The 144179-nt window shown below is 41.2% G+C and overlaps 1 protein-coding gene across 7 annotated transcripts; it reads right to left on the bottom strand.

Annotated features, from left to right (window-relative positions):
• Nucleotides 1-55589: 55589 nt before the first annotated feature.
• EMB1345 (Transducin/WD40 repeat-like superfamily protein) lies at nt 55590-129347 on the bottom strand. 7 transcript variants are annotated; one of them, XR_015689616.1, is made up of 15 exons: nt 128942-129347; nt 128715-128861; nt 128408-128626; nt 87550-87611; nt 72453-72518; nt 72295-72366; nt 71483-71545; nt 71314-71395; nt 62018-62101; nt 61029-61095; nt 60770-60831; nt 59997-60150; nt 58144-59931; nt 56507-56606; nt 55590-56416 (listed from the first exon to the last, which is right to left on the bottom strand). XR_015689616.1 is itself a non-coding variant. In XM_087672288.1 (11 exons), exons 1-11 carry the CDS (start codon nt 128991-128993, stop codon nt 60821-60823), a joined length of 921 nt encoding a protein of 306 aa, XP_087528414.1. In that variant the 5' UTR covers nt 128994-129140; the 3' UTR covers nt 60504-60820. The 7 variants fall into 7 exon arrangements, 2 of the variants coding, with proteins under 2 accessions (XP_087528414.1, XP_087528394.1); XR_015689615.1 differs by having other exon boundaries at nt 55591-56049; nt 56156-56416; nt 58144-60150; XR_015689614.1 differs by having other exon boundaries at nt 58144-60150.
• Nucleotides 129348-144179: the final 14832 nt, after the last annotated feature.

Raw genomic sequence — 144179 nt, 5'->3', positions numbered from 1 at the left:
ACTTTTGCTCATGGTACAATGGTAAAATCCAAAAAAAGTTTTTTGTAATCCTTTATATGTTTTGAATTTGCATCCACTGCATGGTATTCTCAAGGTTTCACCAAGTGAATGCAAGCAAATAATAGGTGATACAACGACAATGCACTTCATATTTCAAGCTAACATCATCAATAGTAAACTCTTTCTTTGAAGCTTCCAGGGTATGGCAAATACATCATTTAAGTGCCATCGATATCAACATCCCAATTTCTTCATCCATTACATCCCTTGACTACAACATACAATGGTCATCTACTTCTTGAGGGAAAGTCACTTGCTTCATCAATACTGCAAGTCTTCATCACCTAGTACTAGTTCTTCTTCACCAACTCTGTATCACCAATGAGACAAGGTGCTTTCAAGGTTCAAGGCTCAATCTTCCATTTCCATGTGCACACTCTGGTGCACAACTCCATTCTTTGAGCCAAGTCTACTATTCTCATTCAGCATTTCGATCTCTCATACTTCTACTTTGATTTTATAAGGTTGCTAGCCAACTTATTTCACATTGTATTATTCCAAAATTAGAGTCTTTTTTTTAATAAAGAAAGATACCAAAAAAAGAAGAAAAAAAAGTAAGAGAAAAAAAAAGGGAAAGGAAAATGATGCATGTACTACATTGCATGTAGGAATGCTCAACTTAGGTGCATCTAGTAGCTTTAGTCGACTCGATCTATCTCTAACCCCCTAGCCTCTTTTCCATTTTCCCTCGCACTTACCTAAGGCACATCAACGTTAGAACATACCTAGGGAGTCTTGGCTAGCCTTGGTTAGAGACCTGTCTCCCTGAGTCATTTATATTTTTTCCATTCCACTTTATTTCTCCTAGTACTACTCACTCAACTTCAAAGCAAGAAGGCTACCAGACCCAAGAACCTTGAAGATCTTTACTCCCACCTCTCTGAGACATCAGCCCCATCACTTGGACTTGGCTCCTAGCATCCCTAGCTTGAGATTGAAAAGTATGTTTGCTTGTATCAACACTGTGTGGCCTTTAGGACAACCCCTGCAATTTTTGGTGCATTTGATGTTGCTTGAGACTATCCTCTTCATACTCCCCCTTAGTTGAATCCTTCTTGGCTATTGCTCTCATTAGGAGAAATATGGACTCTCTTTTTTACCCCTTAAGGAGTGAATAAACAAATATAGGCCTAACCAATGAGAGAGCTGGGATTCCAGATTCATGTAACATGAATCTTCTAGCCATATCTTGGACCAAATCTTCCCTTAGCAATAAAATAAGGGAAAATGTGGGGAGTACAATGCTGTCACTTCTTGGAAGTTTGTGCCTCGAATTTTCATTTTCTTATTTTTTATGTTTGACTTTTCTTTTCTCCCCTTTTCAGTTTCCCCCTCTTTCTTAGGCGGAACTCAAATTTGTCATATCTCTTTCCCCGCTTCTTCTTTCCTGACGAAATTTTACAGCCTCACTGTTGCTTGCCCTGTCTGTAACCCTGTAAAATTTCATTTGCTTTGCACAAGCACAGAGAGAGTTTCATGTGTTTTATGAGAGTAGAGCTTGTTTTACCAAAGCCCTAAGATTCTCTTCACAAAACACTACAGGTATATTTTTCTCTTCCATAGATGTTCTATGGTAAAGTTTTATCTCGTTTGGAGAAAACCTGTGCAAGTTATGTGCATTCTCTGACATGTAATTTCTTTTGTTTTGATGCTCTAGGAGTCTCTTACAGTCAAGAATAGTGATATTTTGAACACTCAACTTCTTCTTCAACATCTTAGGGTTTCTCTGTAAACAAAATTGTCTTGTTTTTTTGTTGCTCCACTGTTAAATTTTATCTCGTTTAGACAAAATGTATACAAGTTACATGCATACTGAGCTTTCCTTTGTTTTTTTACTCCAAGAATCTCCGAGGGTGAAGAACAATGATTTATTAAGAACTCAACTTCTACAACATCTTTGGGATTTTGAACACTCAACTTCTTCTTCAACATCTTAGGGTTTCTCTGTAAACAAAGTTACAGGTATATTGTCTTGTTTTTTTGTTGCTCCACTGTTAAATTTTATCTCGTTTAGACAAAATGTATACAAGTCACATGCATACTGAGCTTTCCTTTGTTTTTTTACTCCAAGAATCTCCGAGGGCGAAGAATAATGATTTATTAAGAACTCAACTTCTACATCTTTGGGATTTTGAACACAACTTCTTCTTCAACATCTTAGGGTTTCTCTGTAAACAAAGTTATAGGTATATTGTCTTGTTTTTTTGTTGCTCCACTGTTAAATTTTATCTCGTTTAGACAAAATGTATACAAGTTACATGCATACTGAGCTTTCCTTTGTTTTTTTACTCCAAGAATCTCAGAGGGTGAAGAACAATGATTTATTAAGAACTCAACTTCTACAACATCTTTGGGATTTTTTGCAGAGAAAGCCACAGGTATATTCCCATTTTTTACTACTGTTCCATGGTTAAATTTCAACGCATTTGGACAAAGCCTATATAAGTTATATGTATGCGTTGACCCAAGATTTCTTTTGTTTTTGTACTGCAGGAATCTGTCAGTGAAGAAACAATGGTCTTGCTAATAAGTCAACTTCTTGTTCAACATATCTAGGGATCTTTGTGAAAGAAATTATAGGTACAATGTTTCTTTTTTAAATTGATCCATTTAAATTTAATTTCATTTGGAGAGAACATTTGCAAATTATACACATGTTGATAGGTAACTTTTGTATTTGGTTGTTACAGATATCTTCACGGAGGAAAAATATCAGTAGCATACTTGCAGTGGAGGTCTTCAACAGGAAAGATAATGGCGGTAATTGGATTTGTGATAAATATTATAAGTTGGATTGGATTTTGATGCACCCAAGTACTCGAGGGAGTTTCAAGGTCAAGCGCACGGATGTTGCAAACCCTAGCAAACATTGGAAAGGTAGAATTCTAGAGTTCAGAAAAGTGTTTAATGGCACAAGTGCAGTAACAGAAGTGTTGATTCAACATGTTTATACGCATAAACAAATCTCTGTACATGACGAGAACAACATTGCAAATTATAAACAAAACAGTAAGTTGTTAAATTTAATCATTGATTATTCTTTTGTATCAGAGTTGTTTTTAAAAGTCTTTGCAGTATTCTAATTCAGTCTTGTTTGATTGACAGCTCTATATCCATCGACTTTGCATGAATGGAAGAATGTGGAATGTTTAAGCGGCAAGATACATGTTTGGCATAAAGAGATAGGTTCTTTGATCTATGATAATACCTCTGCAAGTCAACTTGCCACTCAAAATATCTTTTTTTATAATTCATTGTATGTGGTAGAAAGCCAAAGATTGCAGTATGTCCCATTGCCGCCACTGTCTAGTGGTGAATGGTTCATTGGTAGCTTGGAGTTGTCAGGAGCTTGCAAGTCGAAGATAAAATCTGACATCAATAGTGCTATGAAACCCACCACAAGCTCCAAAGATGTACATCTTAGTTGGTTTATTCCATTCTCATTGTTTGCACATTTGTTTGGTTCATGTGATATTTTGAAGAAAACAAAGATTACTTATCAATGCAAGTGTCCATCCGAGGAATGGATGAGTCAGCTATTGGGTGAGTCTTGGCAAGTCAAAAGAGCACATTTTGATGAGACGATTGAGTGCAGGGTCAACCAATCTGATATTACATTCAGGTAAAACTTTTTTACTACTTTGCATACCTTGATTTAATTGACATAGGTTTCGCTTAGATGAATTGTTATGTTAGTCGCATTGATCACTTACCATTATTTTTGTTTTTATTACAGGTATTTCATTGCTAGACAAACTCTGTGCGTTCGCTTTCGATATAGAAGATGGCAACTTTTGCGAGGGGAGTGGATCAGCTTGGATCAAGATATCCGAGATGACACACATACAGCGCTCGTAGATGTGGTAATCTTGTGGAGTGGTCATAATCCTTTCGTAGTTAGGGCAGAGAGTCATTGGCCCATTTATTTTCTGAGACAAGAAATCCAATTAATGTCCAGTGAGCCCCTCTACAACTTCTATTTCAAGTTAGATAATAGAAAAGTCAGGACTCGTAGTGAGCAATCCATGACATGTAAACAATGTGCTTCTCCACATATCCTTGAGATAGTGGAATCCTTGTAAAAAAACTTTATAAAGAGCGAATACATACCTTTTTTGAACTTCTGAGTACTTTAAATTTTAGTTTATTGTGATCCAAGCATGCGATAATACATACTGTAATTACTCAATCGTGCAGTTAAAAATCATAATTAAATTGCAAGTTAGAGGTCTATAATCTAGAGAATATTGTCTTTGCACAATGATATATTGTAGCGCATCTCTGCTGCTCATTTCTTAAATTTTAATATTAAATTGGATCCAAAGGAAATTTCAAGGCCTTTTAGATTTATTTTCTTTAAAAATTTATATATTTTCTCTCGTTAGACTTGAATATACTTACCCAAATATATTCGAGGATATAATAATGTAGAACGAAGCGTTTGTCTGTATGAGTAATTTTAACAGTGACTTTAAAGTACTGAAATAAAGAAACTAAGGTAAGAGTTTTAATTTGAAACTTTAGAGTTAATAACTTTATAAAGAACCTTTATTTAAAACCCTAGACACATAAAAGCTATAACTCCAAACTCATTTTCACTTTCATTCTCCACTTCCCTACACTTATGCTCTCCTTCCTTCTCTCTTTGTGTGCCATGGCTACCACTCCCGCCTTCGCCGCATGGATCAGCTCCACATGCTACACGCACAAAGGGGACTAGATATACCCTAGGTTTTGTGTGACCTTGAGTCTAGAGAGCTCGCTTTCCGCTGTAGACCCTGACTCTAGTATACTAGCATCGTTTTGTGATGCAGTGAACCCTCTCACTTGCTCTATTCCCGACTCCACTCTCAGGTGGGTTCCCATGGATTTTTTGTATAGTTTGTGTGCCGGATCCAGCCATGCAAAGGTGATAAGTCGAGCCCTGGTGCATGTGGGGCAACATCTCCACGCTAGAGCAGTGCCCACCTCGTCACAAGACCACGTCACGATGGATCTCAACACAGTATCAGATCTCTGATGAGGAGTTCGAGCGGTTGCAGGAAAGCCTTTTTGGTCCTCGACCCGACTATGCAGTGCCTACCCAAGAGAGAGACGAGGGCAGCCCAGTGGCAGGAGCAGACCTGGATGCTCCATTACAGCAGCAGATAGATGATGCAGAGAAGATAATGTTCTCGGTTTCATATGAAACTTAACCAGTAGGGCCTCTAGGGCATCGGGAGCGCACACATGCGTTTTTGTCGGGATCGGGCCCCCAGATGTGCCCTGGCCGAAGGCTTGCAGATTTAGGCCCCCAGACGCGAGCCTCCGGCCAGGGCACATCTGGGGGCCCGATCCTGACAAAAATGCATGTGTGTGCTCCCTGCAGATTCAGGCCCCCAGACGCGAGCCTCCGGCCAGGGCACATCTGGGGGCCCGATCCCGACAAAAACGCATGTGTGTGGTCCCGATGCCCTAGAGGCCCTACTGGTTAAGTTTCATATGAATATGATTTATATATCTTCAGCTCCATGCATAGTGAATTTGATACTGAACTTGTGTGTTGCAGGAGATTGTCTATATAGATGAGTTTTCATCTAGGTAGGGTGGCCGATCTGGTAGCCAAGGAAGGGTGCAAGACTCGACATTGAAGGAGTACGTTGGGCAACTTGTCAACGACATTATTGTATTTCATAAGACATGCTCACCTACTTTTGCCCGAGAACTTCTTGATTATCGACCACACTAGGGCCACCATTGTTGGCCACAGTAGCGCCACCATTATTGGCTGCAATAGGGCCACCGTTATCGGTCACCAGGGGATATTTGTCACTCACAGTACGCTCACTAGATTCGGAAGAGTGTTGAGCTCTTGCTCTCGCAGGTGCCTTTTTTATAGGAAGCTTGGAACGTGCCATGGCTGTGATGATGAAGGATAGAAAGGTGGAGGGTAGAGTGGAGAGCAATGGGAAAAAATGAAAGGAGAGACGACTTAAATACGAAACTTTCAAACTTACTGTGGTGTAAATGAATTTTAAATTTATCATTTCATTTCATTTCTCCACCCCATCCCTACCTCTCTCTATCTCCTGACACCCCCCTCATGCCCCCCTCTCTCTCTAGGCCAGTGAATGTTCCAATGTTTGGAATTTTCATATCTTTGTCTTAGGATTTCAAAATCGACTTTTCATAATTAAAAAACAAAGTTCGAAATCGACTTTGAAAAACATAGTGACAAACCTTTGAAATTTTAAAGAAAATTTATAAGACATCTCATGTTAGAGATATGAGTATTGATGTGTCATATCCTTGGGACTTATGCTCTCTTGTGGACTCTAAATGCATCAAAATTATTATCTTTATCTAAGTCTCCATTTTTTGCCATCTCTCTCTTGGGTTGCCAACCATTCTGCGTGCCGTTGTCTAGCTGTGCTGTTTTCATATCTTGCTTTTCTCACTTCATATATTGCCCTACTTATAGATTCTGCTTGAGATGTTTTGGACTTCTTTTCTTTTTCCTCGTATCGTATCTCTAGTCTCCTATACCACCATTGGAATAATTGCCTCATAGAATTGGAATCATTGATGCCACCTCCATGATCAGTTGCCTTTTGAAAAGCACAGCGAGCTTGCCAGTGAGATCTTTCCATGCCTTGAATTTTACTATATTGCCAAACTTCCTTGATCTGCAAAGTATGGACCATGTGCTTCAAGTATATGCTGCACAAGAAAAGAGATTAGAAACACAAAGTAATTCAAAATGATGATTTTTTTTTGCAATGGTGATAATACTGACCATGTAGTGTGTTATGATATTTGTAGTCCATGCCTCCACCATGGACTTATGAAATTTAGCAACTGTCTCTTTAAATGCATTGGCATCACCATCCATAAACCTCAACTTCTGTAAGAGAGCTGCTAATCTATCTAGGTGTATCCACACTTCTGCCTTCGCAATCCTCGTTTGTCCCCCATTGCTCCAATCTGAAACAGCAAGGTGTAACTTTTTACATGCTTCGTACTTCTCTGGTTGTTTTACTAGTATATTGCCTTCCTCATCTCGAGGTGGAGATAAAAACTTCCTAGCCTTGGGTCCGCCAAAGCATGGTTTACAAGGAACATTTCCACTCTTCCCCGATTTTTTCTCGTCCTTTTTTATTTCTACTTGGCCTCCGTGTAATCCAACTTCAGAGAGGACTTGTTCTACCTTCTTGCATGTAGCATCAGATTCTGACACGGGTTGCATCTTGTATGCAAAGCATATATATTCATATACTAGCTTCTCAATTATTCTAACCAAACAATGCAATGTGCAAAAGTGAACCCTTGTTAGTGGTATTTCCAAAATAGGGCGCCAGTTTGGATCCACTGAAATTAGCATTCCATTTCTCATGGCTTTCTGATCACGTGTCGGAGCACCCTGTTGTCCTGCCTTGGCAAGCCATTCTTTCTTTCCATCTTTCCCTTTCTTCCTAGTTTGCATGCAGTATATGCACGGAAATTTTGCATTTGCTGCATTTGATAAACCAAACATACACTTCAATGTTTTTAAATCACGTGCAAGATGCCATTCAACTTGATAGTCCCCAAACCCCTCAACGTGTAAAACTGCTTCATTATTTTGCTGTTGAATAACACTGGGTATATTAGTGAGGTTTAAAAAAACTTTAAGTACTTCATGGTCCTCCTTTGGTACTTCAAATGCTGCAAGCCACCATATTTCATTCTCCGATTATACACTGAAGTATAAAGGATGTTTTTCATCAATGTTGGGATCCAATGCTCGATTCATAAGTGTTATACTCAGATGCTCAAGTTTTTGCCCCTTGATAATCTCACTCTCATCAAGTTTGAGGACAAACTTAAGCTTGCCTCTACATTCTTCCATAGACATATTGTAGAACTTGACCATAGCAATCTGAACCCTACATATATCCAATACAAAGTTGTTGGATGCATTCAATACAAAGGCAACTTCTTTGGAACCATACTTCAATATGTGTGTGTGTTCTAGATGGGTAGGCTCACCAATTAGTTCTAAAACTTTTTCATTTAGTTGTTTTCGAGCCTTCTTCACGTGAAATGGTTTTGGCAGAGGCATTACTCGCTTAGTATTGAAGACTTGCTTAAAACCTGTATCCAATTGTTGATAGAGCATACTATATGACTCAGAACTCATTTCCCACCTTGTCACATAATCCCTGAGCATCTGTAGCAGTAAACAAGTTGCTCACATCCCTAAGACGTTCACTAGCAACACCATCCACAATGTCCTGGAATTTACGATTTTCCAATGCATTTTTGACCATATCCTTGCTAAGGACTTTGGCAATAGTATCATTCTCTGCATGAGGAAACATATTCCATTGTAGTAGATTGAGCATATATCCGTCTATGATATTGTCCACTTCCTTTGGCTAATTGGCCAATTGGTTTAACGGATCGGATGCACCGACATGCCTCTTTGGTTTTGAAAGTGGGCCCAATCTCCAAAGTTTTTGTGAGCTTCCTCTCTATGTTCCGATTCTCCTTCTCCAAGTCATTGACTTTAGACTATAACTCCATATTCTGCACGTGTGTAGCATGCATAGCATCTTCAATGACAGACATTGCTTGTTGTAGGTTCTGGTTCTCTCTATCCTTCTCAGCCAATAATCTATCCTTTTCCATCAAAGACTGCATATTCCCTTGTAATCTTGTCTGCATATTTGTCAAGGTTTGATGAGCCCCTGCTAATCCTTGTGTGACAATTCTGCATGTGTATCCATACAATCCTCCATTACCTTCACAAGCAAACTTTACAAATGATGTAAGCCCTTCAAATTGTGGTGGCCTTCAAGTGAGTGGATCGGGTGGATAAATGCACCCATCAACCCAAAGGTCCACATTTTTTTTCCCTGCATTTCTTTCTTGTTGCATCCTGCATCTTATTGCATCATCTCTTTCCACAGTTCTTTTGAACATTGGTGCATATTCATCCTCCAATTGAAAGTGAATATCTCTCTTTCTCTTGGTACATCCTGCCGCTGCATTCTGCAAAAAAAAAGTATGCTAATGTTAACTTGGATTAACATTCAAATCGCAAAACTACACCCCTTTGATTCACTATATCTGTGTTTTTTTTAAAACCCAGTTGGTTCTTGTCTCTTTCTCTTGCTTTCAGTCTTGATAGACCCTAATCAACCCCTAATCAGCCTGTAATCTTAGCTTTTAATCTACCTCTAATTAGCATCAAATATTATCTTCTGTTCTATCCAAAATATTATCTCTCTCTCTCTCTCTCTCTCTCTCTCTCTCTCTCTCTCTCTCTCTACAAAAATTCATCAAGGAAACCCTAAACACATTCATACTGAAGCTTGGCTAGTGGAAAACAATAACATCATCTTATCTTCTGCCCTAATTTACTATCTATCACTCTATCACTTATTTTCTTTGTTCATCTCACACAGTCCTCTCTGTCCCCCCTTCTCCCCTCCTCTCTCTCTCTCTCTCCCCCCTCTCTCTCTCTCTATGAATTGATGCTTAAGGACTGAACAAACAATTGTGAAGAATAATATCACAAAGATTTAAAAAATAAAGATACCTCCATTATCACTGGATTGCTTGTAGTATAGACTGTTGAAAACGGAGATTTCTTACTGCATATTTCTGAAGAGGAAGATGGCTTGTAGCAGGGTAGAGTGTGTTGTAAATAGAGATTCTTTTATTTCAACAAATGGTATCAAAACTACTCCTCAATGCTGCTTCAGAAGAACTCGTATGCAAGAAACCATATTCTGGAGGGAAAGAGAAGAATGCACAAAATTTGGAACAAAACTAGAGCTTTCTGAGGGAATGAAAAAATGCCCAGAAATAGGTATATACTTGTCCAAAAAAGATGAAAATTTACAAGGAAACTCTCGAGTCAAAAAGGTGTCTCTGGGTAAAAAATAATCTTAAAATATGATGTGTATGTCATTTTATATCGTTTTTTAACTTCCGCCCTTTTAAGAAGCGAGAATGAGAATGATTGAAAAGTCGTGAGGGCACTAAAGAGGGCATTAAAGAGTCATGAGGGCATTAAAAAATGATTGGCTGCGTTTTTAGAAAAAATAGAATTGTATTTTTTTAGTTATGAGGATTTTGAGAAAAAGTGACCTTATCCTGCAGTTTGGGAATAAAATAATAGGTGAAATCTATTGAAAACACAAAAATGAGATTTGCTTGATTGTAGAAGATCTCTTTTTATAATATTATTTTGGAATCTCTTTTTAGAGAGAGAGAGGTGAGAGAAACCCCTTAAGGGGCAAAAAAGAGAGTCCATATTTCTCCTAATGCTTGGCCTTGAAGCTCCCATTTAAGGTCCATTCCACTATGATTGCACCTTTCCTTCCTCTTTTGTTGACCTCCTTCCTCTAAGGCATGCAAACCCTACTATACCTCATGGCCTTCAAGCTCCCATTTAAGGTCCATTCCACTATGATTGCACATTTCCTGCCTCTTTTGTTGACCTCCTTCCTCTAAGGCATGCAAACCCTACTATACCTTGTTTTGATCAGCCAATTAAAGCTCACTTCAAGCTCCTCAACCTCTAAAATCTCAGCCCTCAAGAGCTCCTTCAACTATTCTTGGCTACACTTACTCAGATTGAAGATATGGAGCTGTTGGTATTTCTTATGGATAGCCATGAAAGCTCCACTTAAAGCTTTCATTTACTGAAGAGCAAGCTCAATATCAAGCACCGGATCCCCCACCATTAGAGGAAGCACCAAGCTCTTGAAGATTATACCCATTGGTGTGCTTTGACTACTCGATCTAACTTAATGGAGAACTTGAATCATTGTGGGATCACACTTCATCCACCCACTTCAAGCAATGAAGAGGTATGTTAATCCAATCTTAATCTCCATCTTACTAAGCTTAATCCTTTTTTGGAGAGATTAAGAATGCATATTGCCCACATTGAATAATTCTTCATTGAATGCATGCTACCCATATGGAATGGTAGCCTAATTGCTTTCCATTTTGTTTCCAATGCATCATCTTCATTGGTTATTGTTGATTCTAATACTTACATGATCATGTGTGTGTTGAATTGATCCCAAGTGGCTAATAACCTATTGTAAAAGGGTAAGTGGTAGCCATTGCATCACTAGACTACCAAGGTAAGCCCCACCCAAGCTCTTGTTCAATCCTTGCATCTTATAAAAAGGCCCAATGTCTATTTTCCAATGCATCTCATGCTAATTGCATAATTAAAATTATCTACCATGTATACTCTAACTAAGGAAAAAGGCTGATGCCAACGAGGTGGTAAGCCAAAAGAGAGATGATCCTCCCTTACCACTTAAGACCTTGAAGGGGTGCACAACCTAGCCCGTGGGAAACTTTTCCCACCTCTTAATGATTTAGAGCTTGATACTTGTATGAAAGTGCATGTATACTCCATGGTCACCCCATTCCGGATGAGATACCCCCTGATTTGACACAGTTTCAATGATCAAGACACCCATGTATGACACTTGTAGTCAATGCAATATATATGACACTAAGGCTCCCTCATGCAATGATGATAGAGAAAATGGATGCTTAAATGTACTTGGGATTATGCTTAATATGCTCAAGATGTTTCTTACTATGATGCTTAGGCTCTTTAGCCCATGAGCCACCCATACAGTGCATGTTGGAATTGGAACAGAAAATGTTTTAGTCACATGCACTCAAGAATAGTCATAGAAAGCTTGTTGCAATCATTCCCTATATCTCATCTTGAAGAGGCTTCATCCCCTTTGATTTGAATCAAAAATATCCCCAATTAGAGTTACGGTCTAAAAGACATGGCCATTTTTGTGCATTGATATCATTGTGGACAGGGTGTAGACTGCTTCAAGACAAGCATAGATATCCAATTGCAAAATTCTCTTATCATTTTTTGTCATAAATATTTATAGCTCATCTCAAAGATATATTTTTCCTCTTTGATTTGAATCAAAAATATCCTTAGAGTTTCCTACTAGAAGTTACGCCCATTTTACTAACAGTGGGTCCTATTGTGTGGGCTAATTAATGGTAGGACAGAAAGGCAAAGGCAAGGCCCATGAGCAGATCAAGAGAGAGATCAGGGACTCTAGACCTCAATTAATGAAGAACCCAACCGAGTACAAGATTTTAATAGTGAGATGCAAGAGAAAGTGCCCAATATGGACCCTTATAGCATGCTCAATCATACCCCTTGTCAACATAAGATCCACCACATGGAAAGACGCACTGATATGGCTTGCCAATCATCATTAGATGCTCTCAAAAATAGATCTTGTAATTGAACAAATGGCCCTTTCCAACTCTCGGGCTCAACAAACATTGGAACACCTCATCACCCTTATAGCGCAATTAGCCACCACATTGGCACAAGACAAGACAAACGAGCCTAAGCATGAATCATGATAGCCTCCACCATTGGACCTGCTTCATGGCCCACATAGTATTATTAGAACTAAGGATATCCCTCCTCCTTCCACATTCAAGATTGGGAAATAGTCATGGTATTCATAAAGTGCTACATAGCAAACAACTATTCACTTCTATCATCATTGTTTCTGCTGCCGAATGCATACTTACCTTACTGCTTTTTTCCATTTCTAACTTCAATTTTCTTTTTAAAGTAACTTTTAGAAATGTTGCATTTTTTACAACAATGCTAATACTCTCTATTATCACCAAAATTATATTGCCTACTATAGAATCTAAAGCTTGTCCTCTTTGGCTCCCCCTTCCTTAGGACTATCCTCCTCTATTTTATTGTGCATCGTAACCTTGACCACGACCACCAGCTTAACCTCTGCCACTAGAACGTCTACCTCTACTAGTAGAGTAAAGCACCTATTCAGACTTATTCTTTCTTTGACAAGAAGAGAAATCCAAGCCAAGTTTCTTTTTCTCAAGTATCAGTATAGAAATCTTTAAATATGTAAAATTAGGGATATCATCTCTCGTATTCATAGATGACCTAAATCTCTTGTATTCATTCCAAGTCCATCTAAGTATGTGTGCACAATATCATCATCAACAACTACCACACTGATAGATCCAAGAGCTTCCACAATACTCTTGATCTTCAAGGCATACTCATTTATGGGTAGGTTCCTTTTTTTTACTTGGTTTAGGCAAAGCACATAATTCTCGATCGACTATTTTGATGTGATGTTGAGTGATTCCTTTGTGCTGGATGATATGGATTTGTTGGAAGTCGATGGTTCAAAAATCCTCTGCTTTATTGCTCCTGTGTGTCCATTTGGATCTCCATGCCAATTGGCAATGATCCATGAAACTCTTATATCATATCATCCATATAATGCACAATGTGTTGAGTCATAGAATATCTCAGGTGTCAATCCAATGTGCCTATTAAGATTAGCATGCCATGTGGCTGTTATCCTTGTAACAACTACTCTAATCCAATGTGCCTATTAAGATTTGCATGCCATGTGGCTGCTATCCTTGTAACAACTACTCTATAATACCCACGTTTCATTCAATGTATTGAGTCAAATCAAACTTCTATTCATTATAATAAATTTTATTTTGAAAAGAATCTCTGAGTATTCTTGTGCTATTATTTTCATTATATTTCATGTAAATGATATGATTAAAGTGATGTCTTGAAATTGAATCTATACTTTGTGTGGATGTACGTATCTGCATAAGTTTCGAATATCAATGTTTGTGTCTGTTTACAAAAGTATAAGCATCTATTAATGCCATGTTAATTTGTATGGCATATTCGTAATTACTAGATAGACTTAAAATGTTTATTATTTAGGGACTAATACATACTTCTTTATATCTAATGCATAGGTTATAATGCCTGAGAGAAGAACAAGAATTCTCTCAATAAAAGTACGTAATAGAAAAGATGAAGAGGAAAATTGAATCACTGATATGTATCATTGCTCGTCTTGGGTACATACGCATCCAAGTATGAAGGGAGCTTTCAAGGTGAAAGCATCTGCAATTGCAGATGTATCAAAGCACTGGAAGGGTAAAATTTTAGCTCTCAAAAAAAGAAACGTTGATTCTCACCTTGTAACAGACACGTTTATACAACATGTATTCATACAAAAAACAAATACATATTGCGCCCACTATGCCCTTTTAATAAAACATTACAAATAGTAAGTATTTGCAACTCATTGAGAATGAGAAACTTCATGATATTTATGTAACTACTTGTCTCGTATTTATAGAAGTATACCCTTCGGATTGCTGTGAGTGGAAAAATGTTGAGAGTTTCACAGGTTCTTTTAAGTGTTACCACCTCAAAATTGGTACATTTCTCTTTGAGGGGCGTACAGCTAAGCAAATCGCAAAGGACCCCTTGTTTTTTTCTATAACTCCAAGTACATATTGCCCAAGGGGAGTCGAGCATATAGAACCCTTGAGTCTATGCACATATCAAATCTCAATAGAATAGAATGGCCATTGTGTAGTAGCGATATTTTGCACATATGTAGCACAAAATTTTCAATATACATATTGAACTCTATGAAGCCAAGCACCGGCTCAAAGAACATACATCTAAGCTAGTTCATATCGATTGCAATTTTTACACATATGTTTAAGGAATGTAAGGATTTGAGACATACCAGAAGCACGTACATCATAAAAAGTGCATCTGAGGATTATGTAATAAGGATTCTAGGCAAAACTTAGACATAAAAAATAACTCACAATCTTGACACAGTGGAGTGTCGAGTCATAATAAGGGACATGGCTTTCAAGTCAAAATATTCTCTCTTAGTTGACTATTATCTTATTTTGGGATGGATCAGCTAACTTTCCTTTCCAATTATAGGTACTTTGTCATATGATAAACTTTATGCCTAGTATTTAAGTATTTAAGTATAGGTACTTTGTCATACGATAGACTTTATGCCTAGTATTTAAGTATCGTAGATGGAGGATGTCCAAGAGTAAATGATTGTGCCTTGATTAAGACACGTGTGAAAGTGCAGTTGTGGATGTTACTGTCATTTATGAGGGCCGCGAGCCCCAAGTGTTGCAAATGGAGGATGATTGGCCCTTGAGTATAATGCACCAAGAAATTACAACGTTAATGCAGAATCCACCTGTTAGCTTCTATTTTAAACTAGATAGTAGAAAAATTCAAAGTCGAGCTGAGAATACTGTTACCAGTGGAAAGTGTGTGGCTCCACATATTTTAGAAATTGTAGAGTCTCCCTAAAAATCCCAACATCACAAGTTGTAATATCCAACACTTGTGAATTTTTGATTTTTTTTTTGCCAATAGAATATTGTCGCTTGCAAACTTGTAATATTTAAAAATTATGATATTTATGTAAAATCATACACTTACTATACACTTTTCACATCAACATTTGCATATGCATGTAAACTTTACAAAGACGTAAATAAAGCAATAACTAAATATCATATGCGAATAATCCTTAATGGTTTAAAACTTAAGGTATTTAAGGTAAAACTAGTTTAGTTCTTGTTTCATTGTTTCATTTCACAGTTTCTCTTTTCATCTCCGTATATCCACCACATCCCTCCTACATACTACAATGAATGCTTGCACACACTTTGATGAGTTGATCCACGAGACTATCTTTGCTAGCCAGGGTGACGAGACATTTTAGGTTTTCTTTAAGAACTTCAACCTTGAAAGCGTGCTCTCATCACTGGATCCCCCCCTCAAGTTTTGGAAGACTTTGTGAGCACCATTGCTACTTACACATACTCCATCGAGGGATCTGACTTGGGTGCCTTTGGAACAGCTCATGGTATTTCAGGCACAGAAGAATCACCAAAAAGTGTTGAATAGGTGTCTGGCCCACGTGGATCCTTCACACAAAGTATGCACTATTCGCATGGGCAATGCACCAAGTACACCACCTTTGGATCTCGTGGAGTGTGATTGTGCATTATCTCCTTGCATTGGATACACCCCTAGAGGAGAAAAGCGATGAAGATACAACTCCACAGGTTGTTGCTATCACATACACGAGAGAAGAACCGATTTAAGAGCTCATAAATATTGAAGAGAAACATCGGGTGGTGGTAGAGCAAGGGTTTGGCTCTCATGGTACCATCTTCTTCAAAACAGCCACAAGTTGACAAACCCAACCTTGCCTCCTTGACGCCCATTGAAGTAGATGGTATACAATACTTGCTTCTATCAAATGTGCTACAATACTTGGAAATGAAGGAAGAAGAGTTGTTTTCCATCCAGGGATTCAATGGAAGACCTGATCGATTATAATTACATGGATGTGCAGCGACGATGGCAGAGATTGAAAGATATGATGGCACAAGCTTAGATACAGTGAGTGCCATCATAGTAGCACAAGAGCACATTACCTTGGTTGAAGAAGATTACCTTGTGTCGGATGTTGAATTTGAAGCACTACAACATGATCTGTTCGGCAGACCAAGGCCCCAATTTCCTACCAAGGAGTTTGTAGATCCCTCTGCCCAAAGAGGTGCCTCACTGACACACGAGAAAATGAAGATATAAGATTATCTAGAGAAGCTAATATTTCTACCTACCATATATTTTTATGCAACGAAACTTGTCAATAGGGTGCATCAAGTCCCCCGCAGTTCACTGGTGAAATCTTGGTCAAAAATGATGCCTATAGCTGCCCTATCCGAAGTCTGGCCTCTCGGGCCACTTTCTGGCCCTGCCCACCAACTTTAGACAGGGCAACTCCACGCATAATGTTTTGCCAAGATTTCACCAGTAGAGTCCGGGGGACCTACCGATGCACCCTACCGACAAGTTTCATCACTTTTTGATAACTCTAGGTTATTTGCTAAATATATTGTTTGATTTGGCTTTGTTATTCAGGACATACTGTATATAGATAAGTTTGCATCAAGGCAAGGAGGAGCTCGGCATGCAGATTGACGGAAGGATTTAGCTCTGAAGGAGTACATTAGCAACCTTGTTGCAAACTTGGTGGTCTTTCATAAGAAATGCTCACCATGAGAGCAAGAAACAATCATGAAAATTCAAGATTGACCAAGTTTGAATCTTTTCTAGCGATACATGTGACATCTAGCTTGGAGAAGGTGGTGCTAATCAAGCGGTCAAAGATTCTTTACTTGTTTGACCAAACTCGTGGTGGAGCAATTTGTGTGCTTGTTACATTAGGTGACCTTGCTAAAGTGTCAGATCCGCTTCTCCTGAAGAAAGAGCTGAAGGGAGAGCATGTCATTTTTGAAGCAAAGAAGGAACTTCCATTTTCATCGGAAGTTGGTCCCTCCTCTCCATTGATGAAAAAGCCAAGCAACGAATGAGAGTTCTTGTTGGCTATCGGCTTTTTGTATCTGCCATCACTATTAGCCATCGCATGTATTTTTCTTGATGAATATAAGATATTTTATTTTGTTCTTATAAATAAATATTTATTGAATAAATGTGTAGTTCATGTAAGTGTGACGATAATGTGTGGTATGTGAATGACGCATTCACATATGTTAACATAATCCAATTTAATTATGTCAATGTGTAATACTGCACTTACGATTGTGCATAAGCAATAACACAACTCTTATCCGTACGTATTACCACTTTCGATGCATACGTACGTTAAACAAAAATTAAGAGTCGTGCGTTTCAAGAAACAAAAGAAAATAACTTTACTCAATTATTTGAATTTAGTACACATCGCATGAGATATATATATATATATATATATATATATATATATATATATATATATATATATATATATATATATATATCAATGTGGTAGAGTATACAAAATTTTTTGGCCTTCCAAGATGTTATGGTGCTATAGTGCTCATTGCAAAACCTTGCATCATTAATCTCATAACCTATGGAGGAGTCCCCTTGCCCTGTCGAAGTCTAATGATGAAGTTTATGTCTTTATCTATGATTGTGACACACTTTGCATGGATGGCCGCTAGCTGTATATCATCGAACAAGTTGATGAGAAACCCCTCGGCAGTCGTTTGCAGGGCCTCCATAGCTGCAACAGTCCACCTTCCTTGCAGATGGACCATCCCGCACTCGTGCCCAAAATCTTCCCATCCCTTTCAGCTCCAAGTCTTGCATGACTTCTCGAACAACCTTATAAAAAAATATCTTTTCCGAATGAGAAGCTCGTATCCACGTTTGATTCTCCTTATCTCTCGAAGCGCAATAGTGCATGGTTTCCATCTCCTCTTCTTTAGTGGTGGTCGTTGTGCTCTATGGGGAGCACCTGTTGTTGCACTAGAGGAGGCTCCACCTTGTGCTCCATGTGGCATGCCTTGGCATGAGGTCTTCTCATGGTCGAAATGGCAATATGCTTGCTTGGTGTGTGCCAGGCAAGCTCGAAGAGGGCAAGATAGAGAAGAGACAGAGGTTGGGGTGTGAGAATGGAGGAAGCAAAGAAAGCAAGATGTGAAAATGAGAAGAAGAATGAAGTTTTTACCCATTTAAATCCCAAAACCGAGTTAATACAGCTTCATACGCACTATCCATTGTGTGATCGTAAATCCATAACCTTTTATCGAAATGCAACGAAACTTCACACCCGCACTCGTTAAATGGCCAAGAGCCCTTCTTTTTTTAAAAAAAATGCTTGCAAACCCCTAATCTGAAGTCTGGCATCTAGAGCCACTTTCCATTAATAATCAAGAAATCAACGTCACAACTACTAACCCTTAGAAACTTCGCACCACATAGATTATACAGAGGCATCAAGAGTAAAGTCTGCAACAAGAAATGGCAAAATTTTACATGTTTTTCCTATTGAAATTGATAGTGCTAGCAAAAACTGTAAGTAAGAGTTGAAAATACAGCGAAGATACATAGTCAAAGTTGAGAGTGAAGGACGAGAGTAAAAATTTAATTCATATTTTAAGGGTGCATACAACAGTTTTGCACTGGGACATAGTCATATGTCCAATGCGCGAGGAGAATACTCTGCCAAGAAAGATAACATTACAAACTGTGTTCATTCCATTGGAACGAATGCATCCTTCACTACTTGAAGAAAGATAACATTACAAACTGTGTTCATTCCATTGGAACGAATGCATCCTTCACTGCTTGAAGATTTCTTACAAGTTGGAAGTCCTTGGGAGTTACAGTGATGCACTTTGCATGTATTGCACAACGCTAAGCATCAATCATCAAGTTAACTAAAAATGCCTCCACAGCACACTGTAGAGCATGAAGACATTATTTTGTGAAGCGATCAAGTCTATCTTGACCTTGTGCCAAAAGCCACCTCCTACTTTCTGTGCCGTAGAGGTCTTGCACAATCTCGTGAACAAGTCTCAAGTGACACAACGAGATTCCATCACATTTGCAATCGATTCATCAGTACTTTCATTTGCTCTCTTTTGCAAGAGTTTAGCTTCATCTGCTCCTATAATCCTATACCACCAAGATAGCAATTCGATCATTGGATTGCTACCATTCACCCCTCCACCATGATCGGTTTTTCTTTTGTATGCACCACGTGCTATCCAATGTGAATTTTCCATCCCTTGTGTGGACTAAACTTTGATGCTTCCCTTTTCTGCAAAGTATGGCCCATATGCCTCAAGGATATGCTACAAAGACACATATCACACATGAGTAAAACTATGCTCAATAGTTTATAAAATTCATACAATTTTAATATCAACTTAGTACATACCATGTTATGTGTGATAGAGCCTTTGCCCCACACTTCCACCATGTTTTCGTAGAAGCTATGCACAGCATCGATAAATCCTTGCTTATCTTTATTGTTAAACACCAACTTGTGAAGTAAGGGAGTCAATCTGTTAAGACTTATCCAAACCTTAGCTTTGGTCAACCCTATTTTTCCTCCATTACTTCGATCAGGAACTGCAAAATGTAACTTTTTCCACCCATCCTAGTCCTATGGCCTACGAACCATGACATTCCCTTCCTCATTGATGGGTGCTGAGAGAAACTTCCTAGCCTTTGCTCCTCCAAAGTAAGGCTTTTTTGGCAAGTTACCAAACTTTCTTGATCTCTTCTCATTTTTTCCAATCGTCACTTGGTGCTTGTGTAGCCCAATGTTTTATAGCACTCACTCCACATTCCTACATGTTGCAATGGCTTCTTTTTCTAGTTGCATCCTATAAGTGAAGCAAATGTATTCATATACAAGTTTCTCCATGATTCTGACAAAAGCATGCAATGAAAAAATGTGAATATGATCCAATGGAATGTTGAAGATGGGCTTCCAAGTGGGATCTTCTCTATTGCGCGTCAGTGCAACACTTGTCACCCATTTCCAATTCTTCTTTCCGTCCTTTCCTTCCACCCTCTCTATCAAGCAATATAGGCATAGATTCTTTGTATTTGCACCATTGGAGATTCCACACATGCATTTTAAAGTTTTCAAGTCTCTTGCAAGATGTCGTTCAACCAAGTATTGACCATACCCTTCAACCAAGAGCATCTCACCATGTTCTTGATAATCGATGATGCTTGGAATGCTTGTGTGCATAAAGAATAGGTGTAGTACCTCAAATGTTTCCTTAGGAACTTCAAATGCAGCGAGCCACCACACATGGCACTCGGATTGAATAATAAAGTTCCCTGGGTTGTTCTTGTCGAATTGTAAAGCTCTATTCATCAAAGTTACATTAACTCTTTCAAGATTTACTCCTTTGACAATCTCACTTTCATCTAATTTTATAACAAATTGCAATTTACCATTATATTCCTCAACAGACATATTGTAGTACATTACCATTGCCGACTGCACCTTGTACAAATCTAAAAAATAATTGTTGAGTTCGGTGAACTTTACCTCATATACATTTTTGGTCCCAACCTTTAGTGTTTCCACACATTGAACATGCATGGAATCTCCTATCAGCTCCAAAACCTTTGTATTAAGATGCCACCGGGCCTCTATTAACTTTGAAGGTTGAGGAAGAGGCACGATTCTATTTCTCTTCACGACCAAACCCAGCCTTCACACCTTTGAATATCTTTCAGAAAGTCGTTGTGCTAATACCGGGCCTGTCACAAATGGATTGTGCATCCACAACTGAGAACTCGTTTGACACATCTTTTAATGTGCACTCAATCACCTTTTCCTTCATAGCCTTAAACTTAGAAATGCTCAAAGCATTTTCCAATGTACTTGCCTTCAGTAATCTACTAATACATGGTCCAACCTCACCCTCACCTAGGTTCTCATTCTGAGCTACCTTACATGATTTGATACATCACTTCCACTAGTCATTATTCACAATTAACTCATTGATTGCCTTCTTCTTTCGTTTGTGCTCCTGTGTTAGCTTGCTCTTGATCTTTCTCATGCCGTCCAATTGTGTCTTTGCCTCCTCATATATGAGATACTAATGTAATGGATAGTGTCGTGCATTGAAATAATTTGATTATTTTGTTGAATTATAGTGTCATTCAGCTGTACCACTTGTCCTATGAGCTATTGTATATGAAGTTGATGTGCAATGATCACATCATGACAATTTTTTATGGTTGCTTGGCAAGCTGTAAATACTTTGAATACCTGATCATTGAGCCACCTAATCTAACCAAGAAACCCATTTTCACCCTCACATACATACTTCAGCAAATTTGTGATTCCTGAGAAAGTTGAAGGTCTATTGTTTAAGGGGTCAATTGGGTAGATTCCTCCATCAACCCACAAGTCCAGATGTTTTAATCCCATTTGCATGTAACTCTGCAAAACTTCAGGGTTGACACTGGTATACTAGGTTGTTTTGAATAATGGGGCATATTCAATCTCTACCTCAATATGCAGCTTCTTCTTTTCTATATTCATTTTACTATTAGTAGAAACGGAGAGTCTACTTGGTTGTCACAGGAGGTAGAGTGGAGATACACAGAGAGGCACACAAAGGTGCTAAGGGAAAGGAGGGTGTAAGTAATTCGCTTTATTAATGAAGGTTGCATAAACACAAAGAAGAGGCCACAATAGAGCTATGAGAGTTTATAGATATGTGGAAAAATAGCTCAGAGGGTAGGGATGTCCAAGATTTTTCATATTTTAGACATTTTTATTTTATCTCCAAAAATATTTTTAAAAATACGAAATTTGACTAGTTGGTTTGTTTTTTAACCAAAAGCTAGAATATAAAAAATCCCCAAAATCTTAAAGGAACTTTTGAAATTTTATTTTTATTATTCTCGATTAAAAAATCAATTACCTCGTATCTACTAATCATTTTGCATTGAAAATGAAGCACCACACTCCCGTAACTAACTCCTTTTTTAATATAAAATTTGATTGAAAAAGACTTTTTGAATGAGGAGAGAGAGGGAATCTGAGTATATCTTTATAGATAATATAAAAAAGGTAAAACGAGATTGTAAAAGTGGAGAGAGAAGATGATTATTTTACTATTCTTCTCTCCTCTTTTCCTTGTTTTAAGGAGAAGAGAGGGGGGGCTAAAAGGCCCATTTGTGAGTTCATTATTTTCCTAATGCCTCCTGTTCATAACTTCAAGGCTTTCCCCTTGCCTCTGAGCTAGCAATGTCAGCTTTCGTTCTTGATCTTCCATTTCTTCTCTTAGCTTTTGCTGCTCTTCCTATGATGAGTCAGCCTCTTGGGTTAGTTTCTCCACCTCTCTTTCATACCTGCCAGCTCTTTCCTCCCTCAGTTCGTCCAATTCTTCTGTGGCTTTAGTGATTTTCACCATTTCAGCTTGCAGATATTCGTAGCGTGCCACAATCTCTTCATTGTGCCACTGTAGGCATCGTATGGCCTCGGTTTCTTCATTCAATCGCACCTACCATTCCCCTTCTGTCTCTTCCTGAGCTGTGGTTGCTCCTTCAACTTGTGAACTTCCCTTTAGACCATGGCTATTTGGCGTGTTTTCTCCAACCGAGATGCAGTCATGGCCTCTTTTTTGGCTTCAAGCTCTGCTACCGTGATGTTTTCTTCCTCCTTGGCTTTCTCTAATTGAGAGAGAAGCTCCTTGACATACTCGTCGTATTCTTCATGTGGCCTCTCTATTGCGAGGGTGGAGGTTGTGGAGCCTGCCACCTTTTGCCTCGAATCGGTGTTCGCTACAACTGGCCTTTTGGTTCCTACCAGGGGGGTTCCTTCACCTGCTCCTTGGCCCATTTCTTTATTCATGGTGGTGGTGGCAGGCGTCAGGAGAGTGGGAATGGGGATGATTGGGGCCTTTCCCCTGCCTTCTTGCACTATAGAAGGCATGAACTTTGGCACATGGGCGCTTGAGCTTGGCCCTTTGGGCTCGTGGGTTCCAGCTCATCTTGCCTGGACTGCTCAATGGACCTGTGCGTGGCAAGGAGGGCCATGTCTTCCTCGTCCCTTTTTTTCAACTCCTCCTCCTCATTCTTTCTCCTTCTTTCCTCCTCGGCCTTTTTGGACTCCCTACAAGCCTTCTGTAAGTCCGCCTTCTCTTGTTTCCTCCTCTCCTCTTCTTGCTTTCTTAGTGCAATTTTCTTCTTTATCTTCTTAGCCTTCCCCTGGCTAGTCTGCTCTTCTTCTTCCATGTCTTCTTCTTTCTCACTGAGTGTCCTTTCACCGGACTACATCTCCTGTTCCTTGTGAGGTGGTGACCTACTTAGCGTTTCATCTACTCCTTGTACTGCTTCTTCCTACCCTTGTCCTAAGGCTTGCCTAATGATAGTACTGAGGACCCCACCGAATCCAATGGTCAAGGCCTTTGAAGGTGAAGTTGTTCTTTTAGCCTTGGTGGCAGGGGATTCCCCCCCGGCGAGCTATCCTCTTGTTGCCAAAGATTTGTTGGTCTCAATGGTCTTCGTCACAAAATCGTTGAGATTAACCTCATCTAGCGACCTTGCTGCGATGCTCTCTAGCAGGGGAACCTTGATGCGGCTCATGATGGTGTTCTACCTCTAACTAGAGAACAACACGTGCACCATCTTGGCTTGGAGTTGGACTTCTAGATCCGGAATGTCCACCAAGCTAATGTCGTTGTTGGTGTGGACCTTTACCTTGTCCATTCCTAGCAAGGCATATACATCTCTCTTTGGCTTTCTCTCTACTTTGTTTGCCAAGCCCAATGTCTTTCCACCAACTCCAAGGTCAATTCAATCTACACCCGATGATTTTCATCTCCCTCATGCACACTTACAGTGCTCCAGTTCCAGTGAAAAGTCCTCGGGAACACTGCACACTGGAAGTAGTCCACCCCCTGGCCTACTGCTTCCACGTATTTCTGCAAATTTTATTGCTTGATGATCTTTCTCACATCATGTTCTTCAATGGCCATGTCTTCTCAGTTGAAGATATTCTGGAACTTGAACTGGTTGAAGGCTCGTGTTTCCAGGGAAAGACCATACTTTGCCTATTCTTCTTCTAAAAAAGAAAATTTCCCAACATTTTCTTGGCCTGCTATGATGGGTGCCTATCATGGAACCATATTCGCCATTAGTGTTATTTAGAATAATCACAAACAAAAGGAAACAATCACATATTTCTTGAACTGAATTGCTCGAGTGCAGAAATCGACGTTTCTTCCAATTATTCTGTTGATTTTAAATTTTATTGACCTTTTCCTCACAAGTTGTTCCATCCTACCAACGTGTGCCTTTTCTTTATTTTTTTCCTTGTGTGTTTCTTTATCTTTGCGTTACTTTACCCCCTTCCCCTTGGAATTGAGAAGAATCCCTCCTTGAAGGTAAGAGTGTAAAGGGCGTGTTGCGCATGGGTATAGTGCATTACTTCTGCATGAGCCAAGCATAGAAGTTTGGATTATATTCCATGTGAGCATACCAGTCCATGTCAAAAGGTCGAATGCCAAGTTGTGTGATGTAAGTAAGGACATCGAGCAAGAAGTCACCGAAGTCTATGCGACTCGCAATGTGCAGCTCCTCCGTAAGGATGCAATTTAAGTAGGGGTGTCCTTGAATATGTTCTTCCATGGGTCGATCAAGAATGGTTGCTAATACCCTATAAGAGGTTGGAGCAACATAAGTTGGGTTGTATTCCAATGTTTTAATTGTGCATCACTGCTCAGCATTTGTCATGACCTGACATCCCTCGAGCTCCCATTGGAGGTGAAGAGTGTACCATTTTTTCAAGAAATGGGAGTTGTTGGCTGCAAGTTGTTTCAAGTCTTCTATCTCTTGATCGTCGGCACAGGCTGGTCACTTGTCATATAAAGTGATGAGGCATTGTCACTGCGCTTGTTTGCTAGAAACCTTGGTGGCAATCAGCTCCACAGTTGCTTTGGAAGCTTTGACAAACACGAATTCCGCTTCTTCCCAGAAACAAGACTGTCTGTATTTCCTAAAGGGGATGCAATGACAGTGGAGAAGGAGAAGGGGAAGATGCGGGAGAGAAGAGCACACATAATGTAGGTGCTGTCCAACTAAACTGACAGCCTTGTTGCACTATCATATTATATATAAATAAATAATGGGCGGTCACAGTGTACACAAGCATGCCCAAAGGCCTTTTACCCCAACAACCTCCCACTAAAAGGCCAATGTGGCTGGGGAGTGAAAACAAAGAAAAGAAAAAAAAAAGAAAAGGTGAGAAATCATAACATCTAACCCAATGCCCAATCGAAAAGTGAGTTGTGCAAGAAGTGTCGAGAACCTCTATAGAAGAAGAGTCAAGCATCCCCGAGTCCATGACATCCAGGAGATAAGCGATCCTGCAGCTCCATACAATTGAGCAATCCAAGAATTCTTCTCATGAAGCAAGCACAACTCATCAATGCACGGCTGTAAAGCATCAGAGTCGCGCATAGTATCACCGTGGTGCATACAAGACAGTGGAGAGTAGTCAAACTCTCTAGAGTCAATCACTAAAAGAGAGCCAACATGTAGTCTTACTTTACCCCCTTCCCCTTGGAATTGAGAAGACATACTCGTCCAATAGGGTCTCAAGACTACATGTGTGCCTCAGCGAAGCGAAAGATTGACATATGGCTAGTTGTCCAGCCTGCAAAACTACACGAAAATGACTCTCATGAGCCTGCAAGGGGTCTAGCAACTGGCTACCAACATCCTGACCCTAACTGATATGCATAGCTATGTCATTTGGGCCAATAAGTGCCTCATTTTCAGCATAAAAAGCTTGTTGTAATGGCACTATAGCTGCTGTAAAGTCAGCCATAAAGCATATTGAACACTCATCAAGAGGCCTAAGAGGTGTATCTGTCTCATAGAAGATAGCATGACGGCTACGTGTGACCTACTAGGTATCCAAATCCCATAATATGTAGGCCTTAAAGTCACCATCTCCATAACCAAGGAGAATACATCTACGTGACATAGGCTCATGTAGCATACGTACAGATGCCTGGCAGCCAAACATCCTCAAGTAATCATAGGAGGGTTGCATGCCACTCCATGCCTCATGGGGTGTAATACCATCCAAGGTCAAGCACGGCATCCCGTTAACCAAATAGACTACTGTCATAAGGGCCTCAGCCCAAAATCCATAAGACAATCGAGTTGTGGTAAGCATTGAAGCAACCTTTGCATGTAAGGTCAGGCACATGCCATAGGCAATCCCATAATACCATATGTACAAGAAATCAATCCCATACTGCTGACAAGAGGTCCAAAAGCTGGGAGAGAGAGCATGACTCTCATAATCCATCTGCAAGCAACTAGGCCTACTACCAGCATAATCCATAAACATGTCAAGCATAACTTCAGCATCCTCAATTTGCACCAAGGGAAAAGCCCAAACACGGTGGGTAGCATGATCAACAAAGGATACAAAGTACGACGCTCCACCAAGTGATTGGGAAGGCATAGGTCCATATACTACACAATGGACAAGATCTAGAGGAGCATGCCTCGTACTATTGTCATAAGCCAAGGGGGCTCTGCAAGGACCAAGAGTACAATCAGGGTAAGCATCAAGATTTGTAAGTGACATAGGAGGCAGCAATGAGTCTGAACAAGTCAAGATCTCCATCTCTCTATGGTGCATATGGCCTAGGAGATAATGCCATAACAATGCATGTGGTATCCAAATAACTACAACCATAGAATCTCCCACATGAGAGACATGCACTGGGTAATGAGAACCAACTCTAGAACCTCTGGTCAAAACCAAGCAACCACAACAGATCTTCCATGACCTATCCTGAAGAGAAACAGAGTAACCTGCATCATGCAACTAACTGATAGAAATCAAGCTCTTACTGAGCATGGAAACATGTAAAAATCCCTAAGCATAAGAGAAGTCCCATTAGGCAAAGCTAGGTGTATGTCCCCTATACCAAGAATAGCATAAGTCTGCTCAAGCCCCAAAGAAATGCATCCATCAAACTCCCTGTAAGTAGAGAACCATGCTCTATGTGGAGTAACATGAAAAGTCGCCATAGAATCCAATAGCCAATCTGAGGTGTACGCCATATCACTGAGCAAGAAAGTTGTAGGGAAACTAGATGATAAGAGTACATGCTCAATTGCATCATCATGGGTAACAACACGTATCTCACCACTAGTAACACTGGTAACACCTGCTGCATCTCCTCTATCTCTGACTCTCTGCTCATGTCGAGTCCGTCTCTTTCTCTGCTACTCTCTAATCCATCTGAAACATTTTCTTTTAACATGCCCAAGCTTCCCACAATTGAAGCATACATGTGTAGAAGAAGAATCTGTAGAAGACGACAAGGAATCCAAGTCATCATGAATAGGGCTACCCATAGCATCCACAGAGCTCAAGGAGTCAAGGGCTGTCCCAACATAGGGAACCTGCTTATCAAGACAATTGTCAATAGAAGCACAAGTGGTAGAAGCATTCTGCTACAAGTACTCTTCTATCCTCACTGGAGAGGGAAGCACAGAAGGATCAACTAGGGATGTAGAAGCTCCCACATGAAAAAGACTCGTAGCTAAGTGCATGACACAACCAACTACAATAGTGTAAGGCCAAGACATCTGTCAAAAGAGCATACGGTATTCAGCCATGAAATCAACACATAACCATAACGGAAAACATGACTCTGCAGTACATCAAAACACATAGTAGCATCCAAGTCAATGCAAGACCAGTAAGTGGCATAAGATACTGCAATGGTCAAGCTCCAGGAGAAGCCCGAGTATCTATATAACAACATCCAAATAAGTGGCTCTGTAAAGTACATGATAGTAGACAAAGTGCATAGCCGGGTAAGCATTAAGAGCAACTGCTCTCTGACCTGTATGGGCAAAAGCAACCCAACTAGCATAGAAGCTAGGCAACACAGAAGCAACAAAGCCATAATTGCTAAACCCAAGCACTATTAAGAAGTCCCCTGATCAAGGAGTAACCCGCAAAGAACCAAGCATCAATCAACACTGAAAGCTCAATAACCAACTGCCAAGACAATGGAGCAAGCACTGCTCAAACATGTATCTACATCCAAGTAAATGCAAGATCCATAATCGAGGCATTAAGGGCCAAATAGCATCCAAGCTACATAAGTGATAAGCCAACTAAATGCAAACTACTCCACAAAATTCTCAAATGCAAGTCAATTCAAGCCCAAACATCTGCCATACTACAGCCGAACCCAAAAGCATCCACATCAGATATCAGTCCCATAATGGGTAGCATGGGGCATAAACCTTGTCAAGTGAAATGCCAACTGCAAAGAATATGATAGTGAACCAAGAATTGAGCTCTCCTCTTTGCTCAAGAAGCATCCAAGAGCATAAATATCAAAGCGACATCATCCAAATATATCAACATATCATCCCGAGTAGTCGCGAGCACCCGTAGACCATAGGCATAACCAAACTGGAGGTAAAATAATATGTCAACCAAGGTAGCATAAATCCCAACTAAGAACAAAGTGCCCACATCCAAATCAAGGCTCAATAGCATATCCGAGCATAAACCATGATGAACAAGCATCAATACATCTAACAAGATACCCGAATGTCAACGAAGAGCATTATGCATAAGCCATCCCTGATAAAACCTTGTTGCCTAAACAATGTACAGCAGGAAATCCCTGCATAAATCGAGCTATAAAAGCTCAAACGAAGCCCCAAAGCATCTCAAAACATTGGGCAAACATCCCCAAAGCATTTGGGCATCAAATATCAAGCCTTGAGAGCATCAGATAAGCTAAGAGCATAGCATTTTCTTGATGTAAATCAACTCCGATCTATTATAGAAAATTCTATTATCAGAATTTGGCAATCTGGCATCACCATTGCTCCGGAGCGTGCCAAAACCCCAAGTTAGACTTTTACCTTACCTAAATCGGGTTACGGATTCCCGAGATATGAGAAAAATTGGGATTTTTGAGCTAGATTTTGAAACAGGCACAAAAAAACGTGAGCTACTACTGTAGGGTATGCTTGTTATACTAAAGTTAAGGGGGAAAATGGGGGCATATAAGGTGCCCAATGAAGCCAAGGAACACCTACAAAGAGCCTATGAGGGCCGGGGAGAGGCAGGAGATGAAATCTTACCTCGGGGGGAAGAAGCCATGGCTAGCATTGAAGCTCCAAGCTCTAGGTCTTCAATCTGGGCTGAAGTAATGCCAAGCCAAGCTGCACAATCAAGCTCTGATTTTAGTTGAAGGGGATGCAATGGCAGTGGAAAAGGAGAAGAGAAAGTGGGAGAGAAGAGCACACACAATGTAGGTGCTATCCAACTGTATTGACAGCCTTATTGCACTATCATATTATATATGAATAAAGAATGGGCAGTCATAGTGTACATAGGCAGGCCCAGAGGCCTTTTGCCCCAACATTTCCATCGCCATAGGTTTGGTCCAAGAGTCCTAAGTCTAGGCGGCCATGGCTTTCAGCAAGCGACATGAAAATCACGTCCAAGCATCTAAGGCAAGTAACCAAGTCATCCCCCATATTTTCAGCTAAGTCTGTGGCCAAAGTTAGAATTGATCGCCACTCATAAGAGGGTCTGAGACTGGTAGGTGGTTGAGATTTGACAGAACTAGAGAGTTCAGCAACTAATGGTCGCAGCTTGGTTTGCCTCTTAGGTTGTAGCTCGGTAGCATGTTCGATGAGTCTGGTTGTGGTTGTGGTTGTCATGCTACTAGATGTTTCTGAGATTTGAGGGATTCCATCAGCTTCAAATTTGGGCGTTTTATTAGTTGCAGCCTACGATTTTGGATTATGGATTGGTTTAGGTGTTGTTGATCTAGGTTTAGGTGGTTCTATGGACTTGGCGGCCTGATTCTCTTATGGCCCGAGTGTCTCTAACTCATTGTTTCGTGTGGCCACAAGCTCGAGGGTGGCGTTTGAGTAGGACTTTTGGTTGTTTTGGCTTTGGATAGCCAAATCTAGGGGTTACACTCATAGTAGCCTTGCGCTTTCAATAAGGTTTTGGGGACCCATCACGGCTTACTGTTCGTCAATGTTTACGATTTCTCCTAGGTTTCAAGTATGGACCCTTAGCTCCACAAGGGCGTGGGTGTCTACTTCAAGGCAGTAGTCCTTGATGTTCAGGTACCCTTGATGTGTCTGGCAAGTTGCCGCGTCTCCATTGAAATATCCTCCTATGATTCTATCGTGTGCCTCTATAAGTACATCATGCATCTCATGCTCACACACGCATCTCCGCAGTAACCCGTCTTGTCCCAACAATCTGTAGAGTTAGCCTGCTATCAACTGATAGGGTTGGATCTTCAGGATGAGCAGCCTAAGTCCAGCCTTTTCTATTGGTCATTCTAATAGTTCGTACTCAAGCACTTGAACTATGTCATCTACCCAATATGGCATCATGTTGGCTCTAAACAAATTCGTTTCATTGGACAAGCTAAATAGATGTGTGTCTAGCAGTTCGTCTACAATGCCTTGCCTAGTGGCCTATGGGGATGCGAGACATATGGTCATCCATGTAATGTTGCTTCCCTTATGCACCACCATAGAGAAGTCAAACTCCAAAAGCAGAAGTAGCTATCTAGCGATGCGTCCTGTAGCGCAAGGCTTGTTAACTAGACACAATAAGGCTTGATGGTCAATAAAGAAGGCAAAAGGCGTAGCCAGAAGATAATGCCGAAATTTATTTATAGCAAACACCATGGCCAAGCTCTCTCTCTCTCCATTGTTGAGTAATTCATTTCGGTCTCAATTAGTTGTCTGCTAGCAAAGCTCACTGGGTAATCTAGGTTGTGTTCACGAGGTTGGCACAACACCACTCTTACAGCAAATTTCGATGCGTCAATGTACACATGAAACGTGAGTGCCCAATCTGGGGCTCGTAGAATTGGTGCTGTGGCAGAGCCTTTTTTAGTTCCTCATACGCGCATTGGCATTCCTCGGTCCATTTGAATATGATCAATAGCTTGTATAAAGGTCTAGCAATCAATGCATAGTTCAACATGAACCGTCGATAGTACCTTGTATGTCCTAAGAAGCACTGAACACCCTTGTAATCAATTGGGGATGGAAGGTCGACAATGACCCTGATCTTTGAGAAATATGTGGCAATACTGTTCTTCGACACCATATGTCCTAGGATGCATCCATGCTTCACCCAAAACGGGCACTTCAAGGGGGGGTATAGTCGACATCATTCAAAGATCACTTGTAGTTTGTTCTAAGTGTCCTCTCTAAGTAGAGTGAACACACAAGTGATCCACAAAGACCTCTAACTCCTTCCTCAGTATGTCTTTGAATATTGTACACATCAGTCATTTGAAGGAGGCTAGCGCATTAGTCAACCCAAAAGGCATGACTATGTTGGCAAAGACTCCCCATTCAGTGGCAAATGCGGTCTTATGCCTATCGTTAGGATGCACTTGCACCTAATTGTATCCAAAGAAACCATCCAAAAAACTATAGGCCTCTTTGCCAGCCACTCTCTCGAGCATGTGCTCGGTATATGGCAATGGATAATTATCTCTCTTCGTAGTTGTGTTTACCTTCTTGTAATTGATACACACTCTAATCTGTCCATTCTTCTTTAATACGATGACTATGGGGAAAACCCATTCCGTGTGTTCAATTTCGTAGATAGATCCAGCTCTCATTAGCTTGTTAATTTCTTCCTTGACAGCATGGGCATGCTTTGGATTCATGGGATATGGTCGCTACTTGACCAGTGTTGCAGCAGGTGTCATGGGTATGTTGTGAGTCACCACACTCAGGTCTACCCCTTTGAGCTCTTCTAGGGACCAAGCAAAGATGTCTATATACTCTCACAAGAGAGTGATGAGACTTGCTTCATCTTGCTCAGCCAAGTCATCGACTATAAAGACAGGTCGTGGGGTCTTCCCTTCCCTAGCTAAATTGACCTCTTTGACCTTAGCGGGTCCCTCGATTAGTTCGCTTGCTTGCCCCTATCATTTGGCTCCCAACAAGATCACCACCCTATCTCCCTTTTTTATCTTCGTAAATTGCTTTGGTAGGTCTTGCATTTTTTACTGCTCTTCTGTCTGTGTTTCTTTAGGTAGCTTCCATCGTTCCTCCCTTAACCGTCGGTGTCTTAGGTGGACGAATAGGTCCCCCTTGGTGCGTCTAGTCTTGGGAGATTGAGGTATTTCAAGATCACTATCTGAGCTGACTTCCAACTCAGAATCAAACTCTCCGTCTTTGCTAGAAGAGGGGCTCTTTTTGGGTGGTCGTAGCCCAAAAGATGAGTTTGTTCGCATCAGTGGTGCGTCACTCAGTTGCGTTAGGCCTGCCTGCTCGTAGTTGATTGTGCATGTGTGCTCCAGATTGCAGTCCTTGTGCTTGACTTCTTTCTCTACTCTAAGGGCGCTCTGCTTGCGTGGTTTGGGGTCCACTCGTATTTATTCGAGTATAAATCCCCCAATGTCGTATTCTATAGTATCGATTTTCCTTTCGCTCTCATCATTGAAGGGACAGCAATCCTCGTACTCATCGTCTCCCTGTCCGGTTGTGTATCATTCTCCAAGTTCTGATATATCTTTTCTTGTTGTTCTAGGATTAAAGCCCAATTGTACCTCAAGTTTAAATCGTATATCTTGGACTATTGCCATTCAGGCCCATCTAAGAGATCTTAGAGTGGCTTAAGATTCATTGTTGGATTGCCAGTCAACTTGTCGGTCAAGTACCCTATGATCTCCAAGAGCTCTCATCTATTGTTCGGGACTTGGAATGCAACAGGGTTGGGTCTTCCACGTACGCTTCCAGTCATCATGCAGACTGGCATTGAGGGTGTGTCCTTGGGCTCGCAAGTTGTCTCAATGGCTTGTTAGTACTCCTATATGTCCAAGAATGGTAGGTCGATGGTAGCAAGAACATGCATCCAGTCTCGCTCATCCTCAGGGCACGGAATATACTTCGTAAGGGCCCCATAGGATCCCCTAATCTAGCTATCACCCTTTAGCATGGTGGAGATGGCATCTATTTCAACCGACGTAGTTTTCCAAGTGTCCATCTCTACTCTTACAGCCTCCATTCGATTGCCTAAGAAGATGAGACCGTTTTCCCAATCTTCTACAATTGTCACGTTGCTCATCCAGAGTCAGTCTAGCAAGATGTCATAGTCCACTCCCTTTATGACTTTAAAGTCAACAGAGAACTAGATTCCTACAATCTTCACTGGCCAATTTTTCAACACTCTGAATGGTTTCACTTTCATTCCGTTAGCCAATGTGACGTTGAACGTAGCATTCTCGACCGCTAGGTTACCCAAGTTTGGAGTACTGCATAGCTTAGCACACACTTCTACCCCCATGTCTACAATTCCCTTTCTTGTGACATCCCCTAGAGCTAGGACTAATAGGACTGCATGCATTTCTATGCCTTCCCAAAAAGCATTGACGTGCAAGGATTTAAGCATGGAGTGCAGCGTCAGACTCGGTATTTGTGTTTTTGCGTCGTGCTTAGGCAAGCCTGTGGTAATTGGCTCATCTGATTCCTGGGAACCCACTATTTTAGCTCCTGCCATAGCATTGGATGCTGCCTAAGCTGATCGCCTAAGCTTAGAGTCACAGGGGTGGTCACTAGTATATTAAGGAGGTTACTAGCCGCTTTCCTTTCTCCTAATTCTGTGGTTCTTGGCCAATGGCCTTGACTAGTTTGTTGGCCCAAAGCATTTAGACTTTGTCTAGGCGGCCATGTTTGTGGTGCCATCAGCTCCCTTAATTTTGGTCATGGGAGAGAGAGTGGCATGCTTATGCTTGAGAGATCATCAATCTCGTCTTCTAGTATGGGCTCAACATCTTGGGCCTCCTTCACCAACTCTTTCACCTTCTTGATGGCTTCAAGTTGGTGCTTCGGGTTGGGGTACTCCTCGACCTTAGCACTTTCTTTTTCATCCATTTATGGAGTCAACGTTTCTTCCTCTGCGTCAATGACTTTCCTCCCCACACATGTAGTATTGTGACACTTTCGATTTAGAGGGTGACCTTAGCGTCTGGCCTTTTCTTCCTCCGTCTCTAACTCTTCTTTCCAAGTGAGGTTGCATCAAGATTGATAGGCCCTGGCAATGATATGCATGCATTCTTCATCTGCGCACGGTCATGACATGCAATGGGATAGGCATGATCTCCCCATCAAGTGTCTCGACACCGAACAAACCCAATGGAATCGATGGCTCATTTGTCGAGAACTAGAGGATGGCCTCCATCTAGGGAAATCAACAAAGAGATGAGTGATTCCACACTCAACACATCTCAGGTCAACCTTATCTCTATTTGCTTGCTCTCTTGAGGCAGCGTGAAGAAATGTGTCCTGGGTGACTGACACATAATTGGCTCTTGGGTCTGTGCTCCTAGGCCTCTTCCTCTCCCTCTACCTAATGCCATCACCGGTACTGGTCAATAGTCCATAAGGACTGCATTGCCTTCTTCATCGTACGATACATATGGGTTTACATAAGGCTCATCGCCATTAGGCTCGTCCACATAGTGGACTGGAGTATCACTTGGTGGATGGGTCATGTAGGGTCCAAGTGGTCTAGGGATACCTGTAGGATTTATCTCCATTCTAGGCATGGACGACTTAGCGTCATTAGGCATAGGGAGGGCCAATGGGGCTCCCCTTCTAAAAAAGTTTGATGGCTTGTTTGCAAGGTAGGGTTGACCATAAGGCTACGAGTATGGGAGTCTCTAAGATAGTCGACAATGCATGTCATCATGGCTGAACCTACCACAATTAGCACAAGGTCATGACCTAGGGTCCTGATACCCGGCTGGCAAGTGGTTTTCGCCACAATGCATGCATTGGATGTGTGGGTGTGTTGGTCATCTCATCATCTCCTATAGTTTGGTTGTGTCCATCCTAATATGTGCTACCTCTTGCCAATCAGTGCCCTTCCCTTTATCCTGCACGCTTGTGCCTGCTCTCTCACTCAGCGTTGAGGCCCTCTTGGAACTCCTTGCACTGAACTCTTCTCGATTTGAGCCTCTGGAGTTTCTTTCCTTGGGCTGGTCATCCACTCTAATAGCTTCTTCAAAGACCCTTGCCATTACATCTCGCTGCAAGCTTGAGTTGCCGGCCAAGGCTTTGTAGAGCTCTTCACTTCTATTCCATTGATGAATACCGTGGATACCACTCTTTCAGTTGGTCTCTCACCCATAGGGATTCTCTTGAAGAGGCTCCTCACATGGGTCACATAATCTCGAATATCCTCTTTCTCTCTCTGCTTGACGTTCATGAGTTGCACTAACACATTATCAGAGTACCCACGTTCGAAAAATATCTTAATGAAGAGACTTTTCAAGCCATTGAAATTGGCATGCTCTGTAGCATCCAAACTCGTATACCAAGTCCGGTCCTTTTCACCTAAGCATAGTCCGAAATCTTGGGAGCGTTGTGTAGGATCGGTGAGGTCGTTGGCCTCGCAGACCTACTTGAACTGCTCCACAAAGCTGTATGGGTCGTCATTTGCTTAGTATTTATCTAGCTACTTTGCCACCACATGAATTTTCGATTGGCTCTTAGAGCCTTGGTTGACTCCTAACCCTGCTAGCAGCAATATTGCTAATGCTACAACGGTTTGCTCTGCTGCCATGTTATCTAGCAGCCGCATCGTCAGGAGCTCACTCTCAGTGTGAGGTCTCCTTCTAGCTCTCTTGCTCTTCGACCAATTTCTACCCTGCTGGGACTAGCACTCTTTGAATCTCTCACATTTCCATGCTCTGGCGCAAGCTCCTAGTTTCCTGGTCCTGGTTGTATGTGGCTAGGCCTTACAAAGCCCTGCCTGCCAGCGTCCTCTCCTCCTCAAGATCTGCTATGATGTCCTCTATAGGTCTACGTGGTGTTCTAGCCGGATTTGAGCATCGTATTTGTTCATTAATTGCTAGACAGCCTCAAGAAAGTCTCCTAGGTCAAGTTCCTCATTGCTTCTACGGCCTAACCTGCCCTCTTCCATGTCTAGGACTTCCTCTTGCACCAAGTTGTCGATCAGGTTGATGAGGTCGCGTAGATCCACTTCGTCGATAGTGTCAAGCCTCGCTATGTCTGGATCTTTGGTCACGTTCCTTGCATGGTCCTACTTTTGGGGATTCAATCACCCTTCTAGGTCTTGGGATCTTCTCCTACTAGTGGGTTCTTTCAAGGTTTTATGTCTGAGTGAGTTCCTTGTTAATTGCAATTAGTCCTCAACTTACCCTCACTCTATGTGTGTGTGCGTGTGTCGATGCACTATGCGCAACCAGGCTCTTCACTCTCTTTGAGTGTGTTTCAGATGCTAGAAATTAGAGTGAGTGAGAAAACAAAGTGTTTGCACAGCTCTAGCGCTCTTGTGTATGGGTTGGCTTGATAGGGCTATGTATTCAATTTCTAGCTGTCCTCGCCGCCTTATAGGGTTTTTTGCCGCACTATTCTGTTTAGCTCGTTCAGGGTCAATTTGGGGTCTTACAACCAACCCACAATATCAGACACATCAAACTTATGGAAACAAGCTACTACATGATTCCAGACTGTTCAGCCACAATTTCTAAGTCGGTAACTACATGTGAGGCGTTCGATGGATTTTTTCAGTGCGGGTCACGCTCCTCGTTGGCCGAGGTTTGTCAAATTTCTAGATTTTCTCTCTCACACTGTGTCTGATTTACCAGAGTTTGATTTTGAAAATCGGACGTCTGATTTACTAGTGTCCGATTCTAAGAATCAGACAGTGTCAGATCCTATTGTCACAATCGAACAAGGTATGTTTGATTGGACGACTTAAGTTGGTCCGATTGGGATATGTCCGATTCTCGAAATCAGACAAGGGTGCTTGGTCTGATTCAAATGTATGTCTGATCGGACAAGTCACTGGGTCCGATTCTATAGTCCGATTGTTGCGATCGGACGAACGAGCATCCGATCTGACGAGGTGGTGTTTTCGATTTCTTCTGGTTCGATTCTCAGAATCAAACAGAGGTGGTGTGTCTGATTATGAGTTGGTCCAATTTTCAAAATCGGACGGGTATACCCAATCGAACTGGATGGGCTATCCGAGTCCGATCCTGGGAATCGAACTGTTAGAGTCCAATTCTAGGAATCGAACATTGCGGAAAGCGTTCGATTCCACCGGCCGAAAATGCGCATCGATCATGTTTTGCCAAAAATCTCCACTCTAATGTAGCCACCACCTACAAAAACTTCTAGGAATCAAGTAGGGCTATAGGTCAAGGGCATCCTATACCTGAATCTTGCTGAAAGCTCCAACATACTCCGATCGATCCAAAGTAGACTCATGACAACCTGCAAGTTCTCTCTCTCTCTCTCTCTCTCTCTCTCTCTCTCTCTCAAAGCAAGCACTACAAATGAGGCTTTCCCTAGTCACCCAGGACCTTAAACCCTTGTTGTGTACCACTATAGCCTTCCTGATCACTCCTCTTGCGACTCCGACACATTTGAGGACTCCAAGGAAGGGAGTGTGAGTGAGTGAGGGAGTGAGTGTGAGAGGGTGAGGGATCTTGGAGGTGAAGCCCTCCACCATCTCCTCTCTTCTTCTTCTCTTCTATTCTCTCATCTCGTGCATGACTATGGAGGATGGAGCTTGGAGGAAGAGGCTTGAGGGTACATCACAAATCATGGAGCTATCAGAGTGCTTGACAGAGGAAGCAACTCAATTGAGCATCAAGGTAAGCTCATTACACTCATAGAGAGGGATAGCACATCGGCTATGTGAGAGGTACCCATTAGTGCTCGCTTGAAACGCTTGAACAATAAGCGGTCTCCGTGGGTCTTGGCGGTTGAGCTTGAGCTCACGGCTCTACATTTTGGTTCCGTTGTCGGGACCAACAGATTCAAGCTTGAGCACTTGTACGCTTCAAATTGAGCATCGAAGTAAGGGTTTCATCTCCGAACAGGAGCTTGAGATAGATAGGATGTTTTGGGTTTTCAATCCGTGCTACAAGTAAGTATTTTTGGTTTTTGATGATTAGTTGAGTAAAATCATTTCAGTACTTTACTTTTGATTTTTGTCGCATTGAGAGTAGGATAGGAGGGAAAATCAGAATGAAAGCTTAGGGTTCTCACAAGCAAGCAAGAGAAGAGAAGAAAAGAAGAAGAAGAATCCACTTTGCCACACACCAAAGAATGAGTTCTCATTCACTTTTTGAACTTTATATACAAAACCCTATTTCCCTTGGGCGGTCATCCCCTTTTTACATGGCTAGCCATGGCCTATAGACCCTTTTTTCCATTGTTCTCCTATCTTCCTAGCTTCCTTTCCTACCACCCATCTACCTTTACAATTTGCACGAGTGAGAGCCCGGTGCTGTTAAAATAAATCATAATGCATCTTGCGCTCTTTTACAAAAGTATTGACTTGCACTTTTTCTTGTGCGCCCTTCTCCTTGATTTAGGACTCTTCTGTGCTTCTTGTGTTTCCATATTTTTGTTGGCGCGCCTTCATCTTCTACTTTAGATTTTTCGGATTTTCCACCTTGTTCGTCTGAGGGTTAACACTTGGTATGGTGCAAAAGTTAGAGGTATGATTTTTAGTGTTCCTTCTAGATGAAATTGTCATATCTAGAGGAATTTGAAGAGTTTCCTTTAATACTTGAAAGACCCTAGTTATGAATGGTAAAAGTTATCCAAGATTGAGGAAAATGCACTACCATCTTTATGATATGATGTTTTTGTATTAAAAATTTGACATGGTACCTAGAAGACCTTTGGAAAAAATAAGCAAAGAAGAAAAGGAGGAAAGCAGTGAATCAACCCTAATAGAGACCTCTAAAGATTAAGAGGAAACCTCTTCTATAGACTAACAAATGGATATGGGAGTTTCTACTATTGTCTTGGAGCAAGAACCTTGCATTTGTGAGGCTACTGAAGAATAACTAGAGGGGAGAATAGAAGAGATAGATCGACTATTTACTAGCAAGACCCTAGATTCTAACAAAGAAAAGTTAATGGAGAATATGCTCAACACTAACCTCAACAAGAGGGAGAAAACCGTTTATCAAGGTATATTGAAAAAATGTTCAGAACTTTTATTACATCTTGCGATTACATTAGAGGATATAGAGGAGAGAAGTTTACATTTGATTTTGAAAAGGCTGCAAAACCTCTATGCCAAAAGTTGCAACCCTTGTCAATTGAATAAGCAAGAGTTTTAAATGGAGAAGTGGAATAAGAAGAATGGAGGATGGTAGATTTAGGTGGATCTCAAACCATTGAATTTCTAGGTCTAGTCACAAGTATTATTTAATCAATCAAAGCCCCACTAGTTCTTCTCAAGCCACCATAAGGGGGAACCTTCCTTGCATGTTTGATGAGCTTGTCTAGGTGGTGCTTTACACTCTAGATAGTACTAATTAGTCCCCCATGGAAATTATGGTGGCAAGACCCAAGGGAGAGTACATGCTGGCATTAATCTTATCATAGCACAACATCCATGATACATCTCTTTAGTCACATCCATAAATAGGCCATATTTAGGCACAAGCATTTCCATGCACATCAACAATCCACTTTGAAAAACCAGATCTTAATCACAACATCTCAATAAGATTCCATTACACAATACACATCTTCAACAACCTCGTATCCATTAAATAGAAGGTGTGATTCAAGGAAGCACAATATCTTATAGTTATCTCAATTTAGATACCAAAGAGTGATCTCTGACTTCATCAACAAATCATATAGACATCACATCTCATGACTATCCTCATAATATTACTATATGATCCTTGTCTTTATGATAAGGCATGCATGCATATATGACCATTACATGATCCCTACCTTAGAAGATAGCACATCCACACAAGCACAAGATGCAATTCAATTAATCCTCATATTTTCTTATCATAACTATCATTTCACTTCCCTTTGCATGATCCTTATCCTCAATAGCTTCACAAAATACCATTCTAGAATTTGTACATTTCTTACAAGATCCCTATGATATCCCTTATAAGCATAAGGTATAACTCAGGAACGCTTGGTAATATTAGTACATAATATTTGTCTTAGGTGATAATGATTCTCTTGTATTGAAAGTGAGTTTGCAATAACATTATGCCATTTTTTCTAGCTCTAATGGCACTTCAAGCAACATAAAGAGCTAAATACCACTTAAAGAACACCATCTTACATGCATGCTTCCTAGCTCTTTTAGCCTTTCCAACTTGAGGGGTTAAAATACATGACATGAAGTATCCTTTATTATATTCTTATGTGCAATTCCTTTCCCTAACAATGATAGTATTCCTGCATCCAAATCATACACAAGTTCTTAAAACCCCTTAGATAAATGTATGGATGAGTGCATGGTCACAATCTATTAAAATTCCTCTTACTTTTGTTCAAGAAGATAGTATGCTAGAAAAACCTAGGACCCTAGAATGTCAATGAAACCTTGCCCCGACATGATATGATTCCAATAATTATACATGCTATATCACAAAAAGAAAGAAAAGAAGGTGACAGAGGATAAACACGCTATGGATGCTTTTGTTTTTCCTTATTGAAGATTTAGGGCTTACATGTTGCCAAAACCTTTTGTAATATTAACTAGTTGTCACTTCCTACCTCAAATGGTCAACAATGTTGAACTTTATAAAAGGTTTTTCAAATGGACCATGGATTTGGGAGAGTTGGGAGAAGGACAAGAGAGCTATTCACTTGAAGTCAGATCTACTAAATAAGAAAGTGGATGTGACACATTGCAATTAATGGTTTTGTGTCCCAAACTTTGAATTGCATGGAAAAGGTTGTTAAACCTTACTAGATCTAATAAGTGAGGAACATGTACATGTAGTTGATGAGAATTTGGATATTTGTCATGTACTTGATACATGGCATTGATCTAATAGTATAGGTGAAACTTACATAGATGGTGGAGCCAAATTTTTGGTAATTACCACATGCTTGGAACAATCACATTGTTATCCATCAAGACTCAAAATAGGTCAATCGTCGCACTTGGTTCATATTTTTCGGGGGGAGGGGTTGTTCCAACATTATGTTTTTGCTGGGGATTGAACTCAACCCCTCTACCCATATGGAAAAATCTCATGTTCACTTCCCTAAAACGGCGCGTGACTAGGATCTAAGATTGAACCCTAGGAACAGCTCTTGTCTTAAATTTCCATATTAGGAAAACACATGTTATCAAGTCCACCCAACCATTGATGATTTTTCATCAAGGAAATATGATTGCCTGCTTTCCATTTGAACATAGATTTTCTTTAGTTTTCTAAACGTATCATACTACTATGCTATTTGACATTTGAAAACAGCTTCCTTAATTCTTTCTTTCACTAGGTTTGTTTCATGTCTTCTTAAGGCACAACACAAAAGCAATGAAGACAATCCTTTCAAAACATTTGTATTATGATTTAATATTATTTGCATTGAATTTGTACTTATAGAGCTAGATACAAATATCCACACTCATCTTCAAAGCAATAACTAGTCCCATAGTTCTCAAGCTCTCGATGCTTGCCGCATCATACTCCTACGGATTTCTAATCCATCATAGGATCAACTACGCAATTATCCTTTTCTGACTAGACTTCCCTTGGCTACCTATTCCCATAGGAGGAAACCTTCTGTAAGTGAAACAAAACCGTCTCAAATTGAGCCCCAACACTGCCCTTGGGGGAGCACAAAATACTCAACCCTACCCATCATCTAGGCATAAGTAAAAGATCTTATAAATTTCTAGATGAATTTTGCAAACAAATTGCAAACCAAGGTACTGACTAATTAGTCCTCAAATAATATTTTAATGGTTTAATGCGAAAGGAGCTTTATGTTTTTTATATGACCCTGTTTCTTTAATTTTAGCAGTTGCATTAAGCCAAGCAATATTTTCACTAATTAATTCTTCGATAATATTACAACATACCACCAAGTAGAATTACATGTTTTTACCATTATATGCACTTTATCATGTGCAAATCATCTCGACTTTTTGTTAATTTTTGCCATTATATGGATTGGGTAATAATTGTAGTATGTTTAGGTTGCCTCGACTTAATTAACTAGCAAATGGTCAAAACCATTTGGATTTCTCTCTATGCTCACAATTCCATATGGTATTGTTGTTCATGTGCAATGTGAAATTATGATGTTTCTAAAGTTGTGACTATTGCCATAGATTTATCCTACGATCCTACAACCTCAAAAGATTGCCAAAATCAAGATTGGTGTGACTACATTGAATAGGCAAGAGCTCTGTGTACTCGCATTCATCATGAGAAAGTAAGCTAGATACAAGAGCTTAGTCACACAAAAGAAGAAAACTTAATTCATGAGAAAAATTTGTAAACTATAACAAAAAGCTACTATTGTCGTTCTTTTTTTCTGAAGGCAAAGACTCCCCTTTTGATGTAGTTCTGACTATTATTAGCTCATGGGGTATTAACATAGTTCCTCTACCCCCCTTTTATAATCATTGATAGTAGTAGCTCCTTATTTATCTTCTCAATAGTATTTATATAAATAACAACATTGGAAAAATAGTATCTACATGAATGGCACAAAATGAAGAATTTGGCATGTATACCAAGTGAGGAAATCCACATCTTTGGCCCCTCGTGCAAAAGCTACCCCATCCAAGTATCTCCTTACACCTCTAAATATCTCTATCCATGACAAGAATTTGGCTAGATGGATGAATGGCAAACATCCTTGAAGATGAGAAGTGGATAACTTCATGGGATTGGATATGTGCATGAGGATGATTACAAAGTTATGGTACTCTAGCAATATCCACAATGCCATATGCCTACACATCATGGGGATATTGTGCATCAAGCTAGGAAATTCAAAGATTAGTAGATGAGAGAGATTTGAGAGGGATGAAACCTACAAAGGTTGAACCATATACTACCATATATAAGTCATCACTCTCAAAGTGCCATAGCATTTGCAATGTGGTGCCAGTGTTAATGGACATGGGATCTTCAAGTGTCATAGCCTTGCAATGTGGCATTAATATTGATGGACAAGTAGGCCATTTCAGCACGAGAAACACATCACCATGATTATTGCTAGTTTCAACCATGATATATATAATGCTTGTGGTAATATTCATGTTATTATTATGTTGATGTTACTACTTATTATTGTGGAGATTAAGGTTATATAAAGTGTAGAGGAGAGAGACTATTGTTAATGTCACTATTGAATTTGTTTTGATGGTGATTAAGGTTGTAGAAGGTGTTTTGAAGAGAGAATGTACTAGGCTATAAGATTTTGAAGAGAGAGGATAAGGTTATCAAGGAGAGAGGAATTTTTTAGTGATTTAGGCATGGATAGGAAGCGGGTAGAAGTAGGCATCCTATTGGTCACTAAGAAAAGTGTCCTCATTGACTACTATGGACAAAAAGGTCATCAATGGGCATGCAAACTAACTTGATTGCAATCAGGGCATCAACTTGTCACATGAAGATGAATGCCAAGCAACAAATCAAGGAACACGTTGAGTGCAACAAGGCATATGTGACACCCATGGGGTCCATGAGTAGTTGTAAGCATGAAATAGTGTAAAGCTTGGATCCTTTAAATATCATCAAATCAGGCCTAATTTGATGGGATATATGAGAGGCTTGTGTAGCCATTCATCAAGTCCTCAAACCCTAGTTATGCCATCACCAAAATGTTCATCATCTTCTCCTACTTGATGCTCTTCTTGAACTTTAATAGCATCATGTTCCAAACCTACATCTTGACATAGGATTTGATTTTTAAGGTCCATATGGATGTTCATGAGGTCCTCTGCCCCACCAACTTGATCTCATGGTACTTCATGGCCACCTCCCACCCAAAGTTCTTGAAATTGAATTTAGGAAGGCGTTTGAGGACTCGAAGCAAGATGAGACAAGTAGTCTCAAAGAGGGGCATGATGCCATGCCTTACTTTGAAGGGGGGGGGGGGGGGGGGGGGGGTGTGTGTGTGTGTGTGTGTTGAAGTGAGAATATCAATTTATGGTGAATGAGGGTGAGAAAAGAAGTTGATGAGATTACTACTACACAATGCGATTGCATAGTGGGGGGCTAGGTTTGTTGGAAATATTCTCTGCCTATAATGGTCTTTTTTAATCCCTTTTTAGACTAAAACCATCAATAAAAGCTTTGTTAAGCTCCTTTGGCATCTACGATTGGCAATCCAATTCCAAATACATTGATCAACAAACTTCTTGCAAGAATCAACACAATCCTAAATAGCCAGAGAGGATTTCATGTATATATTAGCCTTCTTACAAGACATGACATCATCCCAACCCAAATTGCTTTAGCTACCACATGGAAGTCTTACACTAGTGATCCAAGAGCTTAGTATTTCCACCCTCTTTTGATGTGACTTTGGCCAATTGAGACACAGGGTTACCTGTTTGGTCAAGTAGCACTTGCTTTCTTGCTGACATTGCACTGAAGTCTGCTTGTTGTATACTTTGGAGTAATCGCCTTTTGCTTCAAACTACTAAGTCTATCAAGAGCCCACCTTTGGCACATTATACCCCTTTGGCATTTGATCATCAAGGAATTGAGGATCTCAAAGATTTTGCTGGTCACATGTATGCAGCAATCCACCTTGAATGTCAACATGAGTGTCAGTTACCAAGATGTAAATAGATAGGTACCAAGCACAATAAGTGAACCAAATCCCTTTTAGTCAACAGTAAACAATCCTGGAGAGTTTTTCTCTGCATCTTTACCTAGAGGCGACGAATCTCAGGAATCCTCCATAAAGGAACACCCATGGCAACAGAAACTGAGCAATAGCAGAAGCAGGCCATCCCAACAATAGTCTCTGCTATTTTGAAAGCCCCGGAGTGAGAGACGCACAACCCAGTGTGGTACTACAGAGAGAGAAGCAGCTAGTGAGCTAGAAGTTCATTTCACTCAGCTTTGTGTTTAACTCAACCATTCGATCAAGCTTGGCCTTGAACTTTGGATTTTCCACATCAAGCACAACATGGAATATTTTGGTAGTTGTCCTGTTCGTCTCAATAATCGCACTCATATTAAACTCCTTCATCTTAAGACCAATGCCTTCATAAAATATTGTCCTTTGACAATCATTCAGGGATTCCAACCAGTGACAGGAAGTTAATATCAAGGCTGAAAGAGATTGTTTCAAATCGCCTCAGCTCACCCCCTTGTTGCATCATCTCTGACATGCTCATGCTCTTCACTCAGCATGTGGCCCACTCGCTCAACCTTCCTCGCATCGCTATCTAGCTCCAATCTGCAGCTAGCTTCACTATCAACCTCCACATCCCCCAACTTGTCCGAGAAGGCCTCCTTCCTCTCAAAGTGGAAGGGTGTATCAACAATCACATGATAAGAAGCATACCAGGGCATCCCCCGCTTGTGCCACAAGACCTGCCATCAATTTTCCTAGATGAGATGTTAAGCTACATGTCTCAGTTCAAACTGTAGTATTTCATCATTTACATGAGGCAGATGCGATTCTTATTAATACATTCCTTTCCTTGCTCTGGAAAAAGGAGTCCCGGAGGTTCTGCAAGAACAGTATAGAGTTGTTCCAACAGGGCCCTTTATCCCACCAGCATTAATGGGTGTGAAAGAATCAATTGATAAGCAGATGGTTGGGGACAGGTTTGTAGCCAAAGGATAACAGTTGCTTGCCTTGGTTCATCAATAGCAATCTCTGTGGGACAAGCCGTTACGATTCCGTTTATCTACGTCTTACAGGAGTAGCATTGGCCAAAAGGCAAAGGTAGAACCTCATGTAGCTTCACATCATCTGCAGACTTCTTCTCATCTTGTCCAGATTCATCACCTAAGCTGCCGCTCCTCTGTAGAAATTTATGCGACGCGGAATGACTGTAACAAGGGCCCTAATGTGCTGCTTGCAAGTGAACAAACCAAGGGCCGAGTAGGTGCTGGTATCATGACAAAGCCCTTTCAGGTTCTTCCTTGACCAGCAGCACCCTTTTGAACTTACTTGCAGAGATACACCATTTGTTGTACTCACATCTACAGATAGTCACCTAGTAGAGTTCCCAGTTTGACGCCTTCATCTTGCTTGTTCCATAACGGTCAGAGTAGGACCTCTCTTCCACCAAATAGAGACAGGACACATCGTATTGAACAAATAATGGCTCATCACAGCATGCATGGCTACTCTACTTGCTGAATGCTGCCCCCTGCCCCTTGCTAGATAGACAAGAGGATGAAACCCCCTCAAAAGGGTGCTCTACCTCTCGCAGATGTTGCCAAGAATGTCTTAAAGCATTCGAATGTGATTGAAAGGTAGAGATCAAAGAGGGAAGTTGAGATTTCTTGAGCCAACTCCATAGGAGCTTGCAGGTAAGCTTGAAAAGGAGAAGGGAAAGAACTCTACTTCAAAAAGTAATTGTGACTTGAAACTCTGATAACTCCAATAGACTAGCTTCGACCATGGTGCCTCCAAAATTCACCTCAAAGTTGGTGATGAGCTACTAAATTTGACTTGAGTACTTCCAACTTGGCTGTGGCTCCTATGAGATCTCCAAGAAAGCCTACCAGTCCCCTCTGGTACTCCATTAAAGCTTCTTACAGCTAGTGTCCCTACTATACTTGTTTGACTAGGGCTTCCTTTTTTATAAAATATAATTGGATATGAGGAAAGAGAAGGAAGAGAGGATCAAAGACCAAGGCTCTAATACCAACTATAATGAAGAAGGCTGAGAGAGAGAGAGAGAGAGAGAGAGAGAGAGAGAGAGAGAGAGAGAATGAGTAGAAGAGAGAGAAAGAGAGGAAGAAGAGGAGAGAGAAATACTAGGAGAAGTGAGAGAAAGACAGGAAGAAGATAGAGATGCCAAGAAGAGGAGAGAGAAGGGAGGGGAAGCCATGAAAGCTGAAGGACAAGAAGATGAAGATGAAAGGGTAATTGTATTAGCTGATGGTCCCAAAAATGAAGCCCCTCTTATATCCCTAACTGTGTAGCTGGTATTTTCCCTATTTTCCTCGGGTACTTATATTTCCCCTTCTTTACGCTGTATTGTATTCGCTTATCGATCATGTGCTACTAGGTATCAAGTGGAGGGATTCCACAACCCTACTGCTGACTACTTAGCCTAAACATCAAACTATTTCCCTAGAGGAATTCCATGGTTAATCTTGTATGTTACATCGCTTTTGAGTAAAGCCCTTGTATATAAATAATGGAATAATGCATTTTGTTTTTCCTTCTTTTTCTATGACAAATCTTGTCTTGAAAAGAATTGTGTTTAATTTAACTTACCTTGTCATATATACATCCAAAGCAAACTATTGCATGAGTAACTAGTATTTTGCACTATATACCGATCCGCCTTGTACTTGTTGGATTACACTTGATGGGAAGATTTCATGAAGATCTTGGAAAATCTCTATTGTCATCCTAGATATTATGTGGAGTGCTTCATGGACACCGAGAGGCTTGCATATTTTGCAACTAATCTAAAAAGAGTCTAGAGGATGGAAGAGCTAAAACGCGTCAAGTTATTTCTATTCACGAAACCTAGAGTCAAAACCATCATAAATATAAACTATCAAAATATCTACCAAGTTCAATATATTTATGGTCAAGTGATTGGTATCATACTTCCTAATAGAATTGCTCACCTATGTAGGCTAAAACGAAACAATTATATCATTAAAGGTTTTTCCGAATAGCCACGTCAATATCGCCTTCTCAAAGCTCATGAAAAACCCCCTATGTATAAGGAAATACCAATTGCCAAGTTTCATGACTAAATCCTTAACGTATCAAAAGCTCTTTCTGAAGCTTGAACAATGTACATATTTATGCAATAACATGTAAGCTCTTTATAGTGTGAAAAATCACATCTAAAAGTTAGTCAAATTTTCCAAGTATCCCCACTACCAATCACTTTGTCTGACCAATAAGAAAAGAATTTTCCGTTAAAGCAAGTAAATCTGATGAGGGATTCAAATAGAAACCAATGCTAAAACATGGATTGAATAAATGGAAGACTATTTCTCTGTTGTGCTACTAGGACAAGCATAGCCAATCAGGCTATGATCACCTAACTTTGTCTCACTAGTGAGGCTTTTCTTCGCGCTGGTGAAACCAATGGTGCTGCAACAAAACCATTAGAGAGACCTACCAAACCTGGAAGCAAATTAAAGTGGCTCCCCAAGGAAGGTACTTATCGTCATAATACCAAATCCAAAAGATGGATGAGTTCTTTAGCTTGAGGCAACAAGGGTTGATAGTGGAGGGCCACTACTCTCGTTTTGTTACCCTCCTAACCCCTAAGATGACAATAACATAATAAGTAGCTTGTTTTTGTCAAGGCTTGAATTCACCACTGAATGGATAGCTAAAAGCCATGAAGCCCTTTGACCTTGGGGGTGTGGACTCCATTGCAATTTTCAGGCTACCCCATACATTTCAAACCAAGGATTTTCCTATCCAAAGAAAGCAAGAGTCAATCTTCAAAGGGGAAATCGAAATTGGGGTTGCCTCAATCTTGTATTCAATTTTCCAAACTACCCAACCATCAACAACAACCTAAATCATGCCAATGCCAATCAAGGAGCCCTAGCCCATTGCTTCAAGTGCAACTAGCTAAGCCACTTTCGAGCCCAATGCCCCCCCCCCCCCCCCCCAAGGCAAACAACACCAATGCAAACCCTCCTTGTAACCCCTAGCAAGGGATAATTTCAATAATCAACGGTGAGGACAAGTAGTGAGACAAGGTGCAGGTGGCCGGCTTGTTTCCTCACTAGGGAAGAAGAAGAAGACCATGCCATTTACAAAGAAGTAGAAAGACGCACCATCCATGCAACTATCAACAATCAAGAAGTTAGGTGCCAATACGCCATCCTACAAGTGTCTATGGAACACGAAGATAAATCTTTTCATATTCTTATTGATTATGGTACTACTCATTCCTTCATGCAACTATCAACAATCAAGAAGTTAGGTGTCGATACACCATCCTACAAGTGTCTATGGAACACGAAGATAAATCTTTTCATATTCTTATTGACTATGGTACTACTCATTCCTTCATGTCTCCTAAGTGTATAAAGAAGTTACCCCCTATGAAACTAATAGTTAAAGTAGCAAATGGGAAATAAGTCTATTCATCTCAAACAGTCAAAAATGTAGAACTCCACCTAGAAAATCAATGCACAAAGGAAAACATCCAGGTTCTATCCCTAGGAACTTATGACTGTCTCCTAGGTATGGATTGGCTAGTCCCTATTAGGCAAGCACTCATTGTGGGGAAGGAACAAATTACATTTAATGACATGAGAGGAACCTTAGTCTAGGCTCTTGAAAAGGTAAGAAAACATAGATTGCAATTAGCCAAAGTTAGCCGACTAATTAAGGGTCTAAGGACATGACTATCCATCTACCTAATCAAACTAAATAAGGTGGATCACCCATGGACCTTGAAGCACCTTCACGGCTTCGCGAGTACATTGATGTGTTCCTTGAATACCTAACGCAATTGCCTCCCATGAAGTAGATCATGAGATTAAGTTAACAGCATGAGGTGAATCGGTTGCAACAAAGCATTATAAATGTCTATTCCCCCGAAGCCATTGAACTAAAGGAATAGTTAAAGTAACTATTTGAACAAGGGTTCATCTAGCCCAATAACTCACCTTGGGGTGCCCCATGCTTTTCCATAAGAAAAAAGATGGGACCCTAAGGCTTTGTATTGATTATCGTAAATTGAATTAAGTAACCATCAAGAATAAACATCACATCACACAAATTGATGAGTTGCTTGATAAGCTTTATGGAGAAAAAATATTTTTGAAATTTGATCTAAGATCGAGTTACTACCAAATCCAAATTAAAGATGAGGATATCCCAAAGATCATTTTTAACACTAGGTATGGCCATTTTGAGTTTACGGTTATATGCTTTGGTTTGTATGATGCTCCTACTACTTTCAACAGATTAGTACATGATATTTTTAGGCATTACCTCATTTTTGTATTCTTCGATGATATCCTAGCCTATTCCAAAGAAGAAAAAGACCATCCAAACTACCTCTAAATTGTCATTGAGACCTTGAGGGCAAGTAATCCCTATGCAAAATGGAGAAAATACATATTATCCAAAAAGAATATCGAATACCTTGGCTTCATTGTCTTAGCTAGTCAATCCAGCTAAAGTGGAGGATGTCTAAGATTGGCCACCTTCACCACAGAGTGCTCATGAAATTAGAGGATTCCTAGGGCTCAAAGGATGGTACCGCATCTTTATCAAAACACTATGCTCTCATCACCACACCCTTGACTATTGTCAAACAGCTGACTAAGATGGTATGGACTCCTAAGTAGCAAGAGAGCTTTGACGAGCTAAAGGCATGTCTGTCTTCTACTGTGCTAATATTAAAGCTCCCCAAATTCTCTAAGGAATTCAAAGGTATCACTAATGCCATCATTGTAGCCATGGATTGCATACTTTCTCAAGAAGGTCGACCCATCACCTACTCTTCTTGAAAACTCAAACCATATGAGAAGGTAAACCCATCATCAACTCTTCTCAAAAACTCAAACCATACAAGAAGAATTATGCTACTCATGATTTGGAGCTATTAGCAAGTATTCATGCTCTCAAACTCTAGTGCCACTATCTACCTAGTTGTATATTTCACTCTTATCATTAATCATAAGATCCTTAAATGGGTTTTTACTTAGCCAAATCTCAACATGAAGTAAAGAAGATAAATTGAAGTCCTACAAGAGTTCAACTTCAAGATCAAATAGCACCATAACAAGGAAAATGTGGTAGTTGATACGCTCAATCCAAAAGCCTTCTTGAATGCCCTAATAATTGAAGATCATTCAAGACAAGGCATCCTTGCAAGTCTCATCTCAATACCTAGCAATCCCATTTTTTATGCAATGGCGACCCACCACTAAAGCCCCCAATGATCCAGAATACCTATAGATCAAAAGGATTGTCCATCTAGAGAAGAAGACCCCAAGGAAGAAGGCCAAGCTCAAGAACCATCTTCTTCAAGATGAGTTGATGTACTATATCAGCAAAGGCTTTATGTACCCAAAAATTGGAAGTTGAAGAATAAAATTTTACGGGAAGCACATGACAACCCTATTGGCGAACATCTAGGATATGCCAAGACTCTGAATGTAGTTAGGAGATGGAAATGAAAGAGAGTCGAAGCCATAAATATCTCCAAAGGTTATTTTGTTATTTAATGGCTCACATCTTGGTCTTTTCTTGCTATTTTTCAACATTCAACCTTCGCTTATTATCTTTTTAAAGTTACTATTTTTTGCAAATGCTATTTTTAGTGGTTTCTAAGACTAGTGCATTTGGTAACTTGTAGTACTTTTTGGTGGGTTCCTTGAATATTTTTTGCTTCAATAGCTAATATTTTTTATGAGTATTATGTATAGCAACTGCTATTTTTGGAGCAATTACTTAAATTAGTTGAAAGAACGTACACTAGCACGCTTGCTTTTTCAAATCCTACTTTGGTTCAACTTTATTGTTTGTTGGTAGTGGTGGTCTTTGTTATCTTTTCTTTAGGGTATGTTTGCTCTTTACTGCTAGAAAGATTTGGCATTTTGTTGTTGGTTTATGGTGATGCTAGGTTCACTTCCACCTTGATGAGCTAGATTTTATGGTCCGCCGTCTTTCAAATCCATTGTAAGTAGTTGCTTTCATGAAAACCTTGTGCTGCCACCAACCTTGTTAATACCCATCATGTCTTCACGGATCTTTCTTTTTGGCACCACTTGAAACTTCCTTGCCTCATCAATTGATAACTTGTAGGCCTTTTTCCATAAGATTATCTTGGGGTCCAATTGATTTTTTCCTTACTGCTTTTTCTTGGTTCTATGATGTGATTAAATGACACTTTGTTCTTCTCCAAAGATTCTTATAGACCCTATTGCTATCTCTTTTGCTACTTAAAGCATTGGATTGAGAATCTTGAGGGTTATGTTGATAGCTTATTACATGGGTTGCCTTGGCTCGATTGGCTAAATATATTTTTGTGGTGGAATCCATATGATAGCTAGCTATGTACTTGAATGGCATGCCACGTAACACACCTTTCCCCAAATCCTCATGGGTTAGGCAAAACATAAAGATGCTTGGCAATACTTTTTTCAATTTTAATAGATACAAATACTTTAGATTTCCAAACAATCGATAGGGCTCTCCTTTATACATGTTGATTTTAGCTTCGATGTGCAATAGTTTAAAGTGCCCCCATCTTGAACCAAGCATCATATATAAGTGTACTTGGATTAACTCTCATCATATGGGTCAAATTTGGTCATATGGACTGGTATTACTTTAAATCATATTGCTTTGTAGTCCATAGGGGTTCAAAATCTGTAAGAAAATAACGTGTAAAGGATACTTCCGATTTGTATATATACGAGCTCACAACTTTCCTATCCTAAAAGATACAACATATGATTATGATGAAGCAATATAAAGACATTACGAGAGGACCACTTACAAGTGTCTTGGTCCTAATTCTACTATATACAAATGGCATTGTGCTCATACCCAATTTCCAAAGTGACATGAGTAGTAGCTGATAGAGTTGAGGGCCCAGTCTAAATGCTATCCTCATACTAAGGGTGGAACTAGATATGCAAGTATCATTCACTCACATAGTCAAATGTAGAGTACTTCATCTTCGAATCTTATCCCTATATAGGAGCACTATTTTGTCTTGTACACCACCGTAGCTTTTTTACAGTATATGATTGACCATCTTTCAACAATCACACTACGATATCCAACTACGATCAACATTGTACATGGTTTTGTCTCATAGGCCAATTTTGGCCTCAAAAGACTATATATAAAATATGAAATTTGTATATATCATGCAATGCTATGTCAAGGAAATGTTCTTGCAATGTACATATCACCATATGAGAGATGTCTTAAGATAAAATGAATTGATGTGCAAATGATCATTTACACTTCTATCATCTAGCACATTGGCAAACCAACAAATTCAATGTCTTATTTCAAAATCATTTAAAAATAATGGTTTTGATCAAAATAGAGTGAATGCATGTGCTTAAAAGTCTTGCATGTTAGAGAGACCCTTGGATTTTAAGGAGTAGAAGACCTTCAAATACTTTTGTTTGAAGCGAGTAAAGAGAGAGATTAGCATGTTTTAATGCCAAAATAACTTATAAGAGTGTAAAGAAACATTTATAAAAAGGTAAAGCTAACCTTTGAAATCACAATGTAAATACAAATGATCCATGGTAGACGTAGAGTATGCAAGCTCAAAGGAACCATTTGTCTAATTATCCTTTTCTTACAACAAATTTTGATACGTGGAAGTGATGCTAAGAAATGATGTCAATTAGTACATTATTTGTTTGCATTGCTTTTTAGGGAACATGCTATTGGAATGGTAAGATAACAAGGTGATTCTTCTTCAAAAAATTACCCACAGTTAACATGTTTTAAATGGTCCATTTTTAGAAAAGAATACTAATAACAAAAGAGCAATGCTCCCATAAATGCTAGTGCATCCTTGTTAGTGTATGATGGTCTTTGGTCTCCCCTTTGAATAGCTTTCCTACATGCATATGCATAAGCTTTGTAGGTTAGGATTTCGCCCCAATTATGATGTAGGAGGTTGACATACATGGCTATAATATACTTAATTGTTATGATCTAGCAAGAGACCTAGTTATGATCACTTGGTATTTTCAACTAAGGCAATTATGCATATACCTAAGAACAAGTGCAATAAGCTTAATCATAAGTCCAAGAAGTGCATTTTTCTTGGCTATAGACAATCGAGTGAAATGGACTATCACTTATGGAATCCTAAATCAAAGATAGCAACATGCAACCATGATGTCATATTTAATGAGGATAAAATCCATAAGCAACCCATTAAAACGGTTGATATCCATATATTAGTGTTTCAAGAGAATGGGCAACCAATTCATGAGGAGATTGTATGACATATTCCACATTATGCAAGTCTTGAACAACTAACAAATATTGAGGTAGGAGTGCTATGAGATAACAAGCAACCTCATCTTTTACAAGATAGACAAATGGAAACCATATTGTTATGCCTTCTAGTAGAGTCTAGATCTCCATGGCTCTTCAATCTTCTATCCAACTAAGATAGATGTGAGAAAATCTAGGAATGTGATCACAACAAACAGCGTTGAGCTAATCTTAACATCTCATTTATGTACTTGGGCTTGGTTGTAAAGTCAGAGATTGACTAATGATTGATTAATGTGGTTGACTAGCACCACAAGGGTGAAAATTGCATTGAGTTTTATTTCAAAGGTGAAGGTTTTTGTCATCTATTATGTTTAAGACTCATGTTCGCATCTTCATGAGGTAAGAGAGAGTAGGACATGCAAGATAGATCTTGTTGAGTGACAAAAATGGAGATAGAGGTCAAGATTTAAGATGTGATGGAGAAAAGTAATTTCAAGATAGAGTAGGATATGCAAGATAGATCTTGTTGAGTGACAAAAATGGAGATAGAGGTCGAGATTTAAGATGTGATGGAGAAAAGTAATTTCAACAAATGCCCATAACAAGATAAGAGTACACCAAATAGACATAAGACAAGGTATACAACCTTAAAGAAACCCTTTTCCCTTCTTCCATCTCTTTATTTATCCTTCTTGAACAATGCCAAGAAATGGCTTCCTTAAGTTGGTCGTTTACTAGTTAATGTATGACGTGGTTAAATCTGTAGTCTCCCCACCTTGTGGACCATGAGGCTATTACGTGACAATATATCTCATGACAAAATGAAAAGATACTTACAATCCATGTATACATCAAGCCCACAACTATTCTATTCTTATAAGATATAACATAGGTTATGGTGAAGAGATCTCAACACATCTATGAAATGATTACTTCAAGTGTCTTGGTCTCAATTCTATGTAGATACATACTCAACTCTCTCTCTCTCTCTCTCTCTCTCTCTCTCTCTCTCTCTCTCTCTCTCTCTCTCTCTCTCTCTCTCTCTCTCTCTCTCTCTCTCTCTCTCTCTCTCTCTCTCTCATTTTTATGAAGATAATTGAATTAAATAGCAATATTTACATCAGACCATCAGATCAACTAAGCAAAATAGAACAAACACAAATAACACAAAAATATCACATAGAAAGGACAGCCAAAGTGGAGCGAACAATATCCAACCAAGGAGCAACAATGTTAGGAAGAACCAGGTCAGGTAAAACCATATAGGAGACTTGCCATAACAATAAATCATGAACACAAGCCACATGACCATGGATACCTGAGGCAAAATAAAAAATGAAAGCATTCTGAGTACGACAAATATGCCACAGAGCTATCCAACTAAGGAAATGGAAAAGACACGAATGATCTGATTGCAAGGCGGACATAAAATGCATCATTCCCATGATCCATGAATGAGTTGATATTTGCTACTGAGTCACTAAGGACCACACACAAGAAATAAAGCTCCAAATCTGTTGAGCAACAAGGCAAGAGACGAAGAGATGAAGCAATGTGTCATCGCTTGTAGTGCAAAATACACGATGACCATGGGAGATCTTGTGAGCGTGCAACACATCCTCAGTTGGAAGGCCCCCAATAAGCAACCTCCATATGAAAACTTTACCTTGATAAGGAATCAGGGACTTCCAGAGTTGGAGAAATATTTCCTACCACTTCTTTTTGCTATCTTGAATATGCCATATTTTATTGGTCTTTCCAGTGACCCATCTCTTGACCTCGACCATCTGATGATAGATCTGATTAGCTGACCTATTCTTAAAATCATCAAGTAGCACAAACATCCAATCTCGTCAGGGAGACAAGGGCTGGAAAGCAAGCAATGGAGAGTACCTCACAAGTTGCTCCTATAAGGACGACCAAATGCCATGATAGCCACAAGGCATCTGAAAGTACTAACAAATCCGCCAGACAAAATAAAGACGAGGCTTTTCAAGAATGACACCATCATGAACTGTCTGCAACCCCAAGTGAGTCATCCGGTTAATCTTATCTCATTACAAGTCTTTATCGGTCCAGTCCAAAAACCAAGAGATAGCCAGCACTTCTCCTTGCAACAAATTCTCCTCCTATGAAGATCCGAAGGGCGTCAAACTGCATAACGCAAAATCTTTAGCCAGGATGCAATCAAATGAGAAAGGAGAAAAGACTGGGAGACCTTAACTCGTGGAATTTAGGACATACCACCAAGAAACTTGAATAACCATGCGACCATGCGAGATGCCAATCTTTTCAACAAAAAAATTACAATATCTGTCCAGGGATGACTTTGCACACATAAAGCCTGCAAAAGTGTCAACCTCAAAGAAACCATATGGAAATTAACATCCAATAAAATTACTCCTCTCATCCATTTAGTAGTCACATGCTACCAAGAAATCCACACCCAAACGAAACAATTCTCTTTTTTTTTCCACAACATGAAGCAAGGGCAAAAAAAACAAGACCATACTGATCATGATGCATTGAGCAACGTTAACTCTCACATGAAGAGCCCAACCTTGAGATTTAACGTACATAAACCGAACATATATATGGGATGACATTCAATCAAGCAAGGTGTGAAGAGCTACATCCACACCAATAGGATAACCCAAGTGTCAGGTAATATCTCCTTTAGAAATCAAAGCTCCTTTCCAACCCAAAGCTTGCAAATCACTCTTCGTACAAGTAATCACTGTAGATTTCTGAGCACTAATATGAAGACCCGAAGCTAAAGCAAAGAGATTCCATGTAACCATTGCCCAATTCACATTAGTCTAATCATCCTTGAGAAACATAAAGAAATCATCATTCAAAGATTCATCCAAAAGTTAGACACCACTAGGAAGAGACAAATCAACAATCTCGCCTTGATCAACCAACTTATCCAACAAAGTAAACATTGGGTGAGTAACTAAGGCAAATAGTAAAGCACAAAGAGAACAATCTTGCCGAAGAGAACGAAACAAGGCAATTTCATCAGTGATTCCCCATTAAATGCAATACGTGCCACAGCACCGTGACTAATGGTATCAACAAGAGAAGTCATGAGAGAACCAAAGCCCATAGTAGACATCAGTTGCCACAAGAAAGACCGGCTAACATGATCAAATGTCTTTTTAAGATCAAGCTGAAGCATAACAACCTACTAGCCAGAGGCTTTGGTATAATCAATATCCAGTTGAACATTCAAAATATTATGCATGATATTCCGTCCCTTAATGAAACCATATTGATGTCGATCAACTAAGTGCGGTAATTCTTTGTACAATCTATTGGCAATGATTTTAGAAAAGATTTTATACAAAGAACCCATAACAAAAATGGGTCTCCATTGTTTCATGGAAGTCAGAGAAGGAACCTTGGGCAACAACCGAATCACTGCAAGCTTCCAATCTGAACGCATCAAACCGGAATTACGAACTTGCTGACACATGCAAGTTAATGGGTCCTTAAGCTACTCAATATGAGCTAAAAACAACTCATTAAGAAGCCCATCCTAGCGAGGGTATTTCCTACATGGTAAATGGGATAGCACATCCTTCACTTCAACCTTTGAGATATCAACCTCCATCAAATCAACCCATTCAAGCTTAACTTGATTATTAACCAAGTCACAAATGTATCAATGAGCAAAGAGAACATCAAAAAGAATCTCTCGTGGACCCAACAAAGATTTATAATAGTCCAAACACATTTGAATGATGGAGAAAGGTTCAGTAACCATATCACCTTGCCCATCCAACACACTAACTATGTTTCCGAGCGTATTTCTAGCATAAATGAGCAAATAACTAATGAGATTGACAATTATTATCAAAACGTTATATAATCCTTACATTCATAAGAACCTGCCAAAGCATTTTGTTTGTGCTCCACGGCACAAAAACATCCCAATTACCACCAAAAACATATCTCCACAACTGATACTGCTTACTGCCAAAAGAAATGTCTTTAGCATTCCATAAAGCAAGTCTCATGATAAACAAAAGAAAGGGAACTATTGAATCACCGCTTTCCCTTTTAACATCCATAGCTTTAGCAACATGAAAACTCTCTATCTCATTACGGATCACATCACAAGATCTGCTCTCTACAAACTAGCAATCGAAGCACGAGAAGGGAACTATTGTTACTGAGAACAAAAAAAATCCTGAGGAAGCAAAAGCCTCCCACGAGCATCAAATCGCAAACCAGAATCAGAAGCACTTTTATCAATCACACCAACTGCAAGTACACGCAAAGATTGAGGTTTCATGTACAAACTAGCAATCGAAGCACGAGAAGGGAACTATTGTTGCTGAGAACAGAAAACATCCTGAGGGGGCAAAAGCCTCCCACGAGCATCAAATCACAAACCAGAATCAGAAGCACTTTTATCAATCACACCAAACTGCATGTACACGCAAAGATTGAGATTTCATGTAAAAACCCCTTACCTCTGTGTTGAAAAGTCCAAGTAACAAGATGTGGAGATGGGTAAGCACGAGTGGAATGAGATTCCTATCAAGCATGGCATCTAACCACAGTGACCCAAGAATCATACTAAGGAGGCTGATCCCGACCGGCTGAATGCGACTCATGCTCAATACCAACCTGGGAAACATCCTTAATTCCATTACTATGTCCATACAGACCGAGAGACATGGGAGGAGTAACATCTTGCTGTTGAGTCAAGGGTCGGGAATCACGCTCTGCATATCCGTGTCAGGGTCCAAAGAGCGCTGCAAAACCTCAAGGCTACTATCACATTCAAAAATAAAATGGCCCGATTGGCCCATCGAAAGCAGTGTCCAGCAAACGTTCCCCATTTGAGCTCAAAAACCAACGTCTGCAACCCAAGGACCTCAAAACGAATTTTAGTAGGCCAAGGTTTCCCAATGTCCCAAAGCATACAAGCCCTATTCCTATTACCGGAGGCCAAACAAGGCTCCACTACACCTCGCCAAGGAATCTCAAAACCAAAGGAAGAAGTCTCCAAAGATACGCATGAAAATTAACTACCTCCACCCAGATTGGGCATGCCTACCTAAGAACCTCTTGAAACTCAGCCATAGGCCTCCATGGGACCATATGGACCAGCTGACCATCCAAAAACAAAGGAATATGTTACATAATGCGAGCATGCAAATCCGGAGTACGAAAAAGAACCTCAAAAAACCCCTTCAGTCCGTCATAAATCTCTTCCACGAGAGGAGCCTACACTTGCCCAAGAACACCATCATGACACATCATCACTCGCAAGCATGGACTACAACCAAGCACGAATCCAAGCAATCAAAGGAGTCCTGCCCGTAAAATAAAGGATGGCTGCCCTCTCATGAAAGGCAGCAATCTGCTGTAAAACTAGGCCAATTCCCATGACAGCAACCACATGATCCCCTTCCGGTAAAGAGTTAGCTTTACCCTCATTAGCATGAACATAATTAGGCATAAGATTGTTGGCAGTGGCAAACATGAACTGGAAAGACCCATCAGCCTGTGAGCAAGAAACACGAACACCTTGCTGGGGAAAATCTGGAGCACACAAAACGTTCATCAACCGTCATCTTACAGCATTTTTCCATCTCATCCCCTTCCATCAACTGACCAGAATCCTCAGCCAAAGAGTCCCCATGCCCAATATGCTGGTCAAGAAAAGCCACATCAATACCACTTGACACCTGCATATTAGCCATAATAAAAGCCCAACCTTTGTGAGTGCTGCGCAGAACAGCAGACGTGACAAGCAGTGTCTGAGGTAATAACTGCAGATCTGCACTGGATTGGAGCTCAAATCTGAAGGTCAAACTGTGAGTAACACCTTGTCTGTACACACGCCCTAGGTCAGAAATAGGTCGCTTTCACTGTACACAACAGAAGAAGAGCAGAGCGCCATCACTGTACCTCGACTCTCTCTCTCTCTCTCTCTCTCTCTCTCTCTCTCTCTCTCTCTGTAACTGTTACATTGTAACAAGAAGTGTTATGTCAAGAAAATACACTCACAATCTACAGATGCCATATGAGAGATCATCTTAAGCTGAGATATATTTATGAATGCAAATTATCACTTGTAATTCTCTTATCTAGCACATTGGAAAACTAATGCATTCAAGGTTTGACTTGTAAATCATCTAATGATCTATGGTTTTATAAAAAAGAGAGACAGCATGTGCTTGCATCTGCAAATCAGAGAACCCCATGGATGTCATTGCAGCAATTAGAAGGTTTCAGAAGACAATAAAGCAAGGAACAATGATATACCACGGATACATACACAAGAGTGTACATTCATGAACGTACATAAATAAAATTAATCACACAAGGTTCAAGATCAGAATGCAAATATTGGCAGGGATAGAAAATTGTCAAGGCATTCATGGTGGTGATGCCAACATGTTAAGTGCCCATTTTCTAAAACACATGAATAATAGTAACCTCAGTCAGAGCAATTATTCTAGAAAATTGTGAAGACATCTCCAGTACCATAAGAGATTCTCTGAGCTCCATGTTAAGGTTCCACATTCAACCATGCCATCACCAAGTTCCTGCAGACATCAAAAATCTTAAGCAATAAGAACTAACAATTAATTACCAAATTAATAAGGCCTTCAAGAATTAACTGCATGTTCACTATCATCAGATGAACAAATGTGGATAGATGCATAAAATTGAGAACAATATTCCGTTGGGAACCAAAGAAGGGTGTCACAACAAAAGTCCCAACCTAGTAGCTTCCCAGTACCTTGAGAATGTATACAGTGGTCCATCACTGCTTTAAGCTCATCACCATGGTTCTTACAACATATATCCTGCAGTCACAAGCATCATTCTCAAAGACAATTTGGAGGCTAGCAGGTATTCAGCTTCCACACTTTCACAAGACCATCATCACCAGCTGATGCAAGCAACGAGGGTTCCTGAACACATCCATAATTTCCATTAACAATGGCAATGCTGAAAGAGAACATCTGCATAACTTTGAAAAACTTCCTATGATTACCTCTCAAGCTGATAGACTTCAATACAGGTTGATCGAAGATCATGACATACATTATTAACCAGAATAATGCGCCTGTCTTGTACAGGTTATTAATAAACCATGGAATACAAAATACTAATGACAAAATAGTCAAGTTACACTGAACTATGTTAAAGCAACAAGGGAAACAAAAGAAACAAAAGGTCTGAAACACTGTCTGAATATCATGTCCATTGATCATGTCTAATCATATCTAACTGGATCCTCTTTCTAACAAAGTATCAGTGCTGAATCTTGCCACGGACGCCAAAATAGAAATGCGTAAGCACCAAATCAATCATTTCAAAGCTAGAACTCAAAAAATCCTATCTCTATTGTAGCATCTGTTCATGATGTCACCTGATAATCAAGTCATCAACATATAAACACCACCACATACATGCCATCCTGCCTAAAGAGCTTCTGAAAAGCCCAACTAAATTTACACACACACGCATACCTAACTTGCAATATATTTTGACTATACCTACTCATTGCTAGCTCAAGTGCAGCCACAAGTTATAGCAATTTAGCTCTTGCACAGATAATCTAATAATAGCTCGCTCAAAAGAAGCCCTATTCTTTGACATAATGACAAGAGTCCTTAAAACCATCTATACAAGACGAGAAACCTACATCTTTGTGCTGACATAAACACTTTTCGGAATATAGTTGCACAATTAAGGACCACAATAACTTAACCTTTAAATCACCTGTGGATGCCATCGTACACAATTCACATCGGTGCTGTGAGCTTTTTCCTTTCTAGTTAACAACTTGAATTGTAAGTCTTCCTTCTGCATCCAAGAAACAAAGCGTCAAAACCTATGCAATCTTTCTTTTCATTCCTTATATTCATAGCCAATATCCTTGACTGAAGACTCCAAACACTATTTAAGAATTGAATGCGGTCAATATCCTTGACTCAAGACTCTAAACACTATTTAAGAATTGAATGCTGTCAGATCATAAAGTTCAGAAGCATCATGACACTTGTTTAGCTAAACGGAAGAAAGTCGCAAATTTGTTTAGCAATAATCTACAGGCTTTCCCATGTTGTGGCACAGCATATCAAAGATAAAGATTACAGCATCTCTCTATTCACATGGCTCTACAGACAGATCTTCTACCCATAAGTTCACAATGCACCACTATTTTTATGAGAATAAGGTTATCAGCTTCACAAATTCATGTGAACAATAGCAAAAAGATCAAGGAAAATTCCAAGCACAAAATACAGCCAACTAAGCGTACCACTTTTAGGAGCACTACTAATGGAAAGAGTAAGGGCTTTCATGTCCATGGAAGGAAAGGTAGGAGCTTTAGGACTTTCAGTGGTTGTCCAAGAGGTCTGCTGCAGTGCTGTGTGTATATGGATGGTAGGACCTTTAATAGGCTCAAACTAGTCCAGAATTTTGCAACTTTCTTTGATAGCTGAAGAACTGTTCCTAAACAGTGGTGAGGGTGTTTCAGACTGCCACTTCAAGCCGCCTAATATGTAAGTTGGTATTTCAATATTCCAAGTACATGCCATTTACCATCTTCAATGATGACTCGAAAGCTTATCTATCAGACTCTCAATGTTTTCTTAAACTGTCTCAGTTTTGAAGATGTACTTTCATGTTCAGATTACTTGCCTCCTCCTCACCTTGTTCACCAAATGGAGGATTTTTCGAAGCAATTGCTTGTTCTTAGGCTCCTTGAAGAAAGGTCTTCCCAGCTGAGGCATCACTAGTTTTGTCTTACGATGATATACATATTGGCCCTCATGAACTGCTCTTTCATGACACAAAAAGCACGTCCTCCTTCCAGGTTACATGCAAAGAGTTACAAGGGTCACATGCAAATGATAAAGAAACTAGGGCACTCAAAATATTTTAGGGGAAGGACATAATTGAACCACAAGGGGATTAAATTCATAACTGGTAATGCTCATCTCCTGTCACAGGTCAATGAGAGATACTAGTAGTTATTTTGGTATTTTGGCTTATCCATTTCTTAAGTTTCTTATGGAACTTCCCATTTGTGCCTATATATAGGCAGCCTATCATTTGGTGGTTCATCTTAATACATGTAGCAACCTGGTCACAGCTTTGAACCATCGAGGGGATATCAAGGATTTGATTTTTCATTCAAATATACAATGGCAGCACTAAAATAGAAGCCTATGACCTTAGCATTTGATTTGATTTTTGGCTGAAAAATCAAATCTTCAGGTCATAGATTTCCTGCTATTGTATTTTTTGGGTGAAAAATCAAATCCTCAGGTCATAGATTCGTACTTTGATTCATAATTTATTGTATACCTCATCAATAGTTCTACATCGCAACAGTCCTCATCTCTTGCTTGCTCATGTGCATGTTTTCCCATTCAACTTGGTGCAACTTTATCCAAGCCATTGTTTGCTTCCGCTATTCATAATTCTACACGGTAACATTACCTTGTTTGATCTCAGTGTGTTGTGTTTTTCTTGCTTGCTTTCCATGTCAACAGAATCCTACCTCAGCAATATTTTGCCTCTGGTGGCTATTGCACCCAGATTTTCATTGAAATTCCTATTTTTTCGACTTCCACTGAGTAACCAACTGTGTCTTGATCCTGCATTTGTGTTCTTCAACCCAATGGCATCCTTTTCAAGATTTGGAGTTGAAACCCTGTTATGGGACTGCATTCTCCAATGTACCTATCTTCGTGTCACATGCCCTAAACAAAAATGAAGGAAGCCATTGATTATGTGGCCAACATGCATCATGAGCAGCCTACGGCAGCATGGTTGGATGGGCCATCAAACCAGCTCTCAGCTACCACATTGCATTGTAGGTTGTTACTCAGCTAGCCAAGTTTGACTGGATGCAGCAATGGAAGCATAAACAGATGCTGTTAATAAACTGCTGAACACAAGGACAGAAGAGAAAAACACAAAAGAACGCTACAAAGAAGAGAACTTAGATGAATGCTCGGGAAATGGAATCCATATACCAAACATGAGAATGGCACATACAATAGCGAGTCACTAGCTCATAGGCACTGGCACCGGCTCCCTCTCCACAAGACCTATAGGTGGTGATGTGACTGACTGAGAAGGGAGCTTAGTATGTAAGGACAAAAATAATGCCAAAATAGCAGCAGGTAAGCCAGCATTTAATGCTGGTCAACCAGCGATAAATGCTCAACTGCACATCATAATGACCTCAAAATAATACCTAAAATGCCTAGAAATGTCAAGCATGAGCTAGATTCACACATGAGTGACCAAACTGCTAACACCCTCTCTCAGTTCATGGGTGATCTGATACAATACAATGATACAATGATAATAACTCATCATAGTCCATACAACAAAGAACCACCGATAGAACCATGGATACCCAATCAGTGTGGGTGATCAAGCCACCACCAAGGTGCCTCAAAGAGAAGCTGATGTTGATTATAAGCTTGGATACCAGCTCCTAAAAAATAGAGAGGAGTCATAATAGATCTCTATGTTTGTCAACAATGTCCCACAATAGCATACAAAACCATCCTCTCAAAAATGCCTTTGGACATACGTGACCATAGATTCCCTACCTTTGGCCAAGTCCGTCAAAGTGTCCCCCTATGTGAGCTCGAACTAGGAGCCTACCCCATTCTTTGTTCATCATAAACTTGGATGTCAATCCCCGCTCCAACATTTGAACTTGCCTGACTTCAATTGATGTATCAAGGAAGTCCCTCTCTGAACCTGTGCACCTCTATGCCTGTATAGATGAGGCTCACTTGTCCACCTCACCACCCTCTCACACTCCCTCTCTGGCACTGGAGAGTCATGAGGGATGACCGCATCACTTGTACTAGAAAGCAACAGAAGAAGAGGTTGTCAAGCCCTTCCCGCGGTCAAAAGAAAATCTTATCCATGCCTTGGCCTCAGCCTTGGTCAAAGGATCTAAGTCGGAGTCAAAGGAAGAGGATGACTCAGTGGAGAAATTCGGATCCGCTTCTACTTCTTCTCCTACTTTTTCCTCAAAGTCGTTAACTCTTTTCAATCTTTGCATTATACGTTGAGTTGCTACCAGCATAACTACTCCATCTGACCCAACAACTAGATCTACAAAGGTCACCTTTTTGCCATTCAGTCACTTAGACCTCATCTAACATACTAGTCAAGATCCACAACCGTGCTCACACATGGCTTCTCCTCATAATGGGGGCCTTACAACTTAGAGCACCATGAATCATTGGTGGCACCTTACAAGGGTGGGGTATTGAGAATATCTAACAAGGCAAGGCTATGTAGGAGTTGCATGTGAAATTCCTTGTGATATCCTCCAAAGAGTGGCGTGCGTCCCAACCTATATATCCCACAAGCACTCATATATATACATACTAGTTGTCTCTTGCATAAATAGAAATCCCAAGAGCGATTAAATGGCCCTGCCTATTGGCATGCCAATAGAAAGCACATATATACCTATAGAATTGTCATAAGAGCACTTGACATTCAACCTCTATCATCATAGACTAAGACAACTTCTAAGGATTACTATAAACCGAGCAAAGATGGAGCGAGCAACTTAAGAAATTAAGCACAACTTAACAATCATGCACATGAATTGATGCAAGATAAACTATCCTTACACCACACTATTTTGAGAACAACGCATTTACTGATCTATACATGCCTCTTACCATAGTGATAACATTAGACCTTTGACTTCTTTTTCTTATCACCCCTCTCTGAAGCTATAAAGACCTCACTAGAACTACCAAAGCTGCAATGGAAGCCTCCTCTGTGCAAAGACGTCTCATGCTCAAGGAGCATCGAAAACATCTTTAGAAAACTAATAAGTGTCAATGATGCCTAAGTCCTCAAAGCATTGGCCACCCCATCAAACGCCGGAGGGAACTTGCAGAGCACAGTTCCCACAAAATGGGCTCTGGAAGGGCAAACCGCATGTATCGAAGCTAATCCTATATCTGTGTGACACGAAGTAAAAAAGATTGAATAGTGTCTTGAGGCTTGAACTTCATTTGTTGGAGCTATCCATAAAGTGTGAAGGCACACATAGGGAAAGGAGCCTCATACAACATCTAAAGCAAACCCAAATCGCGAGGGAAGTCCTATAAGCAGTGACTGCCGAAAGAACCTCTTTGGAGACGCAATGAAGAAGGGTAGAATATGCACCCGCATCATCAGTGTCCTATGTAAGCACAGCTTCTTCATAGTTGTCCTTGTCTAAATCTACCAAAAGAGGAGTAGGACAAATAGGACGCTCACAAGCTCCAAATACAACGTACCATAACCGCTTCCGCACAAACCAAGATTTCATATCAACACTCCATGTGAGATAATCAGGACCATGTAATTTGTCATCACTGGAACAACAAGGGGGAACCATCTGGAGAGGATAGAAATAGAAATAAAGGAAGAAGAGGAGAGAGAGAATGTGTGTCTATGTGTACAGCCAGCCAACAATACAAGCTACACAAAACAAAGTTCACACACAGTGTCAGAGCACAAAATCTACAAAAACCGGGAGGAATCAAACAAAAGCTGAAAATGTTGTCGCCCAGCCTTTAGGAGCCCAAGAGGCTGCCAACGCAGGGGCTGCAGATCAAAACACAGTTACAAGTTGCTTGAATTGAAGTCGCCAGCTGGAAGATGATCCGGGAATCAAAAACACAGGCAGCATGGGTAGTAAATGCAGCCTATAGGAGGGGCATAGCAGCAAAACGCAAATATGGATGGCTGGAAACTGCCCTGAAACTAGTTGCCCAGCTGCAGCAGACAGAGAGGATCAGCAATAAATGACCTGAAATCAGCAGAGAACAGCACGCAAAACAGAGATCCTGAAATCTGATACCATGTCAGAAGTGGATGTAGCAATGGAAGCATAAACAGATGCTGTAATAAACTGATGAACACAAGGACAGAAGAGGAAAACATAGAAGAATGCTGCAAAGAAGAGAACTCAGAAGAATGCTCAGGAAATGGAATCCATATACCAAACATGAGGATGATGCATACTACAATGAGTCACTAGCTCATAGGCACTGGCACCCGCTCCCTCTCTCCACATAACCTACCGGTGATGATGTGATTGAGGAGGGAACCTGGTACATAAGGACAAAAATAACGCCAAAATAGCAGCAGGTTAGTCAGCATTTAATGCTGGTCGGCCAGAAATAAATGCTCAAATACACATCATAATGACCTCAAAAAAATACCTAAAATGCCTAGAAATATCAAGCACGAGCTAGACTCACACATGAGCTGACCAAACTACTAACAACCTCATCTTCCACCATTATTATACTACAAAGCTTCCCCTTCTGTCTCAGCATGTGAGTTGCTAAATGTAGTTAGTTCTTGAACACACAGATCATATTCATTGTTTTGGGCAATTCTTTTGAAAGTAAAAACATGTTAATGAATCTTTCCAATGCAAACCAATACCTTTAAAGCAGGTTGCATCTGCTTTGGACATAAAGGCCGCCTGATTTGTAAGATTTCCTTTTGTGATATAGATCTCTCTCCTTAGCAGTAGCTATGAAGTCAAGCACAAGGCAGAATTCAAGTACCACAACCTTACCAAGCAGTTTGGTTAGATAACGAACTCACTAAGCACGAGGAAACACCACATGCACTCACTGCCATTCAAGCTATATGTGAGTACAAGAGCACTGGTGGATTTATTTGGTCGACTTTCTAGCCTTAATCAACTTTATGCATGCTTCCCCTAGGTATAGAGTGTCCAACTCACACTCATTCTGAGTTTGCTTGTCTGTTCGACTGCATGTTTATCTGAGAATTCTGAAATTTGATATAGTCATTCCATGGAATTTGTGTACACCCCAGTACAAAAAGTTGAGCATGCTTGCTGCCTTATTTGTCTTCTTTATGTGTATTCCTATTTGCATACTGGAGAAGTTTGCCTGATAGAGTACAATTTTCAGCTCTGTTTTGATGCATCTAAAGAGTGCGATCAGACTCTGCAAATCAACATCAATTGTATCATTACTGCACCCCCATCTTTTTCATCCCACTGCTCAGTTTTGAAGCTAAGTGATATTAACGAAGCCAACCTGCAAATTGCAGTTCAGCAGTGTAGTTTTGACACCTTGTGTAGTCACATTTCTTGCTTGCAGCTTCTCACTCATTTAAATCTTTATTCCTAGATTGTGGTCTCAGCACAATTGGCCTTGAGCAAGTTTTTAGAAGATTGAACTTAAGAAAGTCACTGACTAGTACCTTTTGCTTCTGCTTTTACAATCACATTGTTCTTGCAGGAGGTTTTACTTGCTATCCATATTGAGATCCTTAGATGGAGCAATTTGATAAATCACCTAAAGAGCAGTTGACTGGCTTGAAAAATCAATATAGATTTTTACAGAGAAGACAAATAAGATGTCACCTAAATATGGAATGTGAATGAACTGTTAATGTTTTAATTAAAATTCACATAAATATTTTGCTGAATACTTCAATTTTGGTAAACCTAGGTCTAGGCATGGTGACCATTGCATCGTTAGTGATGGACAAAAAATGAGCAAAGTGCCACAAGGGCAAGGCCAAAAAATCAGCTCAGAATCTTAGAAACAGTGAGTGTCTAAGGTTAAGACATCAAAATTGAAAGTTTGGCTAAACTTTGAGCCAGTTAACATTAAAATTAAATTAAAGTTGGAGCAGTGCCAATTGAAAGTTTGGGACAGCCCAAAGGCATTAAATGCAGCTCATGGGGTTTTTCAGTTGGTGATGGGTTTAGAACGGATCATCTTGCCATTTGCACCCCAGATAACTCAATTTGCGAGCAAACTTTGAGAGCTTCCGCAATGTAAGATGATGCAACTACAGCATGTATGCAAGGCATGGTAACAGCTGGAACACTCATAATTGCAGTGGGGATCAGCTTGGCATAAGCGCTGCTGTTGTTTTTCTTCTCTTCCTCGGACCTCCCCAGACTGGGTTATCTATGTCCTTGGGCTGAGATCTACCCTTCTCTTTTACATCTCAGCAATAGAGCAGGTTTAAGATTTTGAACACCTTTTTTGCAAAGAAAGTCAATTTGGAACAGATTTTTCATGAAAACTGACCACATTTGTGAGAGGAACTTAGGAGTGGGTCAACAGGACAAATCTGGCAGCCAAAGGGAATAAGTGCTCACTGGAACCAGAGTGCAGAGTGCTACTGTCGTTTATAGGGTTTAGCAGACTGAAATTGTTGGATGAGTTTTTATCGAATCCAAAGCTGGTCTCAGCAATCTAAAGAAATATTGAAAGGGGTGCTAGGCTTTGGGGCCAAACGGTAGCACTCTAGCTCCTATTTGCAAGTATTTAATTTGATAATTCTACTATCAGATCCTACTCCCACGGTACTGTGGTATGGAGAGATGCCTCTTGCATAACTTTGGATATTCTTTGGTGTCAACCAAGATCCATCTTTCATGGTGCATCTCGGCTTGGCGAGGAGAGGTATGCAATACACTCTTCCATTTCCACATGCTCAAATGTGCATAGACTTGGTACAGCTAGGGAGATCACAGCAAGCTTTATGGCTTCTAATAAGTTTGATAGGTCAACGCACTCAACCCCAAGGACCCAGATCCAAGATTGAGATTTCAGTGGGGAAAAATAGAAGAGACTAAGAAAACTACTTAAACATGAGTTTGCAAAATAAACCACTTCTTTGGACAACAGTTCTAGGTATCTAGGTAATTAACTTCTCAAGTTTGGTTGTTCACATACTCTGTGCCATCACCATGGACCAGTTAGATAAGGCTTCTGACTTCTTCTGGTGATCAATCGTTTGAGGGGCCACATTTTCTTGAGGTGGTAAGGATGCCTTTGCATGTTTTTGAATTGGCAACCAAGAAAGAATTCAGGAGCTCAAGCAATCTGAAAAGCAGTGCCAAGACTGGATCCTTCATTGAGATCTATCTTCAGAATTTTGATTCTGGGATCCTGACTGCAAAAAAAGGATCTTATTCAAAGGGAAGCCATTCCCCACCATAAGAGGCAACATCACTGAGAAATATCTAAAGTGCCCTCTTCACTGTATAAGCAACTCTAAAGAAGTGGATTCTGGGATCCTAACTGTGAGACAAGGCTGGCTTTTGAATTTTACAATTACCATGGGCTTGCTGTTTCCCACCACAAGAGGTAACATCTGGCCCCTCTGAAGCATACGAGAAACTAGATACAATGCTGTTCCCCACCACAAGAGGCAACATCTGTAACCAATACCTACAGGCCCCTCTGAAGCATATGAGAAACTAGATGCAATGGTGCAGTTTCCATAGTTTCTAAATACATACATAATCTAAAAATCACTGTATGGAGTGTTTGACAAGATCATTGCAATTCAGTTATTGATATAGCACCTTTCCACCTATTTTGGATACACAAGAAGCTACATAAGTAAAAGTAAGTGCTTGGACAGGATGCCCCACTTACCTAAAGCTGGTGTCATAACATTTCCTTTGTGACTTTTGTCAGAAAATTATTGAGGGTGGACGTACAATCTATTTATTTTTCTCTTCACTGATCGACTGACCAATTTCTTTTCACCTTTATCTTTAAAATCATTGTGCTATATCCCATAGATCAAAGGCAGTTGTAGTCAAGCATAGAACTAACTTTCTGTTCAGCATACAATTTAAATAAAGCTTTTGTTGTTAAAAAAAGCATAACAAAAAATTGCAGGAATTGAACACAATGAGCGGTGTACAACAGTGGGATTCATCTTTTGAATTAAGCAACGAATGATCATTAGCAGAACAGGTGCTTATATGAGGCCATTGCAAATGAAAACTCTAATTTGATACTCAAACTCAACAGAAACAAAAGCCTTTGCAACTACTAGTATTGCACCTTGAAAGAAACTTGAAGCAATAACTACTACTGGGCTAACAATAGGTAATTGTTAGAAACTAAGCCAGCAAAAATGAGAAATAAGGCTTACATGAAGAAATAAATGCTTCATAAACAACCATCAATGACCATCAAACTCACATAATGTAAGGGGGGACTTACAGATGTTTCTTCAAGAGTCTGGCTCTCGCAGAAAAGTCGAATACAATCATCACCAGCTGCTGTGGCAATTATCCCAGTAGACCTGAAAGGAAGCAAAACACCATGAGTACCAGTTGTTCAAGAGACTGCCAGGTAAGTGCAAATCAGTTGAACTCACAACAGCATTTACATGGACCAGTGAACTGAAAATATAGTTCGGTCATGAAACCCAGAAATTGTGCAAAGGTGCCTCCTGCACAAGGGAAAAAGCTTACCAAGATTAGTGTCAATATCGCTTTTACATAGAACAGAGAATCTAGCAGCAATAAACAAAGAAGCTTTAACCCATGTGAAGAACTGGATTCTTTTTCAATTTTTCATGCTTGGTTGCATGGACATAATGATACACAATTATAGAATGCAGCTAGACTTTTCATTCATTGTCCACCACATATTTAAGCAGTGTTCACAAATCACAACTTCATCCCTCTACTCTATGTGGCAGAAAGGTGATTGATGAAAGCCTATCACCCTTTGAGAATTTTGAAGGCAAGAACTGCTGTAGGTACCCTCTACTCTATGTGGCAGAAAGGTGATTGATGAAAGCCTGTCGCCCTTTGAGAATTTCAAAGGCAAGAACTGCTGTAGGTATACACCATTTGAATGCAACAAGACATGCAGTTTGGGACAGGAGACAGAGAGCATCATAACAAAAATCAGCATTTGCAGTACACCCAACGTGTGAAAGTCATATGAGGACTTCAAAAAGCACTAAGCTAGAGGGTACAGAGGCATATGAGAATCAATCTTACCAGGCAAGTGCAACTGTCTTGTCTATGTGTAACCTACGGATTTGTATATCTGCATATTTGAAATTGCATGTATGGGGTTGTTTAAACCCAAGACTCCCTTGAGAGTTGACTTTTGGAAAAACTATTTTATAAAAGAAAATTGACCCAAACAATAATTACAACCACTGCAGCATTCATTTTCTAAATATACCAGAGTTCCTCTTTGCCACCATCTGCAATAGGATTGCTGCTTGTATCCCATACAATCAAACTCAGATCATCACTGTCAGATCAGAGAAAAATGATTAAACCACAGCACAGGATATCCATCTAAACTGAATTAGAATTAAATGCTCCATTAAATCTGACCTGCAAGAAACAAGTCGATCACCCGATGAATTGAAAGATAATCCCCACACTGTTGATGTGTGACCCCTGCAAAGAAGAGCAATGGTATTCAAGCAAAAAGTACTTCAAGGTCCAAGAAAATGGGTGCATATACAATATGGGGGCACAGCTCGTTATGTATCAAACGGTCCTTGCCAAGTTAAGCTTCATGCTCATCCCATTTGGCTTTTCTGCTTTCCTTACAAGAGTGGCATGCTCTTGCTTAATAGTTTTCTAAAATGTCTAATAAATCAGATGTTATAAAAAAATTTTTCTTGCCCTTAGGCTCCTTAGTACAAAGGTTACAACCATAATAAATAATTCCATACACAAGCACATAAATAAATCTGCACAACATTAGTGCTTAAAGTAAAATTAATTCCACACACTGAAATGTACTCCACTGATAAATACAAAATAACTGCATCTCCATAAGTCCATCTAATAATCAACTCACCAAAAACACAAAACACATCAGTTCCCTGCCATCTATCCACCTGGCACAATGTGACCAATGTCACGTGTGCACTTGTGCAACAAGTCACTATCATGCAACAAATAGACAAATGAAAATCCACAAAATAAATAAATAAACATCTTATTTTCATACATTAAAATAATAAAGTACAATAATATTGCCCAAGGGTTAAAAAGAAACTATCCTCATTTTATGAAAAACAAACAACACAAGTGATCAACCATATGCTAGTGCTACCTCATGCAGTGAATCAGCACGAAATAAACAAGGTAATCCAAAACAAGATGGAAACCCAAGTTCGGAGCTCTAAGATGGATGGTCAAAAACTAGAGACAAGGTGTACATTGATCTGTAACGATACCCTCCTAAGTTCGAAGATCTTGGAGCCAATCTCTTTGAGGAGTCGTGTTACTCAAAGCACCATTGTCGATGAGCCAAGGCCTCTCTACAAATAAAATAGCCAAAGAGGACTCCTCCAATTGATGGATGTTAAGTAGCAATGACTTTGTGGTAAAAGCGAAAGTAGAGGTAGATGTAGATGAAGGCTCCATCATCCCTCCTTTCTTTGCTCTTGGACAAAGGTGGGGGAATTTCTTCCAACGCTTCTCCCTAGGGTGCAAGATCTTCCCATAATGTGGACACTTTGGATATCCTTTGTGCTTCCTCTCTATATCTGTATCAAAGTCAGAAGATGACTCCAATCTCTTTGACTTCTTTTCCCCTTTCTTCTACTTGCACTATCCTTTACACGATGAGGATGCCACAAATCATGGCTCTATGCATTGACTCCACAAGAATCTCCCGCCTTCTAAGCACATCTTATTCAAGCACAATAGGGAATAGCTCCACCCAAAGGATAGTACCCCATGTGCGAGAGGTGAGAAGACTTGTATAGAAAACATCATACTTATGTGATGGGAGATGTGATAGAAGCATCCAACAAGGTCTTTCAAAGCCATGATCTTCCCAAGGATACAAGCTCATCCCGAATCTCCTACATCTTATTCATATGATCCTTCATCACACAAGGTAATCTGTACGACAAAGAGATGTCATAACTTCAACTCAAGAGTCATCCGATGCTCGAACATTCGAACCTCGTATAAGGATGTTGATTGAGTTCAGACCTTTGTTGCATTGTGGATACATCTTACATACATGAGCACAAAATCTGTTCAGCTCAAAAAGAGAAATGAGTAGGCTTTGCCATTGAGCTAATCCTATAAAGTTGCAGAGTCATGGGTTGCTCCAACTTGGGGATCCAAGGTAGATCAATGATGAGGGACTTTGACTAACATCCATAGGTCAAAAGTATAAAGATTGCATGGCCATAGAGTTAATTTGTCCCACACACCTTTTCAGAAGGAGAGAGGATAGGACGAGCACCTAAACAAGTGGTGCCATACTCGCTAATGGTGAACTAAAAGCCACAAAAGGGGGAACAAGGAGAGAATGGTATGAAGGTGGTGGGGAGGGAACCAAGTCACATTCCACCTATTCATCCGCATGTTGTTTTGATCTTCACAATCTTTGCAACAATCCTCACAATCATGGCAATTAGGATGCCGGTCTTTTCATCCCTAGTCATCACTTTAGTGACACTCAAGATCCCAATCCATGCAACCTTGCCAACCGTATTGATTCACCATCTATATCCTTCAAAAGTACTTGCAAAAAACAAAGGAAAAATGTTGTTGCTGATAAAAACAACCTGAAAAATGACGATGTGAACCTATGGGGGGGACCATGAACACGGAGTGAAAGAGGAGGAGGCAAAAGAAACACAATGAGCTGAAAGAACAAAGCTGTCAAAAATCCAAATGATACAAGGCTCAGAGGCTCATCTCAATCTAACCCTACATGCAGCTCGGAGCATCAATGAGGGCATCAAACAGAGGCAGGAGAACACGATGAGGAGAAGGATTAGCCCTAAAAAGTGGAACGATTGAATGAATAACAATGGAGTGAGAAAAGGCAGCCATAAACAGGCCTAGATGCTAAAACTAGCAGACTTGTATTTAATGCAGGTTGGACCAGCAAATAATGCAATAAACTAAATGTTGCTTGTGCCCGACACAATGTCTGTCTTGCTAGAGGTTGTTAGTTATTTTATTGTATCTTGTGTGTGAACATGCTTTATGTGTGTCCGTGTGTGTGTTAAAGGTGTCAACACCTTGCACGCCACTAAGCATTTAAGCATTTAATAAGGGTCAAGGTTTAGGTGTGCACCTAGGCTTATATATTGATGCCCTCTCATTGGTACTTTCATCACATTCAATCTATTATTCAGCATTACTTTTGTGTACGTGCAAGAGTGTTGAGAAACCCTTCACCCACAGTTTGCGTTTTTGTGTTTCTGCATTTTGCGTTTAGGGTTTGCAGCCCCAAAAAGGAGCGCCATCCTAGACTGACTATGCCTATCTATAGGCCACTCTCTCATTCATTCCTTATGGGTGATTCATTCAGTCCGTCACCTCTTCTCTCCAACCTCTCCATTGCCCTCACATCTCCCCAAGAGGACATTGTGGTTCGTGGTTCGTGGCTGTCTTCATCATCTTCTTTGTGCTACGGAACCCTTGTTCCCTTGTATCACATTCACTTCATGATTTAAGTCTTCATCATTGCATTCATCAGAGTTTCTTCTCTCTTCTCTTCTCTTCTCCATGTTTGCCAAGTTCACTCCATGTTCCTCCCTGACAACCCTACTGTCTCGCTGGTACGTCATCTTTTGGCATGGTATCAGAGCAGATCTGCTCAAACAGTGGCAAAGATCCTCCACTTACCAACAGATGACCAAACTACTGGGTACTCCTACTGTGGCATCACCAGATACACCACCGATGCTTCCCGACTTCGCCCTTTGCTCCCCACCCCCCGGAGTACATACGTCTTCCACCAGGCACTCCTTGTGTCACCTCTCCTTTCTGGGCCACTGAGATTGTTCTGCACCGGCTATCAGAGTACTATGCTCAAGGCAATAAGACACATCCGATGTGCGCTAAGTCCTTTCGAGCACATGGAGGATCAATTGGCGCTACAATCTCCTAGAGATCGTCGCAATGCCAGCAGCAGTCTTCTTCCACTTATTTTCAGATACAATGGCTTCCACGACCTACGGATCTACAGTCCACTCCATCGAGAGACAATGATTGTTTGATACCGTCTCCTCGTCAGTCCGCTCCTTCAAGAGACAGTGGCTGCTCGACTCCTTCCTCTTCTTCGGCTACCCAGTCTGCTCCACTGAGAGACAGCAACTGTTGCCCACCATTCTGAGCCCCACCCTTCCCCACCCTCGACTACTCAGGTTCGAGAGGCTACCTCTGGGAGCTCTTCAACACCCCAGATACCTTCTTCGGCACAATCGGCAGTACTTCCTTCCTCATCAGGTATTTCAGAGTCCATGATCCATGAGTTTTCGGATTCCCTCTCTACTTTAGAGGGGGATTCAAAGGGGGATGTTATTTCTTTGCCCTCAAAAGGAGAATGTACTTCTTCTTCGACTTCAGCGGGGGCCCCTCCACCTCCCACCTCAGAGGGGGAACCTACTCCATATCAAGTTTTTCACCCATCCTCTACTTTCTTGGGGTGGCTGTCTTCGACCAGTCATCTCTTCTACTGATACCCAGGATCTTCAAGTACCACCTACAGAGGTTCAGCCACGACTTGGTGACGAGGCCTTCGTATTCCTTCCAGCATGGATGCATGGAGCTAGTGGCTTCTCTCTCGAGGTTGAGTTTCGGTTTCTCCACTTCACTCTGTCTACTGTTCTTTACTGCACGTTCCCTTTCTGTTGGAAATCTTGGATCTTAGGGATCCTCTACATCTTCTTCCTCCTCTTCTTCTTGCCTTGGTCACTTGGTTAGCATGGAGCCACCTCCCGAGATCGAGTACGGGCATATCCTTATGGTTCTCGGCACCACACAAAGTCCGACATTCCTTCTATGCATTGCATGATTTCATCATCTTTGTACTAGAGCGCTTGGGCAAGTGAACAATTTTCCCACGAGGGACACCGTTTAAGTGGCACCTGCTGCATGAGCATTCATGTAGCATTGCATCTCCACCTCACTATTCTCTTGTTCCCCTTTTTGGACTTGAGAGGGGGTGTTGAGAAACCCTTCACCCGCAGTTTGCGTTTTTGCGTTTCTGCGTTTAGGGTTTGCAGCCCCAAAAAAGGGCGCTATCCTAGACTGACTATGCCTATTTATAGGCCACTCTCTCATTCATTCCTTACGGCTGATTCATTCAGTCCGTCACCTCTTCTCTCTAGCCTCTCCACTACCCTCACATCCCTCCAGGAGGACATTGTGGTTCATGATTCGTGGCTATCTTCATCGTCTTCCTTGTGCTATGGCACCCTTGTTCCCTTGTATCACATTCACTCCATGATTCATGTCTTCATCATTCCATTCATCAGAGTTTCTTCTCTCTTCTCCTCTGTTCTCCATGTTTGCTAAGTTCACTCTGTATTCCTCATTGTCTTGCTGGTACGTCATCTTTTGACAAAGAGGTCCTCTCTCTCTCTCTCTCTCTCTCTCTCTCTCTCTCTCTCTCTCTCTCTCTCTCTCTCTCTCTCTCTCTCTCTCTCAGGGTAATTATATTAATTATTGAAAAAGTAAAAGGGTCACAAATGAGTGAAAAACAGGCAGAGTTATGGAGAAAATTATTGTATGCCATAAGGCCAAATCGTCCCAAGGAAGAAGCCTTGCACGTCGCAACATATCAAGCTACCAGTGAAGAAGGTCGATTTTGAATACCTGAATGGGAGTCAAAAAGAAAGGCATTCCGAGTGACCCAATTAAGCCAACATCCCCAGAAACACAAAAAGTAGAACACAATTTTCATATGAGGCTAGACAAGGTCTACGAATTGTGGCTTGCCAAATACCCATTTACACAGATGTAGTACAAGTCCCACCACTCTTCACCAAATCTCTAACAAAAGAGACCAAATCTTTCTTACGATTGGACAGGAAAGAAACCTATGATGAGAAGGATCTACACTTGTAGGTAGTGCAAAAGAAGCAAGAATCATTAGAGGTATCTCATTCAAAGAGGGCTAAAGCAAGAGGTAGACCACCAATCAATATTCTCCAAAGAAAAACCTTGCATTTGAATGGAGTTTTATTGATCCATCCCTCCACAATAGCAGATGTCCACCATGTCCTACTTTTACAAAGGCTACAAACAGAATTACCTACCGATGATCTCTAATAAGCAAGTGATAAATTTGATAAGCTGAAGCACACTCCAAACACAGCAGCCCCATAAGTCTCCAATCGTGTTAGGGATTATCTAGAGAGAGTTTAAGAAAGCCTGCCAATTGTGCACAACTAAGGAAAGTGTGTCCCATAAGTCAAGGTATCCTCAAGGGACACAAAATATCTATCAGCCTGTGCGGAAGGACATCAATACACACCATGCCATCAATGTCGCATCAACAATAGAAAGTAATCCAAGTCATGCCATCCAATTAAACTTGGTCGAGCATCTTGTTTTCCTTCCCATGAAACCATCTTAGAAACCACGAGCAATTCAGCCCACATAAATTGAAATACAATCTATCATCTGTTGGATGCCAACGCAATTTCTCAAACACAACTGAAGATTGGATGCAAGCAAAATTCCCACCAATTCCAAGAACTAACCAAATGAGTCAACAAAACTAAAGAATGCATACAAATGGGTTGATCAACATTGAGCTTATGTCACTATGAATCATGTGTTTTAGTATTTCCATGCACAATAACCCTATCTTCAAGGAAAAAGTGAGCAATGGAGACCCAAGGCTAATGACCAGAGCATGTGACTTGACACAAAGACAAATCGAGAGCCACCATGTGAGTTTCCACCTCCAAAATGGCTCCACTGCCCATTCTTTTGGGAGTATAGATATAGCCCCATGAAACCTAGAAAATACCAACATGCAAAGTGTCCTTTTTCCAAAGCATAAAGTGGAAGGCCCAAGTAATCTCCCTAAAGATAGTCCTAAACCCAAGGCAATAGGAGCAAGTAGTAACTAAGTATCGGCAATGTAATTGTCCATGCCACTTTAAGGCCTACATGGAAAGGCTACCCTTGCGACTTCCAATAAGTAGCTTTAACTTCCGCCTTGGTAGAAATCCATTCCAACAACTCCTTAGCCAAAACATTCATCCCCAAAAGGGCAACCCAAGTGCATTTGCAATATTCCCTTTGGGAACCACCTCACCCTACTACCCTAAAGCTTGCAAGTCATGTTCAAAGTAACTTATAAGAGATGACTTAAAAGTGTTAATGTGCACTCCTAAAGCATAACCAAACAAGTCCCAAATGTCCAATGCTTTACGAAGGTTATCAAGATCAATTTTCAAAATCATTGAAGTGACATCAGCCAAATGTGATACCATCATTTGAACGGGCTACTTGCAAGAGCAAAAAACAAGGGACTCAAAGGGCAACCTTGTCTAACCAATTGGGCAAGAGTAAATGGTTCGATTACACCACTTCTAAGCATGGGGAAGAACGTGAGAACAACAATACTTTAAGCTTCACCAACTCGATCAATTATCACCATGAAAATTAGAACATGGGCACCAGAGAGAGAGAGAGAGAGAGTCAACACCACGTTGAGAGGGAAACCAAACCCTTCCCTTTGCAAGAATTTATTGAAACAAACCACAAGCACCAATTGCCTAAATCATATACAAAATGGCTGATTTGCTGTACTTCTGAAAATGCAGGGTTTTGAAACCCTAATTTTTGCATAGTCCGAGTAGCAAGTTGATTTTCCACTTTAGTGCTTGGATTAGATCAAGCTAAGAAGAAAGTGCTTTTTGAATAAGAGATAGATAGAAGAGTACAAAGCATATTTCAACCTAAGAGCTTATTCAAAATGAAGAGAGAGATCTCAATATATTGGTGTAGGGCTTAGGTGCTCAAAAGTGGAAAGTAGAAACTACAAATCACAAGTATTTATTAAAAATGACAAGTGTTTATTGAAAATGACAAGTGTAAAGACACTTGTCTCTTCAAAATGACACATCTTGTTCCAAATGCCACACATCACTTTTCTAGAAAAAGAAGCTTCTAAACCTTCTACTCTAAAAATCTCTCAAATGGTTAAGAATTTGAAATAGCTGACAAAATTGTTCCTTGATAAATTTTTGAGTCTTTGAAACAAATAGAATTTCCATTTGAGCAACTTCCAAAAATAGTAACCTCCTAAATTTTAGGAGTCGTCAAATTTAGATTTTGAAGAGCTACATTATATAGATTCACCAGTTCATGGTTTGTTTCTTTGATCATGAGCATCCAATTTCACTTTTTGAAACCACTTAATACATGGATTTATAATCAATGTAACTATCCGAGTATAAAAGTCTCAATCATCTGAGTTTTCTAGTCAATCTAACCACCAACTAAACTTTTAATTTCTCTTAGGCATCTCATCAATGATGACCCAAGTATAATTATAGGGTGTTTTGACCATTAGGTACCCTTAAATAAAAAGATGAACACTTAATTATACTTTCAAACACTCAAATAATACAAATCGCCTTTCAAAGTATATAAGTATCAAATTAATTTAAATCATTGAGCCAATATGTCTTGGTAACAATTGATATACAAAAGATTGATTATATCTCTTCCTCTTGAAATCCATCTTATCCTCAAAGTGTTGCTTGAAATATTTCTAATCCTATAGCTTCTTCACAAGCTGCACATATTTCTAGATAATCTTTTAAAAATATTCTTCTAACATCCATTTAGAATCTAAATGAGAGTAATTTTTAAATTTTGAAAGCAAATTTCTAGAAATGTTTCTACCTCGTTTACTAATCATATGAAAGACTATTTTCTCTAGTTGAAGTATCTTCTCTTATTCATCTACTTCAAATGAATCCTCTATTACGGATTCCAATGGTGGAGACTCTTCATGAGGCTTCAGAAGATGGATATGAAAAGCATTGTGAATTTTCCAATGCTCTAGAAGTCATAAATAGTAGCAAGCATCATTAATCTTTTCAATGACTTAAAATAGCCCATAATTTTTTACTGCAAGCTTAGTGACTTGGGATAAAGACTTATTAGAGCTTCTTAGACGAGCTTTTTCAAATTTCAGCCACACCCAATCTCCTTGTAAAATTAAGTGGCTTCAATGCTTATCTACTGATTTCTTTTGTTTTTCCTTAGATCTTCTACATTCAATCCATGAATCCCAAATTTCAACATATAGCAAGATAGAATAACCTCGTAGTAGTTGATATGTGTCAAGAGCAAGGTATAAAGATGACGAGGACATGATGGCAAATGATGAAGAGTCTGAAATTGTACGATCAACACTTGATCATGAATGTTCTATCTCTTCAGTAGAAACTTTTTCAAAGAAGTTCTATGAAGGAGAATAATTGGTAGATTGGGCAATATTTGAGTACTTTCACAAGAAGGAAAGGATGGTCAAATAATGAATTCAACAGAATTAGAAGAAAGTCATATGGCTATTTTCTAAAGGACGGCTTTCTTTGGAAGCACCCAAAGCATTAAATAGGTACCCCATTGTGGCAATATTTGAGTACTTTCACAAGAAGGGAAGGATGGTCAAATAATGAATTTAACATAATTAGAAGAAAGTCATATGGCTATTTTCTAAAGGACGGCTTTCTTTGGAAGCACCCAAAGCATTAAAGAGGTGCCCCATTGTGAGTAGTGTGTGACAAGGATACTCAATTGCAGATTACAAGGGAATTTCATGAAAGCTTATGAGCTAGTCAATCGAAAAATCAAGGCTATATTTAAAAATGTCAAAGAGAGATACTAGTGGAAAGCCATGTAGAAGGATGTCTTACAATTTGTTGAGACTTGCAGTACATGTCAGATATATTCTTTTGTGAGACACTGTAATCGTTTGCATCCTACTTACTTACAATTTGTTGAGACTTGCAGTACATGTCAGATATATTCTTTTGTGAGACACTGTAATCGTTTGCATCCTACTTACCCTCTCTATGCACTACAAGTGGATTGCGGATTTAGACACCATGACTATGGGATTTTGGCAAATAAGATATATTGTGCTTGCGTGAGAGAACCTCACAAATCAAGTTGAAAGCCAAGCTCTAAGGGAAAAAGCTACTAGTACCGTATGCAGGTTCTTGTTGAAAGATATCATATATCATTATGGATATGTGGACAAGATCACAGCTAATAGAGGGAGAGCTAGATGTTCATGAGACTACAGATTCTTCTCTAGATTGGAAATCCAGCTTGCACTTACATCAACATACAATCTTGAAGACAATGAAAAGAGTAAAAGGGGACATCCAACGATTGTCAAGGCATAAGCAAAGGCATGCAAAGGAAAGATACAAGAGTGGCAACGATTACTTCTATATGCTTTATGGGCTAATCATACTAGTCATAGTGCTACGGCAAGATATATATCCATATAGTTGATATATAGACAAAAGCCAATCATGCCAACAAAAAAAGTGACTGCTACATGGAATGTCTTACCACGGAAGAAGGGATGAGTAGAGAAGAGTTGCTAGCTCTAAGGATTTGTCAATTAGAGAGAGGACCACAAGATATAGAGCTTGTAGTAAAATGACTAAAGAAAGCCAAGCTATGAAACAAAGACAGGTTTGATAAGAGGCACACACTTCAATCGAGAGCTACAGAAGGAGATTGGATACTTGTGTACCATAGCAGTTCAGATAACCGGTATAGTACCATCAAGAAGGTCTCAAAGAGGTGGTTTGGTCCTTGCATTGTGAGACATGCATATGATAATGCTACATATTCTCTTTGCAAGCTTGATAGAGCAAAGTTGAAGATACCTATAGCTAGAAAAAGGATCAAACTGTTCCAGAGAAGAGATTCTACCACTTATGAGGAAGAAGAGCATGACATTGAAACTACTCAGGACAGCATAGAAAAGAGAAAGATAATGAAGATAAAGCAGATGATCTTGAACTCACTGAGGACTAAGATATGCAGCATATACCGGAGGATTTGCATGTTTAGAGGGGGTGGATACATGTGGTTACATGTCCAATGGTTGACAACTCTATGAGTTGTCTGATAGTAACAATATCTGAGCTATGTGCCTACAGGATTGAACTTCTTGTGTTCATGCTGAATTTACACTATCTGTGAGCATCTATTATGAAGTTGAAGTTGGTTTCACACCTTTATTAGAGTGCAAAAGTGTCAAGTACCTTTAGCAAGCAGCTCAGTGGACCAAGTTAGTGACCCAGGACCAGTTTATGATGTGGTTTAAAATGTGAATGGCTACAGGGCTGCTTCCATTTACACTGCAATTTTCTGGCACATCCGGGCTGCATAGACTGTGCAAAAGGCCAGGGAAAACAAGGGAGGCCCAAATCAAGAAGAAAACAAGGGAGAGACAGGAAGAGAACAAGGTGAATCTCTTGATGTGTGGTAGAGGACTGATTCATGTGGATTCTCACTGCTGTTGACTGTTCTAAACAGGGAATACAAGCTGTTGTGGACTGTTCTAAACAAGGAATACAAGCTGTCTACTGCTGTTCATGAAGATCTTTTTCTGATCTACCACTAATCCATGTCTAAATATTGGTCTTGGTTGTCCTGAATAGGGGAATAATGAGGACTGTTTTGATGTTTTTTTATCTACTGCTGTAGTAAGCTACAAGGAGGAATCTTTGGGCTGAAAGAAGGGTATTTTAGTGTCACAGAACAGGGATTTATTTGTGTGTGTGGGCTGTACAGGTACTAGACTGTTCTTATGCATGTAAGGGCCTGTTTTTGAGCCACAAATACATTGTTTGGTACTAAAACTGATGTATGGCAAACTCTAATGCATATGGGCTGAATTAAATCTGCTTTCTACTGAGCCATAGCCTCAGTTTATGGTCCTTATGCTGACATACATGCTGTTCAAGGGTTGAGCACAAGCTCTTATGCAAAAAATTTATTCTACAGTTGGGATTTCTCTGTCTATTGGATTCATGTTGTTCCTTACCTTCTACTTCTACAGAATCTCTTTTCTCTGTGCTACAAACTCTTCTTACTTGAGTCTTGGAGCTTTCAGCCATACACAATAAGTACCCCAACAGCAGGCCATGGAGTTCCAAAGCTCCACCACACAACAAAGGCAATAAATGCCTGCCTAGAAATGAGGGAAACATGCTATCCAGCAAGCGAAATCCATTCCGAATCACATCCCTATTGGGTGGGACATTTCCTGTTAGGAACGTGATAGGGAACACCACATGGCACAAAACTTACCTGCAGAGTGACCAGTTGACTTCCCCAATTTACCGCCTGCCGAATCACATGCCTGTCTCCCACCAATGTCGCCTGCAACCTGCCTATCTCTCATTTGCATGCCTATCTTGGCTCTGCCCACGGCACCACAAGAATTGATTGAAATATTAATTTATCATTGTGGATTATATACCTTGGCTTTAGTACTCCACATGAATTATGAATTAAATTTTTTTTAATTAATTTTAATTTTTTAATGACGTTCCCATTCCCACGTCCCTGTTCCCTAGGTTTGGCATCCCCATCACCATCCCCGTCCCCGTTCCCCATTTCGTGTTTCTATGGGGCAGATAGAAGGTGGGACTGAAGGCAGCAGCTGTTTGGGCAGTGGCATCTGCTCACAGGGGGTGGCAGCCACAGTCGAGACAAAATGTTATTACGACATTATGGTAGCAATTTACTCTCCTCTCACATGAATACATTTTGAGTCAACATTATAGGTCCCACGCTCAAAACTCATCGTAGGGGCAAGAGGTGTTGGAGGGAGTAAAAGGAAACAAGGTGGTTGCAAGGCGGAATTAGGCTAGACATGCAGGCAGCTGTTATGGCAGCACTGTAGAGGGCAACAGCAGACAAGAAGTGCAAGTCAGTTAGGAGGCAGAAGCAAGTCGGGCAAGAGGCAATGAGGCAGTGAAACAGGGCAGGCAGTGAGGCAGAGAAGAAAGGGTAGTGAGGTGATGAAGCAGTGGCAGGCACCGAGGCAGGCAGGAGTGAAGACAAGGCTACTTGGATGGTGGCAGTGGCACCTCGCATGGGGCACGAGAGCAGTCAAGACAACATGTTGTTCATGGCATTATGGTAGCAATTTACTCTCATCCGGCCTGACTACAGGTGAGCCAACATAATACGTCCCACACACTGAAAATGCATCATATAACACATCATATGCCATATTTAGTGCACTGCCGTTTCACACATCACATCATACTTGTGTTACTACATTTCCAATTTATAGGGTTAGGATTGTACATCATCTATGGAAAACCCTAAACTATGAACAGTAAACCCTAATGCATATGCAAATTTCCCAAATTATCTGTAAGTAATATTGTAAAATAATAATGTACAACAAACACCATACTTGCTGATCAATTATACTCACCTAATTTCACAAAATCATGCACCATGTATACAAGATTGTGACATCTCATAACCCTCAGGTTATATGTAATGGAACAAGTGTTGTGAATGCACATATCCCTCGGCCCCATAGTTCAACAAGGCCATGTGGCTATATACTCTCATGATTCACATGCGCAGAACCATGCATTTGTATCCTAAATAACTTCACAGATACAAAAGTATTCTTTGTTTGAAGTCATGGGTAGTGAGTGGATGAATAAACAAAAAGGCAATGCTTTGATACAATTTCTCAGTAAATCAAAGTGAGCTGTGAGAGGTAGATGCTTTGCTTTATGATAGCAACTAGGAGACAGAAATAAAGAATGAAACAAACAAAAAATGTGAGTCAGTCAATGAATGCCTACAAAAGGCCACAATAACACACAAGATTCAAAATGCATACATCATATACATCCTCATGGAAAGCAAAATAAATAACAATGTGACACAAAGATTATAACATTCTCCCTCAGGTAAAGCTATGTCCAAAAATATATCCCATGGAGCATTGCAGCGGGTGTTGAGCTAAAATATGCATTACTTGCTGATTAGCCTCTTAAACAGCCCCAAAACACACTAAAAATGCTCTTTTAGAGTAAAACCCTAAAAGGGGAGCAGTTCGAGAGAGTTCAGTGGAAACCCTAAAACAGGGAGCGGTTCGAGAAAGTTTAGCGGAAACCCTGATTTTTGGGGCACCCTTCCATATCTATAAATAGAAAGGCTGCCCCCATTCAGCTATCATCCTTGTTTTGCAGGTTACACCAACCCACACACCCTCTGCTACTGTTGGCGCCCCGTTTCCAGCCTGCAGCCTACCTCCATCTGCTGTCCAGCCATCATCGACTGCAACCACATCATCTTCAACCTATCCATTGCTGTAGGCAACAGCTCTCAATTGCTGGCGACTGCTCTAAACTGTCCCAGACTGCTGTTCAGCCTGCTGTCCATCATCTCCAGGGTATCATCTCTAGGGTCAACCAGCCTGCGTTTTCAGCATTGCAAGCTCTGACACTCTTAGACACTGTTTCAGCCTGCTGTTTACAGCAGACTGTGCACAGTTCTAGCCCCCAATCGATGGTACACTGCTGCGTTTACCAGTTTCCAGCCTCCAGACTGCTGTGTTTTGGTGACCAGCCTGCTGCCATTCACTATTCAACACTCCTACACTCCAACTGGTGGTCACAGACTTGGGATCCGTCTTCGGTGGACGTCACACTCCGACATTGCCTTGCCCTTGAGCACACTGTACACTCTTACATTCATTTACAGCATTCATTCACTTCAGAGTTGTGTTCTCTCTCCCCCTTCTTCTGTTTGTGTTTGAGTTTTGAGTTTTGCGTTTAGGGTTTGAGTTTTGCCCTCTGTGTCTGTGTCTGTGTCTTTGTGTTTCTATCGTGGTCGTACACTCTGTGTGTCCTCAGTGCAAACCCTAGCAGTCTTCTTAACAACGGGGACATTAATAAATGACTTAAAACAACAATCACACTACACAAGCTCCGAACTTCCAAGATTGACAAGTTCTAATCTGCAATTTTTAAGGGAAACCCTCCAAAATAAAAACAAATCATGACTAGTGCCATGCATACAAACATTGATTAAGTAGTAGCAGTTTTGCAATTTAAAAGATCATGGACCAAAAGTGAGACTCATAGTAGTTACGGGTCCGAAATCATCCAACTTCTCAATTGTGAAACCACATAAGCTATTTTGGCAACTTTAAAGATTATGGAACACAACTGAGACTCATAGTGGCTACAAGAAAGCCAAATACAATGTTAAGAACAGCTTCACAGATTTCAAAGTCATTTCTGGTAATTATTTCCAAGACATGAGTGAAGGCAAACCAACAAGAGATACGAGCATTAAATGATTAATATGGAGGAGGGAGAGACACACTTGCACATATGCACACTTAAAGCAGTTAAGTAACTAGACCAAGTTTGCATACGCCCAACAGCATGCTTGCCCTACAAAAATGGGGCAGCATACTTGGATTCTATTTATGAGACGTGTACTTTTGCTTATGTTAAAGAGCCAAAGAGAAACAAAAATAAAGGAGGCCAACAAACTTCAAGTTGGAAAAGTTCAAGTATGCACATATGCAAGCTGAACACCTTATCTAGCTAGCATGGTCAAACTTCAAGAAGAAAAGTTTACTAATTATTGTTCCTAGAAAACAATGTCAACTTACTTAGGACTGCCAAGTGTTTGCACACAACCCCAATCCTCTGTATCTCGATCTTCTACCCAGACCTGAAACATAAAACACCTATAAAGTCTTGTAAAAGAAGATATGTCTAGTGTACAATAAAACCACTAAATTTGCATAGTACACAAAAGAATGTACTTCAGAGACCTTAAATGCAAGGAAGCATTCATGTGAAAACATACCGAAGGAAAAACAAAAATGAGTATAGAATTCATTTGAAAGGCACTCAATTAGATTCACCATGTGCTCTATATACTATACATCATGGCATTTCAACAAGAAATAATTCATATAATATTTGAATGCGTACTTCTAGGTGGAACCGGGAATTTGTAGCCAAAATTCTGGTGGTCTCCTCCAGGTGTCCCTATTTTTAGGATTTTAGGCCCCTTTCTACAATGTTGAGGGATTCTTTATCTACATAGATGCCAAGCTAGAGTTTTACTATTAAATGAGTTAGCACAGCACATGGTGTTAAGCACAAGAAAGTGCTACTTAACCTATCATATTTTTATGGACATTCTGGCTGTTTAAACAGTCCCAAAGGAAACTACTTCAATACTCCAGAATATTCAGCAGGACAACTGGCTCAAACAGTTCTAAAAGGGGACTCAATGTGCACTGTCACTTTCATCCCTTATCCCTCACTTTCACCCTTTAGTACAAATACTATGCCAACTAACCTCCTCCATCATTCTCTCCTCTCTCCAGGTTGCCACCCTGCTGTGCAATAGCCTTCATGCTGCTCATGGCTGTGTTTGGCATCCTCAGCCCTTCACAATCACCCTACAGTTGTCACCCAGCTTCTAAGTTCTGTGCCACTCCAGGAGGCTGTGTTTCAGTCTTCCACCTGCCACCCTGCTGCTGGTGCACTCCAGGAGGCTGTGTTTCTGCTTGGAAAGCTGTGTTTAACTCCTGCACACCCTTCAGATACTGTATATCTGCCTGGAAAGCCAAATACAGCATACCCCCAATACCGTTCCTCAGCCAGGAACTTCTGCATTTAGTGTCCTACAGGCTCACGCTGCTGCCTACATCAAATTTCTGCATCAACATTGGTGAACTGCCACACTTGGGATTTATTTTCACAGGACAACCTCAACCCACCTCCGTTCCTTGAGCCTACAGTTGTATCTCTTCCTCACTCTTTTATTATTCATCCAACATTCATCATTCATTCATCTCTTCTTCTTCATTTGTGTTCCTTGTTCAAGTTCCTTGTGTTAGCTGTATTGAACACACTATGTTTTATTTGCAACTCTTGTGTATCCTCACGTGCTGATGTGTTTTAGAATTGCTTCCATTCCACCCATGCTGCTTGTTTGTTGCAAATTTACAATTGTTTGCTGGTCTTGTAACCAACAATTGTTCCATGCTGCAGCTCATCAGCCACGAGAGCATTCTCTATCAATAGAAAGATACTTCATATTTTGGTCTTCATACAATAGTCATAAACTTGCTGAGGCAGCCCACAACAATACTACTCTAGTTCTTCTTCCATAGTGACCTCCATGTAAGAGTTTGCCGGTAGCAAGGGCTCCCAAAACTTTTTGTTGTGCTGCCCTAAGTCTTTGCAATCCTATGCCATCATGTGATTCCATGCAATTTTCACTTCTGCCTCAAAGGTGCTAGTGAGCCACATGTTGCAAAACTCTTGCTTGAAAGATACCCTATCTTTTCATGCTTCCCCTGAACCATAAGAGTTGTCCACTACTGTTGAGCATTCCCTTTAAGGAAAGTAGATGGATCACTCTATACAGTTCCCACCTGAATAAGCTATGTCAAAACTACTAGATAAAAGCCAAAGCTCTCATTTTCTCCTGCATGCCACTAAAGATCTTGAACTTTATTGATTGTCCTCCTTTATAATCTTTTGCTTGGTCCTTAGGAGTGAAGTTGTCATACACAAGTGGCTATAAGAATCTAGATCGACATCCACTAGCAAATTTTCGATACTTCCAGGCATGGATGCTGAATTGCATTACCAAATACCAGTACCAACATCATGCTTGTTAGGTGGGATTGCACTCCAACCCAAAAGTCTAGCTGAGTGCCTCCATTCGGATACATCACATTGGGTGGATTAGTTTGCATACCGCAAACACATTCCCCTACAAACCTATCAGATCACTACTAGGGCCTTGGCCAACCTAAACATTGGCTGTCATAGCATAAAACATAGAGCCTCCTCCAAAGTAACTTGGATGAGTAGATGCTAGCTAAAATGTATGCTGTACTTGCTGAAATTTATTGCTCTGTCCATTAATTTCAGCACTCAAAATAGGAGTCGCCCAGTGAACTAGAACACTTTGCATAGGTGGAATCACTGTATGCTGTCCAAGAACAAACTATATGCAAACAAGCAGCGTTTGCAGCAAACAAAATAGGAGTCATCCAGTGAACTAGAACACCTTGCACTGGTGGAGTCATTGCATACTGTCCAAGAACAAACAGAAATCCAACTCCAAAATGCAGAAAACTTAGGATTCTTCATAAGTTGATCAAAAGCCTACACTGCACTGGAAAGATGAGTAAAGATGTCGACAACAATAAGCAATTGTGCTTTGAATAAAGCATCATCATCGACATCACTCCTCTCTGAGGATGCACAATGGAAGAGAATCACAAACACAAAGAGAGAAGGGAAGAGAGAGACACAAAATAAATGCAGAGAATAAAGGAACAAGACTGAACTGATCTGAAAATCAATGTTGAATACAAGGCTGGCCTGATCAGCCCCTACATACAGTTGGTATACAACAATGAGTGTCTGAACAAGCAAATGGAAGATGAACAGCAAGCTCGAAACTCAGGGAATGATGGCAAGACTGATGGAATGTATACAGGCTAGTCACAGCGACAGTTACCAACTAGCTGCCCAGGAAGGTGAAAGTGCTGGCTGACTTGCAGCTGGCCATAAATCTGGCCAACCAGCTGGTAATAGATACTGCCCAACCTGCCACATGTCAAAACTGCGATGCACTCAGCCCCCATGGTGTAAACAAACTAATTGACAAAGCTGGAAATGCAAATGCAAATGTATTGAAGTTGTCAAAGCTCCTCTGCCTCCATCAAACTCTAATGGATCTCACAACCACAAGATGACCAACATGAATACAAGAAATGCTAACACCCCCTCTCACATCCTAGGAGTGGCTGAAGGCCTAAAATGTGTTGGAAACTTGACCAGCTATGGAGAAGAGAGAAACGAGAGTGAGAGTGGACAGTAGAGTAGACAATGTGAGCTGAAAACAATAGATTGTACTTGCTAATCTAAAAGTAATAAGAGTGAAAGTTCAACCTTAGGTCTAAAGTAGACCAAACCCCTAGCTTAGCTGAAATAAGATAACTCTAGAACTAACTCTAAATGTGGTGACACAACTTATTAACGTACTTTTGTTCACACTATAAACCAACTAACTAAAACATTGGGCACTACCCATAGAATTGGCAAATTCTAACACCCCCGCAGTGCCAATGTGGTGGAAGTAAAGAAAGATCAATCATCAAAGGGTAGCAAGCTCAAGGACTTTCAAAAAGCCTCAAATTTCTCACGAGGAAGTGCTTTGATAAAAATGTCTGCAACATTCTCTTATGTAAGGATATACAACAAACTAATCTCTCATGCATAGCATCTCTCTATGACATAATGGTAATGTAACTCAATGTGTTTCATGCAAGCATGAAACACAGGATTTTGTGCCACTACAATAGCACTCCTAACTCTCAGAAAGAATGGGTGTAGGACCCTACAAGGAAATCTATAAATCAACCGACAACTTATGCAACCATACACATCCCATTGTTGCAATGAAGGTTGTCCTATACTCAGCCTCACAAGACGAGGTGGCCACTCTAGGCTATTTCTTGCTTAGCCATGAAATGCATGAACAGCCTAGAAAGAAATAACATCCACTAGTAAATTTTCTAGCATCTAAATCACCAACCCAATCTAAATCAATGTAAACTTGTAAAGCAAGCCTCTCTCCCTGGGAAATAATAAAGCATATGATTGAGTACCTTGCAAAAATCTAAAGATCCACTTGACAACTTACCAATATACTGTCCATGGGCTATACATAAACCTACTCACCTGAGATATTGCATACTATATGTCTAAATGTGTGTTGCAAAGATAAATAAGACAGTCAACAGCCTCACTGTAAATTGCAACATTAGACATCTCTTCACCATCATGCATGGACAGCTTGAGTGTTGGCTCCATAGGAGTGCGCATAGGCTTGCAATCTTGCATATTAAACTTATGTAAAAGCTTATCCACATATCGCGATTGCAAGATGATAATGCCATGCTGATTTTGGGAGAGTTGAATCCCCAAATAGTAGTGTAAACAACCCATATCTAACATAGCAAAAGTATGTTTCAATTGAGCTTGAAATCTACAATTTTATGCTCTTTTGGTCTAGTGAGCAACATATCATCTGCATCTAGAATGATAACCAACAGGTCCCCACCCCTTTATTCTTAGTGTAGAGAGTGGATACAGTTGGACTATTTATGAACCCAATGCTGGCCAAATAAGCATCAATCTTAGCATACCATGCACAAGGATCTTATTTTAAACCATAAGAGCTTCATGCAACTTGCAAACCATGTGCCCTTTCCCTTTCACCGCAAACCCTAGAGGTTGTGACACATAAACATCCTCATGTGGGTCAGCATTCAAGAATGTCGTCATGATGTCCAACTGATGTACCTTCCAACCATAATTTGCAACCATTGCAATAACACATCTAGTTGTACTTGTATGAGATGTAGGAGCAAATGTCTCCTCATAATCAATGCCCTTTTTATGTGCATATCCCTTGGCTACCAAATGTGCTTTGTACCTATCTATTGTACCATCAACTTTGCACTTTAGTTTATAGATGTTGGGTGTAAAGGCCCTTTTTACTCTCTCCTGTGTATAAATTTATTTGTACATGTGACTGCACCCTTGTGGGTGTAAGTGTACCATACCCTAAGTATAAATACGTTCTTTTATTCTTTGTGTACACCACACTAGTACACACCCATCTCGAGTCTCCGCTCTCTTAACACTCTACTATTGAACACACCTCATTTCCGTCATGCATACTACATGGGCACTTCCGCTAGCCCTTCAAACTAGTATCAAAGCTGCAGCAAGAGTGCTCGCACGAAGGAGGAGTGAACTCGTCATCATTCAGCCTGTTCAGGATTCAATAGGTGTTCGTTTTGACCAAGCTGCAATTAGTCGATTTCAAACGGCAACCGGTGTGAGCCGCACGTCAACTGCGACTCAAGTCACAACTAGGCAGGTAGCGCAATTCTAGCAGTCGACAAGGAAGGGGACGCAATCAAGTGATAGGGCAACACACGACAAGTGATAGGCAACATGTGGCAAGTCAATGCCATCACGGTGCAAATTCGACGAGCATTCTTTGTCATTTTTATTTAATTATTTCCTATAATTTTTTCTTCTCCCACTAACGAGCATTTGCATGCCCAAGCACAATGTGCAATTTTGACTCGAAATTTTGAGGATTTTCTCGATTTGGGGACTTTAATGCAAAACAAAGACATTTGACCGAGAAATTGTAGACATTGTGCGTATTTGCCTCGGAAATTTTGGGGTTTTTCATGTATATGTGAAATTTTGCTCAACCGAGCCAATTTCACTAAAATTTGTCCACATTTGGGGGTTTTGCAGAATTTGTGAAATTTCTGCAACATTTGCATATACTTGACACTCGAGATGATGTATTAATGCAATTGGGACAGATCTATTGCAAAAATTTTGGGGCTTTATGCACCGGTGATGCATTTTGAGCCGATTTGTGTTTTGACAAAGAAATTACAGCAGATTCACTGCTGAGTGGGAGAAATTTCAGACTTGGGATGTACTAATGTTGTAAAAGGGTAGCTTCTCTTGGTACATGTATTGCTAAATGCTCATTGTGCAGTGAAACAATGGTACATACAACATTTGGGTTATTGCGTTTGGGCATTATGGTGATGTGTTATTGAAGTGGGAACTATCTTTTATGCATATGTATCAGACTGAGTTCATGTATATGCTATAATCAGCCCTAGGGACTGAAATTGTAGTATAATATCTACTTCTTGGCACTTTTGGAAGTGCAAGTTCGAATACTTGTTATATTCAGCAACCTTGCTATTGGCTGAAAGTACTCAGCATTTTATTACAGTTTTTTATTGTTGTAAATGGTTGGCAGTGCATCTACATCTGACACAAAGAATCCTTTCGAGATTCACAAAGTTGACAGCAATGGCTTTGATCTTTGGAAAGATCACATGCAAGGTATACTTTTTCTAAAGGATTGTGATGATGCTTTAGTAGAACATAAACTTGTTGCTTTGTCAGATGAGGACTGGGCTAAAATGGATAAGAAAGCCATCACTTATGTCAAAATGGCAGTCACAGATGATATCTTGGTCCGACTACATATGTAGTTTGGAAGAAACTCAAGGCTACATATGAGAATACGACTCCTATCAATCAGGTCCATCTCATCCGAAAGTTGGTCAACTTGAAGCTTGATGAGTCTAAGCCCGCCTCAGAGCATTTAAATGCTTTCATTGGTATTTTGAGTTAATTACAGGATGCAGGCTTGCCAAATTTTGATCCTAAGTTAAAGGCTATCTTCTTGCTCGTGACTTTACCAAATTCATGGGAAGCATTGGTTGTGTCATTGAGCAACAACCCCAACATGACATTTGATGGTGTGTGTGGTTTTATTCTCAATGAGGAGATTAGACGTAAGGCAAGTGGGGAAAATAGTGGATCAACCTACGATCTAAGAGGACGAATTGAAAAGAGGTCAAATGCTACAAATAAGAATAAAAATCGCAGCAAAAGCAAGGAAAATCAGCAAGATGTCACTTGCTATCAGTGTGGACGCAAAGGACATAAAAAACCCGATTGCAAGTACTATAAAAGGGAGCAAGAATGCAAGAAGCAAGCTAATGCAAAAGGTAAAAAGAATGAGAAGGATGGCAACTCTACCCCTAAAGAAACAGAGAAAGCAAATGTGGTATCTAATGTTGTTATTTAGGAGATAGAAGAAAATCAAGATGTTGATTTGCTAGTTGCATCTTCAGATCCACATGGTATGACAATGGAAGGCATGTATATCACTAAAAGGGATGTGATAGATGCCTTGTTGTCTGCTCATGATGGTTTGTCACAATCGTGGATTGTTGACAATGGTGCTTCATTTCATGTAACTCCATCTTTGGAGTATTTTTATTCTCATGCAGAAGGTAACCTTGGAAAAGTTTACCTAGGGAAAAAGCATGCATGTGATATTGAAGGAGTAGGCACCATACACTTGGCTCTTGAAAATGGCCACGAATTGATTCTTCTGATGTTATATATGTACTTAGCATTAAGAAGAGCTTGCTTTCACTTGGGCGGTTAGATAGTAGGGGTTATTTCACTACCTTTGGTAGTGAAATGTGGAAGATACAGAAAGGATCCATGCTAGTCACAAGAGGCAATAAAAAGGGAACTCTATATTATCTTCACTGCAAGGCACTTCTTGGAAAGTTTGTTGTAGTTGCAGAAGTGCAATCAAACGTGGAGTTATGGCACAAGCATCTTGAACACATGAGCCAAAAGGGTTTACAAACACTTTCTTCACTTGGAAAAGTTGATGTGAAAAACTCAAAGCTGAACTTTTGTGATGACTGTGTTTTCGGAAAACAAGTAAAGAGTTCATACTCTCATGGAGCCTCTAGGAAGGCATGTATTTTGGATTTAGTCCATTCTAATGTATGTACCATGCCAATAAAAACTCATAGTGGTTTCCGTAATTTTGTGTCTTTTATTGATGACCATTCTAAAAAGCTATGGGTTTACTTGCTTAAGAAAAAAAGCAAGGCATTGGACGCCTTTAAAAGGTTTTATGTATTTGTTAGTACTCAAAAGGGTTTAAAACTAAAATGCATAAGAATAGACAATGGGGGAGAATATGTATCTAAAGAATTCAACAAGTTTTGTGATGTAAATGGAATTAAACGGGCTTACAACCCCTTGTAATCCGTCATCTAATGGTATGGCTAAGCGAATGAATCGCACTTTATGTGAGAAGATTCGGTGCATACTATCCACAACTAATCTCCCACAATCTTTTAGGGGAGAAGCACTTAAAACTGCGGTGCATATTTACAACCAATCTCCACATTGTGCACTTGAAGGTGGCATCCTTGTGTCAGAGATCATAGCCTGTCCAGCTGCAGCAGTCGGACCAGCAGCACTGCTGCACAGTCGGACTGCCACGTGGCAGTCGGACTGTGCAGTCGGACTGCCACGTGGCAGTCTGACTGCCTGCAGCCATTTTATTCCAGGCTGCGCCCCAGTTTTGAGCCCCGTTCTAGGTGATTTTTTCGCCTATTTATTGCTGACGTTTTCAGCAGTCTGGCCACTATTCTCTGTCGCAGATTACAGACCGGTGCCGTGCAGATCTCTGTCTCTGTTCACAGATTTCAGACAGCAGACAGTGCAGACTGCAGCAGACTTCGAGGTGGACAGCAGGTCGCATCGTCGAGGTGGAGACACGCAGTCCAGCGCACTGCGCCCGTGTATATCTTTGTATTCAGCATTCTTTATACAGCAGATCTTCAGTGTACACTGTCTCTTTCTCTCCCTTCTCTCTCTGCGTTCTCTCTCTCTCAGTCCTACGCTTCCGCACCGCTGCACTCTGACATGGTATCAGAGCAGTGTTTGAGGGCTGACTGAGCGCAGAATCAACCTGAAGAGATGAGACCATCACTGTGGAGTATTGCAAGACGGAGGATAATCTTGCGGATTTGTTTACGAAGGCGCTTCCTCAGGCTCTACTTCGGCAACATTCCAGATCCCTCAGGCTTCTGCCCTGTCCAGGCTCTGAGAGGGGGTGTCAGAGATCATAGCCTGTCCAGCTGCAGCAGTCGGACCAGCAGCACTGCTGCACAGTCGGACTGTGCAGTCGGACTGCCACATGGCAGTCCGACTGCCTGCAGCCATTTTATTCCAGGCTGCGCCCCAGTTTTGAGCCCCGTTCTAGGTGATTTTTTCGCCTATTTATTGCTGACGTTTTCAACAGTCTGGCCACTATTCTCTGTCGCAGATTACAGACCGGTGCCGTGCAGATCTCTGTCTCTGTTCACAGATTTCAGACAGCAGACAGTGCAGACTGCAGCAGACTTCGAGGTGGACAGCAGGTCGCATCGTCGAGGTGGAGACACGCAGTCCAGCGCACTGCGCCCGTGTATATCTTTGTATTCAACATTCTTTATACAGCAGATCTTCAGTGTACACTGTCTCTTTCTCTCCCTTCTCTCTCTGCGTTCTCTCTCTCTCAGTCCTACGCTTCCGCACCGCTGCACTCTGACACCTTGAAGAGGTTTGGTCTAGCAAACCTATTGCATATGACCACTTAAGGGTCTCTAGCTACGAATGCTATGTACATGTACCTATTGATAGCAGAACCAAACTTGACATGAAATTTCACAGAGGCATCTTCATGGGTTATGGAGATGAAGGTGAAGTGGGTTGTAGAGTTTGGGTTCCAAGCATGAAAAATGTACTATGCAACCAAGATGTGGTATTTAATGAGTTAAAGCCGCTAAAAAATGCCACATCTAGTGATTTAGACAAAAAGAAAGTAAAATTTCAGCTTAGATTGCCATCAGCTACTAAAAATTCAGCTCCATTTGATGCTGACTTTGATCATTAGCGTATCATTATTGAGCCAAATGACAATGGGCAGCAAAGGGATACTGAAAATCAGCTTGGGCAACAAAATCAACATGCTGAATTGAATTACAGCAACCAGAAAATGCAGTTCAGCAGCAAAATAACGAGGTCATTGACATTCCTTTGGATGTGGATCCATTGCCTGATAACACAGATTATTGGGTGAAAAGATCTACACGTGTTAGGAGACCTATACAGAAGTTTGATCCCTCTTTGGACTGCATTTTACTCACAAATGAGGGTGAGCCTTTCACATATAAAGAGGCATTATCATGTGAGTTAAAGAAAAGATGGGAGCTTGCTATGCAAAAATAAACGAAATCTTTGTATCAAAACGATACTTGGGATTTGGTTTCATTGCCCAAAGATAGGAAAGCTATTCCTAACAAATGGATCTATAAAATCAAGTGTGTGAATGGCAAACCCAAATACAAAGCAAGGCTTGTGGCTAAGGGTTATACACAAACAGAGGGGATTGACTTTTAGGAAGTCTTTTCACCTATTGTCAAAATGATCACTCTTCAAGTATTGTTTGCAGTAGCATCTATGGATCTTGAACTTGATCAAATGGATGTTAGAATTGCATTCCTACATGGTGATTTAGAAGAAGAGTTGTACATCAAACAGCCACATGGCTTTGTTATCTCAAGGAAGGAGCATTTGTTGTGTAGGCTTAAGAGAAGCTTGTATGGTTTAAAACAGGCTCCTGGACAGTGGTATAAAAAATTTGATGCCTTCATGCTCTCACATGGGTTTAAAAAGCAATACAAATCACTACTTATATATAAAGAAGGCTGATGATGAAAGCCTTATAATCCTTGTGCTTTATGTGGATGATATGCTTATCGCTTTGATAAACATAAAAGCCAAGTTAATGCACTAAAAAGACAGCTGAATTCAGCCTTTTCCATGAAGGACTTGGGTGCAACTAAACACATTTTGGGCATGCGTGTAACGAGAGAGAGAGAGAGAGCAGCAGCAGCTCTTATTTCTCTTACAAGAAAAGCACATCAACAAAGTACTTGATCGTTTTTCTATGGTAGATGCTAAGCCACTTGATGTTCCTTTACCACCATATCTTAAGCTTAGCAAAGCAAATTGCCCAAAATATGATAAGGCAGCCAGCTCTATGAAGGGTGTTTCTTATGCTTCAGCTTGTGGGTCACTGATGTATACTATGGTTGCCACTAGACCTCACATTGCTCATGCAATGGGTGTTGTGAGTAGGTTTATGTCAAATCTTGGCAAAGAACATTGGGAGACAGTAAAATGTATCTTCCAGTACCTTAAAGGCACACAAAGAAAACGTATTTGTGATGGAAAGGTTACGTTAGATCTGCAAGGATATTGTGATGCAGGCATGGCAAGTGATTTGGATACTCGCAAGTCTACTAGCAGGTACACATTTACCTTGACTAGTGGGGCTATTTCTTGGTGCTCTAGATTATAAAAGATAGTAGCACTTTCTACCACTGAGGCTGAATATATTTCAGCCATTGAAGCTTCAAAAGAAGCTATTTGGCTTGGCGGTTTGGTCAAGGATTTTAGACTGCTCACCAAAACACATGTACTTGGATGTGATAGCCCGAGTGTTGTATGCCTGGCTAAGAATGCAATGTTTCATGCACGTAGCAAACATATTGATGTGCGGTATCACTTTATTAGACAGTTTTTGGATGATGGCCTATTCACACTAACTATGATCAGAGGACAAGATAACCCTGCAGATATTCTAACTAAAAGTCTTGCAAAGGCTCAACATGAGCATTGCATTCGGCTAGTGGGGGTTGGTTAAAGGTTCACTAAGGACCTTTAAGTAACAGGTTGTTGGGTATAAAGGCCCTTTTTACTATCGCTCCCGTGTGTAAATTTACTTGCACATGTAACCGCACCCTTGTGGGTGTAAGTGTACCGTACCCCAAGTATACATACATTATTTTATTCTTTGCGTGTACCACACTGGTATATACACCCATCTTGAGTCTCCACTCTCTCAGCACTCTTTACTACTGAACACACCTCATTTCCATCGTGCACACTACTTAGGCACTTCCACTAGCCCTTCAATAGACCTATTTGGTTCCAATGGCTTTCTTGCCATGAGGCTACTCAACAAGATCCCATGTATAAGATAGTGGTGTTGAGAAACCCTTCACCCACAGTTTGCATTTTTGTGTTTCTGCATTTTGTGTTTAGGGTTTGCAGCCCCAAAAAGGAGCACCATCCTAAACTGACTATGCCTATTTATAGGCCACTCTCTCATTCATTTCTCATAACTGATTCATTCAATCCGTCACCTCTTCTCTCTAGCCTCTCCACTACCCTCACACCCCTTCAGGAGGACATTGCGGTTCGTGGTTCGCGGCTATCTTCATCGTCTTCCTTGTCCTGCGGCACTCTTGTTCACTTGTATCACATTCACTCCATAATTCAAAACTTTATCATTCCATTCATCAAAGTTTCTTCTCTCTTCTCCATGTTTGTCAAGTTCACCCTGTATTCCTCCCCGCAAACCCTACCGTCTCGCTGGTACATCATCTTTTGACATGGTATCAGAGCTGGATCTGCTCAAACAGCGGCAAAGATCCTCCACTTCAATGAAGGCGAAGACCGGTGGCGGGTTCGGCATCCACTTCACTTTTTCTTCCGCTGCATCAAAATCTCGTTTTTGCAAGTTTCAAGTGTTTTCAGCTTGCTGCCCGCACCCCTTTCACAAAGGACATCGCAGTCTCAGTTGTCCCGTGCTGTCATCTACAATATGGCGTCTATTTCTAGCCTTCCACTCACAATTTGCAGTTGTTTACACCAGAGTGACTATTGCTAATCACTCTCCATTCAGAAAATAATCTATTTTTTGCGGATTTCAAGTATTTCAGCTTGCTGCCCACACCCCGGACGCGGAGGCCTATTTCCAGCCTACCACACACTGTTCGGAGCTGATTTCAACATACTGACTGCTACTGCTTGTTTTTCCTGCGTTTTTAGTCTTTCTCTCTCCTGCAGTCTAAGTTTGTTGTTTCTCTCTCTTGCAACCTACGTTTTTAGTCTCTCCTCTCTCCTGCGGTTTGAGTTTGTTGTTTTCTCTCTCCTACAGCCTACGTTTTTAGTCTTTCTCTCTCCTCACCTGCGTTTTTAGTCTTTCTCTCTCCTACACTGTCATCTACATCAGATCCAACCTTCCTTGGCTGCGTTTGCCCACAAAGATCCTCCTCATCAGAGAAGACAAAGACCGGTGGCGAGTTCGGCATCAACATTTGATTTCTCTATCATTTCCGCTGTGCATTGGAAGATATTCTTTTTCTCCCTCCCACCCTCCTTTCTCCAATTTGCCACACCGGTACCATGGCATCTCCACCGACAGATTTCCCTTCTACTAGGTGCTACTACTGCGGCACGAACAGTCGTCCCACCAAAGACTGTCGACATCGACCTTTGCTCCCCACCCCTCTGAAGTATATGCGTCTTCCACCAAGAACTCCTTGTGCCACCTCTCCTTTCTGGGCCACAGAGATCGTTCTGCATCAACTATCAACGTATTTTACTCAAGGCAATAAGCCACACTCGATGCGCACTAAGTCCTTTCGAGCACACGGAGGCTCTAAGACCTCACGAGGCGATAAGCCCTCCTAGAGACCACCCCACTGCGCAGAGGTATCCCCCACCCACTTTTGGGTACAATGGCTTCCACGGCCCACATCTCCTTCACAGTCCACTCTCCTAAGAGCCCATAACTGTTCCCCACCCCTAGCTCATCCTGAGCATCCATCTTCCGCACCCTCTTTCACTCAGGTTCGAGAGGCCACTTCTAGGTGCTTTCCGACTTTTTCTTCTGAGCCCCAAATACCTTCTTCGGTACGACCTGCGGCACACGGCTCCTACTTCTACTCCTTCCCATTCAAAAAGGGACCCTATGTGCCATGAAGTTCTTCACACACCACCACCTTTCACTTTCGAGGAGTGGCTCTCCTTTGAATGAGTACCGGTTGATACGAAGGTACCAAAACTATTGTAGTTCCATATGGTACCGAAGGGAGAGGTGGAGACATCGGGACACGATAGCCTTGTCCAAATGTCAACCGAGGTACAATAAAATGACTAGATGATCCACAAGATAATGCCGTAGAGGCAAACTACAGTACCAAATGATCCATACTCGAGTATGTCTAGGACACACTCCTAAAGGAATAACCCGAAATTGTGGGTGTGGAGGTCAAGCCTCCGTCACAGGCACACCACCCGGAAACAAATAAGTAGAGGTCCTAAAGGTTGTGCCTAAGTGTGCAAAACCCCTCGGTATGGTGTGTGATGTTAAATGTGATGCCATTAATGGAAGTTGAAAGGAGGGTGCAATGGAAGATGAGAAAGGCATGGATGGAAGCCCAAATGGATTAGTGATTGATGTTGTTGTGGGAAACATAGTTGGTTCTTTTTGTCCATTAAATTAAGAATTTGATGAAGATGCACCTAATCCAAATTGACCATGAGAAGTAAAATTATTTGAAGGAAAAGAAAGGAAAAAAATACTCACAAGTTCTTATTTCAACTTCTTACGTAGTTTTAAGTTCATAAAGAAATACTTGTCTTCCTCATTACTCAGAAACCAAAGATTATTTTGAAGATTCCCTTCTTTACGAGCATTTCCCAATCCAACAAAAAAGACAGAATCAGTTGCCATAGAATCCAACATAAGAGGATTCATACCTAGCATTGAAGAAAATTACTATGAAAGTGGGATGTAATTTGAGCCAAATTCCACTTGCGAATGGCCAGTCTCTGAAATGGAGATTCCGAGAATCCTACAAGATCATTAATTTTGTCTTTGAACTCCATGGTAGTTCGATAGTTCTTTGTCGATGTTAGATCAATCAATAACAAGTTGGGAGGTCCACTCCTGATCATTTATGTCCATATTTGGCTATGGAGACTAGAGCAGTGTAAATGGATTCGAAGTCATCTAACCCTTATGTTATTTCTACTTCTGCAAATGAGCTTTCTAATCAAAGACCCAAGTTTCTCAGAGAGTACCTAGCTCTAATACCATGTTACAAATACTCTATACACAGAAAACACAAAATCAACTGTACGACAAAGCACAAACTTATCACACAAATCATAGTTAGATTAGGGTAACTCAAAGACAATGAGCATAGAGAATAATCAAGTGAATGACTACTAAATATACAATACTCATGCAACAAACACACTATGCAGTGAATAAAGATTGAACCTTAAACTCTCGTATCTCTACGATCAAGGCAAAGGTTATGAGTAGAAGAGTTTGTTGTACTCTAAACGGATCCCGAAATGCAGCAAGGCAACCTCTGTGTCTCGAACACTAGCAACCATAGCTATTACAACTCAATCTGATGCAGGAGATAGTGTACAATGATGAAGCAAATACAAAACACAAGCGAAAAAAGTACCTGGTGACTGTGGAGAAGAAACAAGCAAATACAAGCTGACAAATGTTGGGTGACAAGTTCACACTAATGGCGACAGTGCAAATGATGATGATGACTCCTGGAGGAACAAGAATCATTGCAAATGTAGGATGTAGACATCAAACACAAGCAGATGGCTGATGGTGATTGGATGCAAACTTTAGATGATGCTTCAAATAATGATGACAGTTTCTGCTAATGGTGACAAGATGCAAATGATGGTGACTGTGTGTAGATGTCTTGACAGCAACAAACGCAAGCGCTTTGGTGATGGTGTGGTGACAGTCCAAGAGGTAGACAACAGTGAGAAGATGGTGGAAGAGACTAAAATCAAGTGCCAAATGGATATAGACTACAAGGGGAAGGCTTGGCTGAGATGTTTTCCACGGACGGGGTATGGAAAAACTAAGCTACAACTCCTAAAACCTGTAAAAACTAAATTGAGGGAGAGCAGTTGGCAGCATGCCTATTTATAGGAAGTTTGGGGACACCCAAATTAGGGCTTGGCATGTTAGAAAAAATTACTCTCTAGGATTGCATTGTTAGCAGTCATGTTTGTCATGCCTTGTCATCTCCTGCCTGTGAGCCTCAGTCTGAGTCAGACGAGGACATTAGGAGCTCTGACATGTCTGTCATGTGTTATGATGGGGGAGGCTAGTCACTCTTGACTGGCTGTCTTAGGTTGTGTATTTCTTTTTGGCCTCTTTTAGTGGGCAGCCACTGGCTGCCCGGCCACCTTTTTGGTCACTGTTGTGGGGCGCCCATTTTAGGGCACTTTTAGGGTTTGCGCCCATTTTAGGGTTAGGGTTAGGGTTTGTCTATTGCCTATATATTGGCAGCCCCCCTCCCCACTTGGTCAGTTGTCTTCTTGCAGATTCCGACACTCCTTCTCCCCCGTGGTGGTGCTGCCATCGTCAACAGCCTGATCTGGTGCCCTCACTGACGCTGTGGGCTGCGTGCAAGGACTGATCAGTCCATTTCAGTGTATTCAGCATTCATTTCAGTCAGTGCAGATTTCTCTTCCTTATTTTCTGCTTTCTCTCTCTCTCTCCCTCCGTGTTCGTATTTCCTCTTCCGTTGCGCACTCTCACATGGTATCATAGCCAAACTGAGAGTACACGGAGCTGAGTTTTACGCGGGAGAACACCCACAACTCTGCGTTTGCTGGTCAAGACGTCTCCAACAGCTGAGGCGTCATCTTCAGCACCATCTCCTTGATCAGGGCGGCCTGTTTTGGTGTCCACAAATTTGCGTTTGCTGCTGGCGCCTTCTCCAGTGGCTGCCACGTCATCACCACCCTCTTCCTGCCTGCGTTTACAGCCTGGGCGGCCCTCCTCCAGCTGGGCGACACCTTTCCAGCCTGCGCCTTGCTGTTCTGGCTGTTGTTCCATCGTCCGGCGGCTCTTTTCCTGCTGGCGACTTCTTCCCAGGCTGCGTTTTCAGGCAGGCGGCTGTTTTTCTGTGGTGATTGCATCATCAGCATTTGCGTTTGACATCATCCTTGCGTTCTGTGCAAGGCGGCCAGCTCAGGAGCTTCTGGTGTTTGTGTTTCGGCACCGGCAACCTTCCCTTGTTGTGTTTTGGTGTTTGCAGATTGGAAGATGTCTTCTCATCAGTTTACAGGTTTTGATGGCTCAGATGATGAGCTTTTGTCTCGACATTCATCTGAACGGAGGCGTGATTTCTATCGCGAGGATCGTCATATGGAGTCTATTCCTCGTTCCCGTCCCCCTTCTATTCATGTATCTCGGCGATCCCCTTCCAGTGGGCCGACGATGCAGCCTTTGGTACCCCCTGTACAGGTACCCGTACTTCCTCAGCTGCCCAAAGAGGACCGGTTGGATGGCTCCAACTTTTCTCTATGGTCCTGCAAGGTGGAGTGTATCTTGGACTCCTTCGATCTTTGGGAGCTTGTTTCTGTTCCTCTTCCCCGGCCTATGGTGGATCCCACAGATGGGACATCTATGGATCGTGCAGCCTTATGGGATCGGCTCAATTCTAGAGCCCGATCTTTCCTCTTTCTGAGTTTGCAGGATTCTGTCCTTGTTCATGTTCACAGGTTGAAGACTGCAGCGGACGTGTGGCAGAAGCTAGCGTCTCTCTATCAGCAGAAGACGTTTGCCCACCGGATATCTCTTGAAAAGAAGTTGCGGATGCTCGCTATTGATGATAGTCCTTCAATGAAGGACCACATCAACAGATTACAGGATATGAGGGATGAGCTTGCATCCCTCGGTCGGACGATATCTTCTGAAGATATGGCCATGATTCTTTTGACTCAGCTGCCATCGCCTCGGTTTGATGTCTTCTACACCAGCCTACTTACATCGAGGACCCGTGAGAAGCTTCTATGGGAGGAGCTATCCCCGCTTGTCTTGGAGCATGACGAGCGACTCAGAGAGGTCAGCGCTAGTGGATCCGACTCCACTAGAGCCTTTGTTGCAGGTTCGGGAGGACAGAAGAAGAAGAAGAAGTCAAAGGCTAAGAAGAAGGACAGTTCTTCAGGCCCTGACTCAGATTTAGAGAGACCGAAGTGCCCACACTGTGGGAAAGGGACACATCCTGAGGAGAAATGCTGGAAGAAGTACCCTCACCTTCGTCCGGGAGCGAAGGGTGGATCTATATCGGAGCCTTCTTCTACCTCTACACCAGCTGTTACCCATGAGTCAGTGTTCCTTCATATCCATGCTTTGGAGGAGGATCCTTCTTCCGTGGCTGCAGTGTCTTCTGCGCAGCCTTGGTTAGTGGACAGTGGTGCTTCGAGTCATATGACTCCCCGAGGTGATTTATTACAGGATCTCCGTCCATCAAAGGGTTCAGTCACTGTTGGTGACATTTTATCGGTGCCTATTAGTGGTGTTGGCACATTGCCTTTGTTTACAGACCGACCTACGAGCTTCCTTTCACAGGCCCTACATGTTCCGGACTTGGGCCTTCCCCTCCTCTCAGTTTATGGCCTTACGAGGCTTGGCACACGAGTGATCTTCACCGAGCATGCCGTTGTTATTGAGGATTCTCTTACAGGAGCCGTCTTATCTACAGGTTGGCAAGAGTGCGGGCTTTACAGGCTCCATTCCCCTTCTTTGATGCAGGGTCCTCCGAGGCAGTCTATTGCTACACCCGTTCCCGCTTGTGCACCTTCTATTCCACAGGTTCATTCCCATCCCCCACCTTCTCCTCCGGTGGTTCCCTCGTACCCCCCATCCCTTTCAGAGGGGGATGATCTCGGTGATGCGGCTGTGTTCTTCATTAATTAAGCATGTTTTGGGATTGTTTAAGTCAAGTAATGCATTTTTAGCTCAACACTCCACGAAGCAACACTAGCTAACAATGGTTCGAGTTCCGCATGATGTGTGCTACTCTGATATCAAATGTTGGAAACTGAACCAGCTATGGAGAAGAGAGAAACAAGAGTGAGAATAGACAATGTAAGTTGAAAACGATAGATTATACCTAGTAAACTAAAAGTGATAGAGTGTGAAAGTACAACCTTAGGTCTAGGGTAGACCAAACCCCTAGCTCTCAACTGAAGTTAGCTAACTCTAGAACTAACTCTAAATGTGGTGACACAACTTATTAACATAGTTATGTTCACACTACAAACCAACTAACTAAAACATTGAGCATTGCCCATAGAATTGACAAATTCTAACAAAATGTGCATATGATGAAGCATGTAAGCTTGAGACAATGGCTTTGTGAAGATGTTCACTACATTATCCATCATAGGACAGTAGACCATCTCTAACTCGAACTCCAAAATCCACGCTTGAACATAGTGTACAACGTGCTTTGTGCAAGCATGGACCACCAGGTTCTTCATAAAAGCAAGAGCACTCTAATTGTCAACCCATAACAAGCCAACCTTCAACTGAGAAAAACCAATCTCCATAAGCATGTGACAAAGCCACACCACCTCCTGCGTAGTGGAACACAATTGTCAATACTCGAACTTTATTAATGATGAAATAACCATAGTAAGTCGCTTCTCACTACTCCAAGAAACTACACCAGATCCAAGGGAGACGGCAAGTCCGATAGTCAAATATTAAGAATGGGCATCTCCAACCCAATTAGAGTCGCTCCATCTAGTAAGAGTGACCCCCTCATAATACACGATCACCTGAAGAGTGGCTCACTACTAAGCATGAGGAGAGTTCTTTACGAAAAACGACAACAAGGCTATCACATAGGAAATGTTAAGCTACTTGTGGATAAACTAATTGAGAGGTCCAACGAGGCACTGATAGTCAGTAATGTCAAGAAGCGGATTACAAACTGAAGTAAGTTTTGACTCCGATTCCATGGAGTAAGAGATAGGCTTACAATAAGGCATGCCAAATGAAACTGTCCTTTGAAAAAAACTAAAAGAGTAGTGATCATAAACTAACTTGCACACATAATACAAATTAGCAAATAAACAAAAGACTCATTGAATATAAGAACTAGAATGCTATTGCATGGTTGATGACACATAATAGATCCCAAAGATTAGTACCTGTTTCATTATTTCTTTATCATTATTCAAAGCTTACACAAATCACAAGTAACCTATTGTCACAACCTAGCATTCTCTCAAATGCTAGTGATTCCCATGTGCCTTGCTCTTGAATCAACCTAGACTTGTCTCCAGCACAATGTCCTTAGTTGCTCTCACTAACCTTGACCAAGTGGGTGACAACTCTCCATTCACACATGCATATGAATACATGTCCTCAATTCAATTGATCTACAAAAGTGACATTGAAGATGTAAATATGGTCTCACACGATTACACAATACAAACAAAGTGTAATATATACAAATCTCGGTTTCAAACTAATCCGATCTACTTTATAAAGCATCACTCTTGGTCATGCATCAATCCCAATGCTTGACCCTAGCCTTTGCACACCCAATCAATTGTCCAATTAAGACTTGCACTACTGCCACAATAAATCAGCATTCAATTCATACCCAAAACCGACGGATGATTGCTCTAATCCGTGCCATATACATTCTACTAGGTCATGCCTTACATTTCCTTGAGTTTTCCATACATTTTCCACAATAAAAGAGCTACAATCTCACTTTCCATGCTTCAAACGAGTGTAAATCATTGTATTCAGCATCTTTATACAATATAACTAATCCATGAATGCTCAATGACATTACTATGGTTGCTGTTCAAAAATGCAAAAGAACACTTCAGCTTGCCAAATCATCCTAAAAACGGCAACCAACATTTGAACCCAATTTCACGAAGCATTTGCTTTGACAATTCTCTTACATTGTCCCCATGCAATCCCACATTGTTCCTCTCGCAAATACAAGGATTTCTCAAGATTAAACTTTGAGAAAATCGCTTTCTTTGCAACAAAGTTGTCCGAAATGTGCACAACGCTTGAGATCTTAAAAGAAAAGAGGGGATCTCAAACCCTTCTGTTGTAATAACCTGTTTTGAGTAAATTTAGATAGAAAACAATAGCATACCTTGTTGTAAATGGAGTTACAAAGCTTCCCAATAGATTCCCTATGCCAAGAAGAGATCGTTAACTCTTATTCTCACTCCATACATGTTATCATCTCATGTTCCATGGCTACAACCTGTAATTTTTGCAACAAAGAAAAGAAATCGTCTCCAAAATTATGCTTCTCAAATGAGAGAGAAAAATACCCTAAGTGTTACATTTATTGTGTAACTTGTTGGGAAACAAGCGTGAGGGATGACCGTCCAAGGGCCTTGGGCGCCCGAACAGGGTCAAGGGGAGCCTAGGAAGTAAGTGAGTTTAAAAATAGTATAACTCACTTGAAATTGACAGTTGGCAGGGGAGTCACGATTTCGTTCTGGCCAGCAACTTCCTAGGTGTGGCTGGGTGGAGAGTAGAGAGGATCTCTGCGTGCTTGTTTCCCTGGAGCTGAATGGGTATCACCCGCAGAAGACAAAAAGAACAATCTCGTATGTAATACTGGTATCAGAGCCACTTCGATCACATCCAGTGTTGGCGACGGCTACAATTGGGCCACGTTCTACGTTATCGTGTCCTGACTTCGGTTGCTACGGCCACGTTCTGCGTCATTGTGTCTCATCTTCAGTCGCCATCGTGTCCTGTCTTCAATCGTTGCGGCCACGTGATCGAGTCTTGTCGTCAGTCACAGCGGCTACGTTTTGCATCAACACAGGCCACATTAATTATCACTCTGCCACGGCCTTGTTCCCACGCAACCTGGCTGTGGTGTTTAACTACACCCTTACCCAGCACACCCTTACCCAGCGCTCCTGCTGACAAGTTTTGTTTCCACGCAACCTGCATACAACCACTATAGATTGGGGAAAAGTCACACTTTTCCTCATGTGCTTTCTACCACTAAACTATAAAGGTCATCGACATCTATCCTACCTTTGTAATCAGGGAAGTATCCCACCTTTGTCTGCAAATTTCTTATATTTTCTTTCAAGTTCCCGTGTATAGATGGGGGAAAAAGGGAGAGAGGGGGCAACGGAAGCCTCTAGTTCAAGGATCACCCTATGGTGGATCCCCATGAAACTGAAATGCAAGAAGAACACTGGGAAGAATTTTTTGCTACAAGAGAACAATTTGTTGATTTAATTGCTGGTGTGCAAGCACAGGGGGTTCAAATGGAGCTGCTAACTCAAGCACTCACCGAAATAAAATCCCAATTAGCCTTATTACTAGAAAGGGATAAAGGTAAGGTAGAGACCTCAGATATTTCATCTTCATCGAAAGACCTAGATGTGACTATGCAAGACCCTAGGGAATCCTACCAAAAGCTGAGGGATAACCTAGTGTTAAAAGATATGAAATCCCTTCACTTTCACGGGGAGGAAAAAGATAGGAATAAAGATACTATCTTAACTTCCTCCAAAAATGGGAGGATTTGCATAAACTTAAGAATACTCCACCACATCTCCAAGTGCTGGAGGTCTGTCTAACCTTGGGGCCGAAAGCATATAAATGGTGGAGAACTTTAAAGGAGGCAAATAAAATATCTGAAACTTGGGCTCAATTTAAATCCGTCTTTTTAAAAGAATTCCTTCCTGAGAATGAAATGGAAAAAATTTGGGAAGATTGGGATTTTGTCAAACAAAAGGGAAGACCTTTGCTAACATATCTCGAGGAGTATCGTGAGATAATCCTCAAATTGGAAGGAATAGATAAATTTCAAAAGACAAGAGGATCAATAAGGAGACTAGATAAGGCCTATAAAAAGGAAGTGAAAAGGAGTTCACCTAAGACGCTTGAAGAGGCAATTAAATTTGCATTAATCAATGAAGATAATACGCATCCAGGTGTGCTCACTAGTCTCACACTGACACGGAGCCCAGGACTAAGGAATTTGAGGCCTCAAAATTTGTAGGCAAATCTAAAAGGAAAATGCCATTCCTTAAGGGTAAGAAACAACCCTTTGAAAAGAAACAATATGTAAGGCCGAAGTTAAGTCAAGATAACTTTGATAAGGCCAAAAAAGAAAGGCTATGTTTCAATTGCCTATTCCCTAACCATGCTGCTTGGAATTGCCCTCAAAGGAAAAAGGAGGAAGGTAAAGGAAAGGATAAGGACAAGGGCAAGGGAAAAAAGAAACAAATCCATGTAGTGCAGACCTTGGAATTAAAGGGGCATGAAAAGTATAAATCTTTAGAGGTCTTGCACAAGGATGTACAACACAGGTGTTGTATGTCAACTTCTATGCGGCAACCTACCTTTGGGCCACATGATTTAGTTAGAGTACATGGATTGATAGCTGGAAAGAGGGTTAGAGTCATGATTGATGACTCTGCCACCCACAACTTTACAAATTATGCACTTGTCAAAAAGTTGAAACTTCCCCAACAAAAGAGTGAGCATCAATATGTTGCTCGTATGATGCAAGGTCAAGATAATAAAATATGGGATACAATGATATCCAATTTGGAAATCAAAATCCAAGGATATAAAGATAAGCTTGATTTCCAGATTAAGAATATGGAAAGAGCCGATATTGCTTTAGGGAGGGAGTGGCTATGGGGATTAGAACCATCCTTAAAGCGTAGTTATCATCATAATACACTGGAATTTGAAAGGGATGGTAAGACTTTGTGATTCAAGGTGAGCATGAAGTATGTGATAACCCTTTGATGTGTTCCCTTGAAGTTCAGAAGCTGATAAAGAAGGAAGCTTGTGAGGTATATATGTTATGGTCCCTTCCTGTACAAGACACATTTATTTCTTGTAATATAAAGCAACGATTTTCTTATGTTTGTGAATTGAATGTAAATAATGAATTAAGTGGTTTGCTAGATGAATTTAAAGATATATTTCCATCTAACTTATCTAGTGGCCTTCCACCAGATAGGGGTGATGTAAATCACCCAATTGACATAGATAGGGATACACACCCTATTTCTAAACCACCTTACAGGCTAAGTGAAACACAGCACCAAGAAGTCGAAAAACAAATTAAGGATTACCTTGATAAAGGGTTTATACAACCCAGCAATTCACCTTGGGCTTCATCAATTTTATTAATGAAGAAAAAAATGGTTCTATACGACTTTGTGTTGATTATAGAGTATTTAATAAAATAACAGTGAAGAATAAATTTCCTATGCCCAGAATGGAAGATCTTTTTGATCAATTACAAGGGGCAAAATTCTTCACAAAGATTGATTTAAGATCAAGCTATCACCAAGTAAGAATTAAGGCCCAGAATATTCCTAAGACCGCATTTTGTACTAGATACGAACATTATGATTTTTTGGTGATGCCTTTTGGTCTCACTAATGCACCAACTACTTTTATGAAGCTGATGAATAGTGTGTTACGGCTCTATCTAGGACACTTTGTAGTAGTCTTCTTGGATGATATCTTGATCTTTAGTAAATCAAGAGAAGAACATTTGGAACACTTACATTTAGTATTCCAATTGTTAAGAACCCATTCCCTTTATACGAAGAAAACTAAATGTGAATTTTTCGCACAAGAGGTCAAATATTTAGGGCATATTATCTCGAAAGAGAGAATCAAGATGGATCCAGAAAAAGTAAGGGCAATTATTGAATAGCCATCTCCAAGGAACTTGGAAGAGCTGCAGATCTTCTTAGGTTTATCTAGATTTTATTGTAGATTCATTCGAGACTATGCCAAGATAGTTGTTCCAATGATGGACCAACTTAAAGAGAAAGGGAAGAGCTTTAATTGGGGAACAAACCAAAATGAAAGTTTTAAAAAATTAAGGTAGCTATTGCTACAGCTCCAGTACTATTAATTGTGGATCCCAATAAACCATTCATGGTCGAAGCTGATGTCAGTGATAGGGCATTACAAGAGGGTCGACCGGTTGCTTTTGAAAGCAAGAAATTAGACCGTGCAAAACGGAATTATTCTGCTTATGAGAGGGAGCTATATGCAATAGTACAGGCAATGAAGAAATGGAGGCACTACTTGTACGGTGCCAAACTTTTGATCTTGTCAGATCATGAAAGCATTGAGTGGCTTAATGACCAACCGGATCTACAAGGGCATAAAGCCAAATGGGCCGAACTCCTCCAAGAGTTTGACTATGAGATAAGGTATAGAAAAGGAAAGTACAATACAGTGGCTAATGCGCTCAAAAAAATACCCATCGTAAATGAATTGAGTTTTACTCAATTCACTTCCGATTTGCTTGAATCCTTAAAAGAGAAAATGCCAGGTTGATCCGGCATATTCCAACATATGGGAAGCAATAAAAATGGGGATCCAAATAGAAGAGCCTCCACTGAAGAAGGAACATCTGAGGATGTTCAACAAGGAAATGGAGCATTAGGGGTTGCTCAAATGGGATTCACATGGAAGAATTTTACCATTGATAATGGTTATTTACTCTACAAGGGTAGGGTATGTTTCTCGAAAGATGAAGAAATGTAATAAATGCCACATAGTGCGGGACATCCAGGAGTTAATAAGACTTATAGTCTTATTAAAAGGCAGTTCTATTGGCATGGAATGAACAAGGACGTCCTTGACTATGTGGTCAAATGTAATAAATGCCAGGTTAATAAAGCTGAAAGATTGAAAATGAGAGGACTTTTCCACCATTCGAGATTCCTTCGGGAAAATGGGAGAGTATCTCCATGGACTTTATTGTCGCGTTACCCAAAACACAGAGGAGGCACGACTCTGTGTGGGTTATTGTGGATAGGTTAACCAAAATGGCTAGGTTTATTCCAACTTCAACTGATGTTAAAACACCAGAATTGGCTAGATTGTTCATAGAGAACATATATCGATTGTGTGGCCTTCCGACAAATATATTTTCTGATCGGGATAGAAAATTTGATAGTCGATTTTGGCGTGTTGTATTTAGAAAGCTGGATACTAAACTTAGCATGAGCACAACGGAGCACCCGTAAATTGATGGGCAAACTGAAAGGGTTAACCAAATCCTTGAAGATATGTTGAGAGCATATGTAAGTAAAAGGCAAACTAATTGGGAATAGTATTTACCGATAGCAAAGTTTGCATATAATAGTGTCAAGCACTCTTCCACTGGATATAGTCCATTTATGCTGATGTATGGGTTTCAGCCTAGAGCTCCTCATGCAGTAAGACTGCATAAGAAAAAGGTTCAATCAGCCAAGGATTTTTTGGAGGATATGAATAGTATGTTAAAATTTGCTCAAGAAAATATTAAGAAAGCTCAAAATCGAGCTAAAGCTTATGCAGATCCTCATCGAAGAGACATCTCCTTTGAGGAAGGAGAATTGGTCTATCTTAAGGTGCCTGAACAAACTAAAACCATGAAAACGGGACGATGTCCAAAGCTTTCACCCAGGTATTGTGGTCCTTTCACAATACTTAAGAGGGTGGGGAAACAGGCTTACAAGCTCCAACTACCTGCTAGTAGCAAAGCACATCCAGTTTTCCATATAAGCAAGCTAAGAAAGAAACTTGGTGATATGGATAATCTAATCTTAAATGATAACATTGAGGGGCTATTAGGTGACCAATCTATTCCACATGAACTAGAAAGAATTTTAAATGTTCATAACATATGAACAAGGAATACTATTTATCAAGAATATCTGGTGAAATGGAAAGATTGTTCAGAAAAAAGCTCAACATGGGAGCGAGTAAGTACTTTAGGGAAAAGGTTTCCCAATTTACAGTTGGACCTTCCAAGTATCATTTTCGAGGACGAAACCAATTCTTAGGGGGAAGGAAATGTTACATTTATTGTGTAACTTGTTGGGAAACAAGCGCGAGGGATGACCGTCCGGGGCCTTGGATGCCCGAATAGGGTCAAGGGGAGCCTAGGAAGTAAGTGAGTTTAAAAATAGTATAACTCAACTGAAGTTGACGGCTAGCAGGGGAGTCACGATTTCGTTCTGGCTAGCAACTTCCTAGGTGTGGCTGGTTGGAGAATAGAGAGGATCTCTTCGTGCTCATTTCCCTAGAGCTGAGTGGGTATCACCCGCAGAAGACAAAAAGAACAGTCCCGTATGTAATACTAAGTAGCCAAGAGTAATCAGTTGCTCCTTAAACAATTCTTATTTTCGATTACTAGATCAAACTTAAGATCAAGGCTTACTTTATAACTTAAGTGAGCTACCAATCATGTGAAACTTTTGATGTAACTCAAATCTAAGGTGCAAGCTTTCAATTTAATGAAAGTTTTGTGAGAGTGTGTTGCGGAAGAGGGAATACGAACACGGAGGGAGAGGGAGAGAGAAAGCAGAAAATAAGGAAGAGAAATCTGCACTGACTGAAATGAATGCTGAATACAAACGAGAAGGCGGAAGGAAACTGATCAGTCTCTGCACGCAGCCCACAGCATCAGTGAGGGCACCAAATCAGGCTGATGATGATGGTGGCACCACCACGGGGGAGAAGGAGTGTCGGAATCTGCAAGAAGACAAGTGATCAAGTGGGGAGGGGGGCTGCCTATAAATAGGCAAAAGGACAAACCCTAAAAATGCCCTAAAATGGGCGCAAACCCTAAAAATGGGCGCCCCACATCAGTGACCAAAAAAGTGGCCAGGCAGCCAGTGGCTGCCCACTAAAAGAGGCCAAAAAGAAATGCACATTCTAAGACAGCCAGTCGAGAGTGACTAGCCTCCCCCATCATAACACATGACAGACATGTCAGAGCTCCTAATGTCCTCATCTGACTCAGACTGAGGCTCACAGGCAAGAGATGACAAGGCATGACAAACATGACTGCTAACACCCCCTCTCAGATCCTGGATGTGACTGAAGGCCGAAGAAGAAATAGATCCTGGGGTGGCAAGAGGAATGCCAATGTCGATGAAGTCCGTCGGTGTAGACTGCCGCTAAAGGAGCTCCTCACGATCCTAGGAATCCCCCTCTAAAACACTAGGGGCCAGGGAATCCACAACCGCATCACCGAGATCGTCCCCCACTAAAAGGGATGGGGGGTACGAGGGAACCACCGGAGGAGAAGGTGGGGGAGGGGAAGGAACCTGTGGAATAGAAGGTGCACAAGCAGGAACGGGTGTAGCAATAGACTGCCTCGGAGGACCCTCCATCAAAGAAGGGGAATGGAACCTGTAAAGCTCGCTCCCCTGCCAACCTATAGATAAGACAGCTCCTGTAAAAGAATCCTCAATAACAACGGCATGCTCGGTGAAGATCACTCGTGTGCCAAGCCTCGTAAGGCCATAAATTGAGAGGAGGAAAAGGCCCAAATCCGGAACATGTAGGGCCTGTGAAAAGGAGCTCGAAGGTCGGTCGGTAAACAAAGGCAATGTGCCAACACCACTAATAGGCACCGATAAAATGTCACCAACAGTGACTAAACCCTCTGATGGACGGAGATCCTGTAACAAATCACCTCGGGGAGTCATATGACTCGAAGCACCACTGTCCACTAACCAAGGCTGCGCAGAAGACACTGCAGCCACCACAAAAGAAGGATCCTCCTCCAAAGCATGGATATGAAGGAACATTGACTCATGGGTAACAGCTGGTGTAGCGGTAGAAGAAGGCTCCGATGTAGATCCACCCTTGGACAAAGGTGAGGGTACTTCTTCCAGCATTTCTCCTCGGGATGTGTCCCTTTCCCACAGTGTGGGCACTTCGGTCTCTCTGAATCTGAGTCAGAGCCTGAAGAACTGTCTTTCTTCTGAGACTTTGACTTCTTCTTCTTCTTCTGTCCTTCCGAACCTGCAACAAAGGCTCTAGTGGAGTCAGATCCACTAGCATTGACCTCTCTGAGTCACTCATCATGCTCCAAGACAAGCGGGTATAGCTCCTCCCATAGAAGTTGGGCACGGGTCCTCGAAGTAAGAAGGCTGGTGTAGAAGACATCAAACCGAGGCGATGGCAGCTGAGTCAAGAGAATCATAGCCATGTCTTCAAAAGATATCGTCCGACCGAGGGATGCAAGCTCATCCCTCATATCCTGTAATCTGTTGATGTGGTCCTTCATGGAAGGACTATCATCAATAGCGAGCATCCGCAACTTCTTTTTAAGAGTGACCGGTGGGCAAGCGTCTTCTGTTGATAGAGAGACGCGAGCTTTCTCCACACGTCTGCTGCAGTCTTCAACCTGTGAACATGAACAAGGATAGAATCTTGCAAACTCAGAAAGAGAAAAGATCTGGCTCTAGAATTAAGCCGGTCCCATAAGGCTGCACGATCCATAGATGTCCCATTAGCGGGATCCACCTTAGGCCGGGGAATAGGAACAAAAACAAGCTCCCAAAGATCGAAGAAGTCCAAGATACACTCCACCTTGCAGGACCATAGAGAAAAGTTGGAGCCATCCAACCGGTCCTCTTTGGGCAGCTGAGGAAGTACGGGTACCTGTACAGGGGGTACCAAAGGCTGCATCTTCTGCCCACTGGAAGGGGCTCGCCGAGATACATGAATAGAAGGGGGGCGGGAAAAAGGAATAGACTCCAGACAACGGTCCTCGTGATAGAAATCACACCTTCGTTTAGATGAGTGTCGAGACAAAAGCTCGTCATCTGAGTCATCAAAGCCCGTAAACTGATGAGAAGACATCTTCCAATCTGCAAAACACCAAACACTAAAGAAAACTTTGCCGATGCCGAATAATGACCAGCAGTATGGTCACCAATCACCAAAACGCAGGCAGGGGAGGCCTACAGACACCTGGAGCTACAAAACACAAGGTTGTCTAATGAATAGCACCAAGACAGAAGCCGCCAGCACCAAAACGCAGCCTGGGAGTAGATCGCCAACAGGAGAAGAGCTGCCTGGAGATGGAACGACAGCCAGATTAGCAAAGCGCAGCCTGGAGGAGTGTCGCCCAGCTGTAGGAGTGGCCGCCCTGATGAAAACGATCCCAGAAAGAGGTTGTTGATGACATGGCAGCCACTGGAGAGGGCGCCTGCAGCAAGCGCAAGGATTGTGACCTCCTAGAAGGGCCGCCTTGGCTGTTGAGGATGAGGCCAGCAGCAAACGCAAAGATTTGGGTGATCTCCCGCATAAATCTCAGCTCCGTATACTCTCCTTCGGCTCTAATACCATGTGAGAGTGCGCTGCAGAAGAGGGAATACGAACACAGAGGGAGAGAGAGAGAGAGAGCAGAAAATAAGGAAGAGAAATCTGCACTGACTGAAATGAATGCTGAATACAAACGAGAAGGTGGAAGGAGACTGATCAGTCCCTACACGCAGCCCACAGCGTCAGTGAGGGCACCAGATCAGGCTGATGATGATGGCAGTACCACCATGAGGGAGAAGGAGTGTCGGAATCTGCAAGAAGACAAGTGATCAAGTGGGGAGGGGGGCTGCCTATAAATAGGCAAAAGAACAAACCCTAAAAATGCCCTAAAATGGGCGCAAACCCTAAAAATGGACACCCCACATCAGTGACCAAAAAAGTGGCTGGGCAGCCAGTGGCTGCCCACTAAAAGAGGCCAAAAAGAAATGCACATCCTAAGACAGCCAGTCGAGAGTGACTAGCCTCCCCCATCATAGCACATGACAGACATGTCAGAGCTCCTAATGTCCTCGTCTGACTCAAACTGAGGCTCACAGGCAGGAGATGACAAGGCATGACAAACATGACTGCTAACAAGTTTCACCCTGCACCTTGTTTCTTTTGCCTTGTCCTTGTACCACATAGCATATACACTTGTCCACTGCATGACTCAATATCAAATCCTTCACTATTGGTGCAATAGTCACCATGCCAAGAGCTAGGGATGCCAGAATTAAAGCTCATTTTAATTAGATCATTAAGTATATTACTCATTCTAGTGACACCAAAATCCATCAAAAACTTGAAGTTGTATTTGTGTTGTGAAATAAAGATGCCCTAAGGAAGCTAATAGACCTCAAGACCAAGAAAGAAGTCCAAGGGACCAAGATCAATCATGTCAAACTCCTGCCTAAAGTATCTCTCACATATACTCCAACTCTTATAGATGGCTACCCATGAGAATAAGATTATCTACATAGAGCATGATGAGAACACACCCCCAACCATCCAACCTATTAGTAGATGTTGGAGTCATAACCCAAACAATGAAAGCCATGCTCAAGAAAGAAGCAGTCTATCCATTGATACTAAGCTCTCAGAGGTTGCTTCATGCCATAGAAGGTCTTACACAAGCTCAAGAAAGAAACAATCTATCCACTGATACTAAGCTCTTAGAGCTTGTTTCATGCCATAGAGGGTCTTACACGAGCGGTATAGGTGATCGTCCTTACTAAGCATACTGAAATCTAAAGAGTGATCCACATAGATCTCCTCATGAAGAACACACTTTAGAAACACAGACTTCTCAACCAAAAAATCCCCTATAAATTGATATGTAGGCACCCATCCAATACACTCTTACTAATCATTTCAGGCTTTCTTCCACTCCTCTTCTCGAAGTGTTCTTCCTTCTCCATCAGCCTTCTCAATCTCCAATTGTCCATACCTCTAGTCCCCTTGGAGGAGCTACCACCTCAGCAGAGGAGGTGTCACCCTACTACCTAGCCTGTGGCTCAATTGTTGGTTTCTATCACCCTAACCTAGAGGACATCACCAACCTTGAAGGATCATATCAAAGCTGCTACCCAACTGTAGCCAATTAGATTGAAAGCAATACAACTTGCATTTTTGCTCATGTAGCATCTTGTTGCTCTTGTGGGTTACCACAGCTATTGCCATCATCCTATGTTCTTATTGCTGATTGTAGAGCTAATTTCAGCCACTAGACATTGTATTTTGCTGCCCAAAGTCATCTTTGATATCCTACTAACAAATGGGTTGCTACTTGATCATGTGGTTACCAAGACTAGTAGGAAGAATGGGTGCAAATGCTATAGGCACTCCTCTCAATTGCTCAAGGGGAATACGACTAGGGGAGTACTAAGGTCTTATGGGCCTCAGGAATAGGGGATTCACAAAGATTACATTGTGTAAAGAGCTATTGGGGCAAACATCGAGACAATAGATGAGTAAATACAATGCAATGAAAGCTCGACAAAGATGAGAGTGTATAGAGATGAAGAATGATTCAAGGACGCTTTGAAGTCCAACTTTTGTGTCCCAAGGACCATGGCAAAGATGAGTTAGATCATGTTAAGAACATAAAGAACGGCTCCAAGAGTGTGTCATACTCCAGATGGATCATAGTCCACCATGTAGTCTAATGATGTGGGCAGCAATGGAGGGAGTGAAACGCAATCCCTTGGGTAACTAGAGGTCGATGGAGACTCCAAGCAGCAAAACACAAGGTTTATTGGCTGAAATATGCTTTAGCAGCCACATTAAGTGAATTTGTTGGTTGCTCTAGGCCCCAATATATACAAGCTAAAGACAAATCAAAGTTTAAATCGACGAACCATGTCCCATTCAAGGCAACCCAATATGCAACAAATGGCAATGAAGATGATGACATCAACAATTCATCCTTGGCATCAACAAAGCACAAATCGCAGCAGTCTAGACTCCTAGGCACTTGAAAGGACTTAGTGCATGTCATAGGTTCCTTATTACCTTGAGCATAGTACTCACTCTTATGCCTTCGAGATGTGCATATACCATCGCAATATGGATCAGCAAGAACGGATGCTTGGAATAGGGGAACGACATTCCCGAACGAGTAAAAAAGAGGAACTGCTCCAACTACCAAAAATGTTCCTTATCACGTCCCCCGCAGGGAACATTCAAACTTGGAGGAATGTTGTAGGGAATACCACACTCCATCTGCCTAACCCCGCTTGAAATCCATTTGTTGCTATGGTGTGGAGCTGCTCACTCTTGCTGTTGATGCTGCCATCCTACCTTTTTGAGCACCCCTAGTGGTTGCATTTTGGCTTCAAGCTATTGCCTATCAGCTATGGGCAGACCACTTGCCTTTTTTATCTCCCAGAGGCTGTTGCTAGGCACAACACTACTACGTTTCCTTGTTCCCAATCTAAACATTGTCGTGTTCCAAGGATGCTCAAGGAGTGGAGGCTATCCAACAGCCATTGTCTCTCATGGGAGCAGGGTGGTGTTCTTCGAGAATGGATCCCAAGTGTAGCGAACCACCAATGTTGATGAAAAAGATCTGATATAGAGGGCTGAAAATGGCAGGACAATGGGCTGCAAGTTAGTTGTATCACTTCCCTTCATCATTCATTCATCACACCATTAGTTCATTCTTTAGTATCTTCTTCTTCTGCTGCATTCTTGTCTCTGAGTTCACTGTGTCTTAGTCATGTTCATACACTCTCAAAGTTTTCTTTGCAAATCCTAGCATAACTTCGCAAGGGGGTCATCCTCCATTACTAGCTCAATCAAGCTTCTAAACTTCTTATCACTAACAAGACATTCCTCTACAGCTAGCTCAAGCTTCTAAAAGCATTTTGATACTTGATCATATTCAAGCTACATTTGTGTGGTAACTAGTTCTAGAGACCTCGTTGTTTGGAACCGGTGATTCACCGAGTCATAGCAAGGGAGAGTAATGCAATGCCAATTCATTTTTTAGCAAGGCTCTATCTTACCAAGCATTGTAGTTCTTTGTCAAGAACATCTTACTTTGGCACCAAGTTGGATGGTGACTAGTTGGGTAACCCATTCTCACATAGGTTTTTGCATGAAGATCATTATGGTTTCCACTGGTGACCCCATATGGTAGTTCCCACCATTGTAAGCATAATGAATCTCACATCCCATATCAGTGGATTGGTCTTTGACACTCCTCTTTTCCTACTTGGATTGCTTTCACATGTGCAATGAGGTTGCACCAGCATGGTAGTAGGTTAGTGATGTTGAGCTAAAACTGCATTAGCCTGACTTAAACAGCCCCAAAACACACTTATTTAATGCAGAAAAACCTTTTATTTTAAAAAGAAATGAGATCCTAGAGAGTTATTGTGTCCCACATGCAAAAGTCTAATTTGGGTGCCCAAAACTTTCTATAAATAGACATGCAGCCCACCACATTTCCTCAATCTCGTTTTTGCAATTTTTCAAGTCTTTCAACTTGCTTGCCACACCCCAATGCAAAGGACATTGCAATCCAAGCTGGCCGTTGCTGTCTACATCAATCTGGCACCTGTTTCCAACCTTTTCCATGCTGATCGGAGCTGATTACAACTAGGCAACTACTGCTGAGTGTAGTTGCTGCTGACATCAGCCTGCCACATCATCATCCTTGCTGGCGACCGCTGATTTGCTGCTGTACGGACAGCTTACTCTCTCCTCCAACTATCATCCTGCTGTGTTTGACAGTCTCTCACCTCAGCCAACTGTCACCCAGCCTGCACGGGCTGTGTTTTGCTGTTTTCTCTCTCTTCACTCTGCATTTGCAGATCTTGTCTCCTCAGCTTGCGTTTGCTGCTGCACACTATTGTCTACATCAAATCCAGCACAGCTGATGCTAAGTTTGCTGGTATTCAACATCCAAGGGCTGCCTTGCTGCATTTTGGGATCCGTTTAGAGTATGACACACTCTCCAACTCATTACCCTACCCTAATCCTCGAGATACAGGAGTTTGTGGTACAGTATTCACTCTCTCTACATAGTGTGTTTGCTGTATGAGCATGGTATATTCAGCAGTCATTCGCAACACTCTCTGGAGTGTGTATAACAAAGTCTAATGGTAGTTCGATGGTTTTTTGCCCGAACACTCTCTACATAGTGTGTTTGTTGCATGAGCTCCATGGTAGTACGATTGTTGCATGAGCATTGTATATTCAGCAGTCATTCAGCATTGTATATTCAACTAGTGCCCGAACTGACATGGGCAAAAAAACATCGGACTGCCATGGAGTCCACAGACCATATCACATTTCTACCAATCTCATCCTTATGCATCGGGCTCAGCAGGAGGTTGAAGGTAAGCCTTGTAAAGAAATACCCTAACACAGAAACACAAACAGAAACTGTACCATAAAGCACAGACTGATAAAAGAACACAGTTAGGGTTAGGGTAACTCACAGACAATGAACACAAAAAATAAATGAAGTGATACTACTGTTAAATATACCATGCTCATGCAGCAAACACACTATGCAAAGAATGAATACTGAACCTCGAACTCCTGTATCTAAAGGATCAGGGCAAGGATAATGAGCTAGAGAGTGTGTTGTACTCCGAACAGATCCTGAATCGTAACAAGGCAGCCTCCGGATGTCAAACACCAACAAACACAGTCAAGGAAGGCTGGACCTGATGCAAACGACAACGCAGGAGAGAGAAATACTAAAAACGCAAGTGAGGAGATAAAAAGACTAAAAACGTAGGCTGCCGGAGAGAGAAAACAGCAAACGCAAGTAGTGGAGAGAAAATCTCTGTAACAGGCCGAGGAGAGAGAAAAACAGCAATGACAACAAGGAGGAGAGAGAAAACTGAGCACGCAACAGCTAGAGAGTGATCACCAACAGTCGCTCTGCTATAAACAACTGCAAACTACGGGTGGAAGGCTGGAAACAAGTGCCAGACTATAGATGACAAGGGACAGCTGAGATTGCGATGTCCTCCGCGAAAGGGGTATGGGCAGCAAGCTGAAAACACTTGAAACCTGCAAAAACAAGCTCTATTATGAATGGAGGGCAGCATACTTATTTATAGAAAGTTTGGGCCCTCCCAAGTGGGTTTGTGCTTATGGGACACAAACACTCTCTAGGAACACATTTCTTTTAAATAAACAAGGTTACTTCATTAATTAAGCATGTTTTGGGACTGTTGAAGTGAAGCTAATGCATTTTTAGCTCAACAAGCCTGAGTTTTCTCCTTTAGATTCGGTGCACAGAACTAATGATCTTGCAAGACCTTCAGAATCTCCACTACATACCGGCCATCCACAAGTGGAACTTAGCTCAGATTACACATCACTTCCACAGTACTTTTCTACAATGCCAGGTACGAACCCTATTATTTCAAATTCTATACCAACTAATTCTGTATTTTCTATTAGATCGGGAGATGCTCATCAAGAAGGAACTCTTCAAAACAAGCTTTGGTTTGTAAGTAATGAGAAAGACAGGTATTTCTTCATGAACTCAAAACTAGGTAAGAAGCTGAAAGAAGAACTTGCGCAAGTATTCCTACCCTTCCTTTTTCTTCAAATGATTTTATTTCTCATGGTCAATATGAAGTAGGTGCATCTTCATCTAGTGCATTTAATGGACAAAAGGAACCAACGATGTTTCCCACAACAACATCCATCACAAATCCATTTGGGCTCCCACCCATCCCTCCCTCATCTTCCATTGCACCTTCCTTTCCGCTTCCATTAAGTGCACCACATTATCCACCACCACACACCACACCAGGGGGTTCTGCACATTTAGGTATAGACTTTAGGATCTCTACATACCCATTTCCAAGTGGTACACTTGTGATGGAGGCTCGGCATCCCACGCACACTTTTGGGCTATCTCTCTAGGTGTGCATCCCAAACATACTCGATTGTGGATCGTTTGGTATCACAATTTGCCTCTATAGCATTACCTAGTGGACCATCCGATCATTCTGTAGTGCCCCAGTCAACATTTGGACAAGGCTATTGTGTCCCAATGTCTCCATCTACACCCATGATATCATATGGACCTATTTCCATTTCAGTACCTCCGCATCAATCGGTACTCATTGGACATTAACGGCTTATTTCTGCCTATCCACCTTTACCCCCTCCTACTTCTTGTCCACCACCACCACCTCCATCTTATCCCATCTATCCATCTTCATAGACACCTCATGGTCCTAGTTCCTCATCCGCCAAGCATACATTGAATGACAAGACTCGTTTCAATGGTTCAAACTACACCAATTGGTCAAATTTGATGATGCATGTCTTAGACTTTCAAAACCTATCCAAGTTAGTGTAAGGATTGAAACCACGTCCTTGTTCCATACGAGGTCATCCCCTCATGGAAGGCTTGTAACACCTCTACTATTGTCAAGCTTATGCAGGGCTTGTTGCCTGAGTTTCACTCTCAGCTTCAGCATTTCGACTTAACATCCGAGCATTGGACACACTTGACTAACCACTATGCAACTTGAGATAGGGCCCGTTACATCAATTTAAATCATGAGCTCCAAAACTTCAAAATCACAAATAAGGATGACTTAAAAGTAAAATTGGCTGAATATTGGCATCTCCTTGCTGAGTTCTCAACTACTAGGACTCCTAATAAGTGAAGGGAGGTGAGCCCTGAAGTGGAAGTACGAGCGGGAGCAAGAGCTATGGTGGAAGGAGCAAGAGCGAGAGAGAGAGAGAGAGAGAGAGAGAGAGAGAGAGAGAGAGAGAATGTGGACTCCAACAATCACAATGTGTGACTGGTCTTCCCTTTATTCAAATGTCACTGAAAGAATAAAGAATAAAGTGACAGTGATGGGCATCCGCTGCCTGCAGTGTGTAGGTGCGGGTACTGTCAGTGTAGTAATACACGGGCAACTAGGCGGAGGTGCCTTTACCCCCAACAACCTCCCACTTAAAGGTAGATCTGCCTCAGTGAGGAGTGAGAAGGGGAAAAAAAAACACTACAATATCTACATAGATACAAGAGGATAAGAAAAGATGTCATCTCATCCAACACCCATCAACTTCCTAAGGAATGCAAAGCACTCTGTAGAGAGACTTTTCGTGAGCAAGTCTGCAAGATTCTCGTCACTTGAGATCTTGACAAGGTCAACAGACTTGTCCCAACGACCCCACGAATGAAGTGATACCTACGACCCCACGAATGAAGTGATACCTCACTTCAATGTGTTTTATCTTTGCATGGAAGACCAGATTCTTAGCTAACTGGATAGCAATCATAGAATCCGAATGCAATGTAGGGATAGCATCTACAATACCAAGGTCCACAACCAAGCGACCCAACCAAATGGCCTCCTTACAAGCCTCAGTGGCTATAACATACTCGGCCTCTGTAGTAGAGAGAGTTGTGCATTTCTGCACCCTGAACATCCATGAAACAGCACCTCCAACAAAAGTAAACACATAGGCAGAGGTGGACTTCCTACTATTTGCATATCCTACATAGTCAGAGTTAGTGTATCCCACGACTCCTGTATCCTGGCTGCCATAACATATGCACATATCAGCAGTGTCTTTCAGGTACCTCATGATACCCATCACAGCATCCCAATACCTCCTGCCAAGTATAGCCATATAACGTGCCACAACACCAACTGCAAAAGCAATATTTGGACGGGTGGCTATCATGGCATACATAAGACTGCCCACTGCACATGTATAGGGAATCTTGGGCATCTCGGTCCTCTGCTCATCTGTCTGCAAATAATCGGTCTGTGATACCTTCACATGAAAAGTCAATGGACAGCCAATAAGCTTTGCATCCTGCATACGGAAGCACTCAAGGACTTTATGAATGTACTCTCTCTGTGATAGATACAGTAGTCCTTGATGCCTAGCACACGTAATGCGCATACCAAGAATATTAGAGGCATGTCCCAGATCTTTCATCTCAAAGCTCTTCTTGAGTTGAGATTTAAGAGCATCTAAATCATCATGAGCTTTCCCTGCCAAAAGCATGTCATCCACATAGAGTACCAAAATCAATAAAGATTCATTACGGGCTTTCTTCATATACAAGCACAGATCCATAGCACTACAGCTGTAGCCCTGTGACTGCATAAATACATCGAACTTATGATACCATCCCCTAGGTGCCTGCTTCAAGCTATAAAGACTTTTCCTCAATCTGCACACTAGGTATTTCCTACCAGGCTCTGCAAAGCCCTCAGGTTGCTCCATGTAAATCTCATCGTACAAGTCCCCATGTAAAAACGCCGTCTTGACATCCAACTGGTACATGTCCAAGTCAAACTGTGCAACCAAAGCAAAACTAAGCGTACAATGGTCATCTTAACCACAAGAGAGAGAACCTCATCAAAGTCAACACCGTGCTGCTGCTTAAAACCCTTTGCTACCAATCTGACCTTGTATGCCAGCATGGAGTATCCAAGGGTACTTTTCAACTTGTACACCCACTTGCAAGGCAAAGCCCTCTTGCCACTAGACAAGGAAACCAAATCCCACGTACGATTCTTATGCAATGAGTCAATTTTAGACTGCATAGCCCTCTCCCAGGAGTGACTATCACCCCTGCACATGGCCTCATCATAGGTGAGAGGCTTTCCTACATCTGTAACCAAGACATAATTTATGGAGGGCTCATAGCGGTCAAGAGGTCGTCTATCTCTAGTAGAACGCCTCAATGTAAGCTGTGTTGCCTGTCCAATATCCTGTTTAACATCTTGTGTAACATCCTGTCTAACATCCTAGCCATGAGAATCAGGTGGTACAGGCTATCTAGCTAGCTACGCAAGAGCAGAGGGCTCCTCTTGAAAGATAACCCTGGGTATCTCAACAACTTTCTCACCACCACACTTCCTCAATCTCTTTTTTGTGGTTTTTCAAGTCTTTCAGCTTGCTGCCCACACCCTGGACGCAGAGGACATTGCAGTCCAAGCTGGCCGTTGCTGTCTACATCAATCTAGCACCTGTTTCCAACCTTTTCCATGCTGATCGGAGCTGATTACAGCTAGGCGACTGCTGCTGAGTGTTGTTGTTGCTGATGTTAGCCTGCCACATCATCATCCTTTCTAGCGACTGCTGATTTGCTGCTGTATAGACAGTTTTCCCTCTCCTCCAGCTGTCACCTTGCTGTGGTTGAGTCTCTCACCTCAGCCAACTGTCAACCAGCCTGCACAGGCTGTGTTCTGCTATTTTCTCTCTCTTCACTTTGCATTTGCAGGTTTTGTCTCCTCAACTTGCGTTTGCTGTTACACACTGCCATCTACATCAGATCTAGCACACTTGCTGTTGAGTTTGCTAGTGTTCGACATCCGGAGGCTGCCTTGTTGTGTTTTGGGATCCATTTAGAGTATGACACACTATCCAACTCATTACCCTTGCCCTAATCCTCGAGATACAAGAGTTTGTGGTACAGTATTCACTCTCTACATAGTGTGTTTGCTGCATGAGCATTGAATATTCAATAGTCGTTCACTTCATTATTCTCTATGTTCATTGTCTTTGAGTTACCCTAACCCTAACTATGTTCTATGTTATCAACTTGTGCTTTCTTGTATGCTTGGTATTGTGTTTTTTGTGTTTAGAGCCTTTCTTCACAAGTGACTCAATGAGACGACCATCAACAATTGGCCTAGGAGCATCGTAGTCAACACAATTGTTTGTGCCAAAGGGGGGTGCCAACAGCTTGGAGAGTGACAAAAGATTGAGCCTTGATACAACATGTGCCAATAAGCAATCCAACCAACCTTTGCTCATCGGGTAACTCAACATAGTTCACACTTCACTAGGATGATTGAAATAATAACTGTCATACATATCACCATAGTACATAAGTGAGATCTAGTCAAAGGAAAACCAATTGTCATTCTACCTACCTTATAGACAACACCTAACAAGCGTTTTTCATGTGTTTTGGAAAATGTGTTCCCAACCTAGGGAATCGAGATACATTTCCGTACACGAAAGATAGAAGGGTTATAATATTTGGACAACACTTTCAAATTTGCAAAATTGCATTGCAAAATTGCAGAATGAAGTTATTGATCAAACAATCAATAGCTATTGGTCAAACAATCAATCATAAAAAGCTAACTGAAGGGACATGGATTCTCCTAAATGTATAAAACCTTTGCTACAAAGCAAGTCAAGAAGAAACTTCTCCTAGTTTCCACTATGATGAAACAAAATAAATCCACGCTCAAAAAATATCTGAGTCAGGGTGTTTCTAGTCTCAAAGACCGAGTGTTTGAGTTTATCATTGAAGGGGCAACAGCTGAACAGCTTATCATTGAAGGGGCAACAGCTGAACAGACACTTACAGGCCAATTTACATAGGACACTCAACCTTTCTGTAAGATGCTCTATGAAAGCTGCAACTCAAGAAGTGGGACTATTCTGATCTCTTTATTAAAAACCCAGTTTATTTTGGAAATAAGAGACATGTACAGTGGTTTCTTCATTCACTAAATTTCACGTAAATAGATGTAAATGGCATCATCTCCTGCTCGGAAATGTGCCCCAGAAAAAAACAAACAAACAGTTATTTAAATTGGAATGCTGCTCCACTTTAAGAACTTTTGTAAGCTTTTCTAACTATGGACTTATTCAGATTGAGAATTATTTGTGCTAATGCATAAAACCATACCATTATAGAATTGTCATAACTTGCAGAGACCAATATGTCATGGTAAGGATGCCAAAAACCATACCTTTATAGAATTGTCATAACTTGCAGAGACCAATATGTCATGGTAAGGATGCCAAAGCACCATTTTCACATCTTGAGAATGACCATGTAATACAGAGGCACATTCAAACTCATTTCCAGGCTGTAATTCCCATATCCACACTGATTTGTCCCGCCCACATGTCGCCAACAATGTTCCTGATGCATTCCAAGATACACTTTTGACCTCATTTTCATGACCCTGAAGAAACCCAATAACAGTCGCTATCAAGATTGGATCAACATAAAGGCCCATAGTCCAAACATCGATTGAGGCCGCAAAAGCTCACCTCAAGAGAAGCAACGCATTCAAATTCTCCACGAGAGTTTTCCCATATAGCTGTTGTTCCATCAAAGCTGGCAGTTGCAAGCAAAGTCCCATCCGGCGACCAGTCACAGGATCGCACGGTTCGTTTGTGCATATCATCCAGAACTGCCTGGAGCACAGGTAACAGAGCATCAGCAGGAGTACTCACAAAGTGGCCGACAATGGAAAGGGGGCGAATCGAGTACTGACGATGCAAGCCCAGGAGGGAGAAACGGGGTTGGAGGAGGGACCATGCTGCCATATCCTGACAGTTCTGTCACCGCTGCAGGAAGCGAGCATGGGAGGCCTGCCAGCAGAGCCGCTAGCGGGATTCCAGGCCACGCTCCAGACCCGGTCGCTGTGTCCTTCCAGCTCCTGCACTAAGCAAAGCTCCGGCTGCCCGAGAGCTGCCACCTCCCCGCCTTCCCCTCCCACCAGCAGCCTCTCTTCCATCGTGATCGCTAGATACTGCGCTACAGCTGATGAAATCGAAGATTCCTGCTGTCACGTCCTCTGGTGTTCAATGTTTCCGGGACATTGGCAATTGACAAAAGTAGAACAAGTCTTTTGATTCGAGGTGAGATGCTCTTGTTCACGCCTCTCTCCCCAGCACATTTAAAACGAAAACGCATCATGAAAAGAACTACTATCGTCACTCAAAAATTCCTCATAAAGCACATGAGTGCTTTTCTCTTTTTACTTTTAAATTTTTGCTTGCCTTTTTATGTGGTCCTATTGGTTTATTCCACATCACATGGGTTTAACGTGCTCTAATGACAAGGTAGTTAGTGTGTCTCCCAAGGTAAGAGCCCCATTGTGCCTTGGGTAGCAACATAAGCCTTCCTCCCCCCCCCCCCCCCAAAAAAATAATAATAATAATAATAATACTGGCCATGTCTAGGGTGATACGGTGGAAGGTGTGTTTGAGAGAAGCCACAGAGATAAGCTTGAGAGAGGAGAGTAGCAATATCAAAGGGGCGATGCAAAGAGCCAACATATGGGCCAACACTATTGAGTGTAACCTTAGACTCGCATTGATTGCAACCTTGAGTTGCAAAATCCCAAGCCTAGGCCTAATGTATCACATCTTATCTTTGTTGAGCCCACTCAAGTTAATCATACTCACTAGCTAACCAAGAAATAGTTGACAAGATGCCATAGAAGGATTCCTAGGAGACATCCCCTAAGCCATTCAAGAATCAGTCCAAACTTTAGAAAAGTTGTAGAGTTTGACATTTGATAGGTGAACTTGTACTAGATAGGCTATTAACTCTACAAGCCCAAGGAAAAGACACTTTTGATCCAATATTAGACTTCAACATAGCCACTCTAAAAGAATTAGCTAAATTACAAACAGTGATTGATGGCATCAAGAGGTTGATCTTAAATAATGGAGTGACAACATCGTATGACAATTTAGTGTTGGACCTAGCATAACACTCGACATGGTCCAATTGGCAATACACATAGCCAATACTTTGCTAAACTAGACAAGGAAGAACTCGTGGGATCCAAGAGCAAGCCAAAATCCCCCTTTGCCAAACAAGTGGAGAAATATCAAAATGAGAAATGATCCCTAAGTTTCATAAACACTTTGAGCAAGTCTATAAGGCCAAAAATCTCAATTTTGACTCAAGAAAATCACATGCCTTTGGATTATTCATAGATAACCACATGTGAACTTGGTTCATAGGCTTGGATGTTGTAGAGAAGCCCGATTCTCTATGTTGAAAGAAGTCTTCATAATATGCTTTTTAGTAGTAGGATATGGAGATAATCTCATTATTTGACTAATGAACACAATGCAACAAGAAGGGGAATTTGTGAAAGATTATGTGGCTAAATACAAAAGAATCCCAATAATCGGAAGGTCAAGTGTGAAAGCAGCAACCAAAGTATTCCCAAAAGGCATCTGAGATGAGAGAGTCTATGAGACCATAGCCAACAAATTGATCCAATGTTAATGAGGTGCTCAATGGGAAATTAGGATAGATGGTCTCCTTAAAGAGAGAAGCCAAGATCAAAAGTCAGTAGGAACACCAGACCCTTAGTCAAGTCAAAATGGTGCAAAGCTCAACACAATGTAAGGACTCGCTACCTTGTAATAGTAGCAACTTGAACTCTCTAAGCTTGTGGACATTATAAAGCAACCACGAGCTTATGAACCAAACATATGCTACATATGTCACTTTGGAGACCACTTACCAAGTGTTCCAAACCCAATCGAATGTGCTCAATTTACAGCCATTTAAGCCATGATGTAATTTATTGCCAAGCCCCTAGAAGGCTTCCTTATCAATCTCCACATGTAGATGTTGGATCGCATGCCAGGTGAATTTGTATGCGTTGAGACTTTAGTTATGCAATGTGAATGCATAGTGTTTGTGACCCATACTTAATGGACTATGCAAGTGTACTTCTGTGTGTCATGATATCTTTGTGTGCAGAATAAGAACTCTCTAAGTGCCATGAATGCTAAGGTGGGTGCTAGCTATGTGTAATAGAATTCACAAGCATGCATGAGTTTTCACAAGTACATATAAATGCACATGAGTGCACATGGTGTACACACACGTGGTTACTTGGATTTACTTGTGTTCAAGGATGCACCTAGGTATATTTTTGTGTCACTCTTAGGTATCCTAGTAGATGAAATAATGTGGATGAATTGCGAGAATGATCGAATGCATGTAGCTTCCCCCTCTCTACGAGTGCTAGTGATGTAGCTTCCACCTCTCTATGAGTGCAAATGTATGCACTGTATGGAATTGCAAGAACGATCCAATGTATGTAGCTTCTTCCACCTCTCTATGAGTGCTCATGCTTGCACAAAATATTGAACTACTTGAACCAATCCAAGATCACCCTTTGTGAGACAAACTCCCCATAGAGGAAGAATTACATAATGCGAGCAAATTGGGCCATGGAGACATGGTACTTGACCTCATTACTCACATATTGATCCTTGAAAAGATATCATAATTCCTTAACACCTATGTTGCACTCCAATATAATCTTGATTTCTATGAATGGCTTGTCCTTAGGCTAAGTGATGACATTGCACCATACTCAACTATCAATTCATTAAAATTGTTGTATGTAAATAAAATTATAATTAAAAAATCCATGCAAACCACAAGTGTGACACCCTTGCAACACTCTCAAAAGCATTGAAATATTTGTGTGTGTGTGTTGGGGGGGGGGGGGGCAAGCAACAAGGAGCTAAATGATGATACTAGTAAGTTGTAGAAATCTGAAATTTTTTATTTGCATAAGGATTAACTACATGTACTCTCAAGTTTTATTGGGTGAATTTTGGACAAAAATAGGTGACATATAATAGAAGCTCAAGCTAAAGAAGACAATGACAAAGCAATGAAGTAAACAATTCCTTAGAAGAGCTCAAAAGGATAGAGGTATGGAAGATCTAGAGGCATATAAGGACATCGAGGCCCTAATGCTCTCAACTCCCTTTTAAGGATGTGCAAATTGTCTTGCAAAGATCCCAATCCTTGTCAATAATTCATCAACAACATTTGCTCTAATATTGAGGCTTGCGCTTTGATTGTCCTAGCTCAACACTCATTTGATGTGCTTTGATACCCATACAACATGAAGAGCTAGAATCACTATTATGATCAATCTTCCAATCCCTAATGCATTCATTCACCCTTCTAATGCCAAAAGGCTCATTGCATGTCTTTTGTTTATTTATTCAAAGAAAGGGGAGAGAGAGAGAGACATAGAGAATATGAATCCCTAAGCATTATATCGCATCTAGGGTACTCAAGGTAGGTGCACCCGTTGCCCTTGGTTGGTGGGCTCCATCTCTAATCCCCTAGCCCTTCTTCTAATTCCTCCACATTTACTCATGGTTCATTAAGGGAAAGATATATCTAGGAAGCTTCGAATCACCTATGGTTAGACATGTCCCCTTGATTCACTTACGCTTTTCTTTCTTTATGAGTCTCATGCTCCATCATGCCATTGATCCAACAACAAAATCAAGGGAGGAAAGCACTTGAAAAAGAAATCAACAATTACAACTACTCTCGCTATCTCCTTATAATCTTCTTCAAGCATTGTTTCCTTGGCAATTACAATTTTTTCCATCTTTATTTAACGAGTTTCCTTGTTCCATCAACTACATCACCTCCAAGAACCAATGAAGTCATCTTCTAACTAGGTAATGCTTAAAGATGCTTGTGCACTCACATAATAATTGCACTATAACCTATATATAGTTTGGGTCCTCAAGTGTGGGACAACACTCCAAAATTACCTAGATTTTGATCCATCTCCCAAACTAAAGAAAATTTATCTTGTTCACTAAAAAAAACTAGCACTTCCCTAAAGGAGAGAATACACGTAGGTTTTCTATTGCATGCACAAAACTTTACAAAGATCCTTGTGCCATCACCTACACTTCATCCATGACTCTTTCATATTCTACAACCTACAATTCTATTCCCATGCTGAGTCAAGTTTCTCATCAATCGGGAACTACCAATCAAGTGTACCAACAAGAACAATAAGCTCTTCAATAGCACTATCATCAATCACCACTTCAACCACCAACTGGCATAAGTACCAAACAATATTCTTTGTCAAGGAGTGCCATCCTTCCTCCAAGAACAACATCTTGATGTCCCAAGCACTCCATATGTTTGATGCAAGTTGCAATATACTACCTATGATGGTGAGTACCATGGGACTTACACTCGCTTAAGAAGGGGTAATGTTAATCTCAAATAGCAAAGAAGGAAGCGAAGTCAAGAGGAAGTGTAATGTGATGGAATCAATTTGGAAAGGAATATTTTCCAGAGTGCATTGTATTATTTTAAACACCATTATCCATATCCTGCAACTAATTTGGGTTGTACTATTATTTTTTGTATCATTAATTGAAAGTTGGACTTGTTTTAATTGTGCAAATTGTAGAATAACTTGGATTGCATAGAAAAGACCTACAATAGTTGTGAGGTTGTTGCACAAACCTTCTATTCATTTTAAGGTACAATGGTCCAACTAACAAAAGGTGTTTGCATATATTAAAGAAGATTGCTTAAAATGTGGTTAGTGTGCTCAATTTTTGGGAGGAACCTTAAAACCAACCCTATGTATAAAGCCTCTTGGTGTCCATTATTTTTCATCAAATTAATTCCTAAATGGTTGTCCAACTGAGAAAAACCAAAGCTTTGAGAGATGAGAGAACAAAGTTGAAAACTCAAAATCCATCCAAGTCCCTTCATTTGAAATTCCCCTATTCCTACCAAATCCAATTACAATCTCTACCAATTTTGAAACAACTAGTTGTTCTTTGCAAGGAATAGCCCTAAAACTCAATTTACCCCTTGATTGCATAACATAGGGAACCAAATTAAGTATTCTCCTATTGTGTGCAAATCAAACCTATTATAGACCACTAGACCTCACCAAGTTGTTATCCATTGATTGAATTTTTAGCAAATACCTTCACAAATTGTTGAGATATATGTGCATGTATCCCAATACAACTGTTCTCGTGTCACTACGTGCACCATGTGAAAAACTCTAGAGTGCAGTTTTATTATTGATCTAGAGAGCAAATGCCATTTTAGACATTAGTGTTAGTGACCATGGTCCAAAATACGAGTTTTTTGGACAAGTTTAGCCAAATTTTGATATTTTAGATATTATCTATTGTAAAAAATCCAAGAACTATAGACAACGTCTAGATTAGGATGACATGTAAACGAAAGTAGGTAGCTTTTAGCCATTAGTGGGAGATGAAAAAATGAGTGATTTGGCAAAATTTTGGTTAGGTATCCTGGTATTTTACCCCCCTTTCAGAGCCAATGGAAGCATCAGATTGGCTGTCTGAGCATCATAGAGAAAGGTATTGTTTTATATACTTTTTGGTCTACAAGAGTTTTATCTTCTCATAATGTAGAAATAAACTGACAGGCTTCATCTTTGTGAGTATTCTTCTACATCTTCTATTTCTTTCTATGAGTATTCTTCTACGTCTTCTATTTCTTTGAACCCCTTCTCTTTTGTCCACTCCTTTTCGGCCTTCATCCGGTTGTATGAAGAAAATGTGTTGTTTCATGGGGTACCACAGTATGCATGGAATCGATATTTCTCCTATTTGGCCATGCACGCATTGCATGATCAGATTGATGAGTTACATAGAAGAGATGTTGATTGGGCAGCTTTTAAGAAAGCTTTGAGAGAAGAGTTTTTCTTGGAAGATGCAAGATTGGTAGCTAAAAAGACATTTATAGATTGGATTGAAAAGCCCAATAAAGGGTTGGCTGCTAGAGCCTTGCTCCGTGAATTTGAAAGTCGGTATGTGCAGTTGGATGTTGATGTGCAGCAATCACTGGAGAGTTAGAAAATTAATTTGTTTCTGAAACCTGCAGACCCTGTCTTGCAGGAGAAGCTGACTGATCGTTTAGAAGATGACTCTTCTGAATCAGGGCTAAAATCAGATTGGGCTAATGCAACTGAAGCAGTGCATATGTTGGTAAAGAGAGAGCATATGAAATTAAGATGGGGTACACGCACCACACCTGCCAATGCTTAGAAGGGGACTGAAATTGCAGCTAAGGCACCTGTAGCTATGGTAGAACAACCAGCTATACCTATTGGTCCGACTCTTAAAGGTGATGCTATGGATGAATTAATCAAAGACATGCATGATTTGAGGCTGAATTTGGCAGAAATCTATGCAAAGGTCGAAAAGTTGTATGCTAAGGGAGAAGAGAAGGGTTAGGTAACAACCCAAATACCATATAGAGAAGGATGCAAGAGAAGATGTATTTGGTGTGATAGTTTTTAGCATGAAAAGCGAGATTGTACAGCTTACTGTGAAGCGAAAGCAAAAAGATTAGTCTTTTGGAAAGATGGCAAAATACATGCAATAGAAGCTGGTCTTCCAATATAGCCAAACTTTGGAAATGGTGGTTTGCAAAAGAGGTTGGAAGAGATGGCTGCGAGGACATCATTTGTTGCCATAGATGCAGCCACATATGGGTTGAGAATTGAAAGGACTGATGAATCTCGTAAAGGAGGCATGGCTAAAGCAAAATCTCGTGTTTGGATGCAAGCATTAGATTGCATGGAAAAGGGCAAAATAGCAAAGTTTGAATTAGCTAATGCAAGTCAGAGTATACGAGGAAGAACATGATGGAGTGCACCAATGGATTCATTTTCAGCCTACGCTTATTTAGTTGAGGTTAATAATCAAGAAGCTCTTGTGGAAGAAAAGAGAAGAAGAGATGAGGACACTGATGGTCCTTCCTCTTCAGGCCCATCTAAATGCATAACACGAAGTAAAATGGAGCAGCACAAAGAGGTTGAAAAAGCCATACATGAGCATGTTATGGAGGATGCATCTCAAGAGAAGAAACAAGAAGGGAAGAAAAGGGGTAAGCAGCCTAGTTATAGGTTACAATTGGATCTTGAGACTACCACAAACCTTTAAAAAGTCTTGGAAGATCGCATACTTGGCAGTAGAGTGGAATTCACACGTGGCGAAGTTCTTAGAATCGCAAAGCGTTAATTTCATGATGCAATCATTGATATGCTAAAACGAAAAAGACAGTTTGATGGTGAAGTTTTGCAAGTATTGATGCGGGTTGACAAAGACATAGAGAATCAACTTCAGAGGGAATATGATGATGCATGCAATGCTGATTTGAAGCAGGCTGATGTTGAAAATAAGGGGATTATAAACAACAAGCTTGTGGCTAAATTTGGTATTATGGGTAGCACTAAGCATAGAGAGAAGGCCCTGTATAATGGGGATGCCATTATTCACGAATGCATTGGGCTTGTGCTACAACAGAGACAATTGTTAAAGTGGGAGAAAGAGAGACGCCTTGCATAGCTCTTTTAGATCATGGTTCCAAAATCAATGTTATGGCACGTAGCTTGTATGAGAATGGAGGATGGCTGATTGATATAGATATGGGATGGCGCATACGGGCATCAAACAATTCATCAGGGGACCTTTATGCAGCTTGTTCGAATGTACCTGTGACTATTGGAGATGTTAGGGATGAATATCATTTTTTTGTGCAGGATTCATATAGTTATCCTGTGATTTTGGGGCAACGTATATTTCATAATCAAGGTTGAAAACAAAAGCCTTGGATGATGGTTCTTCATATGCTCGGGTTTGGAGTAAAGACAATGCAGTTTCTCACTATTTGTGTGAATCATCCCTGCAATCGAGATAGGCTGTGGGATAATCCTATGCTATCTAATGCACGAGAGTTTAAGGGTTTTTAGATAACACTGCTGTAAGTGGAGGCTATGGCAATGCCTTTAGGAAGTTAATTATGCCTCCAAGAAAGGGAAAAATTGTGTTTGTGTCTGGATTGTATGAATGGACAGCATGTAGTCTTGGCAGTTTTAAGAATATTTCAACCATGTGCAAGGATGAAAAGAAATATGTATGATGGGCTGAAAAAGAGTTGAAGACATATGGTTTGATGGCTGCAAATGAAGGTATTTCAGGGCTAGTTTATGTTGATACAATGACTAAATTTTCTACAGTAATTAATGCGAAAAATAGGGCAAAAGAAGAGGTTATTTATATTAACACTTTAGAGATGTATGAAGTCATTCAAGAGTTTGCTGAGCATGAATGTTATGGCCTGCAATATGGGTTGCAAAACAGGGTTAAAGCAAGGGTGGATACAAAGTACAAAACAATTGCAAAGAAGGTTAAGCCTATGGCTTTGCCTTTATCACCTGAAAGTGATGGGTTGACTTAAAAAGTGATTCAACAGCCTATTTTACGGGATCCACATGGAGTAGGACATAAATTTACAGCTGAAACTATACAAAAGCTAAAAATTGGTGAACAAGCATTCTTTTACCTACATAAAGAGCTTGTTTCTTGCAATGTTGGCAAGGCATGGGAAAGCCTTTGCGTTTCAGCTAGATGAAATTGGATGTGTTGATCTGACCATACTTGCACCTATGGTGATCTTCACAGTACCTCATGTGCCATGGAATTTAAAGCCTATTCCAGTACCTCAAGCATATTTGCCTAAGCTGATGGAGCTTTTGAATGAGAAAATTGGGATGCAAATTTTGGATCCCTCTTCACCTCCATATTCGAATCGGTGGTTTACTATTCCAAAGAAGAATGGTTCTTTGAGGTTTATACAAGATTTACAAAACCAGCTAATAAGATCACGATAAGAAATGTTGGATTAGGCCCGATAGTGAATGACCTTGCAGGAGCATTTGCAGGCAAGGCAATTTACTCTATGGGAGATTTATATTTAGGATATGATAATTTCTAGCTTGCATTAAAACCATGACATCACTACCATGAAGACACCACTTGGATTGGTTAGGATGTGTACGCTTCCACAAGGAGCAACCAATTCAATGGCGCATATGATGAATGCTATACATAAAGTCTTGAGGGAGTATATTCATCAGTTGACCTTACCCTTTCTTGATGATGTGCCAATAAAAGGGTGTGATATCCATGAGAAAAATGAAGAGCTGAATGAGCAAGGATGTAGAATGTTTGTGGCTGATCATATTGCTGATTTGTGACAGGATTTTGAACCGTCTTGAAGAAGTGCATTTGACTCTATCAGGAGAAAAGTCAGTTTTTGGAGTGGAGAAAATATTAGTTGTTGGGCACATGTGTGGACCGTATGGGAGAAAGCCCTCACTAGTAAAGATTGAGGCCATAAGCAGGATGCAAGAGACATGTTCGAATGTATCCAAGGTGAGAAGATTTTTGGGTGCATGTGTCTTTTACTTGATATGGATTCTGCATTTTGCTCATTTGGCTGAAAGTTTATATCAACTCTTGAGAAAATGGAAACAGTTTTGGTGGGAAAAATAGCAAAATGCAATTCAGAAGCTAAAGAGCTTATTGATTTTAGCCCCAATACTAAAGAGAGAAAATTATGAGCATGGACAGCCTATTATTCTCATTGTGGATACAAGCCCAATTGGCATTGGTTGGGCAGTGGGTCAAGATGATGCTGATGGAAATAGGTATGCCATCCGGTTTGGAGCAAAGGTCCTCAATGAATGACAACGGTAGTATTCTCAAGTCAAAAGAGAGCTTTGGGGTGTAGTGACAATCCTTAAGTGTGATAGGGAGTATTTTATGGGAGCTCATGTATTAACCCCAACACAAAGAAAGCAAAAGAAAATAAAAAAGACGCAGGGCAAAAGTGAAAAAAAAGGTAGCCCAACTGAAGAAAGAAGAGGAGAAAAGGTCAAAAGCGCAAGGGCAACCTTAAAAAGTCCAAGGCAAATGCAAAAGGGGAAATGTGCATTTTAAAATACAAAGGTGCACCCTCAAATCTTGTAAAAGAGTGCCAGGTGGTGGAAAATCCGAAAAGCTAAAACGAAAGACAAAGGTGCACAAGGAAAAGCGCAAGTCAAAACTATTGTAAAATAGCGCAAGCGCATCATGGTTTAATTCAAGGAGCGTCGGGCTCTCACCCCTACAATTTGTAAATGTAGACGGGCAGTGGAAAGGAAGCTAGGGAGAGAGAAGGACAATGGGAAAAAGGGCCTAGGCTACGGTCGGCCATGTAAAAAAGGGGCAAAGGGGATGACCGCCCAAAAGGGATTTAGGGTTTTGTATATAAAGTTGAAAAGTAAATGAGAAGCTCATTCTTGTGTGTGGCAAAAAGTGGCTCTTCTCTTCTTCTTCTTCTTCTTGTTGTTGCTTACTTGAGCTTGTGCTTGAGAGAGGGAGTGTGAGGGAGTGAGTGTTTGAGGACGAGGGACCGGGGAGGAGAAGCTCTCCATCTTCTCCTCTCTTCTTCTCTTCTCTTCTCTTCTCTTGCCTTGCTCACGGCTATGGAGCTTGGAGCGTGGAGCTTGCTTGAGGCTTGCACTTGGATCGTGGAGCTACCGGAGTACGTGGGAGAGAGGTAACTCGAACGGCATGGAGGTAAGCTCACTACACCCGTAGATATGGATGGCACGTCGGCTATGTGAGAGGTAGCCATTAGTGCTCGGCTTGGAACGCTTGAAACAATAAGCGGTCCGTGGGTCTTGGCAGTTAAGCGAAGGCTCCCACATTTTGGTTCCGTTGTCGAGACCAATGGATTCAAGCCTTGAGCGCTTGCGTGCTTCGAATCGAGCATCAAAGTAAGGGTTTCCCCGAACCGGTGCTTGAGATAGGTAGGTAGTGAGGGGGTTGAAGATGGTATTCGATCTCCTTGGGAAGTAGGTTTTTTTATTTTTGAGAGTTATGTAGTGAGATGGAGTAGAGTAGGTATTTACTTTGTGAGTTGTATGCATTAGAGTAGGAGAAAACAAAGAAAAACAAAGAAAATAAGCATTAGGGTTACTGTTGCAAAACAGGGCATAAACAAGGCAAGAATCGTGCAAAAGTGGTAAAAAACTTACTTGTGATGCCTAAGGTTAGTAAGTGAGTTATTGGGGGTACCAATACCATACCCAGAAGAGGATATAAGGGCCAAAAGTGGCAAGAAAGGCCACATTGTGCATTGCAGGGTTTCAGGAGAGCAATAGAGAAGAGGAAAGCTTAGCGAGGGTTTCAGGAGAGCAATAGAGAAGAGGAAAGCTTGGCGAGGGAATCCGCTTCAAACTTGGCATCAGGGAGATCTTCGGCTAGCCTAGGTAATTCTACACCTCCCCCTACAATAGTAGGACCAATTTTGAGCTGCTCGACAAGGGGGAAGACCTCTAACGCCCTGCACGACGAATTTTGTGAGCTTCGGCGAAAACACGTGCGGCGTTCTGCGCGTTTGAGTCACGTCGACTCTGGTTCGAGGCCCAGACTCGGCCCTCGGACCACCCGACCCACTCAGCCAAACCCTAGTCACCGTCCGAGGCAAACCGTCCGAGTCAACCCATTCAGCCGTCCGAGTCAACCCATTCGGCCGTTCGAGTCAAAATTTTTTGCCACATGGCACATTTGGCCTTGGCCCATCCGAACGACCCGTCCGAGCCTCAAATTCGACCCTTAGCCACTTCCCACATTCGGCCGTCGGCCCAAGTGCCTCGGCCCGTTCGAATCACCTTGTTCGAATTGGCCATTCGGCCGTCCAAATCAAAACCGTGCAAGTCAAACCCTGAAGTTCGGCCCTTGGCCCTGTGCCTCGGCCCGTTCGAGTGACCTACTTGGACCTTGCAATTCGGACCAGTTGGTCTGAGTGCAACTTTTTATCAAATTTTTCAAAAATTTGACCTAACCCAGCCAACCCTCAGCAGCGCGAACTGTCGAAAACCCTTGGACACTCAGAATGCTATTTCTAGCACACAAACTAGGCAAAATCGTAGGGCGCAACCGCTTAGGAACTAGAGGCAGGCAATTACAAGACCAGGGACGTAGGCGCAATCCGCCGAGGGGGAAAGCCTGATTAGACCCAAAAATGAACGAGGCAACAAAGTGGAAAAAGAGCGCCGAGCCCCGAAGTTTACCCCATAGGCTACATAGAACGAAAGGCGCACTGCAGACCCACGACTGGGCCGAACCCTCGAGTAAGTGGTTCAAGATTTGGCAGAATGATCCTCCAAGCTGTGCATGGTGCCTACCGTAACGACCCTGCGGGTTGAGGAGGGGACCGCCTCCAGGACCCCCACAAAGGGGGCCCTAGCCCCTCCTTTTCCACCCTAAGTAGGTTGGAGAGAGAATGCTCGCTGTGACAGGCCCTCCAACTTAGACCCTCGGGCAGTAATGGCCCTACGCGAGCATGGAGGCTCCCTTGCAAAGAAGCAACCAGAAACCCGCACTCGAATAGAGGCAAACAGAGACCCTAGAACCTTAATGGGCCGATCTAGCCATCAAGGGCAAAAAGGCCGCACTACAAGGACACACGTGCATTGTGTTCAAACTACGTTTAGTCAAAGAGGAATGCAACATCGTCAAGCCACCAATGCAGAGGTGACTAGACATGATAGTCCTGACGATATATGTATCCTGAGTAGCGCTGCACAGACGACCCAAGACCTTAGTAGAGAATCCACATCCGACTATGTAGTTGGGGACTCTAAGGCATGTATTAGAAGGCTTGAAGCTATAAACCATGACTCGGAAGATGAAGACATGGTGTCACCTGCTTATCTTAGGGTCAGGCTCACTGCAAAAAGAGAACATAGTGCTGATGCTCTCATTGATGAAGGAGCAGATTTCAATTTCTTGACTCATGAAGCATGGACTCTACTAGGTCAACCGGAGCTCAAACCGACTGATGCAACTCTTAATCCTTACGAGGGAACGCCCACAAGCACTTCTAGGGAAGTGCAGAATCCTTGTAACTATTGAAACAGAAAGCTTGCCAGTCTTGTTCTATGTTCCTCCAAATCGTGAGAATTGCCGAAAGGAAATCCTCCTAGGAAGGCCCTTCAAAAAGGCAACGAGGTGTGAAGCCGACTATATAGCACAGAGGATACACCTAACACTACCAAGTGTGAGGATAATCACAATTTTTAGCAAGGGTGACCTCGCCAACCCTCGAGGGAAGGGCAAGGAGCATTCTGACATACCAAGCGAGCCTAGTAATGAGAGCAAGGAGTTGTTGAAAGAGTTGATACAAGTGCAGGTTAAAAAGAGAGAACTCGTGAGTGAGGCCATACTTGAAACAAAAAGGTTAGGAGACAAGGCCAAGGATGGGATTTCATACAAATATCGTAGAAGACCACGAAAGAAGCCCAAGCCTTATAGACAAAGGCATCGATGGAGAGCTAACACAACGCCACGATGGATATTCAATGCGTTGCTTAGTGCTCAAGGGTATTATGCAGGCAATCAATGGATTTGGGTACCAAAACCCCCTGCTAAACCACCTCTTTCAAAAGCCCAAATTATGTCAAAAGCAAAGAGGCAAAGGAGGAAACCTAAACAAAAATCCAAGTCTCGAACCAAAAAATATTGGAGTGATTGAGCCCCTCACTATTGAAATCAAGGAACCAAACTTGACCTATCAAAAAGTAGATCCTCAGCTTGGCGTGCGTAGCAAGCAGATATCAGAGGTAACTGTCGAGTGTACACAAGGTCCACTAGTGCCCAAGGAGCCTTTGACTTCCCAAGAGGATAATGAGCACCACAGGCACAACATTGCTAAAGATAAGGCTGATTGCTCAACAAAGCTAATGACAGAATCGTCTAACAATCACGAGCAAATTCTCCAGTTAGTGCCAAGCCCACGTAGGAGTCCCAAATCTCCTACTGCCTCTTTTTCCAAACGGACACAGGAAGCACAACGGAGGTTGTCAATGGCGGCTGCTCACTCCCAATCTCTATCTCCATCAAGGCTTCCAAATATCCAAGAGGGGGGACATGACACTAGCCATGTCTCTCGGCCCAAGGATATGCATGTGCAACCCAATTTGACCAGATCAAATCACGCTCGATCTACATAGATGAATGCTCAAAGGGCAACAAAAGACGCGACCACCTTCGATCGCCCTAAGGACCAGACACCGCAATCCACCAATAGTAGCAAGTCCACCGAACTAGCTACTAGTACTTCAAATCAGGGATCACAGTCGTCACAGCCCTTGGTCGTGATAATGCCCCTTGCGGAACGTGTCCTTAGTAGTTTACCTATGAAGGAGGTGTCGCAACCAACTTCATTAATAGCTCCAGCACTTCCAAAGAGCCTAAAGCCTGGGCTGGAGGAGTTAAACACATGGAAATAGGCTGAGGAGCTAGACTCCCCCAAAGGGGAGACAGTTGTACCCACGCAACCTGGCAAGGCTATTTCGCAGGCCACGACTAGGTCCCATGAGGACACATGAGAGAAGGGAAATGTTGAGGCCCAACCAAGCACATCAACGGTCGACCTAGCCCAAGGTCTTGAGCCGTTAGATGCACCGGCACTGACCAAGAAAAAGAGGAGAAAACAATGAAAACAACAACAGTTGCATGTGGTTGTGGACCCCAAGAACATTGGGACGAAGAGTGCTGGAGAGCTGATGAATAAAGCATCGAGTCCATCCACCAATGAGCCCAGTGATGCCTCTCCTAATAGTGGTGAAACCTCAGACTCATCCGTGTGCTCCGACAAATCAAAGCAGTCGTTACCATCAATGGCTACTTACAACACTCTATCCACTGACAATAGAACTCGCATTGACAAATCAAGAGTGGATACAACACTGTCACGACGGGGTAACGCAATCACACCAGTCACACCCAAGAAGAACCATGGCGCAATAACGAAGCCTCAAGAGAAACATGGAAATCCCAAGAGCATGAGCAATCCTAGCGTTGACCAATCTTGCTCATATAGGCCTGAACCCCCAGCTATGCTAAAGCCTATGTAAACTCCTAGAACATTGCATGAGATAGCAACCAAGCAAGCCCTTGTTGAACGTAGAAGTGTCGCAAAATGCTTAACTGAGTTGGATGCTAAGCTCAAGGTGTTCGCATGAGTTTACGTCCTTGCGGACATGGGCATAATCCCCAAGGAGCAGCTTGGAGATTACTTGCCCTTCC

The sequence above is a fragment of the Lygodium microphyllum genome, chromosome 3 (assembly GCF_053477565.2).
Source record: "Lygodium microphyllum isolate KBCC chromosome 3, Lygodium_microphyllum_v1.1.10, whole genome shotgun sequence".
Taxonomy (NCBI): Eukaryota; Viridiplantae; Streptophyta; class Polypodiopsida; order Schizaeales; family Lygodiaceae; genus Lygodium; species Lygodium microphyllum.
Note: the sequence above shows the minus strand (reverse complement) of the source record. Positions and strands in the feature narration are given on the sequence as shown.

Bases quoted from the DNA above. Each gene is read 5' to 3' on its own strand.
- EMB1345 (XM_087672268.1), bottom strand. From the start codon at position 129,184: ATGGAAGAGAGGCTGCTGGTGGGAGGGGAAGGCGGGGAGGTGGCAGCT. The intron at 72,367-72,452 runs GTCAGATTTAAT...CTGATCTGACAG, and splicing joins GATCGACTTGTTTCTTGCAG to TGATGATCTGAGTTTGATTG. The intron at 71,396-71,482 runs GTAAATGCTGTT...GCTTCCTTTCAG, and splicing joins TTTTCAGTTCACTGGTCCAT to GTCTACTGGGATAATTGCCA.